This window comes from Filicampus tigris, chromosome 6 (assembly GCF_054856515.1).
Source record: "Filicampus tigris isolate MCC_2025a chromosome 6, RoL_Ftig_1.0, whole genome shotgun sequence".
Lineage (NCBI taxonomy): Eukaryota > Metazoa > Chordata > Actinopteri > Syngnathiformes > Syngnathidae > Filicampus > Filicampus tigris.
Genome location: NC_141222.1, coordinates 26,696,179 through 26,818,074, shown reverse-complemented (window position 1 = coordinate 26,818,074; position 121,896 = coordinate 26,696,179). Strand labels below are relative to the sequence as shown.

The window sequence follows — 121,896 nt, the reverse complement described above, 5'->3', positions numbered from 1 at the left end:
AATGACCTGTATTTTATTAATAAGTACACATTTTTGCCCATTTGTGTATAAAATATGTACTTTGTATATAATCAGTGGAATTCAGTCCAATTATTGATGCATTTGAGTGTGCTCAACCAATGAACCGGCCGGCCGATCTAATTGGCAGATATGGTCTCTTTTAACCCTCTTGGTGCCAGAGTTTTTTCAATAAAATATTCGTATCACTATTTTTTGCAGCTTGAAAATATTTACAGATAAAGGCATACCGTAAATATTGCTTGGAGCAATTTTGCTACTTTGTCACTCAAAGGGTTGAAATCGGCAAAAATCTGCTTTTTTTTTTCATGCATATTTTCTTCATTTTAAACATTTAAGACAAAGAGAATGATGTTCAAGCATTCCCTCCTTCAAAAAACTACAATAATAATATAATAAAATGATCACATTTTTTTGGCAGATTTTTGTTGACGTTTTTTTTTTTGGGACACATTAACCTCATTAAAGGCAAAGATAATGACGTTCAAACATTGCGCCCTAAAAACATGGCAAAAATCGTTTGATTTAACCAAGAGAGTAAAAGTTTGGGGAATTTTTAGATGTACAAAATGACAAAGTATTGTAAAACAGGCAAATGTGCTGCCTGTAATTATTGCTGTAAGTGTTAAGGGACCAAAAAGAATTTGTAATACATTTTTAAAATAATCAGCGGATTCATCTGTTATCACAATTATATTCTGCCAAGTGTCAGCGATGGGCATTGTCCTAAAAACTGAAAAATTTCAAATTTCAAAATTTCAAAATTTGAGCAATATGTAATTTTACCACTCAAAAACAAGTTGTTAGCCTATTTTCTACACTTTCAAACACATACAAAAAAAAAAAAAATTGTGCTTTAAATCATGTTTCTGGCACTTTTCTACTTTTCCTTCTTCACCAATTTTCATTCAGCTCCGATAACGAGCATTTTTGCAACTTTTTGACCAGGACACCCAAAATAAATCCCTTTTTTTTTTGGGGGGGGGTATGCAGGAAAAAGGCCAGCTGCTCTTCTTGCATGTCAGGCGAGGGGCGGGGGCGATGGAGGGGGGGGGGGGGAGCGGAGCGGAGCGCTCAGGGGAGGTGCCGCGCGTGCGTGCGTCCCCGGCGTGAGTGAGTGCGTGCGTGCGTGCGCGCGCGCTGCCAGGTTTGTCCGCCGATCTGCGCGGCGCTCTCTCTGCTTTCGTCAGATCAGATGCTGAGTGCGCGCACCACCAACACGACAGCCCCCGTGAGCGCACCACCACCAGCAGCAGCAGCAGCAGCAGCAGCAGGAGAAGAAGAAGAAGAAACCGATTGAAACGAGGGATTGAGAGGAGGGGGAAAAAAAAAGAGAGGAAAAAAAGAGAGAGAGAGAGAGAGAGAGGTTGTGGTCCGAGGAGCGATGCCGCTGGGCGGGGGCCGCCTCCTCCGCGCACCTTTTGGCGGCAGATGATGATGAAGACGAGGGCTTCACCGCTCCTTTCCCCCCCGTTGAGGACGATGTCCTCGTCCGCTTGGTCTCCAGTCAGGATTCCGCTTCCTCCTTTTGGATTATAGATGATTCCGGAGAAGGACCTTCTTTTTTCACGAGGAGGAAGAGGAAGAGGTGAGGAGATTTAAGCGCCCGAGCAATCACGCCCAAAAGCGACGACCGACGCCTTGGTGGTGGTGGGGAGGAGGAGGAGGAGGTGGAAAGAGAGAGTGAGGGGTGGGGGGGGGATGCCGCACCGTCCATCATCAAACATCAACAAATGTCAGCCGGATTTTGGGGAAGCCCCCCAGCTGGCGCGGCGCGCGTAACCCGAGTAGCGCGGCAACATTGCGGATATTTGCCAGGCACGGCGTCAATGAATTATTAAAACTCTTCATCTTTTTTTTTTTTTTTTTTGTGGCCGATTGTTCTTTTTTTTTTTTTTTTTTTTTTTTTTCTCCTTCAGAACGAGAGAACGAAAGAAAAGAGGGGTGGTGGCAGATGGGGGTACACTGGACCAACGGGGGGGAAGCCAACTGCGGATGCTGTCAGGATGCGGTAGGCTGCTGAGAGGAGGAGGAGGAAGAGGAGGAGAAGGAGGAGGAGGAAGGGGGGGGCGGGGGGGGAAGCAACGACGCAGTCTCCAGCACGAGTGGAGTTGATCTTCATCTATGCAGCCAGCAAATGGAGTTTATTTGTCATGTTTTTTTTTTTTTTTTTTGAGTAGGTGCCACTAAGATTATATAAAGTCCCTCCCCCCCCGCCCACTTAGATGGAGGTGTCTCCCCGCCACTGAAGGAGAAGATCTCGACCAAGAGGAGGAGGCTGGTGGCATGTGGAGGCGTCCCTCCCAGCTCCCTTCTAACCTCTGGCGTTCGGTGTGTGCAGAATGGCGCGCTTCGGGGACGAGCTCCCCAACAGGTACGGAGGAGGACAAGGCGGACAAGGAGGCGGCGGCGGCGGCGGCGGCCAAGGAGGAGGAGGAGGAGGAGGAGGCGCCGGCCGAGGGGGCAGCCGCCAAGGGGGGCCCCCCGGGGCGCAGCGGATGTACAAGCAGTCCATGGCTCAGAGGGCCCGAACCATGGCCCTGTACAACCCCATCCCCGTGCGGCAGAGCTGCCTGACCGTCAACCGCTCGCTCTTCCTCTTCAGCGAGGACAACCTGGTGAGGAAGTACGCCAAAAAGATCACCGAGTGGCCATATCCTTGCAAAGTCGGTCGCTCGGCCACGGTTGCCATGACGCCAGCGTCTCGTCCGCGCCGGTTTTTGCTGGCCGCGTTGCGGAAAGCGCTCGAAAGTGCCAAGTCGCTCCTCATCACGAGGCGGGAAAGTTTTAGGGCGTTTTAAGTCCCACAAACGATTTTGTCTGCTGTGACAAAACGGAAAGACTCACTTCTTCCAGCGGGAAAGTCTCAAAGTTTGTTCCTGGCTTTTTGCGTTTGTCAGGACTCGGCAGTAAAAGCGTGGCTGGGTTTCACCCAAAACGGCGGTTTCTCACAGAATGGCCGAGAAACAACAAAGTTGATGGAAAGTTAATATTTGTTGCCATTTTGTGACACCCCAATTTATGGAACACTGAGAAAGAGCGACTCATTTCTTTCCAGATTTACAACTCTGACTCGCTACGCTGACTCACTGCACTGAGTCTTAACTTGGCATTCACCTTCACTCCGCGCAGCGTGTCATCCGTTCTCACGATAACGAAACACTTTTTTTTTCTTTTTTTTTAACTAACTTCCGCGTCACATATTCTACTCGCGTGTGATTGTGATTCAGTCAGGAATTATTTTTTTTTCTCTCCCGGGGCTAAAGTGGGGCTGAACCGATACGTACGCGGGCTGACGAAATAAGGAATACGCGGTCCAGAAAATGGCTCCAGCGTAGCACCTTGCCTGGTGCGAGCTCCCGAAAACTTCTCCCACTTCCAAAATGTTGACGTTCGTCTCCCTCGTAATGGACGCGACAAGCCAAGATCGGACCCCCTAATCGTTATCTTCTACCGAAAAACTGTGCCGGTCTCGAATCCAAAGTGATGCAACGCTGCCATCTACAGGAAGCCGTTTGTGCTTGCAGTGGCTTACAACCCAAACCGGTTGGTGTTTTTTCCATTTTTACGTTATCACATGTGTAGATGTTGTCAAGCTTAACATGTCCGCTCTGTCATAATAAGCTTTGAGGAATTTGGATTGTATTTGTTCAACAGTACCCAGTGAGCTGGCTAATTTAATCGTGATAAGAATATGGATTTGGCAAAGATAAAAGTCTGATAGCTGATGAATCGACACTTTATGAAAATAAATAATCATGGTCTCGTACTGCTTACAACAATAAAGATATGGAACACGGGCGGAACCTTTGACTGATTTATAATTCCTAATTCAGCCTTTCGTATTTCATTTTGGACGTGAGACAAAAACTTGGCAACAAATTTGCACATTTTTGCCGCTTTTAAAAGCAGTGAAATCGGTCGGTTGCTTAGTCGGTCGGGCCCTTACCGTAAGTTTGACACTGACGTGTACTGTACTTAAATACAAAAGAAAAATTGAAGTTTTATCACCAGTTACCCATTTTGATCAAATGGCAAAATGATGAAAATTGTGCTCACACCAGGCGAACAATACTTTTGCATTTTTCATTATTGCATTTCTATTTCATTTGGACTTTTGTGTTTTTTTTAATAGTTACTTTTCATTCGTTTTTAGAGCAAGTGTTAGTTTTTATTTTGGGGAAGATATGCCACTTGAAAAAAATTAGTTTTAGTATTAGTTTTATTTAAAAAAAAAATGTATTCTTAATATATGGCGTAATAGGCCAGTGCAAGATAAAAAATAAAAAAAAGTCATTAAGTAGTGTCTAGTAAAGTAAAGTAACTACGGATGTACAGCATTACCTAATTTGATTTTAAACCTTTAAAGCGTCAGAAATGTCGCCGGCGCGTCATTCGCTTGAGAAAATTGAACACCTCCCCGCTTATAGACTCTTCCCTTTTCCTATTTGGACAACTGGAAACAGTTGTCGGGCAGGTACGAAAACGACTTCATCTGCAGTCAAACCGTAGCTTTAATTTTCTCATTTTTTTTCCACACACCAAAGAATGAATTTGCTAACCAAAACAGCAGCGCCTTGAAACGATGCTGTCTTTTAGATGAATTGAAGCGTGGCGACTTAGCACGTTTCGAAAACGAATCCCCTGCGACGTCCGACGGCAGTTGTGGTCAACCAGTTTGGAAAATGAAACACCTCCCCCCACTGTCGCTTACCAAAACAGCAGCCAGCAAAGGTGCAGTGAGCGGTGGAGACTTTCCGCACATTGTGGCGAATTTACACACTGTGCCCCAGTTGCCCCCCCATAAAATGAAACACCTCCACCATTGCCAACCAAAACAGCAGCACCTTCGCAAAGGTGCACTTAAGTGCGGCGACTTAACGCGAATGACTTCGCCGCACGGTGTCAACTGCTTTTAGCATTTAGCACGTTAGCATTGCGTGTGCGTGAGCAATGATGCAACTCCTTGAACGTATTTCGCTTGGACCCGCGAGTGAATTGTGTGCGAATTGTGTGCGTGTAGGCGCGCGCGTGTGTGTTCATAGCCAGCGGCAGCGCTTGAGTGCTGATGTCAGCACTGTGCAGGCTTAAGGCTGAGAGGGAGGAAATGACTGAGTGCGCGCGTGTGTGCACGCTCTCTAATTACTCGCGCCCATATAAGGAAAGCCGGCGCGTGAGTCCCGCAGGACGAAGGCGGAAAAAAAAAAAAAAAAAAAAAAAAAAAAAAAGAAGGACTTCGTTGTCAGGACAGGTCGGAACATTCTGCAGTCTCGGAAAAGTACAAAATATAATCGGTTACGCGTGAAAGTGGATTCGTGACGTGTGGGACTTTGAGGGGATGGTTGAGAAATAGCGCCATCTGTTTTGGATGCAAAATGGCTGCCACATCCTGGCACTTCACACTTCACACATGCCTCTGGTGCACTGCAACAACATCGACTCGAATTGTTGCTCCTTTAGCATTAGACAAGAAATTAGCATTGAAGATGCGAAATGCTAATTGTAGATGCTAACTGCAGCTATGCTAAAATACACAACATGGGGGCGTGTGTGTGTGCGTGCGTGCGTGCGCACGGTGGGGAATAATACAGTAACACCTGTTCAGCAGGATCACTTGCCTCCGGAGGCTGTGTCTCTCTTTCACACACACACGCACACACACATGCACATTGCATGTTGGCGGACATAAAAGGTGACATTTGGTGTGTTTACGGTTCAATGTGCAATATGTTGCTCCACACACACACACACACACACACACACACACAATGTATGTTACATCATCGCTTGGGTCACTTTATTAGGCACACCTTGTTCATGTCAGCGGCGTACGATCCTGTCACGACCATTCTCGTTGCCAATCAGTCGGCTCTGTTTCTATGGCAACAGCAATCTCACCCTTCTGGTGCGTGCGCGTGCGTGCGTGAGCGTGTTTGTTTGCGCGCACATGTAGTGTGTTTATTCAGACGTTTGAAGTTGCGCACTGGCTTATGACAAGAAGCACCCCTTTCATCCCCTCATTGGTACGTTGCTCGGTTAGAAAATATTTCGAAGTAACTAAGAGTACCTAGAGCTAATTTTACAAAATTCCAAGGCTTAAAGCGGGAGTCAACGCAAACATTTTTTTTTTTTTTAAGAATATGTTCTATGCAAGCCCACTAGTTGAAACAGTGCATTCTGATAAATATTGCGTTTGTGGAATTAAGTGTTAATGCACATCTGTGGGGGCGGCCATTTTGTCCTCTGTCCACTGAAAATGACATCGCAACTGCTCACAACGACCAACCACAGCTCAGATTCAGTAAACAGGTCAGCCCTGATTGATCCTTGTGGGCAGTTGCGATGTCATCTTCAGTCGACACAAGACAAAATGGCCGCCCCCACAGATGGCGAAAAACGAGTGCATTTTGCTGCTTAACTTCTACTCCACAAACGCAAAATGAATCAGAATGCCGTGTTTCAACTAGTGGGCCTGCTGGGAACATATTCTTGTACAAAATATCTTTGGGTTGACTTCCGCCTTAAGTTGGGCACATTGGGGAAAAAAAGCAGATTTGACTCGATGCTGTTCCATTGCAGTCCCGTAGGTGGCAGTAGCAGCTCTTTCCTCAATTATGGCCTTTCTGTTGCTTTTTTAAAATGATTCGTTCCGACACGAATGCGCCTTATGAGCACTTGGAGAAATGAATGCCAAATACTCAATGAGTGGCGCTAGCTTGCGCCGTCCTTCCTCGCCAGGAAAATGGAGGCAGTAATGAGGAGAGATGGCGGCGGCCGGTAGTGAGGGAAGGAAGGAAGGAGGGAGGGAGGGAGGGAGGAAGTGTAACGTGGTGCCAAAAAGCCTCAATCTGCTCTCGTCCTCAGGCAACCTTTTCATTCCTCTTCTTCTTCTTATGCAATCAGCGGCCAGCGAGTTATCATTTCCCGCCACGGCCGTCAGACCAAAGTGGGCCGGGACGGACTGGCAGGCCCAGGCCCGCACATTTGGAAACACGTTGGAATCTTGAACAGGCGACCTTTTGTGCTATTTTGTTATGCAAAAGAGACTTCCGAAATTCCCACCCCTGGGGCGCGGTTTGCTAATCCGAAAAAAAAAGTACTCGACGGTATTGTACGTTAAAACGTAACGCTTCTAACATATTACATCTAATGTAAAGAAGGACACGTTTTGCATCTTGATCCTTCACTGGGCATTGCGCTGCTCATTCTGCCGCTTGCGCTTTGATCCAATTCCATAGCTTGGCAGGTTATAGCACCGCAACATCAATGCTAGTTTCATTAGCCCGTCAATGCCGTTTTTGCGTTGTCTGTTAGCGTTAAGCTAGCAGCAAGCTGTTAGCAGTAAACGTCGACCGGGAGCGCTATTTCACGGCTTGAAACTCTGTCCTGCAGAACACGGCGAAACGGGACATTCGCCGTAACATTACAAATTTGCGCCAATTTGTCCTCTAATCATATAATTACATGGTTATCAAACCTTTTCAATGAATTTGTAACATTTGTGAGATGTTATTAGCATGTTATTGACATTTGATAATGCTTTGCAATGTTTTATATGAAGCACGTTAATACTAGGGTAAAATCGTTTAAATAACTTGTTACAGCATTTCTGTAAGGTTTATAACGTGTATGTGTATATATATATATATATATATATATATATATGTATATATATATATGTGTATATATATATATGTATATATATATGTATATATATGTATATATATGTATATATATATATGTATATATATGTATATATATATATACATATATATATATATATGTATATAAATATATATATATATATATGTGTATATATATGTTAGGGGTGGAAATTTATGCCTCAAGATTCGATCCGATTCCGATTTAGAGGCCCACAATTCCATTTAATTCCGATTCAGAGTCCTATCATTCGATTGGATTTGCAATTCCGATGCATCACGACATTGGCTTACATTTTATAGTCCATGTAAAACACCGGTACCTTTTTTAAAACAAAAAACTCAAGGAAGAGCAAAGATTTATATTTCACACTCTGACTTTGCTCCGCTCGTATGAGATTTTGCTTGTTCCGCCATCTTGTCGCGTATTAGCTTAGCCTAGCGCAGACGTCTGACGTTCAAATGCACGTAGTCGCTTCCGCATGCTTTTAGTTTTTTTAGTTCAACTTTAAATATCGATTAATGCCCATAAATCGATTCAGAATCTTTACGCCAAACGATGCACCGAAAAAGCGATTATCGTTCCCAACAGTAATATATATATTTTTTTGTGACATCACACACTAGACCACACCCCTAAAAAGCACGCAACTGACACAGGAAGAAGCAGTTTACTTCTTAACATTGACTTTTCTTGTATTTTTTATTATATTTCTATACAATGTAATGCTATTGTTGTTCATTAAAAACACATTTAAAAATGGTGCTGTTTTGCCGGGGCCTAACGGCATTTCCTTTCTTTTCAATGAGGAATATTGATTGGATAAACTTGAGGAAATGGAGTTCCAAGCCCTCGTCGAGGTAACGCTGCATTTGCCGCGTTTGATTATGTTTACCGTATATCACCTTGGAACAAAAGTCAATAGTTCATACGTTGACGTTTTTTACGCAAAAAATCCCACGGGAGGCTCCACCCGTCCGTCCCACCGTCCGACTGCATCGTCGGCGGGCCGCCACTCAGCCCAACGTGTCACTCGGCCCAGACGGCGGATTGGCCCTGTCACTCGCTCGAAAAAAAAAAAAGAGGGAGGGGGGTGGGGTGGGGGGGGGTTTGTGGTGGCGAGGTCAGCAAGGCTGTCAATCACGACGCCATCCCGGCGGGCAAAGACGCTGAGGAGGATGAAATGAAGACGAGGGGAGGCAGGAGGAGATGGATAAGTGACACTTTAATTAGGTAAAGGCTCGCCCGGGCTTTCAGGAGCCACTTTTATGGCGCGATGGGGTCGCAGCGTCAATACGCTGACACGCTTTGACTTAAACACCGAGCAGCTGCCTGCTGCACTGGCTAACGGCCGGGTTTTGGTCGTAGTTTTAGTCACTCCGATCGTTGCTAGTTGAACCAGCCCACATCGTCGGGGTGTTGTATTTTCGGACGTATTTTTTCATCGCCGATGTCATCGGTGGCAAAGACGCTCTGGTCGAATTTAAACTTAAAACAGACGGGAGATAGGGGCTCTCGAGGACCGGACTTGGGCACGGGTGTGAGGTTGCTGTAGAAAAGGGAAGCACTTTGATGCAGCCTCTTTCAATTTCATAGATCAGAGTCGGCAGTGTTTCTCGTGAGGTTGTTCAGTCAAGTCATCGAACCGATACAACCGAATGAGCCGAGTCGGTCTGGCGGCTCTCCGGCGTCCGCTAACGGAGTCGGTGCACCGGTACAACTGAACCATCCGAGTCTCCGCTGTTTCTCGTCAGCTCATCAACTCGAGAACTCATACGAGCGACTTAGCTTCGTTCGCAGTTTTTCCGCGACTTCGCTTACTGAGTCTGTTAACCGATACGAGTGAATCATTGTAGTTTACGTTAAATTCAATGAGTCCGCAAACCCGAGTCCGTCAACCCATACAGCAAAAGCTCCACTGTGTTGCGAGTGATGAGTCCGATAACTCGGGTCAGCGAAAGCGATACAACCAAATAACTAGACAAGTTTGCGTTTATTCCCGTGAGTTCACTAACCGGACGTGATGTGACTCGGACTTCCTGATTCATTATGAAGATTGGGCTCCTTAAGACAGTTCGTTGTGTTAAGAGAGCTTGTTTTGACTTTGTGGCGTTAAACGCATCAAAGTAAACACGACATACTCCATCTGGAGACACGTTTTTTTTTTTTTTTTTCTATCTCAGTTCAACGGCGACACGCGATGTCAACCCGAGTCACAACATCAATAACAGCCCGGTCAGAGGTCAACTGTTTGAGGCGGCGAGGGCAAGACGGCCAAATCGCTGAGGCTCCCTCAACTCGGCAGTTTGAGCCATATTCTCAGCTCGGGGATTGTTATTTTGAGATCACGAGAGGATCAAGTAACTGTTACCTCGGCAATCGTATTGTCATTCCCACTGGCATTCCGCATTGTGTTTGCTCACTATTTGGCAAGTCCGAGTCTGAGTCCACGCCACACCTGTTAGTTGATTCTGCCTAACTGCCGGTTCATCATTCGGAAAGTCCGAGCCTTGGCACCAATCGTCAATGGACTCCTTTAAAATTTTAGTTTGATATTTGGCAAGTCCAAGCCTTTGAAACAATCTATTCTATAAAACTTTTAGCTCACTATTTGGCAAGTCCAAGTCTGAGTCTACGCCACACCTGTTTGTTGATCCTGCCTAACAACTGGTTCATAATTTGGAACGTCTAAGCCTTGGCACCAATCGTCAATGGATTCCTTTACAACGTTGGTTTGATATTTGGCAAGTCCAAACCTTTGAAACAAAGGTCAATCTATTCTATAAAACGTTTAGCTCACTATTTGGCAAGTCCGGGTCTGAATGTACGCCACACCTGTTAGTTGATTCTGCCTAACTACCGGTTCATCATTTGGAAAGTCCGAGCCTTGGCACCAATCGTCAATGGATTCCTTTCCAATTTTGGTTTGATATTTGGCAAGTCCAAGCCTTTGAAACAAAGGTCAATCTATTCTATAAAACTTTTAGCTCACTATTTGGCAAGTTTCGGCCATGAAAGTCAGTCGATTTTGTAAAACTTTTGGCGCATTATTTGGCAATATTATTATATCTACTGTATTAAGCATTTGCTCACTTTTGGGCATGTCCAAGACATTACTGCAGCACTAGTTGATTCTGTTTAACTTTCGGGCTCACTATTTGGCAAGTTGAAGCCATAATGACACCAGGCCATTGACTCTGATTAACACGGACTCACTATTTAACAGGTTCAAGGCCACTGCAACACTAGTCACTCTATGCTTTGAATTCTCGACTTGCTCAAAGTAAAATGTGTTTGGAGAAGGTAGGAAAAAAGTTAATAACGACAATCTTTAATCCTCTGGACACACACGCGCGCGCACACACAAGCACGCAAACCATTTAATTAACAATTTGGCGCTGAGGAGCTGCACACTTGGCTTAATTATTTGAGGCTCACCTGGGAAGCCGAGAGATGACATCAGTATTTGAAATCCTTCCCTGAAGGCGGAAGCGGCGGGGATGGGTTCCCCCCCCCCCTCTTTTTCCCCGCCCCTGGCTGATCCCGTGTAATTCGGATTTAACATTAGCGCGCGGAATGACGGCTGATGTCAGCGACACAGCTCGGCATAAAATGGATTAAAAAATGAAAAGAGGAAAGATGGCAGAGCTTACAGCGTTCAAGGCGTTAGCATCACACTAAGAGTTTTAATGATTTAAGCTTGTTGGAATATTCAATTTTTCACATTTGTGCGGAAAATAGGAAAGTTCTATGTGAAAGCCGCAGGGCCAACCGTTGGGCAAGTAAATGGCCATTTCAATGACTTTTACGGATTCGAAAACTCGCAAAATATCGCATGCCTGTTAACCCTGGTCAAAATGTGTCTGTTTCAGTAGCTCCAAGTGATTTTTTTGTTTGTTTTGAATTCAGCCCCTGAAGCCAAATTCACCTGACATGAAATGTATTTGTCAACTTCATTGTGAGTAGGCCCACGAAAAAATCTCAAGTAGCCATGCCTGAAAACCATTTTGGCCCAAACCATCATATTTGAAAATGCTATCCCCGAAGCAAGCTTCCCTTCTCAACATGACATTTGGTAGAAATGTCTCTCATGAGTAGACCCACAAAAAAGTCTCAAGAATCTGTGTCCAAAAAGACACAGGAAGGCAGCCATTTTGTTTCGAATTTTCCATTTCTGTGAATTTGGCGAAAATCGACATGTTTGAAAATTCCGTCCCTGGAGCCAGCTTCACTTGGCAACCTGACATTTGGTAAGCATGTCTATCATGATTAGACCCACAAAAAAGTCTCAAGAAGCCATGCCTGAAAAGACACAGGAAGTCAGCCAGTTTGGTTCCAATGCCAAGTTTTTGCGATATAACAACGGGACCTATACTGAAAAAAAGAGAGTCAGCTGGATTTACTTCAAAGCAAATTTGGTTAGGTGCATTAAAATCATGTGTCACCATTGCACAAAATAAAATCACATTCATGTTGGTGAAACGTGATTTTAATGCATGCAACCAAATGTCTGTATTATTTTGAAGTACATCCAGCAGAATCTTTTGTCAGTGTAGAGATAAATCATTAAAAAAAACACCAAAAAAACCCATCCCTTCTGAAAGAATATTTTCTTTTTATTTTCAGTTGAGTTATACAACTTATAGGTCATGTTCATGGTGGTAAAGGTTTTGAAATGATATATTTTGGTCTCACATCGCATTTGAACAGGGCTGTGCAGACTTTTTATATTCACAGTAGCAAATTTTCCAAAATAAATGACCAAAGCACAATTGCTTGACGGGCTGGTCGTAGCGTGTTTGATGAATCGGAGTCCAACAATTTCAAAGTGGCCTTGGCGTCCATCCGCTTTTCGGAATGCAGCCCTTGGAGGGAAAAACTTAGGGCGCCCCTGAGCTGGGCCTAACGTCTTTTACGCCTTCTCCACCATGTCTGCTGATTGTACAAAAGTGCCTGCGTGCGTGCCTGCCTGCCTGCGTGCGTGCGTGTGTGAGCCAGAGAGATAGTCTGTTTCTAAATCAGATCTGCGTGATTCACTGGCTTGATGAGTCACCGCAGCAGCATTGTATGCATGCACATGGAGTGCGTGCGTGCGCTTTGTGACTAATGTACAAGGTGCTGATGTCACGCTTGTCCTCGCTGCCCAAGTCCTCATTTCCTGAACGTTCGTCGTGAATACACGCAAACGCGCGCGCGTGCGTTTAAACTCATGTAGCGAATATGACCGATGTAAGCGCGCTCGGAGCGCGTGCGTGCGTGCGCGCGCGTGTGTTCGGTAAGCGACATGGGCGGACGTTTGGTCTCAAGATTTGTGGCTAAGGTGAACCCTGCTGCGCGCGCGTTGTCTCGTCGGCCGTCGCTTCTGTCGACAGCTTTACGGCCGCTGAGCTAGCAGGAGGCCGCGGGGATGATTGTTGGCACGTCTCTTAACATGAGAAGCCTGCCTGTGCGTGTGCAAAAAAATGAAATAAAAATCTTAACTATCCACAAACATGTAAAGGAAGCAGTGACGGGCCTTGCTTTCCCTGACGACTCACCACCGGTACGGTTACATGATCAGTAGTATTCAAAATGGCTTCAAAATGCGGTGAGTAAAAAAAAAAAAAAAAAAAAAGTAAAGGAGCACATGAATGAAGAAAGTAGCGCAGGGAGGGGCACGCACGCACACAGACACACACGCAGAGGGTGTGTTACCTCCTGCTTTCAGCAGCTTGTTAGGCCAGCAGAGTGTCTCGTGAATAATAGATGCTAAAGCAGGCTAGCATGTAGCGCACACACGCACACACACCCGCACACCCAGGAGGGATTAAAAATCAAGACGCACTGCATGGAAGACCACCCCGAGCTTCTGAACTGGCACGTTTACTCTGTGCGTGCGCCGGTTAGTATCTCACACGCACGCACCTGTCTTATCCTCTCACATCACAAATGCACCGAGGCCATCCTAAGGCCGTCCGGGTCAACTGTGTCAACACGCGCGTATATAAACACACACGTGCATACACAAGCGCGCTAAGCTAACAGGATAATGACTGACCAATTAGGCGCAGGCTTGATCCGTCTGGATGCATCCAGTCATCGTAGCCCCTCCGGCGGCCATTACTCAGGCGTGCACTCACACATATGCACTCTGGCGCACACATCACAACAAAACACTCGGGTGGCTTTTTTTTTGTGTGGCTGTGGTTGTGTGAAAAAAGATTTGGGGAAAATTCTGCGCCAGAAGTCCGTTTCGCTGAGCAACACGAAATCTGCTCATCGTGAGTTGACCCACGAAAAAAGTCCCGCCGAGTCGGCCGTTTTGGTTTGAAGCAGTCAATTTGGCGAGGATTTGAATTTGGTTCAGTAGTGCGCTCCAGAGTGTTTTTGAAAAATTCCGCCACCAAAGGCAGTTTCACTTGGTTGCAGGAAATTTGGTCGGCATGCATAACACAAAAAAATTATAGCAGCCTTGCCTGAAAGGGAAGAAATCACAAGAAGTCTGCCATTCTGATTTTAAATGGACATTCCAGGGGCAATAATTTGTCTTTCAAGACAAACTCAGTCTAGAGGTTTTGTCTCATTTTTACCAAATTTGAAGCGCGTACCAGACGGTTGGGTGTTGCTAAATTGGGATTAAGTTTAGATGAATCGTTGCGTTGCATCAGAATTCATTGATGTGTGTTTATCCTGGTGAGAATTTAAATTTGGTTTGGTATTGTTGTGATTATTATTTGGTGGGCATGTCTATCACGAGTAGACCCACAAAAAAAAAAGTCTCAAAAAGCCATAGCCAAAAACCCACAGGAAGTCTGCCATTTTCTGACGAAACAACTATTTTGCGGTTATTTTGTCCGTTTACAGCTGATTTGGTTGGAAAGCAATAAAAATTGAACCGGGTATACTAGATAGATGGACAACGCTAACTTAGAAGGAAGGGGAATTTTTGTCGTTGCATATAAGCGGAGCATGGCAGCAAGTTTTCATCCTGGTGCAAATTTGTTTTGTGCAGTAGCGCACCCTGAGTTTTGGAAAAATTCAACCCCCAAAGCCATTTTCACTCAGCATTGAGAAATTTGGTGGGCATGTCTGTCTTGATTAGACCGACAAAATAATCTCAAAAGATCTTGGCCAAAACCCTACAGGAAGTCAAAACAAGGAAGTTGAATTTTTGTTGTTGTTGCGTATCGGTGGAGCATGGCAGCAAATCCTGGCGCAAATTTGTTTTGGCCAATCGCGCCCCAAGTGTTTGAAAATTCAGCCCCCAAAGCCAATTTCATTTTGCAACGTGAAATTCGGTTGGCATGTCCATCAAGAGTAGACCTACTAAAACATTCCAAGAAGCCATGCCGGAAAATGGACGGCGTGCTCATGAAAGTGTCGTTTTTGCTTTGAAGATCATTTTGGCATTGGAGCTTCGATTCTTACACATTCTTAGTCGTAACGTTAGAATGCTAAACACAGGTGCACAAGTACTGTTTTCCGCCTTAACCGAAAGCGCCACTCCTTTTGAATGGATGATCCTCACCACAATCATCGCCAACTGCATCGTGCTGGCGCTGGAGCAGCACCTGCCCGATGACGACAAGACGCCTCTGTCCGAGCGACTGGTAACGCGCAAATACGCCGTCGGATGCGACCGTGTCATTATGTTCTCCTTCACTTCCTGTTTCGCTCCCGACGTCCTCCTACCGCAGGAGGACACGGAACCCTACTTCATCGCCATCTTCTGCTTCGAGTCGGGCATCAAGATTCTGGCGCTGGGCTTCGCGCTGCACAAGGGCTCGTACCTGCGCAACGGCTGGAACGTCATGGACTTTGTGGTCGTGCTCACCGGGTGAGTTTGCTCGATTCTTGTCTTTCTTTGGCATTTTAGTTTGCTCTACATGTCTGATTTCATAGGGTTCATTTGTGACATTGTCAGTTTTTTTGCAGTAATATAGTATATGTTTGCCCACTTGTCCAAAAACAGTATTCCGATTACTGGGGGGCGGGGGTTTGGGGACGGTAAATCGAACGCATTCCGGTTACCACAGATGGGAATTCCGTCCCAGGCACGGAACGGTCAGTCCGTCTGTCCATCCCAGACGGACTGACAGAATGTAAGCACGGAAGCCCTTTGGGGTCAGATGACAATTCTTTTTATGAATAAGGACGGAGGGACGATGACGGAAGGGTACCCAGGTTGAGGACGGAATGACAGAGGACGGAATAGGGGGGTCAGATGACAATTCTTTTTATGAATAAGGACGGAGGGACGATGACGGAAGGGTACCCAGGTTGAGGACGGAATGACGGGGGACGGAATAGGGTAAAGTGCCCATCTCTGCCGGTTACATGAAAAAGACTTTCAAATTCAGTTTGAAAAAAACAACACATCAAAAAACAAAATGAAACCAAAGAAAACATTATTCAAAAATAGTTACAACCACACTAGTGTTTCCCCAAACAATGCTCACTATTTGACTTATTTACTTATTAGTTGTAATGTGATGTTTACACTTCTGTTAGCGGCTAGCCGCTTATGCTGGAGACGTGGGCCGTATCATACAATGACGGTGTCATCAACTTTTCTTTTGAGCGTCCTAAATTAGCAGTTGAATATGATTTGGGGATGGTGTTGTGTTGATGTTAGTAGCAACTATGTAATGGCACAAAAACTCTGACAAGGTAAGCTAGCTACAATGTCGAGAAATTAAGTCAAGCTAGCTAGCGTCACATCACCACGCGGGCCATCTTCAAAATAAAAGCCTACTAAGGCTATTGTATTGGCATCAGCGTATTATTTGGTAAGCTTCTATTTTGAAGTTAGCCCTAACCCTAACCCAAAAAGTACAAATACATAAGAAACTAAACAACTTGTAAAGGAGCACATTAACCCAAACGTTGGCATTATTTACAGGCGTTGTATTCTGCGTACAAGGTACGATTATATTAAATTATGATGTTGTAACGTGTTGTAAGCGTAATCTTATCCTATCTAGCTATATTCCTTGTATTCTTTGTTGCTCTATAAATTACATTCTGTTTGCTGCCATCTTGGTTCTCCGTGTGTGTACGTGTAGGCAGCAGGTGGTGTGTGTATGTGTGTGTGTGTGTGTTTTTGTCGCGTGATCTAAATATGGTGGCCCAGGAGAGAAGGGGGAGGATGGTGGTGGATGCTGGATGGTAACAAGATATAGCGTTTGTCAGGGGAGCAACACACACACACGCACAGCGCACACGCACACGCACGCGCAGCAGCAGTCCTGCTTTGACATGGCGTGACACGCACCTCTAATGAGGACCCCGCGTACGTGCGCACACGCGTGCACACGCCCCCTCAGCGGCGCGATCTGAGCGCCGCCGCGGGGAGCATCCGCCGGGCCAAAGTGAAATGTCATCTCGGCGAGGGGACACGGGGGTGGCTGCGGCCTCGTCGTTATGGCAACGGCTCAGAAAAGCACTCATTCGGCCGCGTGATAAATAAAAATCGGGGTTGAAATGCTAAGCTAAAAAGTATCTTGTCTGATGGCTTGCCAATTAAGGAGCTTGTAGTGAAGTGGTTCACAGCTAGTTTTAATGTCGGGACTCACGCATTCTAATAGTTAACCAATTTGTCAAATTTGTTTGCCCGTGTGTGATGTCACATCAGTTTGTGCTAGCTTGTTATTTACGCTATTATGCTAGCCAATACTATGGATTGGCCTGTTGATGTAAAAATGGTTTGCTTGTGTTGAATAGTTGAACTACTGAAAATGTTTTATGTAACATGGGTTTCCGATTGTGTTCAAGCTAGAAGCATGGTGTTGATGCTTTATGATCATCTGTTTGAAATGCTTTGCTGCCATCTTGCGGCATGTTTTTTTTTTTTTTTTTTTTTTAAATCTTGTGGCATCCGTACACAATGAAACAGTCCTTTTATGACGTGATTGTCAATTATTCACAAATTGTCTTGATTCACTGTATGTTTAATAGGGAGTGCTCAGAGCTGCCTTTTATGCTTAATCTCTTACATGCTAATAATGAACTGCTTTGCTATAGCCTAAACATCAAGTGTCTGTCGGCATGGGATTTTTAAAATTGATATTTTAACAGCTAGTCAGTTATAAAATGGCAACTAATTAGACTATGTTTGTAAACTTTAATATTTTTTCAGTGGTAGTCGGTGCTAAAAAATGCTAACTGGTTAGCCATTATTAAGGGTTACGCTAAGATTAAGTTGCTCACATTGCTGATTTATATACAAGGACTAATGTTTGCTGATATTTAACTGTTATACTATAGCCCAAACACCACAAGTGTCTGCTTGGTGGATATTTTTATAGTTTGTGAAAATGAGCTAGTCGAAAAATGCTAATTAATTTGCTAAATGTTAAGCATTTTGTTGACATCAATAATTGCCAGTAGGAGAGACAGAGAAAATTTTGCGGCCATGTTGTGGCCATACGCAATGATGAAAACTCAAACACAGTGTTTCGAAATTTACCGTCACCAATCTGTCATGGATATGAGATTCAAATTTGGTAGTAATCAGACAACATTTCTACGACAAGTTTATCTTTGGCCAAAATAAATCTAAAATGTTTGCTTCCAAAACGGCAGACTTCTTGGATATTTCTCTGCAAGATAGACATCATGACTAAACCTTGTTTTTGGGAAATGGCCAAAGCAACCATACGATATCCGCTTACATTGCTGGTTTAAGTGTAGTCGACCAACATGGAGTGCATGCATTACAGTTTACCGACCTTAATTCTGCAGTACTTGAACTTGTTAGTGAGCTCTCTATTGCCATAGGACTTGTTGTTTTTCATGTTGGAGACGGCTAACATCCAAGCTAGCACGTCCAAGACGGACGGGGAAGTCCTTTACTTCTACACCACCTGCCCATCCCGGGAGGTGTTTAGCCGGGTTCGTTTGCACAATGTAAACTTATTCAAAGAGTCGCAACTGGTCATCTATTTGAACAAAGTTACGATGGCCGATTCTCGGCGTGTGCGTGTGGTGTACGCAAACGACTTTGTTGGTTCGAGAAGGCTTCTTCTCCTGTGTCTTTTCACTTATGGCTTCTTGAGATTTTTTGGGGGGCAGTTACTCATGATAGACATTTTGCAAAGTGAAACTGGCTCGGGAGGGTGAATTTTCAAAAAGCTCTCCCAGAGGGCACCAGCATATCAAAATGTACGTCCCCCCCCCAAATGACCTTAATTAATTGTCGCTTCAAAACCAAAGCGTCTGACGTGTCTACCAAATCCCACCTTACTATGTAGCGCCGACTTTGTGAGGCGAATAACACGAGAAGGAATCAATTTCAAGATGGCCTTCGCACCACCGCCGCGATCAGGCCTGGACAAACAGTGTAAATAACACCGAGAGGAAGAGGAGGCTGACGAAGAGGTGGGAGGAAGAGCGCACGTGACGACGTACGTCTCTCTGTTTTCCCCGGAGCGCCACGGAACAGGAGGAGCAGGGTGAGGGTAGCGAGAGTGATGTATGGCGAGCCAGAGAGCATCCGAGGAAGGAAGCGAGGCAAAGATGGAGAGGGGGAGGAAAGGGAGAAGGGGGGCGGGGGGCGTGCCGCGCGCGCGTACGCGAGTGCGCGCGCGCATTTCCAAGCGAGTGCTGCAGTAACCTGCTTTTGCCTGCTCCTCATGATCAATCACCCGGCAGCGGAGCCCGCCTGACACGCACTGCTGTTATCTTATGCTCTTCTCTCTCCTGCGCGCACGCGCGCGCGCGCGCACACACACACACACAGACACGTGTAAGCGCACACTTCAAAGGGATACGCACAATTACTATGCATGGCCTATATGGCCAATTTACGGACCGTCAATCTTCATGTTTATTCATATAGAACGCTTCAGCTGGTGGACGTTTTTATGATCGTGTGTGTTTGTGTGTGTGTTTTATGTCGTGTTTTCCTGTCTTTGTGTGCCCCAATTAAAAGACTTCCAGTGACTGGTGGGGTCTTGCTTAGCCCAAATAGGCGTCCCAGGGTAAAAGTTGTCCTCAGGGTTTGATTTTTTTTGTTTTTTTTTCTCTTCACTCTGAATCTTTTCTGCAGCTCAGTCATCCCAATTTAAAGTAAATTGTGCACATTTTGAAAACTCAGCCCCCCGTAGCCAGTTTTAGTTAGCAACATGAAATTTGGTAGCCATCATGAGGGGACGCACGAAAATAAAGTCTCAGGAAGCCATTTTCAGATTTTTTGTTTGTTTGTTTGTTTTTTGTCATTTTAGGGGCATTTTCATTTGGCTTGGTAGTTTCGTCTCAAGAGTTTTTTTTTTTTTTTAAATATCGCCCCCGTAGCCAGTTTTAGTTAGCAACATGAAGTTTGGTAGGCACGTCTATCACGAGTTGACCTACAAAAAATTCTCCCAAAAGACACAGAAAGTCAGCCATTTTGTTTCAAAGTGGCCATCTTCAGGTCTTGCGACCATTTTTCCAGGTGTCCATTTAATGACCCTCTTGTAGATCTGAATAATCCCAAAATGAACAAGAGAATTTTTGAAAATTTGGTAGCTAAGTCTGTCATGAGTAGACCTAGAAAAAAAAGTCTCAGGAAATCATGCCCAATAAGACACAGAAAGTCTACAATTTGGTTTTGAAGCCGTGATGCTAGTTTCAATTTGGTAGAAATTTACATTTGGATTGGTGCCCTCGAGTGTTTTTGGAAAATTCCACCTTTGGAATCACTCTCACAGAGCAATGTGATCTTTGGTGGGCATGTCTATCTTGAGAGCACCCACAAAACAGCCTCAAGGACCAGTACTCAGAAAGACACGCCTAATCTGCCATTTTGGTTTGAAACCGAAATTTTAGGGTCAATTTGATGACTATTTACATTTGGATTCATTGTGCCGTCTCCATTCTTTGGGGAAAATTCGTCCCCAGAAGCCAGTTTCACAAAGGCAAACCATGCCTGACAAGACACACAAATTCTGTCATTTTCATTTTCAAGCCCTAAATTTTGTGATTTTGGTAGCAGTGCCTTCTGGAGAGTTTTTTTTTAAAATCCACCTTGTTAACCAGTGTTACTTAGCAAAATGAAATTTGGTCTGCATGCCTTGTAACAAAGATAAAAGAAAAAAGTCACAAGAGTCTACAGGAACGCAGGAAATGTGCTATTTTGGTTCAAAGTGGTCCGTTTAGGTGAACCAGTCCACTTTTGACAAATAATCTGATGACAATGAAAAATGACAAATATTTGGCATTTGACCCTCTAATGGCGCTAAATCACCCTGATATCATTCACGCTCAGACTAAATTGGGAGATAACATTTTTTTTTGGTGCAATCTTTTATCTGGAAATGACATCAGACTTATGTGGAAATCATATGAATAATATTAACATGTTCTATTTCTATAATTTCGATCCTGCCAACCATATAGCATAATCGGGAGCAGTGTGTCTATTTTGCTCAATTAAAAGATGCACCAAAATAAAAAATTCACTTCAACTCTACTTAATTTGGCCAAACTATCAATAACTTTGCAAGCAAGCAGGATACTTCTAGCAGGACAAGCACATGATGTCAGCGTTAAATCAAGCCGTATACATGTGAAAGGGCTTACCGTGGCTACAGTAGCCGGGACATGACGTCCAGCAAAAGAGGTCAGAAAGGAGAGAGAGAGAGAGAGAGGGAGGGAGAAAGAGGGGGGAGAGTACCTGGCTAGAAATTGTCCCTTTGCCATCACTTCAATTAGCTTTATTGCTCTGCAGTCATTTACGGGCGTGTGGCTTTTCTCACAGACCTTCGTCTCTGCCCTCCAACGCCATCAGCTAAAAGGTTGCAGCTCGCGCAAAATTTCCAACGTTCCAGCTTGTCCGCTTTTAGGCCAACAATTACCGTCAAACTCAGTAAATATTTCAAGTGAAGATGTGCATTCGGGCAAGGTGGCTGGCCTGAATTCAGCCCGTTAAGATAGTTTTACTTGGAAACTAGAAAATAGTTTAAAAAAAAAAAAAAAAAAGGCCGGAAAAGCCACAGTCTCCGCTTGATTTGGTTTGAATTGATTGACTTGGCCACTCAATTTTGTGTTGACGAAAGAAAATGATGTCCGGGGCGGACTTTTTTTTCCAAACTTTCAGAGAATCCTCAAATGAATCATCAAATTTCGACAAAAAAAAGCTTGAAAAGTTTTCATTGGCCATCTATTCTAGGTTACCTTGTGATTTCACTGGCGTTGGGCCAAAGCCTCATAAGTCACATTTTACACAATTTGATATTTAAACAAAAATCTAGACCGTTGGTCAGTCCACACACGTAACAGGTGTTATTTTTATACATTACTGACCAATCTAAAGTGTTGAAAATGACTTTCTCTCTTGAATGATGTAATGCTAATATTTGAACAAACGTGCCATTTTTGGGGCCTCCTGAAAAGTGACTTGTTTTGGAGGTACAAGGTTTTGGCCCAATGCCTGCGATATGCTAATATGGGCAAATTGTCTCGTAGTAGAGCCTTGGAGTTCTTCCCAACTTAAACGCCCAATTTCCTGTTCATTTTAGGGCATGGGTTCTTGAGGCTTTTTTTTTGTGCATTTTCTTATGATGGATATTTCCACTTAATTTTTTTGTTGATCGATCATGATCGTCTTCATAGAAGACACCCACGCGCTCTGGAAGCGATATATGTATTTAACTTACGTCCAACTTATGTGACGAACTGAATTGCCACGTCAGTCTGTCGGTCAGACTATCATTTAAGTCCGTCAGTTAGTCCGTCAGATGTCCGTTGGGCCATCAGTCGGTCCCCCACGAAAACGGCAGAAAAACAGATGTCGGCCAGTGACGGACTGACGGACGCGCTTAGTGACGATTACACCGACGGATGAAAACCAACTTCTGTCATTTGTTAGTCCGTCATTTTTAAAAGGTGCCCGTCATTTGTCAATCGTCAGTGTAGGAGCCCCATGTTTTACTTTGTATATTTTTGTTATTCCTCCCACCACTAAGGGGCGCTGTTTTTGTTTGACCTGTGCCGAAAATGGCCTGACAGGTTAAATTTGGGGTTTCCCGAGGTGACAGGCGTCACTGATTAGGAGGAAGCAAACAATTTTTCGACGACCGTGTCTTGTACTTTGGCGTTTTTTTGTTGTTGTGGATTTTGGTTTAATGAAGTATGACTTAACAGATTAAATATCAATTGTGACTTTATTCCGATGAGCATTCTGTTGTTTTCCATTTTCGCCGAGTCAAAATTAAACTCAAATCAGTGGTCAAAAGTGTTGTGGACAAAGTGGTAGTGGACCAGTCCCTACATTCGGCAAAATGTTTTTCACGTGACGTTCTCTCTGTTAGAGTTTGTCCAAAAGTCGTGCCCTGGAATTCACGTCAAACCAAACTAAAGCTGATGTCCTGTTCAGTATGAACGATGGCTCCATGAGACTTTGTAGTGCGTCCTGTTATGATATGCGCCCAATTTCCGGTTCATCCATAACACCCGGTTTCCTGCCTTACTCAATCGGACACAAATTGAAGCTGTTTGGACTCAGATGTTGCGTCACTTTTTGTGCCTCACCTTCATTTATCCTCAAAGCGACAGTATAAGAGCCTCCCGCCAAGTCTCGATTGGAAGGTTCAAGAGCAATTTGTGAGCAGGTTGACGACGGGACGGGACGGGAGATGGCGGGAGGGCGCCGGGGTTCATCGTGTGCACGCTCGCACTGGGCTGAGCTCAGCAATAATGGCCGAGTGAGAAAATGAAGAGGATGGAGAATGCGGTCGGGAGCGGCAGAGTGCTTCCGCCCCGTGAAAGCTTCGTAAAGGAAAGCCTGACACTCCCAAGCCCTCCGTTCAACTCGCCCCCCCCCCCTCCCTCGTCCCACTCAGGCGGTGGATTCTCCCGATCGGGGAAGTGATCGGGGCGTACCACCTCGTCGCGGGGGGGGGGGGGGTGTAGTTTGAGTGTTTGTGTCAGTAAATGCCCTTTATCAAATGTACAACTCCAATGATAATGTCATTGACTTGAGACTGGATGAAGCAGCATGTGGATCGTCACCCATTTTTTTCCGTTTCGTTCCAAGTAACTTTATTTGTAAACAATTTTGTATTTTCTCGTCATGAGACAGTGACATATTTAGCATAAATGGTTCATATTTACAGTATGTACATCCTGGGCTATGTCACGGTTCAGCTATGGCAAAACTTTCTGGTCAGCATTTAAATTTTTTTGTGTTGAAACGGAGAAATGTGTTCAAATTTAAATATAAATTGTAAACGGGCTCTCACTTGTACTTTGCTACCGGTGAGGTACTCAAAGTGCTTCAAGTTTAAATTTGCCACGATTATAGCGTGTGGGAGCTGTATTTTAAGCCTTAAACTATTGAACAAATGTTTCTATTTTTAGATTCCAGTATTTTTAAGTATTTGGTGTGCACTTGATGCTCGCAATTTCTGGAAAATTTGCCGTTACATGTATTGGATCTATTGTTTCTGTTTAAATAATTACAAATATGTCAAATGTAAATGAAGTCAAATGTATTGATTTGAATTTCGTTTCAGATCACATTTATTTTTCTCGTTTTCATTTGAAATGTAATGAAATATTCCTATTTATAAAGTAAAACAAGAGTATAGTATAACATATTAAACATGAACTAAATGTAAATGTCAGATTTAAAAAAAAAAAAAACTGATTTAAAATGAAAAAAAGTATTTTAAACATTTCAAGAATCGCCCAGCTTGCGATCAATAGTGTTTGTGTCGAATTTCTAGGGCGCAACGGCAACTGCCTCAGAGTGCGATGACAGATTTGGGCTCGGACAATTTCATTGATGATTTTTGCACTTTTTGCGCTGTGTGAAATAAGAAAATAAGAAAAACAGCGGCATCTGGTGGGGCAGTGCCCCTCGTGCGGCCTTACCTGCTGCTGTTTGTTTACCCTTGCCGTGTGTTTCTTCAAATATGCATGAGGCTCATTCGTGCGCCTTGTTAGTGTGCGCTGTCGCCGTCGTGCATTTGTGTGGAGGTGGTGGCGGTCCTCAGTCACACCGACGGCGATACTGAGCGGACCGAAGCTCGCGCCGCGTTGACACTTCAAACAATGTTTACGCTGCGCACACGCACGCACGGACGCACGCATTCATAAACATGGTGATGACATAACGCACCTGACCTGACGCGTGTGTGTGTTCACGGAAGGCACACACAACACATTGGAAGTGTGTGCGCGTGTGTGTGTGTGTGTAGGCGGGCATCAAGGGACGGGATAGCGGGGCGGGGCACGGGGAAAAGAGGTGGGTTGGGAGTGAAGGACGGCCACCGGAAAAAAAAAAAAAAAAAAATCAATCGCTCGGGGACCCCGCTTCCCCTCACCGTTGCCGCGGCGATGGCGAGATTCCATCAATGAGCCCGAGCCGCGTTGCCGTGGTAACGCTTGTGAATGAGAGCAGGCTGGTAACCGTGGAGACTCAGGGAGCAGAGAGAGGACTCGGTGGTTGCCGTGGCGACAGAGACACGAAGCGGGGAGAGACCTGGCCCGAGGAAGGTGGCGGGGGAGACCCCCCCCCCCCCCCCAGCCTCCCCGACGTCGTCCCCCGCATCATTGTCGTCATCTGAGTTGTATGTCTTACGAGTCCCTGTAAAGTGGTCGGTCTTGGACGGACAAGTCCAAGATGTGGTTCAAGGCCTAAAGCCCATGTACAGTCTAAGGCTTAGACCGGCTGCGGGCATTTTGAGCATAGAAAGTTTTCAGTCAAATACGCTTTTGGTGGAAGTCGAATCCTATTTTTTTCAAGTTCAAGTTGTAGTCTTGTCCAGGTATTTGGGACATCAACATTGTGTCTTTAGGCTCAGGTCCAATCCAGTTTTTGAGGGACAAATCTAATCCTTGTCTTCAAGCTCATGTCCAAGTCCTGTTCATGTCTTTGGAAGACAAGACCAACTCAAGACTTTCAATGTCCAAGTCCCGTGTCTTAAAGTTTGGGTCCAAGTCCGGTGTCCTCAAGAAACAAATCCTGTTTCTTTGGAAAAGTCTTTTGGAGACAAAGACAAGAGGACAACACTTTTGACGGACATGTTTTTGTGATCCTATTCAAGTGTTTGGGACGAACAAGTCATAGTCTTTCAGTCCAAGTATTGTTTGTGTGGCAGTGAAGTGAATACTTTAACATTTGAGGCACGTCTCAATTCTTAGCTCAAGTAAAAGTCCAATACAGTATTTGAGGGGCAATTCCGAGTCCAGTCCTGCATCTTCAAGCCGAGATCCTACGTATTCTTGATCGTATTATTTGGAGATGAGACCAAATCAAGACAAAAATTTGAAGGACATTTCTCAAGCCTCATGTCTAGCAGTGGCATGTTTGTGTATGTGTTTATGCGTGCGTGTGTGACTGCAAGGTGTTTCCCAGCCGTTGCCGCCTCTGTCATCACGGACTAGACACAGCAACGGAATGTCACACTTTGGACAGTCGGGAATATCACTTTCTTCCCATCCGCCCACTCTTCTCTCACCCGCTGCCTCGGAGGAGATGCCCACTATCCTGTCGCCGGGGAATTCCCACTAGTGTCGTTTATCCATTAAGCAGTGAGGTAGACCGAGAGCTACGTACACGAGACAAAATGGGAGTTTTTGTCGCTGCGTGTGGGCGGAGGATTGTACCAAACTTTGATAAGTGATTGTAAAACACAGAATTTTTAGTGGTACATTTGTTGCGCATGCCACATGGATTTTCTTTTCTTTTTTTTTTTAACCCTGCACCTGAAGCCACTCGGCAACATAAAATTCGAAGATGTTTCTGTCAAGACGAGTCCCACAAAAAGAAGCAATGCTGAAAAAGATGCAGAAAGTCAGGCATTTTGGATCAAAGTGGCCATTTGGGGCGTTTTTACAGATGTCCTTCACAGACTAGGTGCAGGTGTGGTCGGCCTGAGGAAATGTCTGGAAATTAAGACCCTGGAGACAGTGACACTCAGCAAAATGAAATTTGATGTCCATTTCTATCATGAGTAGACCTACAAAAAAAGTCTCAAGAAGACATTTTCGAAAAAGACACAGAAGGTCTGTCGTTTTTTGTGCAAAGTGGCCATTTTTTCCATGGGTCCTTCAGAGACGAGGTGTAGGTTTGGTCGCCCTCTGGAATTTTTTTGCAGAAGCCCCAAAAGCCAGTTCCACTTAGCACTAAGAAATTCGGTATCCGTGTCTATCATGAGTAAACCTACAAAAAAAGTCTCAAAAAGCCATTTTCAAAAAGACAGGACGTCTGCCATTTTGGTTCAAAGTGGCCATTTTGGGCCTTTTTCCAGAGGTCCTTCAGAGACGAGGTGCAGGTGTGAAAAGTTTTGGCAATTCAGGCCCTGGAGCCAGTTCCACTGAGCAAAATAAAATTTGATGTCCATGATTAGCATGAGTAGACCTGTAAAAAAAAAAATCTCAAGAGGTAAGAAAAGAAAAGACAGGAAGTCTGCCATTTTGGTTTGAAGTGGCCATTTTGGGCTCATGGTGATCATTTTTAGTTATTCTTCATAGATAAACGTGAATCTGAGGAGATTCTACCGGCAGAAGATATCAACGCAAAAACCCAATTTCTTTCAATCCTTTTGATTTCCTTGATCAACTCATTTATCCCGTTGAATGCTGCCCAAATCCCTCAAATAACAACCTGCAGTCCAGTCTCTATTGGCTGTGGTCCCCCTACTGGTCGCTCCTGCGCACTGCGAGCAGGCTGGTCCGTTGCCAGGGGAGACTGCATCCTGTAGTGTTTTTTTTTCCTTTCTTTCTTTCTTTTTTGGCTCGCCTCGCTTGGATGAACGCTGATGCTCTGCGGAGACGCCGATAAACAGAGATTAGGAAGGAGACTTACTTTGAGGACGGTGAATACAAATATAAACTCACTGAGCCCTCGTCGGAAGCTTCGCGCCATTGGTCTCGGGGCTGTTTGCTTATTTCTTTCTTTTTTTTTTTTTTTTTTTTTTTTTGCTGAGCACTCGTGTTTTTTCCGTGTCGGCCTTTAGTGGCGACTCGGCGAGGCAGTTAAAGTAAAGCCATTGAGGGTATGAGGGCCTTGGCTGCCACTATGGCGTCTGGTAATAAATGACCTCTTACTGGAATTAGCAAACAGACTTGTAGAGACCACAAAGAAGGAGGCCGGGTAAGGGGGGGCGGCCACGCCTGCCCTTATAAGAAGGTGTGCACACTTATGCAACCATATTATCTCAGTTATTTTTACTTTATGATATTGTTTATCGTATTAAAGATTAGATTATTGCTTACATTTGCTTACATTACAAAAAAAATACAAAGGAAGATGACCATGGAAAATAATTGCATATTAAATCAAAATGACAATATCGAGGTAAAAAAAAAAAAAAAAAAAATCCCAATTAGACCAAAAAGAGATCAAAGTCATTCACTCCTAATGACCACCTTTTTTTTCCTCTTGTCCCATCGCAGTATTTTATCAGCTCTGCGCTCTTACATTGACCTGAGGACGCTCCGAGCCGTCCGAGTGCTGCGGCCTCTCAAACTGGTGTCGGGAATCCCCAGTAAGTGCGCGAAAAAACGTCCGCGGCAACTTTTTCTGACTGAGGATTCCCTCTCAACGTGCCGTGTGTCCTCCAGGCCTGCAGGTGGTGCTCAAGTCTATCATGAAGGCCATGATCCCGCTGCTGCAGATCGGCCTGCTGCTGTTCGTGGCCATCCTAATGTTCGCCATCATCGGCCTGGAGTTCTACATGGGGAAGTTCCACACCACCTGCTATGATGACATTACGGGTGAGTCTCGGTCAGAATGTGAAGGTTTACGCAGGAGTCATTGTCAAAAAACAGCAAGAATAGTTAGCAACATTTACTTTGCTACATACAGTGGCTGCGGACTATTCTTGCCGCTTATAATTGAGACAGACTGATTTTTTTTTTTTTCTACTGTCGATTAGCACTAGTCAAGGATGGTCAACAATTTCAGTACAAAGGAAAAATATTGGTGTCAACATTTTAGATAGCACAAACTCCAACTCTTTTGTTGAAATGTCTTTAAGCATGTGTTTTTTGAACAACTTCCTTTATTGTTTTAATTTCAAGATAAAACAAAAGGTTCTGAGAGTTCCCAGGGTCAGCAGCATCACTTTATTCAAATTTAAATGAAGGGTTCCCAGAGGTTAACACAGTTTTAAATTGATCTCTTATCGGGCGGCAGTTTTTTTTAGTCTTAGATTTAAAAAAAAAATTATATCAAAATAATAAGGCCGATGCTAATAATTGCTATATGGCAAATATCGGCGCCAATAATTGGCCCAGCCGATAATCAGTCCATCTAGCTAGCGTGTAATGCTATTCTGAACCGCAATGTGTAGTTTTGTTTGGGGGGGTACATATAATGCTGCTGACTATTCTTGCTGCGTATAATACTGTAAGAAGCAGCAAGGTCAGTCAGCAGGCTTGTATTTACCGTAGTATTTCCTGCTATGTACAATGCTGCTACGAACAACAGCCCTAATAGTCAGCATGTGTCGTTTTTTTTGTTTTTGTTTTTTTTTTGCGAACTACCATGCCACCGGCTATTCTCGCTGCCCTACAACGCCTCCTCTTTCATCAGGTGAGATCGTGGACAAGGTTCCATGCGGCACCAAGTTGCCGTCCAGGCTGTGCCCCAACGGCACCACGTGTCGGGACGGCTGGATCGGGCCCAACTACGGCATCACGCAGTTTGACAACATCCTGTTCGCCGTACTCACCGTCTTCCAGTGCATCACCATGGAGGGCTGGACCGAGATGCTCTACTTTGTGAGTCCTTTGCTTGTGAACGCGAGAACAGTCAGCAGCGTTGTATGTCCCGTTATCGTCGCTCAACCGTCAAGTTGTTCTTTCCGACTTTTGGCCGTCCTCTTATGGTCGTCATCGTCGTGATCTGGTCTCTTTTGGTCGGCCCCTCTGCCCCCTTGCTCTGCCTCACTCCTCTTCCTCTATTCTAGTCCGTCTGGTTCTATTTTTAACGTCGGCTCTGAGGGATGAAGACTGACCTCCGGCCGATGAAAGTTTAATAGCACTCAGCACTCCGGCAGGCCACACTTGAGAGCCTCACTCGGGTCAGAACAAGGAAAAAAAAGACGACCCATTTCTTGCTGATTGACACATTTATTAGACTTTAATGTGTACTCTTTCAATTTCACCGAGCGAGATGTCGAACAGTCCGTGCACGACCTCAAGTCGGACTTTATGGGGCGGAGTGGTTCCCGGACGCTCGGAAGTCCAAAACGGTCTGTTCTAGGACGCTTGTTTGAATTTCTAAAACAAATGGAAGGATAATAATTTTGTTGGCACTACTGTGCAACCGGAACATCTGCCCTGGATGCGATGAAATCTCAAGACAAATCAGGTGAAAGAAATTAGTGCACTCAAAAAAAACACTTGGGTCAAAAATAATCCAATTAGGGTAAAAAAAAAAAAAAAAAAAAAGAACCGATCCACTATTTGGGCCAATTTGACCCAAATTTGGGCCCGACCAAAATCGGGTCATTTTTCAGAACAACCCCAAAAGTTGGGTTGTTGTGTACGAAACAAAATTGGGTCGGATTGACCCGAGTAGGTCGGCCCCTTTTTGACCCAAATTGGTTTATTTTTGACCCAACTGTTATTCGAGTGTGTATGGTCTCTCAACACAGAGCTATGCTTGTCTATGTTTTTGTTAAGAGTAACGACGTGGAGGGCAGCGCCTGGAACTGGATGTACTACATCCCGCTCATCATCATCGGCTCCTTCTTCATGCTCAACCTGGTGCTGGGCGTTCTCTCTGGGTATGCCTTTCCATATTATAGAACGATTCATGCAGCGGTTACGGGTTAGAGTCACGTGTTGCCCTGCCTTGGTGGTGCGCGTCCAGTGAGTTTGCCAAAGAGCGAGAACGCGTGGAGAACCGCAGCGAGTTCCTCAAGCTCCGGCGGCAGCAGCAGATTGAACGCGAGCTCAACGGCTACCTGGAGTGGATCTGCAAAGCAGGTCAGTGTCGGGCTGAACTCGGGTACGACCCGCCGCGCCCCGCACCAGCCGACGCTGACGTCTCTTTGGTCGCTTGCAGAGGAGGTGATCCTGGCCGAGGAGGACGGCACGGGAAACTTTGATGGTGACTCACCAGTTATTCTGTCCCGCCACTCGTGAGAAGAGACTATGTGAACAACCGCGTTGTTATGGTCACGCTAGGTTCCCGCCGACGGCCGACCATGAAGTCCAAGAATAACAAGACGGAGTTGCTCAACACGGAGGAAGGTGAGCGGCATGGGCGATTTTTTTCGCGACATCGTAACAGCACCTTCACGTCGTACGTCGCACCGTAACGATCGCACAACATCGTCATGATACGCTCACAACGCATTCAGAATCGCTACATCGAAAAGGTCCGTACAGCAAAGCAATACATTCACAATACAAAGTACGAGTATTTTGACACAAGGAGATAACACATTCGGACTGCGTCGCAAAAATAGGTTCACGCTACATGACGACACGTTCACACGACGTCGGAACCGCACGTTCGGATTACGTTGCAAGGTCACATTCAATCGTCACGACACCTTCACATTAAAGCACATCTAAACACACGTTGACGCCACAGATTTGACGTCAAAACAGGATGTTAATATCACAACATAATTTAGACTACATTGCAACAACACGTTCACACTACATTACCATTCAACATTCACACTACATCCAAAAAAGTAGGTTTGGCTACACATAAAAAAAAATTGCTGGATTGTTTTCCAAACACACTCATTGGGTAGCTGTGGATTTTCAACAGATTAAAATTGAGCAGATTATTTTGACCCAGCAGATTGGGTTGAAAATCGGATTTTAGAAGCTGGGCGTGATTTTGGGCATTGTTTTCGTGTACTCGAGTTGAAGTCAATTTAATGTATGATTCTACGAAAATGTTGCTTGTGACTGACTCGACGCAGGGACCCTGGTTCAAATCCTGGCCAGATTTCTTCGAAAATGTTGCTAATTAAATTAGCATTATCTTTAACCACTGACAACCTGGTACTCCTTTCCTTTGCAGCTTTAACTCATCAATATGGGTACTTTTTCACCCCTTGTTGGATCAAAATCTTGACCCGCCATGGCGACAGCAGCAGATTGAACAGATTTTGATCCAACAAGGGTGAAAACTACCCATAAACCAACGCTGGGTAATTTATACCCAGACTGGTGGGTCAAGATTTTGATCCAACAAGAGTAAAAAGTGCCCATAAAATAATGCTGGGTAATTTATAGATTTTGATCCAACCAATCAATCAATCAATCACATTTTATTTATATAGCACTTTTCATACATAAAAATGCAACTCAAAGTGCTTTAAAACATTCAAAGCAAAACATAGATAATTCGAAAAAAAAAAAAAAAAATTATCTTCAGTCAAAAGAAAAGATAAATGATTTAAAAGTTGTTGAAAGCCAAACTAAAACTAAAAAAGGGGTGAAAACTACCAATAAGCCAGTGCTGGGTAATCTATACAAGGCATGTTGGGTCAAGATTTTGATACAACAAGAGTAAAAACTACCCATAAATCAATGACGGGTAATTTATACGAGACGAGGCATGTTGAGAAAACAGCGGGTAAAATCTATAAGTAAAATCAAACTCTTGACCCAAACATGCTGGGTATAAACGACCCCGCATTGGCCCCAGCGCGGGGGTTCACTATTTCACCCAATTTGGGGTCACTTTCGATCCAAATGTTTTAAGAGTGTACTGCGGGACTTGAAGCCCCGCCCCGTTGTCTAACTAACGCAAGCGGTCAACCCGTGTCGGTCAGGCTTCGCCCGCTCCAGCATCAAGAGCGGCAAGGACGGCTCCAGCTACAGCAAGAAGGAGAAACGTCTGCGCTTCTTCATCCGCAAGATGGTCAAGACGCAAGCCTTCTACTGGACCGTCCTGTGCCTGGTGGGCCTCAACACCATGTGCGTGGCGGTCGTGCACTACGACCAGCCGGAGCTGCTGTCCGACTTCCTGTGTGAGTGTCTGCGACGGTCCTCAGTTCCGCCCTCACTTCTTCCCACCGTTTCTGTCCTGCCGACGTCGGGCATCCGTCTGTGGTCCCATGATGAGGTTGATCTAAAAACGAAAAAAAAAAAAAGGAAGAAACGCTTGCTTCTCATGGTTTCTCATTTCTCGTCCTCTCTGTGCAGACTATGCAGAGTTTATTTTCCTGGGTTTGTTCATGTCTGAGATGCTGATCAAGATGTACGGCCTTGGCATTCAGCCCTACTTCCACTCCTCCTTCAACTGCTTTGATTGTGTGGTGAGAGCGCGCACGCGCGGGCGCGCGCGGACACGCACACGCTCATTCCAACTGTGGATATTTGTGTGCGCACGAAGGTGATCATGGGCAGCATTTTCGAGGTGATTTGGGCCACCATCAAGCCGGGCGCGTCTTTCGGGATCAGCGTCTTGAGAGCGCTGAGACTTCTGAGAATCTTCAAGGTCACCAAGTGAGTGGACACGTCACAGGTTCTGGAAGTCAAAGTTCAGGATCAGGATCTAGCAGACATTTCTTTTTTTTTTTTTCTAGCGGATGTTGTGGTTCCATCAAAATGTTCTGGTTTTCACGAAAAGTTGACCTCCTGGTTGTATCTAAAAATGGTGGTTCTGACTGCAGTTTCTGACTGCTGGTTTGATCAAAACTCCTTGTTCTGTTGGAGTTCGGGTTCCATGAAAAGCTCTGGTTCTATCATGTTATGGTTGTATTTAAAGTTCTGGTTCTTTCAAAGATCTTGGGAGCATGCTGGTTCTGGTTTATCAAAACATCTGGTCCCATCTAAGTTTCGGCTCTAGTAGAACTTCTGGTTCAATCAGAAATTTCAGTAAAAACATTCTGGTTTTATCAAAACTTTTGGAAGAGCTGGTTCTATTAAAACACCTGCTTTTGTCTTAGGTTTTGATTCTAGTAGAACTTTTGGTCCCTCGAGAAATTCTACTTGTGTCCAAAGTACTGTTTTCATCTAAAATTCTGGAACTAATACTGTATGTCCAAATCTCTCTTAATTCTGGTTCTATCAAAAGTACTGGTTCGATCGAAAGCTGTGGTTCCGTCAAAGGTCTGTAGGTTCTATCAGTAGATCTGGTCTATTTTGTTTCTATCAGAAGTTCTGGATTCTGTCTTGTTTTTTTTTTAATATATTGGTTCTATCTACAGTTGTGGAGCAACCTAAAAGCTTTGCTTCTTTCATAAGTACTCGGGCAACCTAAAGTTCTGGAATGAAAAGTTCTGCTTCCATCAAACTAACTTTCTGTTTCTGTCAGAAGTCTCCGTTCAGAAAGTCCGGTTCTGGCAAATGTTCTGGTTCTATCAGAAATGTTGTCTCGATCCAAATTTCTAGTTGTGTCAGAAGTAAGTATTTCACTGCTGGTTATATCTGCATAATTATTTAGGATGTGACCAAGAACCTTGAAATTTGAACTTAATTTTGAAGTAGGAATTCTAAAGTTCTGCAAGAAAAAGTATGACGGTAGTCCTAACAAAAGTTCTTTCAGTAGTTTTGTTTCAATCAAGCTTATGAGCGTTGATTCTAGCTAACGTTCAATGTTTGGGCTCCCTTCTACAGTAAGTTCTTGTTCTGTTGGGAGTTTTGGGCCTGGCCGCGGATGCGTTGTTGATGTTGCATCACTTGTTTGATGACGGTGAGATTTTAATGAGATTTGGCTGAAGCTGCTTTTTGTTTGGTGTCCTTTTTGTCTCGTCTCCTCCATCTCCTTTTCAGTGTTGACTTGTTGGCTTTGGTGCTGCCTGTGTGAATGATGATTAGTCCCATCACACAAGTGCACTAAAAATAATCATTGTGTTGGTTGTTGTTGTGGAAGCTCACAGAGGATAAAAAATACAGATGGAACCTTTTGCGTTTGTTTCATTGAAAAACATGTCAATGAAAAAGGATAGGCTAAATGTTTTCTTTTGATGTTGGTCATCTGATCGGAAGGACGTGAAGGTGAACATTTATTTGGGGGTGGAATGTGGGAATCAGCCGAGGCCCCAAGTTAGCCCAGTAAATCCTCAAATTTGTGAAAATTAAATTGCAGCAACAAAACAAGCTTATTCACGCCTTGTATACATTATTAATTTTGAATCAAAGTAAATAATTGAATAATTCAAATGGCTGTAGACAATTTATGGAAAATGAATCCGAATTCAAATGTATTCACATTTACAAGAAGAAAAACTAATGAACAAAACCATACATAGGTAAAAATACATAATTGTTCTTTAAATTCAATGCAAAAAATATCAACTCAAATATCAAAAATATCTACACAAGTCACAAATACTTTTATTCTCTTCTTGAAAATTCAAAATAAATCAATAAAAACCCGAATTAAAATGATACAGAAAACAGATGAAGCAATACTTTTACTGCAAAAAGAAAAGTAAAACATAAATCAAACATAAAAGCATAAAAAAAAAAATACATACTGTACCTGAATAAAAAATATATTTTTTTTATAATAATACAACTTGATGAATATTTAAAAACATACTTAAATACACGCATACATTTGCAAATACATTATTTAGGTAATGCATGTTTTATTTATTACAAAGTAATGTCAGCAAATAAATAAATAAAAGGAACTCGATGCACAAGAAATAAAAATACTGTATCTGACTTTCAAAGTAGCTTCAATTAAACAAAATAGTTAAATAATAAGTACAAACACACTGGGCATGAATAAAAAAAAAAATGCTTTGATTTCCCACAAATAAATCAACCTTAAATGAATAAATAACGAAAATAAATACGTAAAATAAAATGCTTCAATTGTATACAAAAATAATTTTTTTATTATGACATATAGTGTTTGTATTATTTTTCATCAACGATATTTTTGTGCCGATGATGCCTTTTTTTTTTTTTTTTTTTTTAATTGCTATAAAATATTTCATAGTATACTATTACCCTGCTAATTCATGGCCAGATTCTTCTCGTCCTGATTGCCGTTTTTGTGGCTTGTGCTTTTGCTCAGGTATTGGGCTCCTCTGCGCAACCTGGTGGTCTCCCTGCTCAACTCCATGAAGTCCATCGTCAGCTTGCTCTTCCTCCTCTTCCTCTTCATCGTGGTCTTCGCCCTGCTGGGCATGCAGCTCTTCGGCGGACAGTCAGTCAGGCACAACCTCACGTAGGAACGCTTTACCGAGTTTTCTGATTGTCGTGTTGTTGGATTCCTCCATCCCAGGTTCAACTTTGAGGAAGGAACGCCACCCACCAACTTTGACACTTTTGCGGCGGCCATCATGACGGTCTTTCAGGTAGTAAACGTCTAACTCTTTCGCTGCCGTTGAGGTGTCTGTTCATCAACCGGGATGCAACCGTTCACTGCCACAGACGGATATGTTCGTCAAGTTTGTTTGTGAATCTCAAGCGTCGACATAATTGCAGTGACAAAGAGACGGCAGATGCAGCATTTCATCGCTTTGCTTTTGCAAAATGCTAATTTTCTCCGCTTCTTGGTCAGAAACTAGCTTTTGGTTAATTTTTTTCTGGCGAAAGAAGAGAGTCAAATCTTTCTTTTGGTAGGTTGGGTCATTATGCTGTCACAGTCAGTCACAGTCAAAGTGCCGTGCAACGAGAACTCTGCTTTGGAAAAGGCTGTCAGTCACTGAGCGAAATGCTTTTGTGTAGATCCTGACGGGAGAGGACTGGAACATGGTCATGTATGACGGCATCGAGTCTCAAGGGGGCGTCAACGACAAGGGCATGATCTTCTCCATTTTCTTCATCGTCCTCACCCTCTTCGGCAACTGTATCCCACTACCTGTGCCTCACATCCAGTATACATTTTCCAAAATTGTTTCCATTTTTTTTTTTTTTTTTTTTTTTTGGAATCTGTGTAAAATTCTACACAAACCCTCGCCAATTTACAAAGTTAAATTCGGCAAAAACTGCATTTAAGTATCGACCCCCATTTTTTTTTAGTTTTCTCGTAACACGTGTATTCCAAAATTGATTAAATTGAATATATTTTTCAAGAAATTATATGCAAAATGAAAGAAAACAAAAATATATTCGAGCTTCCCATTTTTAAATTTTGCTGTTACAACATTTGCAAAATTGATTCCATTGAAAGCCTTCAAAACACACCAAATTTCTCTTACAAGTGCAAAGTGAGAAATTATAAAGCGCATGTCCATCAGTATTCAAATTGTCACTTTTTTTAGATTTAGTTGTCATAGATATTATGAAATTCTTTGTAAATGTAAAATGCCCCACTTTTACACTGTAAAAAATTGTTTTTTCATTTTTGCAAATGTATATAAAAAGAAGTATAAAGTAAATAAAATCACATACATATTTGCCACCTTCATTTGTTCCACAATTTGCTACAGCGGTATTTAAAAAAAGGTGAAGGTAAACAAAAAGATAATCCCAGAAGGCTAATAATGATGTTTTGTCTTAGCGTAACTATTAAAAAAAAAAAAAAAAAAAAAAAACACAAATGTTTGCCCTGTTACATTCTGAAAAAATGGATGTAATCATTTTTCAACTTAAAAGTGTGCACAAAATTCTCCATAATTATCAAGTGAAAGAGCAGTTTAAAAGCTTCAGCAAAATGGTGACAAAAAGTATTCAACCCTTTTGCTTTGTCATGTCGGGGAATTTGTGTAGAATTTCAAAATGGAAAGAACTATTTTTGGGATTTCATATCCCTGACTTGGTGCACCTCAGACACGCTGCTCAACGTCTTCTTGGCCATCGCTGTGGACAACCTGGCCAACGCCCAGGAGCTCACCAAGGTCACTCAAAGTCAATGACCCCCCCCATCCCCCACATTGTCTTTGCGAGCAGAAAGCATATCAAGCTGTCTTGAAAATCATTCTCATGACAGGATGAGGAGGAGCAAGAGGAGGCGGCCAATCAGAAGACGGCGCTGCAGAAGGCCAAAGAGGTGGCCGAGGTCAGCCCGCATTCGGCCACCAATCTCTCCATTGCTGCGTGAGTAGACGACTGCGAAGTATCCTATGCTTATTCATGATACTTCCGAAGACGTGAGGGATATTGGATATTCGGCTCCGGGGTGACATCTCTGGATAAACTTAAAATATACTACATTCCGCTGAGCCGAAAAAAAATTCAAAAAAGAGACTTTAAGCTGTTTAATATAGGGCCCCAACTGATATGGATTTTTTTTTAGACCGATGCCAATTTGAGAGTCGCAGACAAAAAATTCTGATAACCGATTTATTTGGCCAATTAATTAAAAAAAAAAATATATAATATATACAATTGCTGTTTTTTTTTACGCTTACAACAATAAAGATATGGATTACGGGCAGAACATTTGAACCCTTTGTAATGTTTTGTCCTTTTAATATTTATTTAACTTGACAACAGAGAGAAAAATCTGCAAAAAAATATTTTAAAAAAAAATGGGGCGAATGGGAATATTTGAATGTCATTATCTTTGTCTTTTGTTGTAATGTATAAAAGAAATGTCAAAAATCTGTAAAAAAATAATAATAATAAAAAAAGGCCAATTTGTGTATTAAAACAACCTCTGCTAGCTTAATGCTATCACAAAATGAGAACCGCCATAGATGGGCTAACGAATTGCATCTATGTTGCAGTGTTATAACCCTCCAAGCAACAGATATTTGAACCCATCCGTACTGTGTGCAGTAAGGAGCAGCAGAAGAATCACGCCAAGGTGGGCGGCAAGTCGGTGTGGGAGCAGCGTACCAGCGAGATCCGCCGGCAGAACCTGATGACCAGCCGAGAGGTGCTCTACAACGAGCTGGAACAGGAGGACTGGAAGGTGGGAGACGAGGGAGAGGAGGTGAGGACTCCACAATGTTGGCACTTACAGTACTTGCCTCACCCCGCCTACAGTATTACAGATGGTTTTGTGTCACGTGGAAACGACCTCTTGAGGATTAAGGATTCCAGTAGACTGAAAAAACACGTGGTTACTCCACAATGTTGTGTTTGCAGGGAAAAAAAAGACACTTATTTGCATTACTTGTTTGTCCTGCTCAGGCTTTAGTATTAAAAGTGATTTCACGTTAGGTGGCAACAAAAAATTTGCAATGATTAGAATTCCAGTAAGTTTTGACACTGAGTCACTTCACAATGTTGTGCTCAGTAGCTATACAAAAAAGCAGCCTGTTTTCCAAGTCCGCTGTAGGAGAAGCAGTGACCTGCTTTTTAAAAAAGTTCTGCCGATTCTGGGTCACGCATACGTTTGGCGTGATGTCCCTTGAAGGCCGCGCTAGCGAGCTGTCACGGCACTCGCTAGCTTCCAAATGCTACATGGGAAGCCGCATGCTCAGGAGCGCCGCATTATTAAAGTGGGACACATCCAAAGGTGGGCGGGGGATGAGTGTCACGCATGGATCTGGATGGATATATATATGTATATATATATATATATGTATATATATATATATATATGTATATATATATATATATATGTATATATATATGTATATATATATATATATGTGTATATATATATATATGTATATATATATATATATATGTATATATATATGTATATATATATATATATATATATGTGTATATATATATATATATATATATATATGTATATATGTATATATATATGTATATATGTATATATGTATATGTATATATGTATATATGTATATGTATATATATATGTATATATATATGTATATATATATATATATACATATATATATATATATATATATATGTACTGTACATACATACATATACATATACATATATATATACATATGTGTATATGTACAGTATACATATGTATGTATATGTCCACCTGGTTTCCACCGCATCATCTTATCCAAATCGGCAACTCTCTCTTCCAGGTTTCGTTTGCACGGAAAGGCCGTGGTGACATGAAGACGCACTTGGACCGTCCCCTGGTGGTCAACCCCCAGGACAACCGCAACAACAACACCAACAAGATTCCCCCTGGCCAGCTGCCCCTGGACCAGGAGTACCGGCGGCAGGACCTGGACCACACCCACCGCGCCGCCCATCACCACCATCACCACCACCACCACCACCACCACCATCACCATCACCACCAGAGGGCCGACGCACCCGAAGCGCCCAGCCGGGAGCAAGCGGTGGCGGGGGATGACGCGGGCCAAGAGGCCGGTAACCAGGAGGGGCAGCAGCCGGAGGACAGGCACGGCCACAGGAGCCACCGGGGGCACCGGCACCGGAACAGGGAGGGCCGGGAGGCCTGCAGCGCATCCCCTCGCCACGCCGACGCCGCCGAGGGCAACAATGAGCACCGCAGGGCCAGGCATCACTGCAAGGCCGCCAGGGAGGGCGAGCCCGGCAGGAGGCACAGGTCCAAGGGAGCCGAAACAGACGGAGACAAGGGCGAAGATGGGGAGGGTCGGAAGACTCGACGCCATCGTCACGGCAACCAGGATCGAAGCAGGGGACATCGCTCCAGAAAGTCAGTGGACAACATTTCGTTGTTTCTAATTGGCTGGATGACGTCTTTTGAGTGGATGATTGTAGTAACAAGGCTTGTGATTGGCTGGGTGCTAGCAATTAAGGCTGGATGGTAGTAATTAGGCCATGACTTTTGATTAGCTGGATAGTACCGTTGATGCTTGGATAGTATTCGACTTGTCATATGCTGGATGGTCGTAACTAGGTCGTAACTGACTGATAGGGATTGTTTTGGTCCATTTCTGATTCAGATATTTGGCAGAGTAAAATCCCAATAACCGATGAATCGGTCGATTCATTTATGGTCGTCGCAAGGCTTTTGATTTGCCAGATGGTCAAAACAAGGCTTGAGATTTCGTATTTGTGGCTGGCTGGTTAGTGGTTACAAGGCTTGTCACTGTCCAGAATCTAGATGGTAAAAACAAGATTATTTATTGGCCAGATTGTGGTAATAAGCCCTTTGATTGGATGCTCTGTCGCTTATATTATTTTGATTGGGTGGGTGGTTGAAACACAGCTTTTGATTGGCTAAATGATTCATTGAAAGATCTGAGATACCGCTTGCGACGGTTAGAAACAAGACACGTGATTGGCCGGACGGTCGGATGAAGGCTTTTGATTGGCTCGGCCTGGATGGCGACAGGTTCAAGCTCACCCCTCCTCCCGCCTCCTTCCTCCTTCCGCCAGGGAGCACCACAGCGCCGGTCCCAGCCTGTCCACCATGCGGCCCATACAGCAACACAACGAGGACCTGGACAACTTGCGCAACAACAGCAAGCTGGCCAGCCGGCCGTACGACCTGCCGCCGCCCGACGACCCGGAGCACGTCAACAACCTGCTCAACTGCTGCGACGCCGACACCCACACCCTCCTGCGCAGCATGGACAGCCTGATCCTCAGCAGCATGGCCAAACCGGACTATACCAGCATTGACATGCCGCCCGTCTACCCTTACCCATCAACCAACGCCATCTTGCAAGGTGAGCACTTCGTTTTTTTTTTTTTTTTGGCGCTCAAACGACAAAAACGGGGACCGTCCGCACGTCTCGTCTTTTCCCCCAGTGAACAAGAACGCAAACACGGACCAGAAGAAGAACGAGGAGAAGAAGGAGAACGGCGACGACGACGGCGACGAGGACGGGCCCAAGCCCATGCCGCCTTTCAGTTCTTGCTTCATCTTGTCTACCACCAACCCGTGAGTAATCCTAGCCCAAAATGTCTTCTCGTCGAGGCCTCGCAATTCTTCACGTTACGGACTCATTTGGTCTTCCAGCTTCCGCAAGTGCTGCCACTACATCCTCACCCTCAAATACTTTGAGTTTAGCATCCTGTCCGTCATCGCCATGAGTAGCATCGCGCTCGCAGCGGAAGACCCGGTGTCGCCGGACTCGCCGCAAAATAACGTAAGGCGCTCCGTCGGCACTCTTGCGTTGCCTGTTTTCCATTTCCTGATCTTGGATTCTTGGCTTGTGCTTCTGCGCTAACGATTGTACATCCTTCGCGCCATCCTCAGGTGCTGCGCTACTTTGACTATGTCTTCACTGGCGTCTTCACTTTCGAAATGCTCATCAAGGTACAATGATGTCACGAGTTCTTGGTCACCATTTTGTGTCATATGTAAAATGGGTTTTATTTCTTAACTAGACTCAAGTCCTTCGACTTCATCTTAAAGCAGCACTGGGCAAGAATTAGACCTTAATAAAATGTTTTCACAACTCTTTTGATGAAACATTGACCTACAACTAGTTGAATGGGACTTTTGTCATTCTCTGGGGGGGGTCTGTATCGTTTTTACTGGCACAAAGCAACTTTGAGGCGGATGGGAGCAACCCTGGCACACCAAAAAAATACAAATGTCCTGAATTGCTTTCCGGCATATCCACTTGCTCCTTTCGCTATAAGGACGGAAGTTGATTTGAACGTCTGCGCGCTATTACTGGTGTCATGGCAGAAGCCCCAAAACAAACAAAAAAACAAAAGTATTGTTTGAACAAAATGAGATTCATGACCTCATCGTTATTCATCTTTCACACAGCCACTGGAAATAGAAATGTCATTCTGTCCAACTTGCAGACCAGCGAGAGCTCAGGATTTCACGACACTACGCGCTGGCGCGCATGGGAAATGTGGTTGACTTTGGTCAAAACACTACCGCTTTTGTCCACGTGGCGCCGCCATAATCAACAAAAACTGACACATGACACAGTGTTGCTTTAAGTCCTAGGGCTAGTGATGGTAAAATGAAGCTTCAAATTTGCTTCATGAACCAGCTGTTGTATTGTTTGACTCCTCTAGATGACACTGTTGCTTTAAATAAAGCGGTTTAAGAAACGGAAAGTAGGTGTACTTGATATGATGATGATGATATGAATACTCCAAAACCATCACTTTTCAGGCAACCAAAAGAAAAATGTTTGTCAAGCTAATAACATCGCATTGTCAAACTAGAGCAAGCCATTTTCATCGCTTAATAATTTGCTAAAATAACAAACCCATGTGGGCACTGACCAATAGTATCGAGTTGTGAAAAAATATCAAATTGACCCAATTTGGACATACCGGTAGGAGGTTTCGGTCCAACATTAGCTAAATACATTATACCATGCAACAGTATAAATAAAATGTTACCGAGTCACCTTATTTCCAGTCCCCAACGATGTAAACGTTATCAATCATAATCATAATGAAAACAAAACTAAAAAAAAAAAAAAAAAGCAAGATTAAGCAACGCATAACATTATGGTTGCCATGTTGACTGATATACTCCGTGTGGTCCAGATGGTGGTTCTGGGCCTGTTCCTCCATCAAGGCTCCTACTTCCGCGACCTGTGGAACATTCTGGACTTCATAGTGGTTAGTGGTGCTCTGGTGGCCTTCGCCTTCACGTAAGTCAACTTCCTCCTCCTGCGCCGTCATCTTCACCCCCAACACACCTTGCCCTCATATGTCCTCAGAAAGACCCTTGTTTATGGCCGCCCGAGTGGCTGGACAATGTTGATGCCTCCCTCCGTGAAGCAGATCACAACACTGATCCACTTCCTCTTCCAAACTCGCTTCTCTCTCTCTCTATTCTCCTCGTCATTAACATTGTATCAGCTGGTCTTTCTCTGTGTTCACCCCCACCATCATCCTTCATTTTATGTAGACCACGCAGACCTCTGCCAAGGCTTGAATTGATCAAATCCGGATCGCAACAAGTTCATAAATTTCATTCAAATTGGCTAAATGTTTTTTTTAAGTCATTTATTCTAAAAAAGCATTTTAAAAAGGGGGAGGGGGTGGGGGGAATCTGAAAAAATCCCGGGGGAAATCATTCATATGTTGCTGTTGCCACTCCAGTCCAGCAGGTGGTGGTAATGGGCATTACACTGTGATCCAAAACTACCAAACACCTCAAAGGAGGAGACGAACGTCGGTAAATCGCCGTTTTTGGAATGACAGACAAATGATATGTTTATCGCATCATAAGAAAAGTATGTCATTTTGAGTTACTGCCCGATTAACATTTGTGTTGAAACCTGTATATCGTCGCTGTCCTGTGAAAAACACTTACCCGGTGTGTACATTTTTTTTTTTTCAATTTTCTTATTTTTACCCGAATGGTGTTTCCACATTACAGACATCGCATTAACGTGAAAATTAAAAAAAACAAAAAAAATCAAAATTGGACATGAGTGTTTTTCACAGGACAGCGACGATATATACACATAAAGTATAAAAAAAAAATAGTAATCCTACTCGAATAATATGTCATAACTTTTTTTCAATTAAATGTTGGAAAAAAATGTAAAAAGCAGTTCAGCAAGCTATTCCACTCCAGTCCTGTAGGTGGTGGTGATGGGCATTACCCAGCAATTGACTACAGCCGAACACTCCAGGGAAGGAGAAAACAAAAGATAGCTTTCCAGAGCTCAATGTTATCATTTATCTCCTGTGGAATTTAAATTTGCTACCAGATTTGCATTGATGAATTTGGGATTAATGCCTTGTACACAGTAACATCTGACCTTTTTAGAAATCATAAACGCTATTAATAATGTTAAAAAAAAACCTAAAAATAAAAAATCTGGGGAAGAAAAATTGTTGGTGTTATTACGCTCTTGTCCTATAGGTGGCGCTAATGAGCATTACTGTACACAGTGATTGATAACCGTCGAGTCCTCAAGATTGGACAAAACATGCCTGGAAATGCTTCATGGATAACAACTAAATTTGTTTTATCATTTCGTCCGAGAAAATTTTGTCAGGGGTTAATTTTGCGGCAAAAGGAACCAATAAACTTTTATTTGCAAATTAAACCCAGGCTGATGCACACACCTTGGCAGAGGTGATCAACTTTGCGTTTCACCATGGAGACCTTCAGGGGGGAGCCTGAAACCTGTTCTGCACTGTACCGCGTTTGCAGTTTGTGCCGTCTTGTGCATACATTCTCAGTTATGCTTTTCTGGTTTGAAGATATCACAATATATATTTTTTTCATGAGATAAAAATGGAATTGAGTGTTGAATGTGAAAAAATTCAACTGTGTTTTTTTTGTTTGTGCGATTTTAAAGGGATTAGGAGCTTAATTTTCTCCACATGAAGCAAAAAATGTCTTTTGTTAGTGCTTCATTTGTGTTGGATTGATGATTATTTTCAGTTGTGCTTTTATAGCATTTAAGGTATTACAAGTAGCCAAATATCCCACCTCCGCCTGAGTTGTACAGTGTAGAACAGGTTTTAAAGTTGTCACCATTTCATTTCAACCTTGAGTTTCATTGTGAAGACCTTCAGGGGTCCTAAAAGGACGTCCTGAGGAGTCCCCAATCACCGCCATTCACATCTAGCTTCACTCCAAAGTCACCCTAATGTCACTCTTCCTCTAAGTGTCTAATCTCTGGAACCACGACTCACTCTCCAAACTGTCTCCCTCCCACAACGCCACTACGATTTTCCTGCCAAGCAGGCCGTGAGTCATCCCGTCCTCTCTTTTTACATTTATTGACATCACATGACATGACTCCACTTCCCCATTTGGACCCTCCCACTTCCTACCCTTAAATTAGGTTGTGCTAGAGCGACACCTTTACCCGGATGTGCACCGATATCTTGTCGTCTTTGGCCCGCAACCAAATTGAGAGAAACAAATCTGCCAACTACTTCTTTGGTGGTGCTAATTAGCGGCTTATTAGCATAGCAACAAGCTACCCGTTCGGAAACATCTCCATAATGTCATTTTTGACAGGAGATGCTCAAGAATCTGAGGTTTTGTAGCAAAGATGGTCTCCCGCAGACTAGTTCCTGGAACCCCAAAAGGTTGCATTCAGCATCATGGAGTGCTTTAATGGCGACTCTTTGAATTTCAGTGAGCTGTGAAGGGCTCACGGAAATCTTACCCTCATTTGTGGAAAGAAAGATCCGTCTTGTTTGACTTACTCAAAACACCGCCTGTTATGAAGAAACAAGGACACCATCCGTGTATGAAGAAGCACTTTAATGCGGATTATTTCAGATACATTGAGATTCCCACGTTTTACTTTAATTTTGTGGGGACAAAATATTTACATTGCTTAACACATATATTAGACTGTCTGCAGTAAAAATAAGAACACCATCCCAGTTTTGAAATTTTATTGAGAATTTTAAGTTTCTGTAAATATAAAGCATACAGGGCCCATACTAGAGCACCTGTCATGAAAAACCAGGGAGACCATCCAGTTGCACGATATGCTTTAATGTGAACTTTTTCGATTTCTGCAAGCTCTCCACGTTTCACCATCATTTGGTAGACACATAAAATATCCCGTGCATAACAAATATATTAGGCCACCTGTTATGAGAAAACAAGAAGAGACCATCTGGAATCATGAAGAGCTTTAATGCCACCTCTTTCAATTTCTTTCTCTATGCTTTACCATTATTTGGGGGAAAGACAAAAGATACACACTAATCAAACACTGTATAATAGTCCACCTTTGGTGGAAAAACAAGAACTCGACCTTGGTAGCTTCGATTGCTTTAATGCTGACTTTTTCGATTTCAGTGAGCCCTCTATGTTTCCCCCTTAATTCGTTGTAAATACGAAACATACTGCTTTGAACAAACTTACTTTAATGCACTTTAATGCCAACGCTTTCCATTTCAAGAAAAACAAGAAGAGACCATCCCGGAACCATGAGGCGCTTTAATGCAGACTCTTTCGATTTCAGTGCAAGTTTTGACCATTCAGAAACTCTACTGCGCATGATTCGGACAAAATAAAACCCGCTTTAAACGCGTTTGGAAAATCAAAACCTCTCCCTTGGTCTCCTGCTACCTCCTTTTCCACCTCCTCTCTCGCCTCTTTCCTCCTCTCACACGCACGCTGCCACAACAGCCACACACGCGCACATATGCATTGCACAGCAGGTTTTCAGCATGGTCAGCGTGCAATGGTTTTGACTGGAGAGCGTCACGCAAATGCTGAATGATCCACTTTGACGACGGGCGCTGCATGCCGAGCGTGTGTGCGTGCGTGCGCGCGCGTCGGGGATCATGACGGATGAGCCCTCCCGACTTTTTGCGCCTCCCCGGTGCTGACGTGCTCGGATAGCATCTCGGGAGACGATTGGCGATGTAATGAGGGCAATTTAAGCACGCTGGAATTGATTTGCTGCAATGAGATAAGAAGGAGTCGGAAGGCATGCGGCCACGCAAGAAGCCGCAAGGCCCGAAGGCTTTCGCAGCGGGGTCGCCGAGAGTCACGCGCGTGGACGTGGTCATAGCTGCCTGCGGGATGTTTTCACTTGAATTTGGTGGGATTGGAAAAAAATAATCCTATTTGAATGGGTAGAAACATTGGCATTGTTTTTAGGTTATGTAACTTGATACCTATATTTTGAGTTCCTTTTTCAAACGTTATTTTGTTTTTATTTGTCAATTTTGACTTGTATTTCATCTTATTTGTTTGAAGGGTTATTTTGGTTTGGATTGATCTATTCTGCTTTTATTTCATTTGTGCGATTTGTCTTTTTTTAATTTCTCTATTTTTAGTTCATCTTCATAGTAGTTCACTTTATTTTGATAATTTTTACAGTTCAAATGTTGTTTTATTGTATTTTATTTTTCATATTTTGTTTACTTTTTATTTTCAATGTATATGTACATTTGAACTGTAAAAATTATCAAAATAAAGTGAACTACTATGAAGATGAACTAAACATATAAACATATATAAACATATATATATGTTTATTTATGTTTTTATATATATATATAATGTATATATATATAAATATAAACATATACATTGAAAATAAAAAGTAAACAAAATATAAAAAATAAAATACAATAAAACAACATTTGAATTGTAAAAATTATCAAAATAAAGTGAACTACTATGAAGATGAACTAAAAATGTATATATGTTTATATATATATACGGTAAGTTTATAAATTTATATATATAAATTAAAAAAAAAAAAAAGGATTTGTATAGTTTTTTAGATCATTCATATATGATTTTATTTTCATTTTCTTATATGTATTTCCTTCTTCTTTTCGTCCATGTATTAAAATACAACATATGGGCTCGTTCGGGATTAGAATGATTTAGCCATTTTTTTTTTATTTATTTTTTTTTTTTTTCAAAAGTATGTTGGGTTTGCTTGCTGTGCGCAAATGTAAATAACAAGTGATGCTTTTATTCCGAGCAAGCCTGGAGAAAAATCCTCAAGCTTTTCTGGTGTTTGGACATTTTTTGTACACGGAAAGCAACCTGGACTTTGCTTCACGTTTGGCCGTCCCTCTCCGCTCGTTGTGCTTCTTCGGATATTGTGTGTGTGTCGCTGTCGCTGGTATCCAAAATGTCTCTTTCAACCTTTTCCTCTCTCTCCCATCTGTTGTGTGCCGTTTTCTGTCCTCTTCTTCCTCTGCCACTTTCTAACCGCCACCACAGGAGCAGCACCCGGTAAAGTTTTCCTCGTCCTCCCGCAGAACCGGAACACTGTGGCTTCTCGCTCTTTCTTTCTTTGTTCTTCTGCTTGTCGTCCTGTCGCCTCATCCCCGCCATCACGCTGCATAACGGGATTTGTGTGAAAAGCAACAATTTGTCCCTCCGTTATGACACGTAGTGTTGGGGGGGGGGGGGGGGGGGGGGGAATAAACACATCAGCCCCCAACGGCATTTTTTCCCATAGATGTAAAACAGGGCGCTCAAGGATTCATGGCTGAAATAGGGCAGAAAGTCGACTATTTTAGTTTGAAGTAGCATTTCCAGGAATTTTTGGGGTGTCAGAAGCGGGATCCAAACCTACACCCCCTGAACCGATCGCAACATGAATTTCCTGTTGTCTAGATAGATAGATAGATAGTTGAGTCTTTGTTTTTGTGTCAGAAGTGGGATACAAACTCACGCCTTTGGGGCAGACCGCAACCTGAGATCTCAATGGACAGTTTTTTCACTCATCCTAGGGGTTTTTGGTGATGGAAGTGGCATCAAAAGCCATCCCATGTAGCAGACTGTAACCAGTACGTCCTGTGGTGTCGATACATTATTAATCCCAACCACTTTAGAGATTATTTGGTGTGAGAAGCGGCATCCCGAATCACACCTCCAGGGTTTGCTGTGACCTGAATTTCCTGTGGTCTGGATAGATGCATACGGTATTAACCATGAAAGACATTCCAGAAGTTACTTTGTGTCAGAAATGGGATCCCAACCCACACTTCCAACTATAATCTGAATTTCTTGTGATCTACATTGATACTTAGATCTTGAGGAATACTTAACAAAAAGTCAGACACTTCTGCAGTTATTGAGTGCCAGAAGCGGGATACAAACCCATGTCTCTTGGACCAACTCCAAACGGAACTTCCTGTGGTTTAGATTTAGTTTATTAATCTTTAGAAAAGTTACTGACGTGATGCGGTGTCAAAAGCAGGACACGACGTGAACTGAACTTCCTGTAGTTGAGATCGCTAGAGAATTTCTTAAATCCAAAAGTAATTTGATGTCAGAAGTGGCGATCCAACCCCCTGCTTCTAACTCTTCCAAGTCAGGCATTTCGGGAGTTATTTGGTGTCAGAAGTGGGGTCCAAACCCACGCCTCCTGGGCCGACTGCAACTTGAACTTCCTGTCAACTAGACAGATAGTTGAGTCGTCTTGAGTCAGAAGTCGGATCCAAATGCACACCTCCAAGGCAGACGAATGTCTTGTCATCTATCGAGATGGACAGAGTGGTGTCAGAAGTGGGATCCAAGCCCTCGATAGCAAATCACAACCTGAACTTCTGGTCATCCTGACACATAAGCCTATTCATTCTGGGGGGGAAGCCTCAAGTCATTTGTTGTCAGAAATGGGATCCACGCCCCCAGGACAGACCGCCGCCCTGAGCGTCTCACGTCTGGCTTTGCATCCACGTTGGCGACGTCATGCGATGTCGCGCGCGCATCACATGACCGCCGAGGTAACCGCACGGCCTCCGTTTCCCGCCGTCCTTGGCGGCGAGCGGACGCTGTGTGTTCGCTCATCGAAGAACTTTTTTGATTCATGAAAAAGTGAAAAAGAAAGAAAGAGGTTTGGCTGGGCACTCTGCCGGGAGATGCCTGTGGACGTGGAATGATGATGTTGAGGATGATGATGACTATGATGATGTCGTCGTCCATGAAATCTCTCGAGACGTCTGTGGTTTCATGTTTGACTCGTTGCAATGCAGAAGAAGCGCCGTTTTTTGTTTGAAAATGGCCGGCGGTAATCTTGCTGTTGTTCCCCGGCTGGCCTGCAGGGGGAGCAGTAAGGGCAAAGACATCAGCACCATTAAGTCGCTGCGGGTGCTGCGGGTTCTGCGTCCTCTCAAGACCATCAAAAGACTCCCCAAACTCAAGGTAACGCTTCTGTCACCCAGGCCGATATGATATCGTAAGACTCCATCCCATGCGCTCCAAATCAAGGTTAGTATCGTTTACGGAAATGGACAAAATAACTTTGATGGATTACTTGTCCAGTGCTACAGTCTGTTTATGAAAACTAATGAAATAAAATGAAATTAAGAAGACATTTTCTTGAGCAAAATAAAACAAAAAAGAGTGCCTTTAAAAAGCGATATCTAACTGAAACTCCCATTTTACATTTATAAAGGTAACGGTAATTATAGCGAAAATGTACATCATTTTCATCTTTGTCAATTAATTTCATACTTCTCTTTTGATTCAACACAATGATAATCCGTCTGTTTTCATAGAGGATTTAAGAAATCGGAGAATATTTACTGCAGAGAGATTGAAATTCTGAGGATTTTGACAATTTTAGGTGTCTAAACGATTAATCGTTTATCAAAAATAATCGATTATTAATTTGATAATTGATAAGCTGTCGGTTAATCAATTAATCGTTGCACCTTTAAATATATATATATCAGTCAACTGAAACTCAAGTTTATTTATACAAAGCATTTCTGAAAAATACCACTTAAAAAAGTATATTTTCGCTCATAAAAACAAATTGACATTAGATTTTAAAAAAGTCCAAATGAAAAAAAACCAACTAAAAACTAACTACAGTATAATGGAAAATCCCAAACTTTTGTAACCCTTGTTAGCATGAGCGAACACGCAATTTTGCGCATGTTATTTGTGATGGTAGGCTACGATTCCGATTTTTTGCCATCCAATCTTTTTATGTGCTCACATTACGAAAAAAACAAATGCGCCAACGCGTCCGTGATGTGACACGCATGCGCACAAAATCACGTCGTCGAGTGACGGGCACCCCCCAAAAAAATGACGTGACGTGGTGCAGTGTTTACGGAAGTAAATGGTCCCGCATGTCTCATATCGCCAGAGTAGCGAGGTGGGAGGAGGTCGAAATATTTTGGGCATATGAGGCAACGCTCCTCAGTCTCCTTATTTCATGGAGACGTCTACCAAATATAACATCAGGTCATTGCCGCGCGTAATCAATGAAGCGTCTGCCGGGCCGATTTAATTCTCTCACCATACATGTACACTTTATGCTTGTATAAATATTTATATATTTATATACGTAATTCCCCGCCCCCCTTTTGTTCCCTCTCTCTAGGCCGTGTTTGACTGCGTGGTGAACTCCCTGAAGAACGTCCTGAACATTCTGATCGTCTACATGCTGTTCATGTTCATCTTTGCCGTGGTGGCCGTGCAGCTGTTCAAGGGTCGCTTCTTCTATTGCACCGACGTGTCCAAAGAGTTTGAGCGCGACTGCAGGTCGGGAAAAAAAAAAAAAAAAACAGACTCGGTGTCTCTCGCGGCTGGATGGCGACAGCCGTGGCTCATGTCGATGTCGTGTCCCGCGCAGGGGCGAGTTTCTCATGTACGAGAGGGATGAGGTTAGAGCTCAGAAGCGGGAGTGGAAGAAGTATAATTTTCACTACGACAACGTGGCTTGGGCCCTGCTCACTCTCTTCACTGTCTCCACTGGAGAAGGGTGGCCGCAGTGAGTGTACACGCACACACACACACACACACAAACGCACTATATTCATGTTCAGAATACGATAAAATAGTATAAAATAAGTTATACAGTATAACAATAAAAAAATGTTAAAGCCCCCCAAAAAAACTCTTCAAAACGTTGACAAATCATCAATATGTATTTTCTGCAAAAAAATGCACAAACATATATTCATTCAAATTCAGCTGCTGGTTTGGTCCTTAAGACATCAGAAAAAAGGCAAAAATGTTGATCGTTGTTTTCCAAAATAAAAGGAGATGTTTGAAATTTTTTGTTTTCAAAAACACCTTCATCACTCTTCTTTTAAAGTCTGCTAAAATTCCAAGGATTTGGACAATTTTAAAAGTGAAACGTCTCTAAACGAGTAATCGATTATCAAAATTATGAGTGATTAATTTGATAATCGATTAACCTTTTAATAATGTGACAAAGCTGTTACTTAAAGAAAAAAAGCTTTAATATTACGTCAAAATCATTTTAGGCTTCTAATAATCCCAAGGATTTGGGCAATTTTAAGGTCAACGTCTCTGAACGAGTAATCGACTATCAAAATAATTATCGATTAATTCAGTATTTGATTACCTGTGGATTAATCATTGCACTTCTAATAATGTCACAAGACTTAAGTCTTAGCATAAAGAAAAAAAAGCTTTAATATTACATTAAAATCATTTTAGGCTTCCAATAATTCCAAGCATTTGGACAATTTTAAATTAAACAACATCTCTGAATGAGTGATCGATTATCATTCATCGATTAGTTGTCGATTATTCGTTGCACTCCTAATGATATCACAAAGTTAAATTGTTAACATAAAGAAAAAAAAAGCTTTAATTTCACGTGAAACCCGTATTCGGCTTCCACAAAGGTATTTTGCCTTAATGTATTTATTTGAAGCGAAACTTTCAACGTGAATACGCACCTTGGTCTTGTGCACAGGGTGTTAAAGGCCTCCGTGGACTCCACTTTTGAGAACCAGGGCCCCAGCCCAGGTTACCGGATGGAGATGTCCATATTTTACGTGGTGTACTTCGTCGTCTTCCCCTTCTTCTTCGTCAACATCTTCGTGGCTCTCATCATCATCACCTTCCAGGAGCAAGGCGATAAGATGATGGAGGACTACAGCTTGGAGAAGAACGAGGTGAGGATGAGGAATGGCCACGCGTGCGCCGTCGCACGGCAAGCTTCACACGCTTGTTCTTCCCTCCAGAGGGCCTGCATCGATTTCGCCATCAACGCCAAGCCGCTGACGCGCCACATGCCCAAGAACAAGCTCAGCTTCCAGTATCGCATGTGGCAGTTTGTGGTGTCCACCCCCTTCGAGTACAGCATCATGGCTCTCATCGCGCTCAACACCATCGTCCTCATGATGAAGGTCAGTGTCCCGCCGCCGTCATGGGACAAGCTTCTTCCTAACTGGGGTTGAAGGATTTTGGCAAATAATCCAATCGCAATTTTTTTCCCTCAATATTGCGATTTGTAAACGGTTATTTTTCAAGGTCTTCTTCCCACGTGATTTTTGATATCAGATTTATGATACATAAAAGTTTTGGTCAGGTTAGTCTTAGAATGAAATAAAGCAAATTAACCATGATTATGAAAAATAATGTAATTGCAATTTTTTAGTCCCTCAATATTCCGATCGCGATTTAAAATGTGATTTTTTTTTTTTTATTTACTTTTTTCACACATACAAGCCCAAAGAAATGAATCTATTGCAGAAACTAATATCAGATTTATGATACATAAAAGTTTTGGTCAGGTTAGTCTTAAAATAAAATAAAGCAAATTAACCACGATTATGAAAAATAATGTGATTGCAATTTTTTAGTCCCTCAATATTCCGATCGCGATTTAAAATGTGATTTTTTTTTTTTATTTACTTTTTTCACAAATACAAGCCAAAAAAATGAATCTATTGCAGAGACTAATATCAGATTTATTATACATAAAAGTTTTGGTCAGGTTAGTCTTCAAATGAAATTAATGATGATTATGAAAAATAATGTAATTGCAATTTTTTCATCCCTCAATATTCAAATCGCGATTTAAAATGTGATTTTTTAATGATTTATATTAGTGCCGTACTGATAAGTTGAGAGGAGTTGAGACGTCTCGGTGAGCGGTATAAGCCGTCTGTCTGTCTTGTGTGACAAAAGCGGTTTCGTTCTTTTTCCTTCTATTATATCATGTCACTACTGTATGTTTTTTTTTTATAAAGTTCAATACAATGGAGTGCTATTTTTCCTCCTTCAAATCCTGAATTCCAAAATTGTTGGTTGTTTGGGTTGAAGTCTGGAACGACTTCATGGCATTTGCATTCATTTCATCCACTTCATATCTGCCAAACTGCTGCTTATTGAGTTCACTTGAACTGACTTTGTGGCGCTAATAAGCTATGCTAGGCTAATCTGCTACCCTGCGCGCGCAGTTTGACGGCGCCTCGGAAACGTACGACGACGTCCTGCAAAACCTCAACATCGTCTTCACCACTTTCTTCTTCCTGGAGTCCATCTTGAAGCTCATCGCTTTTGGCCCTCTGGTGAACACACACACACACACACACACGCTCTCATTATTGATTCATGAGGCAGGTTTATTTTGGTAGACAGATCTGGAGCGTGTTCTCCATGTCCCCAAAAAACCCCGTCGTGTGCACGCCAACTGTCATCCTCCTTCCTTCCCTCATTTCCATGGCAACAGGAGTCTTTGGACAACTGCTAACTTCTCCCTTTGTCCAAAACAGAATTTCTTCAGAGACGCCTGGAACATTTTTGACTTTGTCTCCGTGCTGGGAAGCATCACGGACATTTTGGTGACGAAATTAGGGGTAAGTGGGCGTAAAGGGCGGAAAAGCGACACCTGTGCCATCATTGCGTTGTTGTTTGAGTATGTGAAAGGTTGTCCGTGACGTTGATGCAGAAGTGGCGATGTTTCCGGTAATTAATGTCTGTGTTGTTTTGAGTCCCTCTCTGGTGTCCGCGCTGAGCAGCTGTTAGCTTAGCAGTGTATTGAATTGGTGCTAGCAAGGAGGACGCTAATGGCTGCCAACCACACCTTTCCGAAAACAAATGTTAGACAGGATATTGAGGAATATTACGATGTTATTAAGGTATGATTAAGAACAATTATTGTAACAAAAAGAAAGTATCAATTACAAAATGGCCCAATTTTTTGCTTTTTTTTTGCTAAGCTAACAGACTAAGTGCGTCAACGTCCTGTCCGTGACTCGAGAGGCCTTCGAATCACTGTTGACTTGTTTGCCACGGTGACCCTTTGTGAGCCTTATGATGACGTGCTCTTCTTCTTCTCCTCCTTCATGTCTTTCCACGCTTTCTTTAACTTCTCCGATAAAACAATAATCCATCCAATCCCCCTCCCCGCCCCAAAAATGCACTATGAAACCCCTTCATCGTGTTGTCCTTCATCTGTGTTGCTGGTGATGTTGACGATGATTATGATGAGGATGATGATGATGAAGATGATGTCATGTTTGTAATGTGACCATGCCCCAATCACAACACACAATGAACATATATATCTATCACGATGTATAAATATATATTTCCCCCCCCCCCCCCCCCGACTTCCTTGCCATTCATCCCTCGACATCATCGCACATGTAGACTCTGGTTGGTTTGTAATTTATCTCTCAAAGCTTCCTCTGCATCCTCATTGGTCGTGCTGACAAAGACCCGCCCCTTTCCTGCCCCAACCAAACCTCCCGCCCGCAACCTGATGACCTTTGAACCCGCTGCATGCCCTCCCTGGATGAAACTGCAGAATATTAAAGATGAATACAATCATTGACAAAATTATCCAAAAAAAAAGACTTGTTAATAAAAGTGTTTATGGATTGAAGTTCCTGCAAGGGATGAACTTAATGAAATGACTGATAAGTAGAATAAAATTTTTTTTAAAAAAACAAAAAGGAATATTACAAGAAAATATTATGAAATTACAGTTTTTATATTACACAATATAAGTCATTTTGCAAGAAAAAAAAACCCAGAGAAAACCCCAGAGGCCTACTACTATTATGACATTGAAATCAGAAAATTAACTAAGTTATTATATTTCAACAAAGAAATCGGAATTTTACGAAAAATGTTTGCAATATTATGAGAAGAAAAAGTCTTATGACCAAAACAATAATGCCTCAGTGTTAGGAGAAAAGAATTACGAGAATAACGTTGCAAACTACAAAAAAATTACAAGAATAAAAGTGGAATATTACACCCAAAGAAGTCGTATTATTACGACAAAGCCTTGCATTAAACAAAAGCCAAATCTCAAATAAAAAACTCTACCGTGAGGAAAAAGTTGCAAATTTGAAGAAATTGTTGAATCATGTCGCTAACTACAAAAATATCACATTAAGCAAAAAAAAGTTGAACATCACGGAAAAAAGTCGGCATACTACGTCAGCCGTCTTGTAAGAAACACTTAAGAAATGTCAAATTAGAAGAAAAAGCCGTAAACTACAAAAACGACATAACTTGAAATAAAGGCGTGCTTCTATGACAAAATCTCGTGCTAAACAAATGCAAAAGCTTACATACAAAAGTAATTACAAGGTAAGAAGTTGCAAATTAGAAGAAAAAGTCAAACTACAAAAATGTCACCAGAAAGTCTTAACAAAGTGGAAATCTCAAATGCAAAAGTCATACTATTATGAAAAAAAAAAAAAAACGCTAGAAGAAAAAGTTGCAAAAATGTCACATCACGGGAAATAAAGTGGATTACTTCCAAAAGTCTTGCGACGTTTATTTTTTAACTTTTATCACAAAAGCAATAAAAGTCAAAAATCGGCTTTGCTTAGCATGGTTAGCAGCTAGCATCTTTTTTGGAATGCTTGAATCCAAAATCCTGCATGTACCTTCCGGTGAAGGCTGCTCGCTACACCTCTTCCTCCTCTTCCTCCTCCTGGCCTTACCTGTCAACCGCACACCAGAGAGATAATAATCATAATTTGATTATTATTGTCTTGATCTCTCGGGTTATTATCTTCGTGTGGGTGCAATTGTGTGTGAATGCTGACAGTGTCAAAGAAAGAGGGCAAAGGTGCCCCCTAGTGTCTGTGAGTGGTGTTGGCGATCACATCGGGGCAATCTGATTGGACGATACCCAGTGGAAATAATCGACCAATTGGATATATATATATATATATATATATATATATGTATATGTATATGTATATATGTGTGTGTCTCCATACATTTTTACAATTTTTAGAATTTTGTCGAATGAAATTGTCCTTCCTGTACGTGCGTGTGCGTGCGTGTGTGTTTGGTTGACAGGGCAGGCTGACGTCCTTCCTTCTCATTATCATCTATGGACGCATAATAATAACTTTTTTGTCAATTTTTTTTTTTTTTTTTTTTTTTTTACCTGTGTACTATTATTGCCAGTTCCTTTTTCGGAACTTGCGGCTAAATGTTCACATTAAGCTAGCAGGCAAAATTGTATGGTTGTTTTAAATACAAAACATTTAGTTTGATGTTTGGTTTGACGGTCACGTTCCACTAGGAGGGGCGCTAAACAGTTTGAATTTCCTGTGGCAAGATGGCGGCCGCCCTGCCGTGCCATCCTGCCAATGGGCGCGGGTGGCGTCTATAGATGCTCCTCCCTCCCTCCCTCCTTGCCTCCATCTTGTGTGGCCTGCTTTTCCCACCGAGATCAGTGCATTGGGTTCTTTTCCCCGCCCCTCTTGGAAAAAAAAAAAAAATATTTGCTGTACCAGATTGGATGATGACCTTTATTTTGCTTTCCGTCTCTTGTTCCTTCTGTCCTCTCTTTGGTCCCTCTCTTCAACATCCCTCGCGTCCTCTCTGGCTGTCTCTGCTCCGACCACCCCACCCCACCCCCACCCTCCTTCCCGCTTTCACTTTAAGTTAGTTGAACGTCACGCGTGCTTGTGCGCTGACCAGCGTTGTTCTTCTTCCTCTGGTAGAACAATTTCATCAACTTGAGCGTTCTGCGCTTGTTCCGTGCCGCTCGGCTCATCAAGCTGCTGCGCCAAGGCGAAACCATTCGCATCCTGCTGTGGACCTTCGTGCAGTCCTTCAAGGTAAGCAAGCGCCACGGCGAGCCATCGATGGCAAGACGTTGGCCGGTTATGACCGACACGTGTGGATCTTCTCGCAGGCTTTGCCGTACGTGTGCCTGCTCATCGCTATGCTCTTTTTCATCTACGCCATCATTGGCATGCAGGTGAGCAGATGATCACCATTTGGATTGGATTGGGGATTTTTAATTAGTTTTATTAATGGTGACACAAACTATTCTTTTTTTTTTTTTTTGATTAATCAGTGAATTGGATTTTAAAAAAACAACATGTTTTCCTTTCCATCGCTTTATTCAAAAACAGGGCTTTATTTCAAATTGACACTGTAGAAAATGCACAAACAAAAATGAATTATGATTCAGTAACTGGTTTGTTCAGATTAGAAAGCAAGCAAAAATGTTCAGCATTGTTTTCCAAAGTAAAAGCAAACATTTTATTTCAACAACAAGATAATCTGTCTGTTTTCATGAAGGACTACAGATATTGGATAATATTTCCTCTTGAGCAGTTGACATTCTGAAGATTTGGACAATTTTAAATTGAAAAGGGCATCTAAACATTTAATCGATTTATCAAAAATAATTATATGGTTTACATTTTTATATATATTTTTTTTTACTAGCTATGCAGTTCATTAAATTTTTTTGTATACATTTTTTATATTTTATTCCAATCAGTCAGTTTGTAAACAATGTGACAAAAAGTCAAAAGTCAACTTCAAAAAGTTTGAACTGTCCATTTCATGGCTGACCTCAAGTGTATAATCCTGACAAAAGTTTCTATTGCGCAAGTGAGGCTAATGCTAACAAAAACAAAAACTCTTCATGAAAACGTGTGCATGTGCGTGAAGTTGTTTGGCAACCTGGCACTGGAGGAGGAGGGCGACAACGCCATCAACCATCACAACAACTTCAGGACCTTCGTCATGGCCCTCATGCTGCTCTTCAGGTGACGTTTGCTGCGCTAACCGGCCGTTCGGTGACTAGCTTCACGGCATTATTCATTCGTGCGAGGGCTGTGTGTGGACATGCAGGAGCGCCACGGGCGAGGCCTGGCACGAAATCATGCTGTCATGTCTCGGTGGCAAAGAGTGCGACCCGGCCTCAGGCAACACGGAACCCGAATGCGGCAGCACCTTTGCTTACACCTACTTTGTCTCCTTCATCTTCCTCTGTTCCTTCCTGGTGAGCACAACACACAAAATCACCTGCTTGTCAGGCTTCCAGGGATGAATAATTAATCTAATTCAAATCACAATGCACGTTTCAAATCGCAAAGGCTGCAATTTGCCAGAAAAAATACACACACAAAAAACTAGGCTTTTTTGAAAAAAAAAATTATGTGTACAGTGGAAGTCCAGTTTACGTGATCGAGCGTATTTTGCTGTGCGCAGATGCTCAATCTGTTCGTGGCCGTCATCATGGACAACTTTGAGTACCTGACCAGAGACTCGTCCATCCTGGGGCCGCACCACTTGGACGAGTACGTAAGGATTTGGGCCGAGTACGACCCCGCCGCCTGGTGAGTGAAGCAGTTGACACACCGGCGATCGTGTGAAAGAAATCAAGATGCTAAGCTAACGTAGCATATAGATCACAGCGCAAAAAGGCCTGAACTCTATTAGCGCTCTGTTAACAAAAAGTAATAGTCTGCCTTTACACATCTGGCAATTGGAAGAATGTAGCTATGTAATCGTGTTATTTTAGTAATATAGCACCTAAATAGGGATTAGCCCTCAGAATAGTAGCATAAAACATTAGCATAACATTACGCATGCCTCTTTTTAAAATATATTTAAATAACTGAGACGGCTAAAGATTTCATGCTGAACCCGACTATCTGGGTTAGTTGTTTTCTTTTCCAACTTTTGTGGCTATGTATGTTGACACTTTCAATATGTTGCAGATAAAACAAATACATAATTGTTTCTTGCTGATTTTTGAGGGTCTTAAATAGGTTCCAACCAACCCTATTTTTGTAGGCCGATGTTGATTCCATTCCGTTTGGCAGGAAATAAACTTCTGATAACCGATGAATCGGCCAAATAATTTATAGAATGATGAATAAATGGCTTATTTTTGGTCCCTTAATGCTTATGATTATAAAAATATGAGTTACTGGCAGAATATTTCACAGTTTGACAGTACTTTGTCCTTTAGTATTCAACTTTAAGACAGAGATCAGAATCAGACAAAAATGACAAACAAAAAAAATTTGTTTGAATGTCTTTGTCTTTTGCTGTAATGTGTCAAAAAATAATTTTGCCAATTTCAAAAGATCTGAAGTCATTGGATTAAATCGGCCCTTATGATGAGCCAGAATTAATCTGGGTTGTTTTTATTTTTTTCTATTTATTTATTTTTCAAAATCTCTGGCTATGTTGCCAAGAACACAAGTCCCTTGCTAGTTATTGATGGTTTTTGAGGGTCTTAAATGACTATGCGAACAGGCCGCATAGATCTATCCAGAACCGGCATCTATCTGGTTTGTTTTCATGTACGTTTTTTTCTAGCCTCTCTGAATATGCCGCCTATAACGCAAGTAAAGTGCTCGTGCTTGTTGAGCTTTGGAGGGATTGCCGTGACAGTATACGGATGGCCGCACAGCCTTATCTTGAGCCTGCATCTCTCGCCACTTTGTTACGGGTGTCGATACTCTTCAGTATCGTTTCAAAAAAGCCAAAATGAGTGCATGCGGCTCGATTGCGCCCTCCACAGGTAAGTTAGCAGTTAGCCTTTAGGATTAGCCACGTTCTCTCTACACTTTTGGATAAATAACTTTTGCCTTCCTCCCCGGCACTACAGGGTCTCTTCTTGTTCTATGTTTACTTTGACACCTGAAATGGGATGTGCCCCCCCCCCCTGCTCCTTTGCCCCTCTTCTTGTTGTGTGTGAGGAAGGCATTGATCTTACATACCTGTTTGGGGGGTGTGAATGAATGCTCTTTCTTCCTCTTCTTGACTCTTTTCTCTTGTGACGTGAGCTGTGTGACGTGCACCTAACCTCCCTCCCTTGTATCTTTCTTGCAGCGGGCGCATACATTATAAGGATATGTACAGTTTATTGCGAGTTATCTCCCCTCCCCTGGGCCTTGGCAAGAAATGCCCGCATAGGGTGGCCTGCAAGGTTTGGACTGCACCGCCCCCCCCTCCCCCCTCCCCATAAAAGCAACTTATTAAGAAACGCAACCTGCTCGCCTTTTTTCTTTTTTTTTTTCTTTTTTTTTTTAAATAGACTGGAATGAATGATGGATTATTTTCTTCTTTTTCACTCACTTGTTCTCACGCCATCTCACCATCTACTTGTGGTTTTTCTGGGGTGGTGGGGGGGCTGTGGGAGCGGGGGCTTCACTTGACACACTCAAGCATGCGGTGGTGCACTGCACTCGCTGTTTGTCGGGTGGCGTTGGGGGTGATGTTTAAACAAATGTAACGAGCACAAAAAGTTGATTTAGTTTCTTTTATTTCTGCTTGCTGTCTGATTTTTATTTATTTATTTATTTATTTATTTATTTTTGCCTGGGCAGGAGACATTCGTGGGGCGGTGTGGGATGGTTGACATGCATCTTTCATCCATTTTGGTTGGTTCGGACGCAAAGAGGGCAGGGTGCTAGCCGTGTTAGCGGTTAGCGGCGTTCTGATGCCTAATGCTGCATTGAGTCTGTTACATGCTCCATATTGGCAGTGCTAAGTTAACGCTGTCAAGAAAGGAAGCAAAGACAAACAAACAAACAAATGTATACGTACACAACGTACTACCGCACGCACTGCTATTCATACTGCCATCGATACCACAATATACACCGCGATACTGTATGCGCTGACTGCTATACATACTGTACTTACTGCTATATATTCACTACGTTGTTTACTGTACATACTGCTATGAGTACTGCATTTACTGCTACATATTCTGCTATTTGTTCTACTACTCCACATAATATTACTAAATGCAATACTAGATATTTACTACTTATACATACTGTATATGTACTAATAAAGAATACGTACTATAACGTGCACTTCATGTGTAATACAAACTAATGGACATATTACGATCGATACCTACTGCTGTATGTATTTCCGTATGTACGGTACTATGCACACTACTATGAATACTAAATGTATTGCAATATGTACTGCTATACACAATGCTTTACATATTGTACATATTACTATATATAACTACATAATACTGCTGCGATAAATAGTACTACTACCATACATACTACTATGAATAATATACTATACTATATAATATATGATGTACTGCTATACATACTACTTTATGATACACACTACTATACATTCTATACTGCTCAACATTACTATACACACACACACTGCCATAAATATTGATGTACATACTATACACACACTAATGTATGTGCTATTTGTACTACTACCTGTATTGCATTATGTACTCTGCACTGGTATACTCTACATACTAATAGACATACTACGAGCTGCTATAATTACGTTTATACGTTTACGACGGAATCCTCAGCTAAAAAGTCCGTCTACAGAGAAGACAAACCCGGCTAGCGTTAGCATTAGCACGCTAACAAGGAGCAAGTAGCAGACCTAAACTTAAAATAAATAAATGGCCAACACACCCGCTCTGTTTGTGTCACTGTAAACAGGGAAGGCGTGTGTGCGCGTGTGCATGCGTGTGCGTGTGTGAAGTGCGACTCTCGGATCACTTCTATCCAAGCGTGGAAAAAGAGCCCAAAAGACCCGACTACCGTTACCCCCCCCACCGAACTCTTCCTCCTCTTTTTCCTCCTCCCATCCTCTTCCTCTTCTCCTCCTCTCGCCATAGCAACCAACCACACGCTCATCACCACGGCGACAAACAACAACAATAACCTTTGTGTGTGTTTGTTTCCCTCTTTCCTTCCCTTGTGTCCTTTTCCTTTGCGTTCTTCCTCACCTCTTTGTCAACCCCTTCATCCTTTTGATTTACCCCCTCTGGCATCGTTTGTTCTTGTCTGTCGGGGTGATTGTATGTGCGTGCGTGCGTGCGTGCGCATGTGTGTGTGTAGCGGCCGGATCACTTACACAGACATGTATCAGATGCTAAGACACATGTGTCCGCCGCTAGGCCTCGGGAAGAGGTGTCCCGCCCGGGTCGCCTATAAGGTAGACTCGCCCCGTCCCCTTTTGTCCCTCCCTTACGTCCTTCCACTTCCTTTCCTGTCCTCCCTCTGTGGTTAGTGGTTGTGGTGGTGGTGATGGTGGTGCGCGCTGTCCTCTGTTGCCGTGGGATCGGAGGGCGCCGGCCGCGGCTTCTGTGGTTGCAGTGACGTGTTGACGGTGGACTCCTTGGATATATATATATATTTTTTTTTTGACTTGATTTGACTTTTATACGGAGCCCCAGACATGACATGGAGGGGAAACATTCGATTGCGGGCAGAGTATAGATCGCATGCGCATAAAATGCTAATATGTGCTCACAAAATGGTAAACCGGCGCCACCAAATACGAATTTATGCTCAGGAATTAGGTATAATGTGCGCACAAAGTCCAAATTAGCTCTAGTCATATCTCGCAAGAAAAAGCTTGCGGGCCCATAAAATGATTTGGGATCAATTTTGTCGTATCGTTGAAAAAGTGCATACTTAACTAGCATATGGGGACTGGCACACCAATAAAACAACAGTGTATGAATCGCAAGCTATGCCTGTGGGATCGTCACCTAGCCCTGCCTCAAATAGCGAAGGGAAAAAAAAAAAACAGGAGTAACTGACAAACCCAACCAAAAATGTTCAGAATTGCCTTCATGGATAGTTTAAATGACCATCGCCCCAAAATTTAAATTCTTTATCATGTCAAATGTATCTTAAATCACACTTTAAAAATATATGGCTTACAAATTACAGTGTTTGACTGTGGGAAAAAAAATGTATGTACGTACAGTTGAACTTCCACTCACAACCCAGGCTAAACTTAGCTCCGCCCCACTCGTCTCTCAGCAAGATTATTATAGTTAACGGAAACTAACCAAATAACTTTTTTTAAAAAAATTTTGCTTCTCAATAAACAACAACTAACCGAAAATACATTTGATGTTTATGAGACTGACATAACATCAGATATTAGCTTTTATTTTAAATGTATTTATTTAGAACTTGCTGTACAGTCATACAGAAGAAAAAAGGTCAAACAGTCGTTTGGGAATTGTAGTTGAGTTTTTTTGTTTTTTTTAATCTTGCACTTGACACATACATATTAAAAAAATAAAGTAAAACAGCTTATTTTCAAAGCTAACAAAATAACAAACAGTCCCACTCTAAAAACTAGTTAAAGCCAACTGAATTTGAAAAACAAAAGTCAAAGCAAAATAAAAAGTAACCGTAATGAAAAATCCCAAAGTTATAGAACCCACCACTAAATTGAAATTACCCTAACGTGGCCACAAATGAGCATTTTCTTCGCACATTATACCTGCAAATTGTGGCCATCTCATGAGTAAAACGCACACACCAAATACTCATTTGTATGTTTCATTTCACTCTTATGAACACATTGGACGTCTGCGTAAGCAAATGGAGCGCACCTTGGCCGGCTGGCAGAAACCGCAATAACCAATGATGTCCTCTACTTTTGCGCTTCTAAAGACTTTTTGCGCTTCACTCCATCTGCTCACCTAGTTGTCCCAGGAATTTTATTCATAGAAATATGTATTTTGTGCGCATATTAACACTACCTCCTGGTCACAGATTAGCGTTTCATGCGCACGTGATTTCCTCATTCGTGGCCACAATTGAATTCTTTCCTTCCCCGTGTCACGTCTGGGGCGCCGTACATTTTTGATTTATTTTTGATTTTTTTTTTTTTTTTTAAGTGTCACCTGCCAGCCCTGCCGTCAGGCCGCAGGAGCGAGGGAACAGAGAAGGGGAGCTTTGCCTGTCCATCTGCAACCTGCACGGACGCAAACACAACCACACACGCACACGCACACACGTACGCGTACGATTGATTGACAAGCAACGATTTCCAGTTTCCACGACAACAACACTCGATGCTGACGATGCGGGTACAGAAGGAGCGGCAAAGGGCGCCTGGCTTCGGCCCTCTGGCTCTCTGGTTCCTGTGGATGGCGCTAAAACGCGCGCGCGTACACGCACACACACACACACACACACACACACACACACTGCCAACACAAGGAAATACGGCATTCTGGTTTTGGTTGTTCTCTTGTGTTTAACAAGCTTGAGGAAAGTTGGGAGTTTGGGCCTCGGACCACCAGGATGTCCATTTAGCCTCCTTTCATAATCTTGTCTATACTCGTTGTCTTGTTATAACACTCTTTTTATTTTATTTTTATTTATTTTTTTATCTGTGGCATCCAGATTCTACTATACAGACTATTATAAGTATTACTTACCGTACATACTATACAGTACGTGCTACCATTCTTAATTTTTTTTTTTTTTTTTTTTAAGTCATCAAAATTGGGTTAAATAGCTAACCAGACACTGGGTTCACTAAACGCAGCACATTGGGCTCAGATTTGACCCAACCCGTTGTGTCAACATTTTGATCCAACAAGCGGTAAAAAGTACCCATACTGATGAGTTCAAGCTACCGAGCAATGGGTTACTTACCCGGTTATCAGAGTAGCTGTGGTTTAAAAAAAAATACTCACTTTATAACCAACATTTTCGAAGAACGAGAAAAAGCGACTTAACCCCTCACACCAAGACACCGGCGTGATGTTTGGCCCGTTAAAGCCAAATCCTTGGCAAAATAACACAATTTTGGGTCATAATTCGACCGATCCACAACTTGGGTCAATTTGATCCAACTTTCTTGTTTGTTTTTGCAGAAAACAATCCAAAAAATGGGTAGTTTTGTGAAAAACAACCCCCAAACATGGGCTGTTTTGTACAAAACAGTGGAAAAAAATTCATTTGTGTATCGGTCCATTTTTGACCCAAAATGGTGTTATTTTTAACCCAACTGTTTTTAGAGTCAGCATTGTTAGCCTTTGAGGAATTCAGCCGGCATTTTCCAAGAACGTTACATTCATTTGACCTCAACTTGAGTACACAAAACTGTCCCAAATGGTGACCAGCTTCTGCTCTTCAGACCACCCAAATCCAATCTTAAATCTAATCTGCTGGGTCAAAATAACCAACCCAACCTTGGGTAAAAGTAACCCAAAGAGTGGCTTACTATGTGTACTTCAATTCTTACAAATATATGCACTACTATAGGTACTATGTGTACTGCTATGAGCACTCCTAAACACACGACTCTATTAAAACTGCTGGGTCAAAAATAATCCATTTTGGCAAAAAAAAAAAAAAAAAAAAAAAAAAACAGCAACAAAAAAAAAACATGGACTGACCCGCTCCTTGGGTCAGTGTGATGCAACTTTTTTAGGCTGTACTATACATTTGCCTACTATTATACATCCTGGTTGCACTACACACTATTGCTAAACGGTCAACTATGTGGACTACTATTAATTAGGGCTCAAACAACAACGTCACCTAAAATGCGATGAAAGTCAACTAATGGATGACGTCACTGATAGTTTAGACATATTTTGACGGACAGGCATAAAACCATATTAACATATGATTAAAAACACAACGCATATATAAATATGAAAAAAAGTCCACACACCCCTGTTCGAATGGCAGGTTTTTGTGGTGTTAAAAATGAGACGCAGCGGAATCATTTCAAAACTTTTCTCAACATAAAATACCAAGTTTTAAAAAAAAAAAAAAAACAAACAGACCAAGATCATTTTTGATTTACAAAACCCGGACATTTAAGCAGGGGTGTGTGCGTTAACTTTTTCTATCCGCGAACTGTACATAATACCGCATATATTACTATAGCAGTACATCCTTGAAAACTTGTTGAATCTGGGCGACTTCCACTTTTTCCTGTTTGCACCCCTTCGTTATGGTTTTCTTATTCCTCCACTCGTTCACCTTCTCCTGTCCCCATGGTTTTATCTCCCCCCCTCCATCTTAGCACACTCAGTCCATCTGTCCTCCCTTCTCCACTTTTCCTCGTTTCCCGTGACGTCCAATGAGTCGGCCGCGGACGGCGTTCCGGTTTTGCGGAGAGAGTTTTTGAGGTGCTTCGAAGGTCCTGGCTGTGGTTCTGAGACTCTCATCAGACTTGTCAGAAAGCCTCGGCTGGTTTCACAGTTTGACTTCAGTGTCGTTCAGTCTCGTCCTGTTCTGTCCTCTTTTTAGTTCTCCACTCTTAACACACACACACATACACACAAACAAACCCACGCACACACACACTTTCTTCCTCTCCTTTTTGTGTTGTCACAATGCTCTGGCTCATCTTCACCCTCCGTCCCCTTTTTTTTTCCTCTTTTTTTTTTTTTTTTTTTTTTTTTTTGCCCACAAGTACATCTTCATGACCCCTCCTTCCTCTTGCCCTGCAGAGCCACCACTTGACAATGAAATTCTTTATTTCCTTAGTCACTTTATTTTTGTGATATTACAAATTGTTTTTATCCAAAGAAAATTTTGTTTATACTTATAAAAATTTGTTGGCAAAAAATATTTAAATGAATTCTTGAAAAATAGCGCTTTTTTCTTAACAAAAATACAACTTCTTTCTCCTGAAAAATGCGATTATATTCCGGTATTATTTAGATTTTATGTATATATACAATTTTCACAGAAATATAACACTTTTTTTTCAGGGAATAATGCCAATTTTTTTTCCAACAATAGATAAGACTTTTCCTCTCAAAATTTATTAATTCGTGTATTATTGGTACTTTTTCTCTGGGGAAATAAAGCAGCCTTTTTTATGCTTTTTTTTTTTAACTAGAAAAAAAATATAGCTTGATTAAAAGAAAAAAAAAAAGAAAAATGTTTATCTAGAAAATTTTGATTGTTATTTCTCGAATAGAAAAACATATATATCTTCATGTATTTTTTTTATCTTAAAATATTTCTCACATTATGACTAATTAGAAAAATACAATATTACTTAACTCCCATATTATGAATTGTGAAATGAAATGAAAAAAAATGTATGTATATGAAATTTAAAATATTTATTTATACCTCCAAAAATATCTAGAAAATACATCCTTTGCTCTAAAAAATACATTTTATTCAAGCTAATTTTACTTATTACTGTTTTGAAGTTACTCTCCCCCCAAAAATTAATCTTGTAAGATTTCAGCTTTTCCAGAGAAAATAGCACATTACTCTCACAATATTATGGCTTGCTACCAAAAAAATCTAGAAAAAGATTACCTTTAAAAAACATGACTTTATTCTCATAATATGAGGATTTTTGGAAAACACAGAACGTGACGTTATTCTCGCAAAATTATGCTCTTCAATCTTGGAGAAACAACTTAAGTCCCGTAAAGTTCAGCCAATTCTCGTAGCATTTTTCTTTCTTTTCAGTGTGGCCTTAACTGCGGCTCCTTCGTGTAACGGTTGCCATGACGATTCATTGAAAGGGTCCTTGGATGGCGAAAATGAAAAACACAAAGAACATCAAGTCATCTTCATGATTTTCTCTTTTTGTCCGTCTTCTTTATAGGATGTAACACAACACTAATGCTTTTTTTTTTTTTTTTCTTATTTTTAAACTCTTGACACCCCCTTTTTTGAGACACTGCACCCGTCTGGCATTGAGAGAGATCTTGACTTCCCGCCCAATCGGATCTAGGCAGCCAGAATTGGACACAGACGAAAAAAAAAAAAAAAAAAATCAGTCAAGTAGAGTAGGACCAATTTTGGATTGCGGAGACTCTCTTTGCGCGGATGCACGGCTGCTCGTACTGTACGTGGAATGGGGGCGCAGCGGTTTCAAGGGACTCTTGCATGCTGTGTGTCGGGTGGTCCACCAGGGGGTGTTGCATGCACGCTTGATGTTGGCCGATGCCCGCCGCCGCCCGCCTGCCTGCCCACAACACCAGCCGTCATCGTGCTTGCCGCCGTGTGTGCCCAACGCTCATGTTCGGAGGTAAACCCGATGGATGCCCACCGCTCTCGATAGAAACCGCCCGCAAGCCCACCCCACACCCTCCTCCCCCCCCCAAGGACGGCTTGTAGGTTTCTATCCAATGGTTCCTCCATCGGATTTACCTGAGATATGCAGGGAACCTCCTGACTGGTAGGGGGAGCTCTATAGAACATGCCAGAGTTACTTTAAAAAAAAAAAAACTGTCTCCTGAAGAAAAGCACCAGTGATACCATTTTTTTTTTGTTGGACCGCAATTAAGCTTCAACTTAATTGAAGTCTGTGCAGATTATTTTGTGTAAGTGTACTTTTGTTACATATATTGTATACATACTCTCTTGGTGTGGCACAGCATAGATGTGTGAATGTGCCAGCGCATTCACACATTTAGGGAACATGGGCACAGGTTGGGTCGGAGGCCATTTTTGGTCCCCCGATTGCTCCTCCTGGTGGTTCCGGGCTCTGGCGGTTGCTTAGCAGAACGAAGCCCCTCCCCCCGCCCCCTCCCCCACTTGGAAAAATACGACTTAATTCTCGGAATATTATGTATAAATATATATATATATATATATATATATATATATATATATATATATATATATATATATATATATATATACATAGTGATTTAATGATTTACTTATTGTAATTGTACTTCTCCTAGAAAAAAATATGACTTTATTCTAAATAAATAATGCAACTTTTGAGGGAGAAAAATATGATGTTTTACATACAGTTATTTAATCTATATGAATTGAACATGATATTGTTACTTCATAATTATAAAAGAATATGACTGAAAAAAATGCTTAATCACGAAAAAATAAAATAAGAAATAACCCTATTCTAACATTGACATTTTTTGTTTAAAAAATTCAAGAAATTCTCCCGTAAAATTATGACTCTCTTTTCCAGTGCAGTGCCGCGCTGTCTCTTGTCGAGTATCACTGGCGCATCAGGAGACGCAAGTGGCTCGCTGAGTCAGCGTTCCACCACCCGCTAAATGCCGTCGCGTTTGCCAGCGCATCCCTCGATGACACTGAAGCAGATTTAAAAACCAAATAAGCAGTAACGTCGCAATCCGACAGCCTCATTGGCTACTGTCTATGGAGCTCTCTCAACCCTAACCCCCCCCCCACCCCCCTCGGGCCCTTTACCGCCCCCCTCCCTCCGTGGAGGTTGGGGCGCAGTTGCGGCGCGTCGAGGGCGCGTTTGCATTCTTACGCTCTCCGTGCCGACTGGCTCTCCGCAGAGGCTGCTGCGTATGGACCTGCCCGTGGCCGACGACAACACGGTCCACTTCAACTCCACCCTCATGGCGCTCATCAGGACGGCGCTGGATATCAAGATCGCCAAGGGTACGAAGAACGTATACGTATATGATACAATATATCGTCGCTGTCCTGTGAAAAACACTTATTTCCAATTGTGGACATTTTTTTTTTAAATGTTCACGTTAATGCAATGTCTGTAACGCGGAAAAAAACATTCACGTAAAAATAAGAAAATTGAAAAAAAATGCACATAAGTATTTTTCACAGGACAACGACGATATGTTGATTTCCCCGCCGCGCTCCTTATAAATTGTACGACCCCATTCTAGATGACAAAAGTTTATGTGCATTCTGATTTTAGGATTCCAAAATCTGCTTTTTTTTTTCCATCTTACATTACAATGACGTGTATCCACCACACTGGGAAAAAAATAGTAGTGGAAATCCAGCCTCTAAGAGATAACATTGTTGCAGTTGTTTTGGGCGCATGGACGACCACCTCATACTGTCGTTCCTCCATTGTGATTTCTAAACTTCTGTTCTCTAAAAAAACAATAACTGGACTACGCAAATACATCACTGGAACTCTCACAGGTGGTGCAGACAAGCAGCAAATGGACGCCGAGCTACGTAAGGAGATGATGGCCATTTGGCCAAACCTGTCGCAGAAAACGTTGGACCTGCTGGTCACACCTCACAAGGGTAAGATGCAGGAGAACCGGCGCGTTAGTATTTGCATGTCCTATCACCCAACTCACCAAGAGGACAGCTTCTACCAACCAGTCACTGCTTTGCATCCCCTGATCAGGCTACATACAGGATCTATCAAAGAACACGATACACGCATTTTCAAATCTGTAGGTTATCATGACCAATAATCACCAATGAGACGATCAGTAGACTGTCTGACCTCATGGGAAATTTGTAAAAGCACATCAAGGGTGTGAAATATTTTAGTTTGAAGCAGCCATTTCGGGCCTATTCCAGGATTTCTATGTACTTTCGTGAACTCCGACATAGGAATTTGTCCAAGCGACCTTCGCTGGGGAGCAGGTTTTATAGATAGATGCATGACACGTATTGCCAAGCTTTCACTCTGCCGTCCATTTTGGACGAACCAATTCGTCAAATTTGGATGATTTCAAGCGTTTGCCATGAAAAACACTCCCTAGTACTACCTCCAAAACGTAATTGATGGCTACATCTATCATAACAGGATACATGGAAAAAGGCCCAAGGACCCATGCCTCAAATTGAACACCAAGTCGGCCATTTTGTTTCGAACAAGTCCAATTCCAGGGCGACTCCTACTCGAGGAATTTGCCCAAATGAGCCCCAATCAGAAGCAGCTATACTAGGCAGACGGCATGTAAAATGTTACAATACACCGCACATACCGTACATTGTATTCACCCGTGTACACATGCTCACGTGAGAAAGCGCGCATTTGTACTTTATCCTGCCATCAGGGGGTGCCAACTATAGAAGATCCTCTATAGGAGTCTTTTCACTACAGGAAGAAGTTAAGCAGAAAAGTACAAATTAGATCTCAAGTTGTTGGATAGGAAAGGATTAGCATGAATGATGAGTAAATGCACCACCATGCATGTTTCTAAAAAGGCCCTTTTGATGAATTGATGCACGGAAGGTATCATGTGATCAAATATGTGATCATATCACATATTGATTGCTTTGGTGCTGCAGGTTTCGTAGCCACGCCGCTGTGAGAAGAGACCCCCCCCGAACCAAGCTCCAATGTTTTTCTGATTGTACCCGTCGTAAACGTGTCATCATACAAACCCAGGCTTGGATCCACGTTGACATTTTTTTAGGAAAAACTTGAGCTCCTGAACCCGAGGTGTCTATTGTGTTTGGCAGTGAGGTGGCTACGTTGTCCTTGCTGCTACCACTAAATGCACTTGAAGCATGATTCAGTTGGCGGCTCAGACAGTGACAGATTATTGCAATAACAACAGCATCTGCCTGTGAAAAGACCAAAGGCTTTCTTGACAAGTGTACTGTGTTGTTTAAATGTATCTGGATGTTGCATACCAGACGGTGAGGTCACTTCTGTTTTTCTTGACTATCCACTGACACTAACCCAAATCCCTAAACCTCTAGCCCTAATTTCTCGGACTAGTGGTGTCCTACCTAGCCTTTTGCATGAAGCCATAAAACCTGCTCAGATGAAACGTTTTTAGACAATCATTACCAATACCCCAACTCTAGAACCCAATCTTACTAACCCATAAACCTTGAACCCTAACCTATTACTCCTAAATTGAACTAGACCACACAGACCCCCAACCCTAAATTCCTATCCTAATCCCTAATCCTAACCCTAAACACTATAACCCTCTCTCCATGAACCCAAACCTTAATGCTAACAACCAACCCGTGACATCTTAACCCAACCCACAATCCTAACCCCGAAAATCCAAACCAAAATCCTATGCCCCGACCGTAAAACAAATCCCGCAGCCCTCACCATATCCTGAAGCCCCTACACCAGGGGTGTCCAAACTCGGTCCTCAAGGGCCTGCCTGTTTTCCAGCTCTCCTTGCTGCAACGCACCTGATGATCGTTAGCAAGCTCTGAAGAATCTTGATCACGATCATCAGGTGCGTTGCAGCAAGGATAGATGGAAAACAGGCAGGATAGCGGCCCTTGAAGACCGGAGCTGGACACCCCTGCCCTACACATTATTCCTCACCCCTTACCCTAAACCTGAAATCGTAACCCTACCGCGAACCCAAACCCTAACGACTAGCAACCTAACCATGACTCAAATGTCCTAACCTTAACCTCACCCACAAACGCCCAAGCCCGAACACTCTACCCTAAAGCCCCAACCTGTACCCATATACCTAACCCTTGGCAATATTATCCTGAAAGCAGGTCACCTCCCTTTTTGTGTGCCATAAAAAAAAATGGATATACTGTACATGATGCATATCACACCCTACAAAAGGAACTCCACTTTTTTTTTTTTTTTTTTTTAGCTTTCTTCATCTGCAACCGCAAATATTCCGTATAAAGTCCAATGCTGATTCTAAAAGAGAATTGTCCTCGCTGTCTGGCGCAACATACTTGTGAACTTGTGTTCCCATGTGTCTGGTCCCCCCACTCCCATTCCCCCATCCCCCCACGGCGCAGGGTCCCATCTCGCTCGGGTCTAATCTTCCAGGGTAACTTGTCATTTTCTCAGCAGCCACAGACTTGACGGTGGGCAAAATCTACGCTGCCATGATGATCATGGAATACTACCGGCAGAGCAAGACCAAAAAGCTGCAGGCCATGCGGGAGGAACAGGTAGAGCGGATCTCAACGATAGTTGCCCGTGCGGCGCCGCGTTTTCCAGGGCGAGCCTGTGGGTGGAGTTCTTTGTTTTTTTTTTCCTCCAAAGTATATATGAAATGTTGATAATCATTTTAGGAGACCCGCACGACATGGTCGAGCATCGTGTTCCTAAACTTTGACCGGCATGCTAATTGCACAAGTTTTGGGCCGTTAGCTGATAGCTGTTAGCAACGGGGTTGGGACTCGCAAAGAAAGGCACGATACAGTATCATAGCCATAGTTTTGCTAATAGTATCACAGTACGGTTCCAAATTCTCTTGAGGATCAACTGGGGATACCCGATCCCAAATTGCTAATCCTAACCCTAACCATCACCCAAACTTCATAACCCCGGTTTTAGGAGTCTGATTTATCGGGTTAGGACTGCGTTTGGGTATTCAGAATCATGTTGTCCAAATTTATCATAAAGTACTTTGTCGCGAAACAGCCACGATATTGATATTTGGCACTTCTGTATCGATACCATGTCATGCCAGAAAACAATCCATTGCAATTTTTGTCCCAGCCCTAGTTAGCGAGCTACTGCCGTGGTTTCCAATGCTTTACTTGTGGATGATCTGAACTTTGACGATACTCAACGGTTTACTCCCCCTTTCTACCGTCCATGTAGCCTTCCAGATCGCGCTCGCTTTCAAATTCTGCTCTGTCATACCAAATTCCTGCTAGGGGTGTAACGGTACAAGTGTTTGGATTTTCCGGTATGGAAAGATCTCACACACATAGTGTATATTACCACCATATTGCCCTACGAACTTTGTGAACTGCCCATTTGACCGCTAGTATCTCGCCGTTTTAAAATGTCATTAAATCTGTTCATTCAGGCTTGTGATTTTTTTTTTTTTTTTTGTGGGGACATACCGTTACACCCGTTGCATCTCTCAGCCAATGCAGACATAAAGTCAACCCCTGTGGGTCCACGACACAGGTTTGCTCCCGAATGCAAGCGTCCCATTGGACTGAATCGACACCGTCTACCCGTTTGTCTCGCCGTCTTTGTGCTGGTCCGGCCTCGCTTTTTTGTCTTTGATTTTATGCTCTGTCCTTGCTCTTCTTCTTCTGTTGTCTCTTCATGTCATCGCCCTGACGTCTCCCTTTATCCCCCCCCCCCCCCCCCCTCCCTCACCCCCAGGATGAGGTGGGATCTCCTTATTTGGTCAGTCCAGCTCAACGGTTGCTCGATTGTGTGCGTCTGTGAATGTGCTTGAGCGCTCCGTGGCGTCCGACTGACTGTTTGTATGTCTGGTGGCATGTCGAGCGGTCGTCCCCGTGTGATCGTTTCGTGGCGGGATACACGGGGCCCGCCGCTGCGTGACGTGTCGTAGTAACGACCATTTCATTCAGCCATTTCCTTTCCTGGCAACGGGGGAATGACTTAAACAGCCTGTGGCGATCATTTTGATGTCAATCATAGCGTCTTTATGTTTTTACATGTGAGGTAACTAGTAGTTCCAAAGCGCCTGTCCCACTGGCCCGGCGTTAAGGCTCATTTGCGCTACCACTACGGTATGAGAATCAAAATGTTCCTCTGATTTAGTCATTCGGTTCATTAATTAATGATTTCTGGTGGTACTGTTTACACTAAGGCAGTAGCCATCAGATATCAAGCATTCCAAGAAGGTTTAAGGTTTCAAATTAGGGTTTGAAACCAATTTTCGGGTTTAAATTTAAGGTTTCAGGACTAGGTTGGTGTTTTTAAACGAGGCTTAGGGTTTTACATTGAGGTTATAAGACTGGGTTAGGGTTAGAAGCCTAAATTCGTGTTTCAAGCCTAATTTAGTGTTTGAAATGAGGGTTAGCGTTCCAAATTGAAATTTTACAACAGGGATAGAATTTCAAACAAGCATTAGGGTTTAACATTTGACTTTTAAACTTAGTTAGTGTTTCAAAATAGGATTTAAAACGAGGGACAGGGTTTCAAATAAGACCTGGGTTAGCATTTCATATTAGAGTTTGTTTCAATCTTTCAAATCAGGTTTTAAAGCCTGGAATAGGGTTTCAAGCAAGGTTTTGAGTTCTAATTTAAGGTTGCCAGCCTGTGTTAAAGTTTGAAACTAGGCGTAGGCTTTGAAGCCAGGGTTAGCGTTTCAAGCCTGGCATATCTTTTCAGATTGGGGTTTCCAGCCTGTGTTAGAGTGTAACAAGGGTGGAAAAGGGGTTAGGGTGTCCAACCAAGAATTAGGGTTTCAAACAATGTTCGGCATTTGAAATTGGGGTTTCAAGCCTGGGTTGGAGTATAAATTAGAGTTTGAAGCCAGTGTTAGGAGTTCAAGTTACAGTTTCAAGCCTTGATTTATCTGTCAAACAAGGGTGAGTGTTCCAATTCCGGGTCGCAAGCCTTGGTTAGTGTCCAAATTAGGGTTTGAAGCCTACATAAATGAGCCTTGACATATCTGAAGGGGCGTGGCCATGTCTCTTGTTTGTCACCATGATCCAATCAGCTGGTGGAGGCCGTAAGAGGCAAACTTTAAGTCACGCTGGAAATGTCTCCTCAACCGTTAAATACATCAGTCTCGAGGATGTGTAAATCCTGACACGCATCAGTTGATGATTACGTGTTGAGGGTTTGGCCAAGTCCGGACACATCTTCACACGTCTTTCTTGTGTACAACTGGATGTCGGCGGCGGCTCACTTACGCAATGGGAGAAGTTGCCCATTGACGCAGGTCTGAGGTCGTTTGTTTAAGACCCGTTTCCACTGCACTGTACCTGCTCACCTTCTGGAGTCACTCGTTTGGGCTGACATTTGGCTTTGAGTCCGGGCTAGGGCTACAAGTTAGGCTTTGACGCCAGCCTTCGTGTTTCAAATTAAGATTTGAGGCCTTGGTTAAGGTTTCATACCTGGGTTAGGATTTCCAAAAAGGGTTAAGATTTCGGACCACGGTTAAGGTTTCCAACAAGGGTTTCAAATTTTCTGTTTGAGGCCTGTATTGGGCTTCAAATAATGAAGCCTTTGTTAGGGTTTCATGCCTGGGTTAAGATTTTCCAAAAGAGACATGGTTTGATATTAAGGTTTCAATCTTGGGTTATGGCTTAAAGGTTTTCTCATAGCCTAAATTCAACCTCTAGAGCGGGTTAATATTCATTTTTTAGCAGGGAAATTAATTTCAAACAAATCGAGCCTCCTGCCACCGATTTCAGAGAGTCCACAGAAACAAACTTGGTCTCCAACTGTGCAGAAAAAAATTGGTGGAAAGGCATGCTTTATGGCTGCCTGCTTTTCAGATATGGGGTTTTAAGAGTGTCTTGGGGTTTCAAGTCACCGTTAAGGGTTTCAAATTACGTTTTGAATCTTTGGTTCAGATTTAATGCCTGGGTTAGGATTTTCAAAAAGGGTAATGCTGTCAATCGTGAGCTATAGTTGCTTTCAATCGTGAGCTACAGTTGGGGTTTCAATTTAGTGCCTGAAACGGATTATGGGTACAAATTAGAGTTTCAAGCCTTGGCTAAGGTCTCAAAGAAAGGTGGGAGTTTCAAGTTGGGTTGTCAAAATTCGGTTAGAGTTTCAAGTTCGGGTTCCCAGTCTGGGTTAGGATTTTGGTTGAAATTTTGATGCCATGTACCCCAAGTGACCAGTCCTACCAGTGCAAGTATGCGGCGTGCAGTGGAAATGAGTCTTCAAGTCCCGAGTGAGTTCTGATCCCTGATCAGCCATCCGGTGGGGTAACGTCACCTGGCCACAGCCCCGTGCTGCTGATGGCGCCCCGTGTGGGTTCATGCCGAGAGTGCGCGTGTCTGTCGTGTTTGTTGTGTTTTTCCTGTGAATCCACCCAAACCCCTGTGGGCCCTCCTCCCGTTCCCTATTGAGCCTGCTTGTGGTGTATCTCGCACAGAACCGACCGCCATTAATGTTTCAGCGAATGGAGGCGCCACCAGAGGGCGATGGCACCGACGGGCTAGGGGGGCCCGGACTCAACAGTCTCCCTGGCACTCAGCCCGACAACGTCAACAGCATGTGAGTGCTCAGTCAACTCATTGAGTAGTCATGCGACTTGATGATCGGCTGATTCAACCCATCGAGCGGTCATGAAGTGATTGTTTGCCGATTCAACTCATCAAGTGCTCATGTCAATTGATTATCGGTTGATTCGATTCATCGAGTGGTCATGACTTCAAGATTTGCCGATTCAACTTATCAAGTGCTCATGTCAATTGACGGTTGGCTGATTCGATTCATTGAGAGGTCATATCAATTGCGTATTGCCTGAGTCGACGCAGTGAGTGGTCATGAGAGTCGATTGATAAGATGGTTCGTTAATCATATGACTTGATTATTGGCTGATTCAACTCGTTGGGTGATCGTGTCAATTGATTATCAGCCGATTCACTTAGCGGTCGTGTCACTTGATAATTGGCTGATTCGGCTCATTGAGTTTTCATGTCAATTGAATCTTGGATGATTCAACTGGGGTAGTGGTCATGTGACTTGATTGTCAGCTGATTCAACTCATCGAATGGTTGTGAAATGATGATTGGCTGGTTCGGCTCCTCAAGTGGTCTTGTGAGTCGATGATTTGCTGATTCAACTCATTGAACAGTCACGTTAATTGATGAGTGGCTGATTTGACTTATAGACTGGTCATGTCCGTTGGGGGTGTGTATCGCTCCACAAAAGACAATCCGATACGATTCTTGATACATAAGGTATGAGACGATTCAAGGATGTAACGATTTTAAAATGTAATGAGTCAATTTGATTCAATGAGATTATGATTCGATTCAATGTGGTTCGACTGCAGCGTTTGTGTTTATTCAATTCAAATAAAAAGCAAATCATCAGCAACGCCAAATGATTCACATCTAGAGTAAATCTTTCATAAAAGATGATTCAATACGTAACTCGATACACGGGGGCGTGATACGATTCAAGGATGCAACGCTTTTAAAATGTAAGCATTCGATTCGGTTTGTCAAATCAATCCAAGCGTTTTTTTTCTTATGCCGCGAATGCCCATTGATCATTGGTCTGCTTCAACTCACCGAGTCGTCGTGTGCCGTCACAGACCTTCGGAAGGCGGCGGCATGACGGAGAGCCAGTCGTGGATGACCGCCAAAGCCCAGGAGATGTTCCAAAAGACGGGCAACTGGAGCCCCGACCGGCCGTACCCCGACGACCTCCATGACAACCGCCACAACCCGCAGGTATGACGAGCGCGACGTTGCGCCGCTGCCACGGCAACACGCCGCTGACTATTATGGTGTGGTCGAAGAGCGATCGTCAAGGAGGTGTACGATGTTGCGTACTGCTCATACGTAACATCTCATGATCTACTGATCTTTATTTTTTGAGAGTGCCTTTCCGAGAACTTATGTCCTGTGTCCAAGAAAGCACTGCACTGGCTTTGGATGATATCAAATAGCTGAGGTTTTTGGATATCGTGTGAATGCTGAGAGAAAAATATTACATACTTTCATTCATCATAAAATCAAAAGTTTGATATTTTTGAGAAGAAATAATATCAGGCTCTTGTGGGGTTTTTTCAAAAATGTTTATTAGGCTTAATCTTACAACAATAAACTGTCATTTTTGTGGGCTGGGGGTCTTAAAGCAGCACTGGGCAAGAATTCGACAATGATAAAACATTTTCACAACCCTTTTGATAAAACATTGACTTACAAATAGTTGAATGGGACTTTTGTCAAGCCCTGGGGGGGGTCTGTATCGTTTTTACTGGCACTAAGCAACATTGAGGAGGATTGGAGCAACCCTGGCACACAAAAAAAAATACAAATGTCCTCAATTGCTTTCCGGCATACTCACTTCCTCCTTTCGCTATAAGGACGGAAGTCGATTCGAACGTCCACGCGCTATTTCTGGTGTCGTGGCGGAAGCCCCAAAACAAACAAAAAAACGAATGTATTGTTTAAACAAAATTCGATTCATGACCTCATCGCTATTCATCTTCGATATTCGATATATTCATCACACAGCCACTGGAAATAGAAATGGAATTCAATCCAACTTGCAAGCCAGCGGGAGCTCAGGATTTCACGACACGCGAAACGTGGTTGACTTTTGTCACAAGGCGACCGCTTTTGTCCACATGGCGCCGCCATAATCAACAAAAACTGACATATGACACAGTGTTGCTTTAATATTATATTTGAATAATGTCTGTTTTTTTCCAAAGATCTAAAGGCATATATGAAAATCAAAAAATGACATTACAAGAGTTTTTTGTTTTGGTTTGTTTTTTAGGAAAAAACAAGTTGTATTAATACATTCTTAAAGTCTAAATGGAGTCTAACTTGTCTCAGAATTTACATGAATTTTGAGGAAATGTCCATTTTCATGGTAGAGCACTTGAATGGGAGAGAAGCCTTGACTCGGTAAAGTGAGAGAAGCCGTATTTGTGTTGAATGTTGTCTCCAGCCCAGTGAGCCCTGTACAGGATTTGTGTCACACTGTTTGAGTGAAAACCCGACGCTAGCAACATTAGCGTAGTTCAAAGTGCAAACGTGTTGGGGTGGCGATTGATCAGACGCACAAACGCAATTTTACACAATTCCCTCCGATGTGCGCCATTTGGCGGTAAAAAGGTTTGTAGGCTTCAGAAGTAGCTAGTGTGCTAGTAGTGCTTTACTTTGGTTGTATTTTTCTTGTTTAGTTCTGTGCTAGAGGCAACAGCGAGTGACCTTAGGGCCATGCTTTCTGAGAGCTACATTAATAAGGGATTTATTTATTTTGATCTTTTTATACCATTTTTTTTATTATTTGTTATAATTCATCATTTCTTTCATTATTCTTTTTAAAGAATTGCATTGAATTGTATTTTCTTTAGTTTTACTTTTTATTTTTTTATTTAATTTTTTTCCATTTACTTTTACTGCCTTATATTTTATTTTGTAGTATATATTTTGTAAAAAAAATATATATATTAAAATATTTTGTTACTTTAATTTTGTTGTATTTCAAAGTATTACTTTTTTTAGTTGCATTTCATTATTTTATTTTTGGGTGTTTTAGTATGTTATATTCTCTTTTTTTTTTCTTTATTTTAGTAGTATATATTTTGTATGGTTGTATTATTATTATTTTAGTTTTATTTTATTTCTTTTTATTTTTTTAAAATTCCTTTTATTGGATATATTTTGTATTAGATTGTTTATTTGTTCTTATATATATATATATATATATATATATATATATATATATATATATATATATATATATATATATATGTGTGTGTATGTGTTTTTTTACATTTAGCTGGATTTGGTTTTTTTTCTCATAATGGAGCAGCCAAACGGTGCCTCCCGGTTGCTCGTCTTCTTCCAAATTGTACCTGCAATGTCGCAGTTGATTTGTGCTTCTTTGGGGTCAATGAAACGAAGCGTCCCTCCCACGCTGGCTATAGCGCCCCCCCGCAGGCCGGGTGGACAGCGGTCACGCCTCCTCTCGTTGTGTCCTTGCAGACGGTAGAGATGCGGGAGATGGGGCGGAACGGGTACTCGGACACCGAGCCCTGTCACCCAGTGGATGGGCACGGGCGCACCCTCTCCATGCCCCGCCTCTCAGCAGACAACCAAGTGAGCACCTCCATGACACCCCCACCCTCCACCACCACCACCGGCACCGCCATCCTCACACGCTTCTCCCCGCATGTGACGTGAATTAACTTGAGCAAGTCACTGCAAATTGACGATGTCTTACCAAGGGCTATCAGGAACACACTGAAAAAAACAAAATATTTACAGTGGTGCTTTAATTAAGACGCGAGATTCATTCCGTCCATGACTTCTTTCTTTACAATTTTTTCAAAAATTAGATATGATCAATAAAACATATAGAATAATAATGTATCACGAAAAAAAAAAGGATTCCTAATTTCTTTCTCATTTGTTTCGTAACTAGTCTGTAACACTTCCCACCTGTTTTCCGACTTTGGTCACGTGACGTTGGCAATGCGAGCCCGAGGGCATTTTGACGTCAGTTTCAGTCGACAGAAGAGGTCAATGCTGCGTAAGGTGTCAGCCTCTTTGGATGACTGAAAACGGGTGGATTAATCGGTTTCATTTTTAATCCATGAATGCAATATTAATCACATTACAATCAATGCGCTTCACAAACCAACATTTAAAGACAAATGAATTACGAGGATTTAAGACGTTTAAATGCAAAGTAGAGAAATAAAAAGTAGGTTACTAAAATTGCTGAAGGAACGGACAGCAAAAAAAGAGAATGATTTGGGAAAAAAATGATTATCAGGATAGGCGGTTTAGATAATGGATGGATTATAAATTATAGATATATCATTTATATTTAATTTTATAACATATTTATAGATCATAGAAAAGCTCTTGAAGACCGTAATCAAGGGTATGGGGAAAAAAAGTCATAATTTTAAACCTGGATTTTAAAGCATTTACACTTTAGGATGATTTCAATTCTGTTTGCATCTTATTCTGTTTGCGTGCAGCATAACAACTAAATGCCGATGCACCATGTTGGGGTGGGTAGTAATATAATGCCAATAAAGCTACATTCTCTCATGGCAAATGCTGTGTACTTTCATGAAAACAGTTGGGATCATTCTTACATTTTTGTTTTTTAATGACCCGATATTACGAGAAGCCATCTTTGTTCAAGGTAAAATGTGGTCATATTAGGGGGGTAAAATCCTGCATTTTTCAAGTTCAAACCTGTAATATTTTGTGAATAAAGTCGTATTCATGTGAGATAAGAAGTCGTAGAATGAGAATAATGATGTTTGAGCTGGACAAAAATAAGTGATATTTTATTCATAATACGTCACGATAATCTTTTTCAGTCTGGCCCGAATACTCCTTCGTAACCTTCAACTTTTTGAGAGACTTGGAATTCACTTGGGTCTTTCCGCTGCCACACTTCCTCCCCAACCACCACATCCAAACCCTCTCACACATCTGCATGGCTGTTCCCCTTTTTGCCGTACCCGAGCTGTAACGCCGAGCCTTGTCTTATGACTGGGTGAAGCAGCATGTGGTTCATGATTACTGTTATTATTCCGGTACGCTCTATTTAAAGTCAACAGTCGAATGTTTGGGATCAGGAGGCATCTCGATAACGAAACAATTGTATGTTTATGATCAGGAGACGTCAAATCACTCGATAACTGAAAATAATGATATCGTCGCTGTCCTGTGAAAAACACGTCAATTTTTTTAATTTTCACTTTAATGCGATTTCTGTAATGCGGGAACATGATTCAGGTAAAAATAAGAAAATGAAAAAAAAAATGGAGATAAGTGTTTTTCACATGACAGCGACGATTGTTTGTTCGTAAGTTTGGGATTATTAGGGCACCCAACTGTAAACACATTAGGGTCCAAACAATATGGCTTTTTTTTTTAAAACAGATTCCAATATTTGGCGGAATAAATGTCCGATAACCGATTAATCAGCCGATTAATTAAAAAAAATCTATAATTACTAAGGGAACGTCTTTTGGGTCGCTTAACGCTTACAACAACAAAGTTGGGAATTACTGGCATTGGACTCTTTTACAATACTTTAGTATTTCACTTTACAACAGAGAGGAAAATTTGGCATAAATCGGACAGGTTTTTTTGCCCATTTTTTTGGGAATGTTTGTTTCAATGTCATTACCTTTATCTTATGTTGTAATGTGTTGATGTGGGGCAAAAATCAGCCGATTTTCTCAAATTTGAAAAGGTCAAATATTGGCCGATTAAATCTGCTAGCCGATTAATCGATCGGGCCCTATTTTCACAAGGCGGCTAAACATCCCTTGTCAGGTGACTAACTGCAATCGAAATGATCGTAGATCGAAATGATATTGTACTCCAGTATCATTTCTAAGTATAAATCCATGGAATGCTTGTCTTTCCACTTCATTTCCATCTGATCCTTGGTGTGTCTGTCCTGTGCACAATGTGGCCACCTAGAGGTTGCCGCTGGAAATGATGACACACGTGTGCGTGCGTGTGTGTGTGTGTGTGCGCGCGCGCTCTGAGCTTCCTTCAATAACGTCTTCTTTGTGTGTTGCTTTCTTTTTGTGTTTTTCTGCCTTTTTCTTCCACGCTGACCACCAAACTGGTTTGTGTGTGTGGCTCTTTGTATGCTTTGCAGCGGAGAAGACACAGGCCTCGCGGAAATAACCTGAGTGTATGTACTCTCTCTCTCTCTCTCTCTCGCTCTCTCGCATTCTCGCTCTCTCTCGCGGGTCGTCAGCTGGCGCGTGCACGGCGGTGTCGTTGCGTTTGGAACTGCAGCAGGGCAGGACCACAGAATGTTTCAATGATTTTCGATTTGCCCGTCAATAGTTTTGGTAGTTTGTTGACCTTATTTTATCTTGGGGCCCATTGTTTGTATTTGCTTTGAATTTTTTTGTTTTGAATTTGCAGTATTTTACTCAGATGTATTACTTGCATCAATGAAATTGTACTTTAGATTTTTTATATTTTCATTTTTTGTTAATTTCATTTATACCCTTATTTATTTTCATATTCTAAAGCAGTGGTCCCCAACTCTGGTCCTTGAGGGCCTCCATCATGCATGTTTTAGATGTTTCCCTCCTCCAGCTCACCTGATTGAAATGCTCGCTATCAGGCTTCAGGGGCGAAACCTCAAAAACATGCAGGATAGGGGCCCTCGAGGACCGGAGTTGGTGACTCCTTTTCTAAAGTAATGGATTCAATTTTGTTCTATTCTTACATTCAATCATTTTACTGTTATTTAATTTGTCTTGTGTCATTTCTATATTTTATTGACATTTATTTTGTAGATCATTTCGGAGGTGCATTTATACGTTTAATGTTATTTTGTTCTGTTTGAATGTCTTTTTAGTGAATTTCACATCTTTATTTTATTGTTATTGCACTTTTTGTATTTCAGTCGCTTTTGTTTTTGTTTTTCTTTTTTACTTTGACTTTTATTATATTTAATTGTACAGCATTCACTGCATATTTATTGTATTGAAACATTTTTTATTTTACTTTTTTATTCTTTAGCTTCTGCTATATTTTATTTCAATACAGATTCTAATATTCTAATTTCTTACTTTTCATTTATTGTTTTACTTTGACTTTTTTTTTTACTGAAATGAATGTTTTTATTTGTTTTACTTGTATTGGTTTTATGTTTTAATTAATGAAATTACTGTTTAAATCGCTTCTTTATTATTATTATTATTTTTGCTTTGGCATACACCTGTGCTGTGTTTAGAATATTTTGGTGACCTTCCAAGACGGTCAAAATATTAGAAACAGCATTCTGAAAAATTCATCAAACAGGAGGAGTGACACACCTGGTGCAGCTCACTCTTTAAATCAAGCGCACCCAGCTTCTGTTCTTCCATCTTTTCCCATCGCCATCTTTCCATCTTAAATTCTCTTTCTTTCATTCTTTCTTTCTTTCTTATTTTCTTTCTTTTGTCCTTTCTTTCGTCCTTTCTTTCTCGGTGTGTTCTATCTCTTTGTTGTCACTTGTGAAGGTGTGTGTGTGGGTGTGTGGGTGTGCGTGTCTGTGTTTTGCTCTCAAATACGTGTTGCTTGTTGCATTGTGACGGAAGCGGGTTGAAACGAACAAATGCATGGGCGTCAGGGAATGGAAGGGGGCGGGGTTAAGGTGACAGGCATACCCCAAGTGGTGCATGACGTGGGTGCTGAGTGAAGAAATCGGTGGCGTCCAACGTGGGGACGTTCCAAACTTGGGATTTCATGTGCCTGTTTTGTAGACAAACAAACCAATGGCTAAAACAACAGCACTCAGTGGAGCAAGTAGACCTCCGCCAAGGCTGAGTGTCTTAAAATGTGTTTCTTTTTCTTTTCTTCTTTTTAAAAATTTTTTGACTGGATGTTTTAGTTAATGCCAAATGGCCGTGGGAAGTTCCAGGAACTTTTTTTTTCAGGTAGTTCCGGGAATTACATTTCTGTGACTGAAAAAGCCAAGAGTGGAGAGGAATGTTTATTTACTCAAATGCAAAAGGCTTCTTAAACATTCATCATTCATTCATTCATTCTTGCATTCATTCATGTATTTATTTATAGGTTTTTGCATGAATTTGATCCTTCTTTAAATTTTTAACTGCATTATGTATCGTTTTTATTGTGTTTTACTGTTCTCTAATATTTATTCTATTTAATGTAATGTAATTGAATTGAAGATTTATTTGAGCTTCCAATGTTTTTGTTGGATATTTTTTATTGTATTGTATTAATAGTATACTTGTTTTTTTTTGTAGTGTATTGTATTGCATTGCATTATACAGTATTTCATTTAATTGAATTTTATTTGATATATTTTTTTTCTCTCTTAGTTTATTGTATTTTATTATATTTTAGTGGTTGTTTTTTGTTTTATTCCGTTTTTACTTGTGCTAATATTGTTTTTGTTATTATCATCATTTTTATATTTTTTTAAGATGCTATTTCATTTTATTTTATTTGATGTGTTTTAGATTCTCCACTTTCTTGTTCTTCCTTATGTTTTAAGAATACCTTATTTGTTTTTATTCTTTATTATTTTCACTAGTTTTAGGATATTTAGGATATTATATTCTACCCGTTTTTTCAAATTGTTTGCATTTCTTTTACATTGGTTTAATGTACTTTTATTTACTGTTGACCGTTTAAAAAAATCATTGTAGTACCATTATTCTGTACTTTAATTTTTCTTCTATTTAAATATATATTCGCACATGAATGATTCTTTTTAATCGCAATTTATTATATTTTTGGTTTTCTTTGATTTCAGAACTATTATTTAACTCATCGATATTGTATTGTTTTAGCATTTTGTATTTGAATTCTTATCCTTCTATTTCATTTGATTACATTTTGCTAGCGGTTTGTCGTGGCGTAACAAAACCTGCGCTACATATTACTGAGAGACATTTAGCGTGACCGTTCCCTTCATGCGCATTCCAAGACTGCCCCAAGCGCTAGCTGGACGCTACTGAGTTTCTTGATGGTTTGAGCACATTGTTGTCGGCTGTTGTTATTTTGCGCCCGAATCCAAGACATGCGTGCGCCTTGTCCAACAGTGCCGCAGACGCGCTCTCTCTCTCTTGTACCTTGTGCATGCGGAGGCATGGTCACCACCGTCATGCTTGCTCCCCCTCGGCTTCTCCTCGTCCCGCCGACCCGTCCCACTTGCCGGGGAAGCATGGTCTTGAGTCCGTTCTGCCGCCGTGCAAATGCTAATGGCTAACGGTCGACTGCCGGCTGATGTTTCAGATTTGGAACGAATTCGAGTCAAATCATTTTTCCGAGCCAGATGGGTGCGCAAGCCAATGCTGAAATGTTCCGGTCAGGTTGGCGGACACCCATCTAGTTCCCCGGGAAGATCGCGTAGCCCTTTTATGCTGATCTGGTGCCAGTTCTGGTTGACAGCTAGAAAGGACTTCAAATAAGGGTTAGGGTTACAAATTAGTGTTTGAAGATGGGTTAGGGTTCTGAATTTGGGTTGCGAGCCTGGATTGGGGATTCAAATTAGGGTGTGAAGCCAAGGCTAGTGTTTTTAAATAGTGGTTAGGGTTTCAAATTGGGGGCTTAAGCCTAGGTTAGGGGTTTTGAATTAAAAAAAAAAAAACTCGAGCATTGATTAAGGTTTCAAATTAGGGTGGTTAGGGTATGTAAGATTGGGTTCAGGTTTCAAACTAGGGTTAGGGTTTCAGATCAGGGTAAATAGTGGTTTTAATTCTGGGTTAGGGGTTCAAATAATAGATTCAAGTATGGGTTAATGGGTTTCAAATTAGTGTTATAAAGCTTGGGTTCAGGTTTCAAAATTTGGTTGGGGTCTCCAAATGAAAGGGTTTCAAATCAAGGTTTGAAACATGGGCTAAGATTCGAGAGTAGGGTTGCTAACCAGGGTTAGGGCTTCAAGCCAGGTCTAGGTCTCAAAATCAGCCTGGAAGCCCGGTTTACTGCTTCAGACAAGGATTGGGCTTTGAAGGCTTGGTTAAAAGGTTTTGAATTCACGTTTTAAGTGTGGATTTGGGGTTTGAACCCCTTTCATGCTGAGCTGGAGGCAGAATTAGCAGTGTTTCTTTCATGTTTTTGTCACTTGGATTTACCGACCTGACAAAACTGGGCCAGGCTAGCATCAACTGTTCACTCAATTACACTAGTGGCCTCAAGCGTATTACGCCTAGAAAACAGATTGTGATGTCTGGACCGTATGTGGGTAACATGACGTATTATAGCTCCGTGTTTACCAAACTGAGCTCCGGTACCTAACCCTGTAACGGCACCAGCTCAGTGTAAAAAAGGGCGAACAAGAACATCACTGATCCAGACTCACAGCAACATCTCATCTACTGTTTGTCTCTCCTCTTTTTCCTCATCCGCAAACCTCCTCGTGGGTCCCCCAGACCATCACCGACACCAGTCCCATGAGACGCTCCACCTCCAGCCTGGTCCACGGGCGCTCGGGCCGTGGCGTCAGGCTGGACGACTACTCCCTAGAGAGGGTGTTGTCCGAGGAGGGACGGCACGGCGGCGGCGGCGGCGGGCGCCGACACAGGGACCGAAGCCACCGGACCTCGCAGCGATCCCTCGCCAGATACACGGACGCAGACACGGGTGAGTTGCCGGCGCCAGGTACGGTCCACTTTGTGGATCCTGGACCCTAGAAGAGGAACTTCTATGTCCACGTCAGTATGGAAGGCTGTGAAAGTCCACTAGAGTGCAGGGGCACTTGGGGGAGATGCACCGCGTTGTAGACCAGGCCTCAGCGGGCTCAAAATTTGAATTTCGGGTGTCTAAAATTAGATTTTGAAGCCAAGGTTAGAGTTTTTTAGTTGAGGATATATGTCAGGTTTGAAATGAGTTCTATCCAGCCTAGGTTGGATCTTCAATCCATGATAAAGGTTCCAAACCAAGGTTTAAGGTTCCAAGTTAGGATTTGAACCAAATTGGACTTTGAAGTGTTTAAAAACTCGTGAAGTTGTAAAGCGGTAGAAGGGAAACAAAAGTCTTATCGGAGAGCTTTGTGCTGTGGCCCCAGGAATGAGCCTTGCGGGTCTCCAGTGGCTTTGTCCGTACTAACCAGTTTTTTTGTCCCACTGACCCAACCAGGCCTGGGCACAGACCTGAGCACCACCACACAGTCAGGCGACCTGCCTCCCAAGGAGCGCGAGCGGGACCGGGGCAGGACCAAGGACCGGCGCCACCACCACCACCACCACCACCATCACCACGGTTCCATGGACAAAGAGCGCTACGACCGCCACGACCTAGCCCACCGACACTCACACGACAGACACTGGTCACGCTCACCCAGTGAGGGTCCGGATGGACGGGGACACAGACAGGTGGGCCACAGTGACACTCGGAATTTGGGTCCTCTCCGGGCTTTTGCGATTCATTTTCATAGGTAAGGAATAACTTAAGACAGACGCAGTGGTATGGTGAGCAGGTTTTCCACACAGATCGCAATTTCCGCCCGGTAAGTGGTCGCTGGGCCAAAAGAGTTTGAGAACCCTTGGTCTCCATATATTCTTTGTGTCCTGCAATTGACTAGTGACCGGTCCGGGGTGTAACCCGCCTCTCGCCCAAAGTCAGCTGGCGGAGGCTCCGGCTCACCCGCGACCCCAATGAGGATAAAAGCCCAGTAGAAAAATGGATGTGTGGATAGAATAGCTTACATCAAGCTTTGAAGCGGCGCGGTGATCCGTAGTCTTGCATTGAGCTCCTGCAGCTGTAGGCCAGTCCAGGGTTTGAAATGAGTTCCCCCCTCTTATGGATTTCTCTTTGGCTTCTTTCTTTGTCACTCTTTCTCTCTGTCCTTTTCCCTTCAACGTGACGTCGCTTCTCGGTGTGACTTCTTTGCCTCATCGCAACCTAGCGATCTCTGTCTCGCCTACTGCCCCCGTCCCAGCTCCCCACTCTGCTCCACTCTGCTCCACTCTGGTCTCTGTTGTGCCGTTTTGATTTTCCTTGTTTACATTTTGCTGTAGGGCAGTAGTTCGGTGAGTGGCAGCCCCGTCCCCTCGACCTCGGGGACCAGCACGCCGCGGAGAGGCCGTCGCCAGCTGCCCCAGACCCCCGCCGTCCCCCGTCCTCATGTCACCTACTCGCCCGCCGTCCGCAAGCCGAGCTACGGCCCCCCGGGGCCGGGGCGGCTGCGTTCTCCTTCCCCGCGACACTTCTCCCCTCCTGACCACGACAGGGCTTACCACCACCGGCCACCGTCCCGTCAAGCCTCTCCCCACCGCGGGGGTTCCTCGTCCAGGCACGGGTCGCCCCGGTCCCCCCGGCACCAGTCCCCCCGCTCACCCATCCACGGTTCACCGCGCTCTCCGCACCGAGGCCGCTGGAGCGGACCCCCGTTGGGCGACAGTCTGGAAGGGGACGGGCCCTTCTACGAGCGCGACTACGAGTACGAGCGGCATCACGAGCCCCCCGCGTACGAGCAAAGCCTTTCCCACGGCAACCCCCACCCGCACGCGGGCAATCCCCAGCCGCACCCCCGCTCGCCTAGGACTGCCCGCCACGGGCCCCCCCCTCCGCCCCCCCCTCACCCCCATCCACGTCGGGTGCCCAACGGCTACCGCTCGTCCTCGCCTTCTCCGCATCGAAGGGGGCCGCCCGGGGCGCCTCACCCGCACCACCGGCCCCCTCATGCCCGCGGACCCCGCAAAGGCTTGCATGAACCTTACAGCGAGACAGATGAGGATGACTGGTGCTAGCAACCGGATTAGGGCGGAAACGATAGGAGGAGAACAGCGACCTCCGGGGTTCTGGCCTTGCATATGGAAACTCGATGGGGGCGGGTGGGGGTGTAGGGTCCGGACGTCTGTCCGAGGACAACAGCCTTCAGCCCCTGAACTCTGTGAGTGAGAGTAAGGGGCAGAGGGGCAAAGGCGCTTCAAGCAGACTGACAAAACGGAAGACGGCCCGGGCCACCGGGGCCATGCTCCCCAGAATCCGTTGCCGGGATGCCGAGCTGCCGGCGGAAAAACGTGGAGCATGTGCTTTCAATAAAGGCTCCTGACGAATGGGACAGGCTTCCCGAGACCGAACCTGTTCGTCGCGATTGGCTGACTCCTTCTAACTTCAGGTGACTCGCTGGCCAGTCTGCTTCTGGGAACTCTCCAAGCGGGCTCTGCTGCCTCCGCTCACCTTTTTAAGGACCACATGGAGTTCCTCAGAAGCCAGGCCCTTCCCCCTCCCCCCAACCAGACCCTTACATGCCAAGCTTTGCCTCCAGACAAAAAAAAAAAAAAAAATCACCCTCAAGAACAAAACATTTTACATGAGGAGAAAAAAAAGGGAGTAAAACCACTTGATTTTGAACGTTTTTTTTTTTTTTCCCCCAAGGACAGAACCAGGAAGCTCCGCCTATTCTGCAAAAACCAGCCAATCCCAGCGCTGGCTGATATTTGATGAGTTTTATCATCTCTGTTTACTGTTACAGACTCTCTCTGTGCTGGTATGACATCACTTCCTGTCTGGTGGGGAGCATGGGGGGGGGGGATGCTAAGCTCTGTGTAAGCCCCACCCAAGCATAGCCTGACAGGAAGTGACATCACGTGGCAGGAAGGGCGGAGAAGAGTAAAGAAAGGACAGACTAATTTCTTCAGTATTTCTTCTCTTGATTACTTCTTGTTCTTCTTCTTGGACACCGGAAACTCGGTTCTTCTGTTCTTCTGTGTTCGCTCCTTTGACCTTTTTTGGATGGAAACCTGCATGATTGATTCAACACATACTAGAGAGGAAACCGAACCCCATGTTTTAGGACCTTGGGGTTGGTGGGGTGGGGGGGGGGGCTCGTTACGGGAAACTTTGCATTTACGTTTAAGAAAAAAAAAAAAAAAAAAAAAAGCTCTCTTCTCTCTTCAACTGTTTCTCTCTTTGACGGTTTGTTTGCCACCTGGAAGTAAAAAGCAGCCCTTGTGGTTGGGTGTCTGTTGGGGGGGGGGGGGGGCGAGTTGGGTGGGTTTGGGATTTCGGAGGGTTCGCCAAGAGAGAGACGGGGCGGAGGGAAGTGACCTTCTACCGCCCGGTATTTAGTATTGTTCATGATGATAGTCTTGATAAAAATGTCCATGCAGAATGACAATGATGTTGATGATTGTTAGCACTGTCGCTGTAGAGTTGTTGTCACGTTCTTTGTTCTCCCTTCAAGTATGCCAAGTCCATCGTGTTTACATCCTTCAAGTCAGGGGTGTCCAAACATTTTCTTCCAAGGGCCGCATACAGAAAAATCAAAGGCTGCAAGGGCCGCTTTGACAGTCTTCACATTTTCCTTTATTTGAACACTTGGGATGTAACGATTGACTCGCGCCCCGATTCGATTTTCGGCTCTCGATTTTCGATTCGATTCGATTTAAGAAGAAAAAAAAAAAAAATTTGCTAGCATGCTTGACGTTTGGCGCAAATGCATAATTGGATCTACACATTCAAAATGTGCCGTGCAACTTGCAGTGAAAATATGATTCGCGACATCGTTTTTCTAGATGATTCTAATCGAGGCCATTTTCGATTAATCGAGTCGATCGATCGGGGCGGATCGATGATTTTCGATTCATCGTTGCATCACTATTTCCATACAATCCGTCAGTGTCGGTAGGTATGCGAAAAAATGCTATGTTTGTTTGATGTAGAATTGATATATTTGTTTTATAAAACCGCCTGGTGATAAAGCAAAACCTCAAGGAATTTTTCAGGGTTTTTGGGTGGTCAGCAGCCCTGTGTCCCACTCGAATCAATCCGCCCCTCTGCGGAGCAGCGGCATTTTCCGCCCACAGAAGAAAAACGAGAGCAACCTGGGGTAGAGAGTGGGGCCGACGATGGTCGAAATTCATCGCTGTAACGTCATTATCTTTATTCCTCGGGGCTTTGTGAATAGACGTTTTCTTCCTAGTTTAGCGATGTGTGATTGGTGGAAAACGAGTTAGTGAGAGATGAGAACTCATTTCCTCTTCCTCTTCTCCTGCCTTGCCACCCAGTGTAGTAAATAATGTTTTTACAATGCAAATGAACAAACAATTGCGAATATTAGGATAGGATGCAGGCCGCTAAAAAATGGACATCGGGTCGCAAATGGCCCCCCCGGGTCATAGTTTGGACACCCCTGCCTTACGCTGACGATCCCGGGTCAACCGGGCAGCAACGTTTCAGGCCGACTCAGGGGGGAAGGTCGGGGACTTCTTTTGGTTCTCGGACTACCGACGCCCAAAGATGAACGCGGTTGTAAAAAGTGTTGTTTTGTAGCGTTGTCGGCAAACTGAGCAGCACAACTGCCCGATTTAAACCTCCGCTTTGGACCCTTCCCCCTTGTAAGGACACGTAGACCACTTCTGGTCCCCTCTGTGCCAACGGTGACCTCAGCCCAAGCCCTCCTCTCAGGTCTGGACTAGGTACCAGGTACCAATGCGAGGTTGTAGCACAGCCGAGTCCCCCTCTGCCTAAAAAAAAAAAAAAAAAAAAAAAAACGCCATCAGTATTCAACAGCCACTCGGCTTCCGTTCGGACTAACCTTGGACAAGGTTTTAACCGGACACCCTTCTTTTGGTCCCGCTTTATATCGAATATTCTAGAACCAGATTATGGACAGCTGGAGATGATCTCCTGAGTCTAGGTATGATAACCGTAGCCGTAGTCCTCGATAGCTTTTTGGAACCGGTTGCCGCTCTTGAAATTGCACTCTTAGCCATCCTAGATCTCCCCAAAACCCATAGTCCACGTCTTTTGACTCTATGCAGACCTCCGTACGGTTCCCGCGGGAAATGTAAGACCCCCATCCCCCCTACCCGCCCGATGGAAGCCGCCAAACGGGTGACGGTCGGCACCACTTGCACACTTAGCCCACTGCGATTACTCCCCCAAGCCCCTCCCCCCCCCCCCAATGCATCTGTTGCCTCCCACTTTCTCAGCACTACATGTGTTGCCTCCAAGGCCAACGAGTCGAGCACAGACATGCGAGATATTTGCTGCTGTTTGGCAGGGAAATGAAAGGGCGCACACACACACACACACACACACCGGAACCTTGTCTGCAGTTACTTCCCCCAGAATCCTGGACCCCGACAGAGCCGCAGTGCCTTCTGTTCCCAAGTCACATTAGTCGTCGGCCACCCATTCCCTACCGCCCGCTGTATCGGTAAAGATCAATAACGCGATGTCTTAAAAGTCCCAGTGGCTCCCTTTCGGTGGCCCTGACGCCGCGGGCCCATGGCGGAGCGACACAGCCGAAGTTACCACCTTGGATTTGTCCGTGGCGGGGGTAGCGCCCCCGTGACGAAGGGATTTCCCCATGCCCCCGCAAAAATCCACGAGTAATCGAGAGCTCGCCACAAAGACGTTCATGATTACCTATGAATGCCACAAGATGACGGCAAAGCACCACTTTTCTACTCAAATGGGGCTTCGGCCTTTCTCATAGAACTTCCTGGCCTCGCTTCAACATAGCTCCTCGGCGCCAAGAAACCGTGGCGCCAAAGCGCTACGTTTATGTCGGACAGGACTTTGGCCTAAGCACATAAACAGCAAATCGGCAAGTTTTTCAACAAACGACGCAGGATAGGTTCCGATTAAAAATCCGCAAATTGGTGAATTTGCGAGAGGCGAATCGTCGCTTGTGCATTCTCACAAGAATTACAACTTTTCATCCCAACAAAGTACGTCTTTGTTCTTGTCGTGATTTATCTTGGAAAAGCAAGACGTTATTGTTGCAACATTACAACTTTTTTTTTTTTTTTTCATTTAAAATTGTATTTATTTATTGTCAAATGAGTTATTTCCCCCCCCCGCAATTTTTTAATTGTTATGCCATTTAGGGGTAGGCCTGATACAGTGGTACCTTGACTTAAGAGTTGAATATGTTCTGTAAATTTATTTGTATCTCAAGTTGTGAGTGAGAGGCGAGATACGCACGGCAAATCGGATGGGCAACATTTTAAAAACATTTAGCCTACGAGACCTGATCAGTTTTAAGTTGTCATGGCACTGTTGACCACTAGATGGCAGACATCCCTTGGTAGCGCTTCCACCTGTTTGGAATGGTGAGATGTTGTCAGCCTTGGTTGAGTTTGCGGCACTTGGGGGTCACTTGAGGAGAATGGATGTTCCTGATTCGCACGCAAGTCACGGTTTCATGTTAAAAGCGTGCGACTTCATTTTTAACGCGACAGTTATTGAAGACACACATGGAATCAAGGATGGATGACGCAAAAATACTTCGATGATAATGATTAACAACATCATGATGGAAAATCCTCAGCATTGCACGCCACCATTCATCCTGGGAACCGAAATGCGGCGGACAAAGTACAAAAGTACGCAAACAATTTTTTTTTTTTTTTGTATTGACAAGAACCGTTGACAGTTCGTTGAAAGTGCATTATGTTGCCCATCCCTGGTCTAGATAATTCCTATTATTGTTGATTTGTTTTAAACTGCATTCCATACAACAACCGGGCTCTTTCGAAAGGTATTCGCGTAGGAATAGCACTTTTTTGTAAAACGGGCCTCTACAGAACCCTTTTCCTCTGACCGTGTATTTGAGCAGAAGTACACCAACTTGTGTCAAGGTAACACTGTACAGAAGTTATTGTTTAGTTGGTGTTCCGATTTTGTTGGGGGGGGCGGGGGGGGGGGGGGATAATGGAGAAATGACTCCCCCGAAGTTTGGGAAGCCCTTCTGAAATCATCTCCTTTGCTGTTTGCGTTGCATGAATTGGGTTTGGCGTGTGTGGCATTGCGGGTCAGCGGCGTGTGGACAAACGCGCAACTTTAAGGGCTCTTTGCAAAACATCACGTGGGTTTTCTTGTACAGTTTTGAGTGCTGCCAAAAGTCCTGCTTATGTAGCTCAAGCCACACTTGGCGGTGGTCTCCCCCCGTGTACAGCATTAGATGTGTGCATGCGTGTGCGTGTTGGGGAGGGGGTGGGGTTACAAGGGTTAGGGGGCCCGTCCCGTCTTGGGGGCGGCGGGTGTTTTTAAGGGGCGTTAGTTAGGGGGAGGGATCAGCAGTAATTTTACAACAAAAAAAAAGGCACTGGACCTCCACGTCACCTCATGCTATGATGTCAACACCACCATGATGTCACCACTAGGGCCCGACAGATTAATTGGCCGGCCGATTTGATTGTTATTATCGATTTTCCAAAAATGGACAAAAACGAGCCGATTTTTGCCTTGATTCCCCCACCCACATAATAATAATCATCAACCACATCGCAACAGATGTCAAAGATAATGACATTCAAACACACAAACACAAAATCATCGGCATGTCATGAGATGATTTTTTTGCCATTATTTTCTCTCTGTTGACAAGTTCGACCAGTAATTCATACCTTTGTTGTTATAACCGTCAAGGGACCAAAACAGATGTTATTTAGTCATTGTATAATCATTTGCAAATGAATCGGCCGATTCGTAGGTTATCGGAATTTTACTCTCCCAAATATCGGCATCGTTCTCAACAAATCCCTCAGGCCCGAGTCATCCCCACAGCCCAGATGACGTCATCGCCAGATGATGACGTCATCGCATCATGGCATTCACGACTTCAATGTCATCACCGCATGATGTCTCAGCCACATGGAGGCATTCACTTTGTGTGTGCGCACGTGCCTGTGTGTGTGTGTTTCAGTAATATTTGATCAGCTGATTGATGTGTTATTGAAAAGAAAGCGACATTTAGAAACAATCAATTAAAAAAAAAAATACATATATATATATATATATATATATATAGCATCCTGATGGTGCAGTGAAGACAATATTGAAAAGCATCACATTTTTTAGCGCACTTTAGTACCTGAGTCCACATATAGTTTATTTTTATTTTCGATTACTGATTGGGGAAAGTTATTTTTTACATTATCTGCAATTTATTTTTCAATATATTTAAGAATGTATGTGTTTTTTTTTTTTTATTTTATTCATCTGTTGTAAATACCAATGTCATATTATTATAGATTAATTTGAAACTTGTTTTATGTGACAAGTTTCTCCCCATTTAGTTTTTGGGCTTTTTACAACTTATTCGTTTGACTTATTTTTTATCTTCTCCAAATAAGCCCCAAAACACGACAAATGACGCACTTTGATGAGGTTCAAAAGTAGTGTGTGTGTGTGGGTGTGTGCATGTCCTACACTGACCCCCCTCCCTTCCCCTCCCATTGTCGAGGCCGACTCTGTAAATTGTATAAAGTTTGGCAATGGAGATCAATGACGTCTGTCTGGCCTCGTCTTGCTTGTCATCCAATTAAAAAAAAAAAAGAAAATCCATGCAGTACACTTCATGGCCACGCGGGGGTGGTCTTTACCCGTAGTGATGAAACAAGTGCCGTTTGTTGCCATCGCGACCATTTTAAGGTGTGCAATACAATATTTGACGCTTGTTCGTGTTTAATTTCTCCTCCTGCCACCATGGCAACCGTCCCGAGTCCAATCCAATATTTGCTTCCATTGACCACCTATTTGCTTTCTTTTGAAGTTGACACGATGACAAATTACGGATTTAACCCTCCTCAGACAAAAATGTCCATGTTTTACCGTACAAACAAATAAAAACAAGTTTGTTTTGGGGATTTCCTCTTTCAGGTTTTTATTGTGGTACTTTCCATTCGAGTTCCCATGCTGGATGACGACAAATGACGTGTTGTAAAAACACCCAAAACGCCAGCTTCTGAGTAAAAAGAGGAGAAAGCGATCTATTGATGAAAAGAAAAGTGACTTTGAAGCTAATATTTTTTACTTTTGTAACACCTCAGACTGTAAAATTAACAAAAACAAAACTGAGAACATACAACTAAAAAAAACACGCCCTGAGTGATGCTGACTCCCCATTTTCTCACGAAACACTTTTTTTTCCCCGATGCATTTTGATGGGAATTAATTATACGTGGCTTTTATCTACTTGCGGACTGGCTCTTTCATGATGATTTAAGGATTTTACTCTACGTTTTTTTTTTTCCCCCAAACGTCCATGGGTCAATTTCACCACAATCAAATATAAATGATAATCGGTATTTAGCGTCTATACAAAGTGAATGATTTATGCTATGCTGATAGAAATGACAGTTCGGTTCCCATTTGAATCATTTAGCGATATATATATCATGGAAATTCTAAAATAAACTTAAAAAGAGAACAAAAATGATCCCCAAAAAAAACAATTAAATATTTTACACACAAAAAAATTAAGTTGAAATGACCTACAACATAACATTAGTGTTGAATTCCTTTTATATTTTACATTTCTTTTTTTGTTGTTGTTGTTGTTGGAAATTGAACATGCTAATGGGTCAATATGACCCACAACATTAGAGGAGGGTTGTACCTGTATTTGTACCTAAAATGTTTTCTCTTGACTTTCTAACTTGAAATGTGTCGTTTTTTTCTTGCATTTTAAGCTTGAAAGGAATTGTATATTTTTATATGTATATTTTTGGTTTCTTAAGCTTAAAATTTTGACAGTTGGTCAGTTTGACCCACCACATAACAAAAGGCGAAACCTTTTGTTGTTGTTGTAGTTTTTCTTGAGTTTCAATCTCAAAAATGGGTCAATTTGACCTGCAACAAAGGCAGGCTTGTTTTCTTGTTACGGGTTTTAAAATATTTTTCTTATGTTTTAAGCTTTCTAAGGGTTGTGTTATTTACAGATTTTAAAATGTTGTTCGTTTTGAATTGGACAACGGGTCAATTTGACCCACACCACAATAGGATGGCAGCATTTTTAGCATTAAAAAAATTGTGTGTGGGGTGGTGGGGTTTAAACTTGAAAATGGGTCACTTTGACCCAGAGCAACATAAAAGGAGGGCTAAAGTTGACCGAATTTCGTTGAGCCAAAGGTTTGAAGTTCAAATGACGATCATTTGACCCACAGTTCGTTCCATCCATCCATCCATCCATCTCTCCATTTCATCACCATGGCAACTATTGGACGCAGTAGAACCAGAGCCAGTGCCAAAATAGAAACTCTCTTAGCAAGTTGGGGATTCCAAAAAGAGGAAATGAAACATGGCAATTTGAAGCGAAATAGAGATCGTATTTAATGAATTACAGATTTTGCATGTGCAACGTGCATGCCACTATGTGGGGTAAACTTCAGGAATTACAAAAAAAAGAAAGAAATATTATATATATATATATATATGTATATATATATATGAATATGAAGAAAAAGATATATATATGTAAAGTATATATATATAAATAGATGTTTTTAAGAGCAATGTGTTTCTTTATTTCATTCTATTTTTAAAAACAAAAAATGCCAACAAAAAAATTGAAAATATTTTTAAAAATAGACCCAAAAAAATCTGATTTAAAAAAAAAAAAAAAAAGGAAATAAAATGACCATTAAAAAAAAAAAGAGAGAGAGAGATTGGTGATGAGCTCAAAGAATGTTTATTTCACACGGGGGAACAACCAGAACAGTTGAACAAAACTCAAAATATGAACAAATTTGAAGAGTGAGCAGCTGCCTGAACTTGAATCTGGTGATGTTTTGTTCCTGGCTAATGAAATCCCTTCTTTTCCTTCTTCTCTCCTCCTTTTCTCTCGTGCTCTGTCTCTCTCTCTTTGTCTTTTTTTCCCGCCTGCCATCTTTTCTGTTTGGGTTCTGGATATTTCTCTGCTGTTTCTACCTGCAGTGCATTTTGTAATTTCCAAACACGACTCTTCCTAACGATGAATAAAACCAGAGAGAATGCATTGTACCAGCCCCGCCTCTCCTGCTTCTTTGTGTAATCAGATTACTCAACTCAAACAAAACTCATTCATGTTGATATGCAAAATACAATTAGGAGACCTCTGCCGAGGCGCGATGTGGAACTTCATAGATACAAGTCTCGTGTCAGGATTTTGAAAGAAAAAAAAAAAGAAGAAACAAAACGAATCACTAAAATGCAACATTGTAGTATTGTATTTTTTTTTTTTATGAGAATATTTGGTTGTGAATTTCATGTTGAAAATGTTTTAGCAATTTATTACTATATACGTATGAATATATATGTATGTATATATACATATATATTATATAACTATTCTATATGTATTTATTATATATATATATATTATATAACTATTCTGTACGTATTTATTATATTATTATACATGTATGTGGTGAGCATGTCTCTCATGAGTACAAAAAAAAAAAAAAATGAATGAGGCATATGTTTATACTGGTCAAAATGTCCACTCAGTTTGCTTTCGTTTTTAAATAGCGCCTCCGAACCCAGTTTCCCTTAGCTGAGCAAAGTGATATTTGGTAGGCATGTCTATCATAAGTAGACCCACAAAAATGTCTCAAAAAGCCACACTTGACACCGGAAGTCTGCCATTTTTGTGGTGGATTTCGTGTAACTGTTGTGGTCAAAAAATGCCAAAAGTGTGCATTGCGTTGTGTGTTCTCACTCATCTCCTTTCAAAAACCAAAACGTCCTCACAATGCAGCATCATCAGCCTCCACCTTCATCTTCCTCCTCCCCTGCCTCTTCCTCCTCATCTGCGTCCGTCGCTACGTCACCGATATGTTCCCAGCGAGACGCACACTTTACACACGCCTACGCACAGTCTCGCCCCCTCCCTCCCCCGTCACGTTTTATTGGCGTTTCTTCCTCCCTCTGCGGCCATACTCCTCCTCCTCCTCACATCTGTCTGTCTGTCCGTCGCCCACCTCCTCACACACACAGACACACGCATCCCAAAATAGACCCCTCCTACACATTCTGTTGCAACAGCGCATCACTTCCTGTCTCAGTCTGCCGCACACAAACACACTCACACACTCGTTCACATTCATTGTTAGTCAGCACTCGGCTAGTACACCCCCCCCACCACACACACACGCACACACACACACCGATAGTGATACTCACCCCCCCCCACCCCCCACCCCAACCCCTCCCTCCTGGCAGGCACACTCACTTCCTGTGCATCCAATGTCATTCTCCTCTCACCGGCCACTTCATTAGCTACTTTCTCGAATGAGATACAATGGGCAACAACTGGTTACGGAGAGCGGAGGGTAAATCAAATCAGAGAAAGTCAACCCAAACATATTTTTTACAAGAATATGTTCTATGCAGGCCCACTAGTTGGAAAAAGGCATTCTGATCAACATTGCGTTTGTGGAATAAGAGTTCATCCACCCGTTTTTAGCCATCTCCGGGGGCGGCCATTTTGTCACTTCTGTCAACTGAAAATGACATCACAGTTGCCCAGGGCTCCGCTAACGACCAATCACAGCTCACCTGTTTTCTGAAGCTGATCCATGATTGGTTGTTATCCGAGCCCCGAGCATTTGTGATGTCATTTTCAGGTCGACAGAAGTGACAAAACGGGCGCATTTTGCTGCTTAACTCATATTCCACAAACACAATATTCATCAGAATATAGAATTCTTGATAAAAATATGCTTGGGTTGACTTCCTCGTTAAGCCTTTCGGGGTATAGTAAGGTAGACGTTGGCCGTGGTTCCTGCTAACCCAAAATGGCCACCGCCTCCTGCAATGCCGCACAACTTCTGCGTTACATTGTGGGATTGTGGCGGCCATTTTGGATGTGTAATCACATTGAAGTACATTTGGTGCAAATGCAGGAATTTCTTGTTCACTTTTAACATTTTGTTTGACTTCTTAGCAATTAGTGCATGTATATAATTTGTAATTGCCCTGAGCATATATCAAAATGGAATTTAAATGACATCAATTTTAAAGCGAAAGTCAACCCAAACATTTTTTTAAGAATATGTTCCATGCAGGCCCACTAGTTGAAACACAGCAGTCTGATTAATGTTGTGCTTGTGGAATATGAGTTAAGCAACAAAATCCACTCGTTTTTAGCCATCCCTGGGGCGGCCATTTTGTCACTTCCGTCGACTGAAAATGACATCGAAGATGCCCAGGTAATGACCAGTCACAGCTCAGCTTCAGAAAAGAGATGAACCGTGATTGGTCGTTACCTGAGCCCTGAGGGTCTGTGAAGTCATTTTCAGTCGACAAAATGGCCGCCCCCAGAGATGGCTAAAAACCGGTGGATTTTGCTACTTAACTCATATTTCATATTAATCATATTGCCTTGTTTCAACTAGTGGGCCTGCATAGAGCATATTCTTGAAAAAAATATGTTTGGGTTGATTTTCCCTTTAAGTCATTATATATTACAGGCGTTCCTAAAGAAATATGATTTGAGTATTTTATCTGCAAAAATGCATATTTATGTTATTTGTAATGTAAACAACATCCAGTGTTGATTTTATCAGCGCCAAGATGTCAATCGTTTTTCCACAGGTCAAAATGTTCCCCGCTGGTTCTTTTCCTTCGCTGCTGGGAAATTCAGCGAAATGCCGTCGTCCATCTTCGAGCCCCCTCGGCTTCACCTTCCTTCCTTTGCCGCTGTTCTATTTTTAGCATCTGCTGGACGTCACCGCGGCGCCCGGTTTGCGTGTGTGCTCGCTCTCCGCATCTGCATCACTGGACGCTCTTAGCATGCTTAGCGCATCTGGGCGAAGGACAAATCAAATGCTGTCACCGCGGACAGTTTAACCGGGTGAAAATTTGGACTGCGTCCGAGCATGGCTCATGTTGAATGATCAAATCCAAGATTACTTCAGGGACTGTAGCAAGAACTCTGTTGACATTGAGAGATTCTTCATCTAAGTGAAATCAGAGGTTATATAGTCAGCATTTCTATCAGGTTGTTTGGATGCAATTTTTCACTCAGTCCTTTACTAGCTTTCAGCTTGGCCTTCAAGGCCTTCTCTCTTGGCCCAGTAACTATACATGGAGATTGCTTTCGTCCAATCAGATTTCATCTTCCAATGTGTTGCCGTGTAAACATAATCTGCTGGCATCTGACAAACACGCAACATAGAAATGTCTGTTTCTTTTTTCTTTTTCAACCAATCACAATTTAGATTGACCTCTCTGCGACTCAGAGTGATGTCAGCATTTTTCCTTCCTCTGATTGGTTGAGCTAAATGAATAGCCTGTGCTGTTTACACCCCAGGTTGGCTGAGCTAAATATGCGCATCAAAGATTGATTTCCGGGAAATGTCATTTTCAAGTTGAAAAACTGGACATTGTGGGGCCGCTGCTGGCTGGCTTGATTGAACCCGGAAAAAAGATTTGTTTTGGGGGCACGTCAGAGCAGCATGTACGAGCGAGCGCCAGGAGCTAGCTAGCTTGCGCGAACGAGCAGCGATGAAGAAAAGAGGTCTGCGTCAGCATATCTGGTGAGTACAATGTTTTTTATTTCAAGTTTTGATGTTCTTTTTTTTTTCATGTTATGACATAAATATTGATTGTGAACTGCTATATTGTAGTGCAGACGTTTGGACTTGATTGCAGCTGATGGATTGGAAGATGAAGGTAAGGTGTTTCTTGCTTTAGTAATTACGGTATTGGTCCTCAAATACATGAAATGCTTCTGTAAATTGCATCATTTGTGTCCATATTATGCCATTTCTTTTTGGAAGAGCTAAATAAATGCCTTTGCATCAGTCAGTCTATCAGTATGATACACACATGCTCAAATGATTGTGTCTATACATTCCTAGGAAATCACAATGTACCCAAAAGTGGTGAGCTGCTTCTTTTTTTTTTTTTAGAACAGTCTGTGGTCTGCTTATGTGGTCCTTGGGGAACATTAGTGACCCACGCTTCTTTAGGTAAATTGTAGTCAAGTTTTGACATCTTGACAGGTGCAATTTTCACTTAATCCTGTTGTAGAATTGAGGGACTATTTTTCTTCAATGTCTCAGTGAAACCTGACTGACTTTGACTAATATACAAAGAAGTTAGGGTGTGTCATTAATTCACTTACATGTTATTGACTTTCAACTTTCACAAGAGTCAAAATATTAGGAACACATTTTTAATTGGCTCTCATTAGGTGTACCTAATGAAGTCTCCGACTGGTGCGTGGGTGTCGGATCACGCCGGGAGGATGTGATTCATAATTCTGGTGTAATCCACAGGAAGTGGTGTGACCGCGTGTGTGTGTGTGTGCATGTTAGATTAGAGAAGGCCGGTTGGTGGCGGACACGCTTGAGGATTGACCCACATTAGCGACTTCCTGTCTGGACAACAATTACCACCACAGAAGCACTTATTTGTTCACTTTAAATTCATTTATTATTAACACCACAAAGCAGCTTTACATGTGAGGTATATGACGTCATTTTCACATTCAATGAATACACAAAAAGTCCAAAAAGATGCAAAATAACATCTTTTTTTGTAGCACCATGTTGTTGGTCCACAGCAGAAGTGTGTGTGAGTGTGTTGGGTAAACACCTCACTTCCTCTGTTATGAGTCACTGCGTGTCCTGGCGGGTCCACCGTGTGTTGTGTGTGCCTCAGATGGAGAGTTAGCCCACTGGGTCGCTCGTTCGACCCGAACCGTAGCTCCTCCACGCTGGGTCCCTTCGCCCGGGGAGCTCGCTCTAGGCCAGCCGGGGATCATTCCCGTCCCGGGACCGTCGATGTGGCCTCCAGGCCGCTTCCATATGTGGGGGGAAAACAGCGCTCCAAATCCCGTGGAGCCTCCGCGTCTCGCACCTCTCAGAAGGCCGGTATGACCCGGTTCAGGGAGATCGACGTGAGGGACTCGGCGGGACCCATTCGGCAGCTAACCGGCGGCGGTGGTGGCAGCGCGGCGTGCCGCTCCTCCCCGGGCTCCAGCCTCGCCCTCTTACTGGGGAGGAAGTGCGGCGCCACCGACGTCTTCCCACGCCGCTTCCTGGAGTGCCTCGTCGGGCTCTGGTTCTCTTTGTCCTCGGCGGGCTCCCCCTCCTCCTCCTCCTCCTCCTCCTCCTCCTCCTCCTCGTCCTCGGCCTCGGCCTCGGCCTCCTGGTGCGCACCTCCCCCCGCCGCCGGGTTCAACTCGGCGGGGGTCTCGTCCGGCTGGGGCTCCGACTCCAGGTCGAGCTCGACCGGCTCCGGGCTGGTGTCCATGGGCTCGGCCGGTGGCGCCGACGAGTGGTAGATGTCTCGGGCGGAGCGCATGACCAGGGAGAGGAGGAGGCTCCGGTGGAGTCTCAGGCCGCCTCGCTGGCTCCGGGACGCGTACAGCTTGCTTATGGACACGGCCAGGATCCGCCGGGCCTCCGCGTTCACCTCCATTGTTGTCTCCGTTGTTGTGTCACTCATTGTTTCGTTGAGCTTGTTACTTCCTTGTTATTATTGTTATTTTTTCACAAAATGAGATCGACTGACGACTTGGGAAAACAACAACAACAAAAAGTGGACTTTAAAAAGTTTCGGTCTCGGTTCGGGACGCTTTTTGTGAGACGCGAGGCTTCTTCACGTTCGCTCCCGCGCGGAGAATTGAGAGCGTGAGAGGAAGGGAGGCAATTTATCTACTCTGTGACGTCACGCCGAATTCCTCAGCCAGTGACAAAACAGGCACCGCCCACACCTGCCACACACACGCACACACAAATTCACTCACTCATGTACGCGCACGCGCACGCCATCTGTTTGGTCTAGCCCGTTTTCTCACCCTTCTCGACTTTTAGTTTCTCTTCCTCATTGCGCTTTACAAACGCATTTCCCCACGAAAGCTTTTAAATTATGAAAGCAAAAAAAAAAAGTCATGTTATTTTCATGTTAGTGATGGTTAAATTTCTGATAATTATTTAATCATTGAATCAAAGCCGTTTCCGCATGAGAAAGACTGGAGGCTGACTGAATATTTTTGAGATTACTTTGTCAGGGATCAAAGTGTAGTTTCGCCGAATGATGTCACATGTTTATCTTCTGGTAGCTCGGCAGCTCGGAGAATTTGCGTGTGGGTGAGGAAGTGAGAAAAAAAGTAGCGTCTCAAATTACACCGGAGTTTCTCTCTCGCGCGCACGCACATATGACTCAGTACGTCACTCCCATGCCATATATGGCCTGTCCGGTTGTAAAGTCCCGTGGTGGTTGTGGAAAGGGGAGGGGGAAATACGCACAGTGGAAAACAGTGACGTTATAACCCCGCCCACCTCCAGTGCTCCTCTCGCTTCCTCCTCCCTCACCAGCTGTGGTGATGTCACCAGAGCGCCATATTTGGTGCGGCGGCACGGTGTAAACAAGGTTACCCAGGTTACCAAGGTTACCAGGCGGCGGTCAAAAGGCACGCCACGTCATGACGCCTTCAAGGTCCGGCGGAAATGATCTTTGTTACAACTACAAGTGCTTTATAAATACAGCTGAGTTGAGAGTTGAGATTGACATACTTCAGTCGCCTTTAATCTGAAGTGGCAACAATACTCACTCTGTACTTATAAAAGTACAGACACTTGTGTAAAAAAACTACTTTGGTAAAAGCAGAAATAGTGATTCAACTGCTTTTATTTAAGAAAAAGTGAAAAAAGTACAGTACATACTTCCGTTCATACTGTTTATTTTCTGGGTCAATCATATCCTTGTGATATCAAATTATGAATTATAGAGCTTTCCAAAATGTATTCAGAGCATGTCTGACATTTTTACATTTACATTTACATTTTTTAAAAGTTAAAAGACTAAAGTTTGTTGACTTTAATGTGATGACATGGAGATTTTTTTTCAGCACAGTAAAGCGGTCGCTAACCGTTTTTGCGCTAGGAACTGTTTTACGTATCTGAGACATGATTGGACTGACAAGCATGGAAGCAAAAGTAAAATATTAAAAATGCAGCTCATCATCACACTTATTGTAGTTGTTATTAGTGGTAGTCCTACATGTATCTCTTTCAATAATCCTCTGAAACTTTAATGGGAGAAGAAAATCACAGGTGCTGAACCGCGAGTATGCAGGAGTCAACTGCAGTTGAGTAGTCGATTAATCGGTTCAACACCTAGTAGATGTTAATCATGCTTTTTCTGCAAAAAACTGTGCAAATGTGGAAACACAGACCGTTCAAGCTCCCTCTTGAACAATATTACATATGTCACGTACTGTAACTATTACGCACATGTTTCTAGCACCCGTACAAAAAAATTAATCACGAATACAGCATTTTCATGTTTGTGTATTTTAGGAGAATTCATAAAATTTCAGGATAGAAAAAAATGATCCATGGTCTTGTATTTTGCTGTCAGCATGGAATATGACCCCAACAGCATCGATCAATGTATTTGGTGTCAATTTTGCGATGTCACCTTCATGCAGCACGCTGCCGTATGTCTTCGTTTCCAGACGGAGCTGCTGCTGTCACTTGCATCACTGCATTTTGGTATGCGTGCTATCTAGCCACGCAGCTGCAAAAATAGACACGCTAATACACGCCACCGCAACACGTGTTATATAAACTCACCCGTAGCATTCATACTGTCACCTAACGCCGAGCTATTTTGTACTTTTATGGTATTATTGTAGGGCCCAAATGACTTCTGGAGATACAGCTAAACAAATTATCAAAGTATTTTCAGGCAATTTGGATCATCGTAGACCAGCTTATTATGTTCATTGGAATGTTATTTCATATATTGTACTTGTTGACACCCCATTGAAAGTGCATAATAATCATGACAATAATAATAATAGCTTTTTTATTTCGTCAGTTATATTTTTACATGGCATTATTGACATCTTTGATTCCATTGCATGTTTTCAATAACTTAAACATTTTTGTAATCACTTTATCGGCAGCATTATTTGTTTCCATTTCTTTTAAATGATGTTTTTACAGTTCACAATTTTTTGTCCGTTACTTTTCATTGCAGTTTTTGGTTGTTATTGTTGTTAGTTGTGTTTTTCAAACCGCATAATTTATTTTTTTTAAATTGTTAAGTTATATTTTTAGTTGCCGTTATTTGTTTATTTTTCATGGCATTATTCATGGAAAAAAAGTTAGAAATATATTTTTTCAAGGCATCATTCTTATTTATCGTGCTGCGACGGCAGGTTTTTTGTTTTTATTCATTTCATTTTTCCATGCCAATTTTTTTTTCCATCTTTGTTGCCAGTCCATGGTTGAAATATCTTTGTTTATTGTTTATTTTCCGTGGAATGATTAATTTTCCACCTCGCTTAATTATTTAAGATACATTTTGTTCTGGAATCCCACAGGTTGACAAAGTGTATCTGCCAACACAATTCCTACTTTTGAACGCCGATAAGCGCTCGTTAGCTTCCCAGAAAAGTCGCCATGACCTCGCTTTGGGTCGGCGCCCGACTGGTCACTATGGCGACGCTTTATGTGTGCGTGCGTGTGTGTTGTTGCACTGCCTCCGCCTGAGGCCAAATGGTTGGCAAGGAATGTTTGTGTGTGTCCTTGGCTGTATAATAACATAAGTTCACAGAGTGCGACGGTGTACAAGTCTGTTTTGTATTAATGACTTTTAATTGCACTTCGTTGTATCTATTTACGGTATATGTCAAGCGTGTTCAACTGCAAACTAACAGCTGCTCCAGTTGATTACATCACCATGAAACTGTGCTTTTTTCGTTTTGCTCGTGTGCGTTTCGTTTGTTTTTGTGTTGTGCAGTTTATGTATAAAGCAGCTTACGGAGCAACAAGGGTAAGCTGCATGATGCTGCTGCTCTTTGACACCGGAAAGTAGGTCATCCATACAAGGATCACTTGGAGACACCAAGAGGGAAAGGGTCACCAGGTCTATTTATAAAGTGTTCCAGGTTATGTAGTCGCTTCTGGCTCCTTTTTTTTTTTTTCTCCGTTTTTTTTTTTTTTTGTTCCTTGGCAGTGTCGTATTTGACTTTGCTCAGGCGGCGCAAAAGTAGGAAGGCAAACAAAACAGCCCAAATGTTGTCCGGCTTGTACCAACAAGAACGTTCGTGGGGCAAGGAATGATTCAGCGTTCACGCCTTCAGTTGTCAGGGATAAAAACACACTCGTTGTGTGGTTTGTGTCAATATTTAGAGTTGATTTTAAAAAAAAAAAAGAAAATTTGGCTAAATTAATTTGATGCAAAGCTTTCCTCTTTTAGACTCGGGACATTTTGTGCAAAGTACAAATTTGTGATGTATTGAGTGAAACAACATTTCACTCAGCATTTTTTTTTTTTACATATTTTTTTTCCATGGCAGTATTTCTGTTATTGTTGTCAATTACTGATTGTATTCTCTATGGCACTATCATTATTTTTGTTACAGTTTTCCACGGTATTATTTTATTGAGGTTTTTGTCAATTTGTATATTTTTGTATTGCATTATTCTTCATGTATTTCCTCATGGCATTATTTTCCTTGTCTTTGTTAATTATACTTTTCCATCGCATCCCACCCCCATCCATTTTCTTCAATTATATTTTTCTTGGCATTATTATGATTATTATTTTACCATGGCATTACTATTTGCAGAATTGTTATCGTTTTATACCTTTATTTTCTATCTATCTATCTATCTATCTATCTATCTATCTATCTATCTATCTATCTATCTATCTATCTATCTATCTATCTATCAGAAAAATGTAGTCTTCTTAACTAAACTAAACAGCGCGAGCAGCGAGGTGACGAAGGGGCCTGTGAATTCTCACAAGCCAGGGTGGGACGGGAGGTGGGGGAGGAAACAGGATGAGGGCAGGAAGGAAGGAAGGAAGGGTGGGAGGGAAGGAGGAAGGGAGGGAGAGAGGTCGGGACGCATGGCTGGGGCCACAAATGGGTGAGCCAGACACCAGGCAGGGAGGACCATCTGTGTCTGTCTGCCTGTCTGTCTGTCTGGTCAGGTGTTGCCATGAGGGACAGAGCGAGGGCAACGTGCGGTTTTATGCCAAGCTGTTGCCATGGCGACTCTCCATGTACACTGACTGCAGATTCGTCTTTTTCAAGCCACACTCAAAGTAAAATACACGAAGATTAAATAAGATAATGATACCAGAGACATTCATGGATACGTAAAAAAAATGGTGTCTAAAGTGCATAACGAATCGTAAACGCCTCATCGAGCCCAATTGCGCATGCGCGGCGGCGTGACGCACGCGGAAGTAGCAGTATGTCGCTGGAGGACCCGTTTTTCGTCGTGAAAGGGTGAGAAAACTCCATAAAACAATGTTTAAAACTCAGCGAAAACACTCGGCAAGTACACGCTCGACATGTGTGTCACTCGGCCGGCCGCCGAGCGAGCGGAAAACAAAGTTTACCCCAGCGGAGATAGCTGGACGCCGAGGGGTGGCTGACTAGCCTTCAGTGCAGTGGTCCAGTCCGTGCAGTGATTGTCGGTGCGGGGCTTTTTCTGTTTATATTGGGCAAACAAAGTCACTTCCGCGCCGCATATTTGCTTTTGTTTCATCTGCTGAGTTATTTGTGGACCTTTAGAACTGTTCTAAACTGTTTCTTTTTTTGTGTGTGTAGTGCTACACTTAACGAGAAGCTGCTAATTTACGGAAGGAAGTTAGCTTGTGTGTTTGTTTGGCTTCCAAACAAACATTTGTTGCTGCTAAAAATGTTGCATGGTGGACTCAAAACATGTTTGTGTGCGCGCGTGCAGGGAGGTGCAGAAGGCCACGGCGCGTGCACGTAGCCTGTTTGACAGGTGGGAGGAGCTTCTGCAGGATGGAACTCAGGTGAGTTATGTATTAGCATGTTGATTGAAAAAAGTTCATTCTGTCTCTTATTTGTAATTACAATTTGTATAAGCATGTTGTTAGTATTGATGTGGAAAAGATACGTGAAAGGATCATCACTTGCAAACATCCACTAAGGTTTCTCTGACGTCATCACCTACACTGTTTACGGCCACTAGGGGGAACCTAGCATAGTATTAGCATTCACGCTAAGCGCTTGATGTAAAGCGATGGAACACTGAACTGAAGATAATAGCACATAAAAATCTCCAGTCACTGCTCTGATGTCCTCATATTTTAGCATGTAATTAGCATTGATGCTAATCGATAAATAATGAGCATGTTGTTTTTATTTGTTCAGGTGAGCCGTGATGAGCTGGACTGGAGCACCAACGAGCTGCGCAACTGTCTGCGGGCCATCGACTGGGACCTGGAGGACCTGAGCGAGACCATCAGTATCCTCCATAACTGGCGTCACGTGTCCTGTTTGCAGAACAAACACCAGCTTTGTGCTCTTCCAGGAATTAGTCAGCCCCTAAAGCCTATGTCAATAATAGGAGTCATTCCCAGCAGAGAGAAAGAGTCGTAATTTGGTTGAAACGACTCAGATCAGGAGGAAAATAGCTCAGTTTTAAGAGAATAAAGTTAAAAGTTTGGGAGAAAATGTTACACTATTATGAGATTTATTTATTTATTTTTAATAGAGGTAATAAAGTTGTAACTTTTCAGGAAAGTTGTACTATCGTGGGGAAAAAACACGTTACAATGAAGAGCACAAGAGAGAAAAATCCTGATTCTATGCGAATAGTTGCAATCTTGTGAGAAATGGTCTAGTCACTATTATGAGTGGGGGAAAACGTATTTTAAAAAATGAGGTGAATGAAGTTGAATTTTGTGTGAAAAGAAATCCAAATTTTGTGGCAGGTCACATTAGAAAATAAATAGCCTCATTTTTTGACAGTCAAGTGTAATATTAGGAGAAAAAGTGTCATTTTTACTTGACTTAAGTTGAAATGTCAAGCAAAGAAACTTTTTAAAAGAATAGTTTTCATTTTTCATTAAAAAGTCATCATTTTGCATTTATCCAGACAATAAATTACACAAAAAAAACAATTTTAGGAGACTGAATGCGTGATATGGAGAAAAAGGTTTATCAACACTTAAGTTGTCATTTTGCAGGAAAAAAAGTCACAATATTCCTGTAGTAGTCAGCTGCAAAGACACAAACAAAAATAATATCACAAGTAATTTTATGAGAATACCAACATAATATTGCAAGAAAAACATCTTACTGCAATAAATGCCATTTTTCAACATAAAACCATTATGAGAGAGAAACCCCCCCCACACATTTTTTCAATGTTTAGGTTGCAATTTTGTGAGGAGATACTTCCATTATGGAGAGAAACCAAAGTTGCATTAAACGAAAATCAACCTTTTGCAAGAAAGATTTATTGGGAGAAAAAAGTCCCAAATTTATGACACTGTTTCCAACATTGCTAGAAAGTCATAATATGACAAAACTCATTCATAATATTGGCAGAAAGTCACACCATTTTACACACACAGACACCCAAATCAAAATTATACATGAACGCGGAATTGATTGCAAAAGTTTTACTATGATGAGAAAAACATTGTGCATGTATGAGAATTCATTTTTAGTTCTTGGCACAAAAAAACTCAAGAAAGAGACTCTGAATGAGAATTATAAAATGTTAATTTCGCAAGTCCTCACTCGCAAATAAATGAGGTGTCACCTGTCTTTCATGACTGCTCGACTGTCTTGCCTGCGTGGCGATGGTCGCCGTGGCGACGACCACCGCTTTGTGGCCCGTTTACTCCCTGAGCGTGCGGCGCAGGTATCGTGGAGTCCAACCCGGGAAAGTTCCGCCTAGGCGACGAGGAGCTTCAGGAGAGGAGGGACTTTGTGGAGAAGACCAGGAAGTCCGTGCAGGTCTCGTCAACACGCACACACTCACGCACGCGCAAATATGATTTATTACTCATTAATATGGATTATTTCCCTGCTTGTGTGCAGGAGATGAAGGATCAATTGTCGAGTCCGTCAGCTGTGGCTCAGGCGGAGAAAAAAAACAAGCAGGTTGGACACACTGCAACTGACCCCAGATGACATACAAACACATACGTCATTGGGATTATTATTATTATTTAGGAATTTTATTGTTTTGGTTTCAGGCGTTGCTGACCTCGTCGGCGTCGGACCGCTCGTCGCGATTGGATGCCCACCTGGTGTCTGCAAATTCCAGATACATTCAAGAGCAGCAGGAACAACAGCAGGTAACACGTGGGCACTCAAACAATCCAATATGACAAAAAACAGATGAATTAAGAAGTTAAGGTTTGCAAGAAAAACAATCTGAGAGAGAAAAATGTGAAATTTGCAGGAGAAAGTCATATTTCAACAATGGCGTTCTATTAGAATCAATAATAAGTGGCGGAGTAGAGAGAAGTTATGACGAGAAAGGAATCCGGATTTAGAAGAAAAAGTGGTCGTTAGGCAAGAAAAAAAGTTGCCATGTTATGAAATTGTTTTTTATGACAATAAAGTGGGATTTTTGCGAGGAAAAAAAAAAATTTAAGTGACCGTTGTAATTTGAGAGGAGTAGTTGCAATTTAGCTAAAAAAAAAAAAAAGGCAAATGACCAAAAAAAAACTTTATTTTGGAAAAGTCCATTTTTTTTTTTAATGTTACTGGGGAATTATTTTTAATTTAGTCATAAAAATCATGTTTTGGGGGGTGGAAGTTTGTGGAAAAATTGCAAAAAAACGGAATTTATTTTCCTTTGAGTTTAGAAAAGAAAGTTTTGTTGTCCTAATATTCTTAAAAGAAAAAAAAGCAATGTTGCGAAAAGTTACTCTTGCGGCCACTTTTGGAAAATAAAGCCGACGTTTTTGAGAAGAGAAGTTGTAATGTGACAAGAAAAAAAAAACAGAAGAAAACTCGCTGAGAATAAAATAAGTTGTAATATTGTGAAAGAAAATCATAAAAAAGAAAGAAAATAAGTTTCAATTCAGAGCAGGAAAAAAAAGTTGTGTTAAGGGTGGGCAATTAATTGTGGTAAAAGTTGTGATTTTGGTGACACCTTTTTTTTTTTTTTTTTTTTCCATTTTTAATGATGATGTCATGCTTCCACTATCCAAAAATGTTGTGGTTTTCATGTGGAAAACCCCTTCTTGTCTCGTCAGCGCTGTCCTTTAGTCTCTCAACTAACCTTCCATTAGAGAAGCCAATTAGATTTTTTTTTAAAGCATTCCAAAGTCAATTACTGGAACTTTTGAAAAGGTTCTTAAAGTTTTGTTTGTGTGTGTGTGTGCGTGTGTGTGTAGCTGATCATGCAGGAGCAGGACGATCATCTGGAGCTTGTGTCCGGAAGCATCCGGGTCCTCAAAGACATGTCGGGACGTATCGGCGACGAACTGGACGAGCAGGCCGTGTGAGTCTCCGCGCCGCCGCTAAAAAAAGTGCAATCCTCCATTTTCTTCTTCTACTTTTCTTCTCCCGGGGCCTCCTTCCAAGGTAATGCAAGAATGCTGCGTCTTTTCCCCGAGTGCGAAAGGCAACGCCGTTACACGTTACCCCCCATATTCTCGCATTCCAATATAAACGTCCCACTCCGACAAGATCGTCACTCACTATGGTCAGAAAAGAAGAAAAAATGCGGGTGCATCGAATTAAATCGTTCACTTTGGAACATATATCGAGATAGGTATCGAATCCTCTTTTATTGGAGAGCTATATCTTAGAAGGACATTGACAATACTGAGTTCATTCAGATGACTGTTAAATGACAACAAAAACGTCGTTACGTCATACCTTTCTCGAAATGAGCCGTTCCATATCGAATCGGAATCTCACTGAGTTGACCCCAAGCGAATCGTCTCACACCCCACGCATTGAAAACCCGTATCGAATCATCTTTTGTGGCCTATTCATGGGCGGGAGGGGGCGCTGTATGTATGAACATTTTTTTTTTTTCTTCTTTTTTTTACTTCCAGCATGTTGGAGGACTTTTCGGACGAAATGGACCAGACGTCGTCACGTATGGACTCTGTGCTCAAAAAGCTGGAGAAGGTCTCACACATGACCAGCAGTATGTAACACACACGTACACACGCACACACACACCCGCACGCAGATTTTGACTTCTCCCTGTGTTGTGGGGCAGGTCGGCGTCAGTGGTGCGCCATCGCCGTGTTGGTCGCCATCATGATTGTTGTCCTCATCCTCTTCTTCGCCCTCTGACGGCGGTGACTCCTGAACACGTCATTTTGCGCAGCACCCACAAAAAAACGGCCTTTTCTTTCCTTTTTTTTTTTTTTTCCTCATAAACCCCTGGACCTGTAGACGGGAAAACTCCGCTGGCTCGCGATGTCCGGTAGGGATCGAACCCGTGTGCTGCAGTCATGTTGTGACTGCGATCAGCAGAGGGCGCTGTGATAGGCAAGCGTCACAGGTCACCACAGGAAGCTCAAGGTTGAGACTAAACTTGTGGGAAATAAAAGATGTACCATTATTAAATACATTTTACTATAATAGTCATCATAATACGTTAACTTTTTTTTTTTTTCGGAAAACGCTTAAGAATAAGTCGGAATATTATGATTTAAAAAAAACAACTTTTTTCGGGTCGAGAAAGGAAATCACCACGATAGGAATAAAGGGAAAAGAAAAAAAGAAAGTCATGATATGAAAAAAAAATCTTTTTTTGGAGAATAAAAAATAAATCAGAATATTAGAAAAAAATGTTTTTAGAAGAATGGGGGGGAAAGTCATACTTTTACGAGACCAAAAATATCCTCATTTTCAAAAATAGTCTTCATTTTGAAGGAAAAGTTGTTATATTGAGAGAAAAAAATTCCACAATTATAGAGAATTTTCAAGATTTTTTCAAGAGTAAAGTCGGATGTTTTCATCACAAAACACAAGATCAAACATTTTTTAAATTGAGAATAAGATAATTATGAATAATTAAGAAAAAGTCATATCACAAGAAGCAAAACTTAAAAAATTTTTTAGGATGATTGTAGTTTTGCAAGAAAAAGTCTTATATTACCAAAGCATGGGAAAAATCATTTTTGAGAAAAGTCATAATTCTGCTAAAACAAGTCAGATTATTATCATGACAAATGTTGCAACCATAAATTCAAATATGAGAGTAAAGGTGTCATAATTACAAGAATGGTCATAACAAAACAAGAACTGCAAAGTTGTATTATGAGAATAAAATCTGAATTTTGTTCGGAAAGTATTTAGTAGGAATAACTTGTAATGTTAAAAAAAAGTCATTATTTCAGAAGAAAACAAAGTCAAAATACTCGCAAAAACATTTTTTACGGTTAAAAATATATTTCATTAAAAAAAAAATTCCAACTTCTCGTGACTAAAGTTTGAATTTTGCGAGATCATCGTGCAGTATTTTGAGAACTTTTTTAATGAACTCAAAGTTATTAAATTACGAGAAAACGTGTAATGTTTTAATTTTTGTTTATTTATTGCAACAAAGTCATTTTATCAGGATGGGGCGGGACAACAGGTTGCTCTAAAGTCACGGCGCCTCATTCAAATTCAAGGACCTTTAATGATCGTGATGATTATTGATGATGTTACAAAAGGAGTGTGAAAGTGTACGTGGGAATTTTTTTTTTGTTAAATTTTCCCCATCCTGGATGCCTTAATCTATTTTTCTACATTAGTTTCATTGCTGCGCTGCCATGACAACGGCCGCTGCTGTTAAGTGACGTCTGAAAGGGGCGTGCCATCACGCTGTTGCCCTTGTTGCCAGCCAGAATGTCCAAATTTAAAGCTCAGAGCTCCCCCTGCTGGGGGCCGGTGATACTGCCATTTGTTTCAGCGAGAATAATAATGACGATGATAATACGACAGTGTTTCACGTACTAAAACATTTCAGTCCTTTTGTTGAAGGTCATCCGTCATCATTTATATGCATCAAGCAGCAAAATGTATTTGAGCTTTTTTTATTATACTGTGTTTTACTTGATGCTGTTGTGACTATTTTGAATGTTTCAAATGTTGAAAATAATAATAAAAAAAGGTTTGTGAGCATCGTCACGTTTGTGGACTTTGCTACCATTATTTTTACTACATTTTAAAAGCCCAAATCAGGTTTGAAACCCTACTAATGGGAACTTCAAGACCCTTGTTTGAAACCTAACCTCAGTCTTGAAACCTTAATTTAAAATCCAAACGCTAACTTGAAACCCCAACCCTGACTTAAAACCCTATTTTGACACCATAAATCCATCCTGAAACCCTAAACGAAGCTTGATTTCCCCTAAATCTGCCTTGAAACCCTAAATTGAAGCCCTAACCAAACATTGAACCACCATTTGACCAAAAGAAAGTGAAAACCTTGAAACCCTAACTGTCATGCAACACTGATTTCAAACCCTAACCTTTGCATTTAACTCTTTTGATACCATAAACTTGACCTGAAGCCCTAAATGGAAACACTAAACCAGGCTTGGAACCCTACTTTGACCTTAAATCCTGGTTTCAAACCCAAACACTTGTTTGAAAGCCCTCATCCTGGTTTGAAACCCAAATTAGAAACTCAAACCCTGCCTTGAAACGCTAATCTTAAATCTTGTTTGAAACCATAACCCTGTCTTGAAACAACTTTGAAGCCTTAAAATCCTAATTTCAAACACAAACCCTTGTTAGAAACCCTACTCATTTCTTGAAACCCTACTTAAAACCTCAAACCTGTCTTAAAATATTAACTGGTGTACACAGTGTACAATTGTTGCTCTGTTGTGAAGTTAGCAAATGTTTGATCAAGCCTTTCAAAAGCACACCAAAAAGTATTTTTTTTTGTATCCCAACTTTTTATTCATTTGCATCAAGTAGCAAAACATCAAAAAACAAAAAAACAGGTTAAAACGAGTTGGCCGGCCCTCTCAGCTCCATTTCGTTGACTTCCTGTGCGGTTAGTGTCCGTTACGGCTTTGCCGTGCCTCCTCTCGGTTACCATGGCGGCGACATGGGCTGAGGGTTCTGAAGGTACGACATGACCACGGCCGAGATGGACAACCTGCACACCAAAACCGTGACGTCACCTTACCACTAGTCGGGGTATATGTCGTACGTAATACAGTACAAGCGTGCGGTCATTTTAGCCAGTGAGAAGAAAGAAGTCATTATTTGCGGAAAATGCATCATATACAGCGCCCCGCCCCCGCACTACTCTGTACTACTTTAAAAAGTACGTAATTCATGAAAAACATACTTTTTCTTAAAGAAAATACCAGCAGGTTATTTTCTCCCCAAAATAATAAATGTACACTCCTGGACTTATGTGAAATCTGCTAGTTGTCATTTCCAACCCGACCTTGAAGCAATGTTGTCGAATGCATCCGCTACGTACGGCGCTCGATGGGCACGCTTCTGCATCGTGTCACTTTTTCCACTCTAGCGATAATTTTCTGGTGCAATCAAATACTTTTTAGCGTGTGCGTGGGTGCTGCACTCACATGAAGCTGCTCATCATCTGTTTGGTGTCCTCGGAGCTTCTGGAGTTGGCGAAGCTGATGAAGGAGCAGTAGACGGCGATCCAGGCGCACCACTTCAGCTACCAGGTCCAAACAAAACATTTCGTTGGCTTGTGAAATGCCATATAAGGATTGCTGCCATTTGTTGTGATGTTTAGCCAGAATTGTGTGTGTGTGTGTGTGTGTTGTGTGCATGTGTGTCTATCTGAGGGTGTGTGTTCATGTATGTATGTATTTTTGCGTGTGCGTGCGTGCGGATCACCTTGAGCATGAGTCCACACATGCTAAAGATCATTCCCAGCAGGTTCATGTAGTCCGGTGTGGGGTCCTCCAATGTGGGATTGGACTCTGTGGTGGGAGGCTTGTACCTGTCACGGGAATGCAATTGTGTCATAATGCGTACGTATGGACATTCCGATTTTCCGTTACATTCGATTTCCAAACTTGCGTCACTTGACAGCTATAATCGCTTTAGAGCGACCTCAGTTAGCCACCGTTAGCATTTTCAGCTAGCAGTCTGGCTGCGACAGACTACAAAAACAAAAATAAACTCACCGTAATATCTTGTTTTGTCTCCTGGGATCCGCCATGTTGTTAGAGGACATTGTAGTTACAATAAAAGTGTTTTTTTTCGGTGGCAAATGTTTTAGGAAGCTTGACGGTGATTGAAAAGCAGTTGCTCGTACATGACTGAATGGACTAAGTGGAAGGCTTTTCTTTTGTCCATCAAAGTAAAAGTAGTCACTTCAAACGGAGTCAACATTGAAATGGGAAGAAAACGTTTCGACCTCTTATTTTGAAAAGAAACAAATATCCCACGAAGCACCGTACATTCTAGCGGAAATGACGTTGCGATAGTTCCTCTCCAACCGCGGAAGTAGGAATTTTGTGCAAACATTCGTTGTTGTGCATGAATTTTTTTTAATGGTACTGATGTTAAATTGCGGGAGTGAAAGCAATTTAGATTAAATCGGCAGTAAATGACCACGCAGTGTTTACGTTACAAATGATCGCCAGCAGCCATTTAATTCAAGGAGATAAACACATCGTAAATATTCGCATAACGTCTCAAGTCTCAACTTTTGAGTAAGTAAATTCTAAATAATTGTTTGTGTGCAACATCATTTAAACATTGTTTACACTGTGAAAACCATTTGGCAACTATGAATTACCAGAGAGTTGAAACTGCATTGTGGGGGGTTCAATACAGCATTCTTCATTTCATACATTTCTGAGATGAAAGTTACTGAAAGAAATAAAATACTGTTTTGCTTTCAGGAATTTAGATGTACGTGTAGAGACTTTCCCAAGTATTACATGGCGTTTAGTGACATTTTTTTTAGCAGGTTTCCCGTCGTATTCCAAGTAGATTTTTGGAATATACATCATATTGCAAAAGGTTCTAAGCGACAAAAAACACACACAAGCAATAATGTACATTGACTCAAAAACAGATTTTTACAACCATAAAAAAAGCTCTTTTTCATGAAATGTTGACCTTGCTACATTGCTTTTTTCTTTGGAAAAATATGACGATTCTCGTTTTGTAGTTTCTAAACTAGAAAAACACTTTATATAAGATGATGACTTGCTCAAAGATGATTTTTTTCCCCAAAAAAATATGTAATGGGCACTTTTTCTACCTGATTCAAAATGAAATTCTAAACGGTTCCAGTTGTGTCATTGTTTTAATTGCAAAAAAATGACTTTAGTACCTTTAAAAAAAGGCTTCTTTTTGTAGAATTGCCACTTTTTTTCCTTTGCATATCTAAGATGGTGAATGTGGACTTTACTGCACCCAAACTCTACCCTTAAGAACGTGACCACGGACTTCTATCATTTTTTTTTTTGGACTGTTGACGCTACAATCTGACCTTTTCAATTATTTGTTTCTCCTCGCAGCACATTGAAGGCATCATGTCATTTCCTCTCCCCAAACCTCAGACCCCTCAGCTTCCTCAACATCTTCTCCGAACCATCGACTGTCAACAAGGAGCCGTCAGAGCAGTCCGCTTCAACGGTGATAATGAAATATTTAAAACATTTTGTTCTTGTCGACTACACCGGCTGCTTATATTTATCTTATATCTGGTTATTTGTCTGTCAGTGGATGGCCAGTACCTGATCTCCTGCGGCGGTGACAAGTCTCTGAAGCTATGGAGCGGCAGCCGAGGGACGCTGCTCAAGACCTACAGCGGCCACGGGTACGAGGTGCTGGACGCCGACGGGTGAGCATCTCAACAACAGAAGAAAAATGTCATCGCGCAAAATAACACCACATACTGTCTGAACACTTCAGAAAAATATACCAAGAAGTGAAACACAGTCATAAACAATAATCTCAAGATATAAGTATAAGTAATCATGTAAACAAATCTACGCTAGCCAATAAACATGCTAATAACCACACTTAAGCCAGTGTGCATGCTAATGGACTCTTAAGAGTTAATCCGTGAACCCACTAAAAACAATATGTCGGCCAGGGAGTTCAACTTGAATCGTTAGCCAGCGAACACGCTAATAATCAAGGCATGTTAGAAAGTGAACGTGTTAAATAGCATTAGTCGGCGACAGTATATTTTATGCCAACTCACACTATTTAATGTAAATGTTAGCCAGTGAACATGCTAATCCACATGTTAGCCAGTGAACATGCTAATCAGCATGCTATTAGCCAAAGAACATGCTATTAAACATTATTCCTTAGCTTAGGGGATAAAGAATGATTTCTGACTCTGAATAAGTGAACTATTTCTGCTCCAGTAAAAGACTTAAGGCTGACCGAAATTGTTGTCGACCTGTTGCCAAAGCAACGGTTATTTTGGATTTGTATCTCCTCGATGTTATCTCCCGACCTCCTCATTCTCCTGTGCGAGCCAGCCGAGGTCGTCTTCATTGCAATGAGACGATGTGTTGGTTTGCCGCTGGGACAGAGGATACAGACTCACGCATGCACACTCATATGATCACTGTGGTATGGTAACAATAAGGCTATTCTAATTCAAAACTGCCTTATGTTGTGTGTGTTTAATAAAGCTGTTATTGTGTTGTTTGTGCGCGCAGGTCATTTGACAACAGCAACATTTGCTCGTGCAGTTCTGACAAGACGGTGATCCTGTGGGACGTGGCCACGGGTCAGGTGGCTCGCAAACTTCGAGGACACGCCGCGGTCTGTGTGCGCCCTCACGTCGCGCTCCCTCCCTCGGCCTCCTATGACATTTGTTTTCATCATTTCTTTTACGCAGAAAGTCAACTGTGTGCAGTTCAACGAGGAGGGCACTGTCATCCTGTCAGGTAGGTTAAACAAAACACAACAAAATTGTAACGTTGTGTTCAAAGACCGCTGGTTAATCAGAGTGTCCGGTCTGGTCAAGGCTCCTTGGATGGGACGGTGCGCTGTTGGGACACCAGGTCCCGCAAAAACGAGCCTATCCAAGTTCTGGATGAGGCCCGAGACAGCGTCAGTAGCCTGAAGGTGTCCAAACACGAGCTTCTCACCGGGTTGGTCCCCTCGCACCTCTCACTTTTCAACATTTTTTTAAAATGTCTATTTATTGGATTTATTGGGTCTTTATTCCTTTTTCTTTTTTTTTTTTTTTTGAGTTAATATTAATATTGTTGATGATTGCATTTAGGTCTGTGGATGGCCGAGTGAGACGTTACGACCTGAGGATGGGACAGCTCCATGTGGACTTCGTCAACAGTCTGAGACCTTTGTCTTTGTCGCGTTGTTGTTTTGTCGCTGCTTGCGTCAGTGTGTGTGTGTTTTTTGTTCAGGTCCCATCACCTGCGTATGCTTCAGTCAGGATGGCCAATGCACACTCAGCTCCAGCCTGGACTCTACAGTCAGACTACTGGATAAGAGTACAGGAGAAATGCTGGGAGAGTGAGTGGCGTCCATCTTAGAAACACTTTCAATGAGGGCGGTTATCTTGAGTTGTGTGTTTGTGCGGCAGGTACACAGGACACAAGATGAAGGGATACAAGCTGGAATGCTGCCTGTCCTGCAAAGACACTCACGTACTAAGCTGCTCAGAGGACGGACACGTCTACATCTGGGACCTGGTGGAGGTTAATAACAATAGCGAATAGAAACATTAGAGCAAATGTGACACTATTGGCGCTATTTTTAGCTTTTTAGCATGTACTAAAGGAAGCCGCGTTACACAATGCACATGCTAACAAACACAAAATGGCCAGTGAACATTTGAAGAGTGATCGCACATCAGCAGGTAAACATGCTAATAAACAAACAGGGTCAGCCTAGACCCATTCAAATACATGTACAAGATCGTGAAGATGATTAAACATACCATGTTTAGTCAACAAATACGCTTATTAACATGAATAGCTAGCTAGTGAGCACACTTGCTAGAGAAGATGCCGCTTTAGTCGATGAACATGCTAATAAACATACCGTGTACAACATTAGCAAGTGAAGAGAGTTATGAAAACACGAGCCGGTGAACATGCTAATAAACACATTTGAAAGGGAACATGTTAACATGTTAGCCAGTGAACATGGTAATAAACACACATTAGCCAAAAGAAAACATATGGAGTTACACATTGAAAAAAAAAAACACATTAGCCCAAACAGGACCAATCCACTTAGCCCAGGTGTGCCTATGTCCGGTCCTCAAGAGCCCCTAATCCATGTTTTAGGTGTATCCCTATTCCAACACACCTGATTCAAAAGATCAGCTCATCAGCAAGTTTTGCAAAAGCCTGATAACAATCCTGATGATTTGAAGCCGGTGTGTTGCCAAAGGGATACATCTAAAACAGGCTGGATAGTGG

The 121,896-nt window shown here is 42.5% G+C and overlaps 5 protein-coding genes and 1 long non-coding RNA gene across 17 annotated transcripts in view; 4 read left to right on the top strand and 2 right to left on the bottom strand.

The window, feature by feature from the left end:
- The first annotated feature begins 1,171 nt into the window (after positions 1-1,171).
- cacna1ab (calcium channel, voltage-dependent, P/Q type, alpha 1A subunit, b) lies at positions 1,172-94,685 on the top strand. Of its 11 annotated transcripts, XM_086033490.1 has the most exons (50): positions 1,172-1,606; positions 2,360-2,671; positions 15,164-15,269; positions 15,357-15,496; positions 28,042-28,133; positions 28,210-28,362; positions 29,183-29,370; positions 30,277-30,380; positions 30,467-30,582; positions 30,662-30,706; positions 30,784-30,849; positions 32,397-32,594; positions 32,770-32,882; positions 32,960-33,072; positions 35,600-35,731; positions 35,810-35,882; positions 36,256-36,376; positions 37,300-37,367; positions 37,460-37,566; positions 38,251-38,407; positions 39,441-40,045; positions 40,732-41,024; positions 41,107-41,239; positions 41,318-41,447; positions 41,558-41,617; positions 42,823-42,929; positions 49,789-49,888; positions 51,081-51,241; positions 51,333-51,470; positions 52,428-52,629; positions 52,699-52,863; positions 53,920-54,030; positions 54,235-54,318; positions 57,442-57,558; positions 57,636-57,701; positions 58,406-58,503; positions 58,589-58,739; positions 58,949-59,076; positions 60,584-60,680; positions 69,783-69,888; positions 70,399-70,506; positions 73,013-73,116; positions 74,294-74,317; positions 76,995-77,116; positions 78,165-78,303; positions 80,578-80,691; positions 83,234-83,269; positions 87,477-87,687; positions 88,183-88,418; positions 89,064-94,685. In XM_086033490.1, exons 2-50 carry the CDS (start codon positions 2,361-2,363, stop codon positions 89,793-89,795), a joined length of 7,281 nt encoding a protein of 2,426 aa, XP_085889616.1. In that variant the 5' UTR covers positions 1,172-1,606; position 2,360; the 3' UTR covers positions 89,796-94,685. The 11 variants fall into 11 exon arrangements, with proteins under 11 accessions (XP_085889616.1, XP_085889607.1, XP_085889608.1 ...); XM_086033481.1 differs by lacking the exons at positions 1,172-1,606; positions 2,360-2,671; positions 60,584-60,680 and adding an exon at positions 62,599-62,695 and having other exon boundaries at positions 13,847-15,269; XM_086033482.1 differs by lacking the exons at positions 1,172-1,606; positions 2,360-2,671 and having other exon boundaries at positions 13,848-15,269; positions 73,016-73,116.
- A 7,274-nt stretch (positions 94,686-101,959) lies between these two features.
- LOC147146527 (uncharacterized) lies at positions 101,960-102,705 on the top strand. Its single transcript, XR_015087202.1, has 3 exons — positions 101,960-102,302; positions 102,393-102,438; positions 102,678-102,705. It is a non-coding gene; the product is annotated as an uncharacterized LOC147146527 (long non-coding RNA).
- An 877-nt stretch (positions 102,706-103,582) lies between these two features.
- On the bottom strand, positions 103,583-104,412 carry ier2b (immediate early response 2b). The gene has a single exon (XM_086033924.1). The coding sequence runs from the start codon at positions 104,218-104,220 to the stop codon at positions 103,633-103,635; it is 588 nt and encodes a 195-aa protein (XP_085890050.1). The 5' UTR covers positions 104,221-104,412; the 3' UTR covers positions 103,583-103,632.
- A 4,236-nt stretch (positions 104,413-108,648) lies between these two features.
- stx10 (syntaxin 10) lies at positions 108,649-115,657 on the top strand. Its single transcript, XM_086033923.1, has 9 exons — positions 108,649-109,027; positions 109,488-109,563; positions 109,925-110,018; positions 111,426-111,520; positions 111,605-111,667; positions 111,763-111,864; positions 112,915-113,021; positions 113,584-113,678; positions 113,754-115,657. Exons 1-9 carry the CDS (start codon positions 108,993-108,995, stop codon positions 113,828-113,830), a joined length of 744 nt encoding a protein of 247 aa, XP_085890049.1. The 5' UTR covers positions 108,649-108,992; the 3' UTR covers positions 113,831-115,657.
- A 753-nt stretch (positions 115,658-116,410) lies between these two features.
- On the bottom strand, positions 116,411-117,865 carry wdr83os (WD repeat domain 83 opposite strand). The gene is made up of 4 exons (XM_086033295.1): positions 117,652-117,865; positions 117,359-117,464; positions 117,079-117,176; positions 116,411-116,639 (listed from the first exon to the last, which is right to left on the bottom strand). Exons 1-4 carry the CDS (start codon positions 117,699-117,701, stop codon positions 116,573-116,575), a joined length of 321 nt encoding a protein of 106 aa, XP_085889421.1. The 5' UTR covers positions 117,702-117,865; the 3' UTR covers positions 116,411-116,572.
- Positions 117,293-121,896, top strand: part of wdr83 (WD repeat domain containing 83) — a 5,455-nt gene continuing 851 nt past the window's right edge. The window contains exons 1-9 of one of the 2 annotated variants that reach the window (XM_086033294.1): positions 117,293-117,495; positions 118,999-119,116; positions 119,204-119,324; positions 120,160-120,265; positions 120,342-120,390; positions 120,471-120,597; positions 120,732-120,799; positions 120,874-120,982; positions 121,053-121,167. In XM_086033294.1, the coding sequence (XP_085889420.1) occupies positions 119,014-119,116; positions 119,204-119,324; positions 120,160-120,265; positions 120,342-120,390; positions 120,471-120,597; positions 120,732-120,799; positions 120,874-120,982; positions 121,053-121,167 (798 nt within the window). In that variant the 5' untranslated portion in view covers positions 117,293-117,495; positions 118,999-119,013. Of the gene's footprint in view, positions 117,496-117,934; positions 118,183-118,998; positions 119,117-119,203; positions 119,325-120,159; positions 120,266-120,341; positions 120,391-120,470; positions 120,598-120,731; positions 120,800-120,873; positions 120,983-121,052; positions 121,168-121,896 lie in introns of those variants that run through there. The other variant, XM_086033293.1, reaches the window with a different exon arrangement.

What these genes read in the sequence shown, in the direction of transcription:
- cacna1ab (XM_086033490.1), top strand. Translation starts at nt 2,361, where the DNA reads ATGGCGCGCTTCGGGGACGAGCTCCCCAACAGGTACGGAGGAGGACAA. An exon ending in AAAAAGATCACCGAGTGGCC is followed by an intron (nt 2,672 to 15,163) that starts ATATCCTTGCAA and finishes CGAAAGCGCCAC; the next exon opens with TCCTTTTGAATGGATGATCC. An exon ending in ATCTTGTCTACCACCAACCC is followed by an intron (nt 41,240 to 41,317) that starts GTGAGTAATCCT and finishes TTGGTCTTCCAG; the next exon opens with CTTCCGCAAGTGCTGCCACT.
- ier2b (XM_086033924.1), bottom strand. Translation starts at nt 104,220, where the DNA reads ATGAGTGACACAACAACGGAGACAACAATGGAGGTGAACGCGGAGGCC.
- stx10 (XM_086033923.1), top strand. Translation starts at nt 108,993, where the DNA reads ATGTCGCTGGAGGACCCGTTTTTCGTCGTGAAAGG. An exon ending in CGGAGAAAAAAAACAAGCAG is followed by an intron (nt 111,668 to 111,762) that starts GTTGGACACACT and finishes TTTTGGTTTCAG; the next exon opens with GCGTTGCTGACCTCGTCGGC. An exon ending in AGCAGCAGGAACAACAGCAG is followed by an intron (nt 111,865 to 112,914) that starts GTAACACGTGGG and finishes GTGTGTGTGTAG; the next exon opens with CTGATCATGCAGGAGCAGGA.
- wdr83os (XM_086033295.1), bottom strand. Translation starts at nt 117,701, where the DNA reads ATGTCCTCTAACAACATGGCGGATCCCAGGAGACAAAACAAGATATTA. An exon ending in TGTGTGGACTCATGCTCAAG is followed by an intron (nt 117,177 to 117,358) that starts GTGATCCGCACG and finishes TGGACCTGGTAG; the next exon opens with CTGAAGTGGTGCGCCTGGAT. An exon ending in CAGATGATGAGCAGCTTCAT is followed by an intron (nt 116,640 to 117,078) that starts GTGAGTGCAGCA and finishes TTTGGTGTGCAG; the next exon opens with GTTGTCCATCTCGGCCGTGG.